A 115,600-nucleotide genomic window follows, 5' to 3' on the forward strand; every position below is an offset into this window, starting at 1 on the left:
ACATGCTTTTCTTAATAGGAAGTGGCACAAAAATTAAAGCTGGAATCTCAAACAACAAATGTGATCTTTTGAATGCAGTTTATTATATATAATATATATAATTATTAATCATTATTTTGCCATTTGTATGCTGTGGTGTTGCTGTGTCTGTAAAAATTATTTTGTCGCTGTAACTTTTTTTTTTTTTTTTGGTATATGGCATTTTCATAAAAGATAGGGCGATGTAGCGGGAATCATTTTTACATCATTATTCTCAATTTCATTGAAAAACATATTAAAATGACTATTGTGTGATTTTCACAGGGATCTGTACCAGAACAGAAATGTTTTCTTAAGTCTGTGGAATATGATGTGTAGGCAAGGACATCTCTGCATATTTAAAATGGTATTTTGACACATTTCGCCCTTAACAAATATTGCGCCTCATGTGATTTGAAAATTGCAGTAAGCCACATTACGGTTTCAATAAAATTTCGGTTGATTGTTCAGTCCTAATAAAAAGGATGTAAGCCAAAACAGAGCAGCACTTAATGGAATAACTTCACCTTGAAATGGCCTTCCCTTACACAACCTGAATATGATGATTAGGATCATACAAATATGCAAACGACATGTCAAGCAACACACAAATTTAATATTCTGTCTCTAGTGTCTGAGCTCAAACCAGCAACACTATTCCTTATTAGATACAGTCAGCTTCTTCATACCACTTCATGTCTACAGCTTTCCCACAGAGAGGGAAGAAGAAGCGAACTCCTGTCCGTCCAGCAAGAACTTTATCAATATTGTTCTCCAGCATCCTGTAAAAAACAAACAAACCCAAAACCATGACGATTAACAACAAACCATCAAATATTCCTGCTTATTTAATCACAGTAATTAGTTAAAATTACTCCATAAACTTCTAAACTCAACAAAAAAAAAAAATCAACTTCAACACAGACTCCCATTGAGCTTCATGCGTGCAGCGAGTCAATGAGGTGGCATTGTTTGGGCTGAATTTAAATACTTTTCAGACCTCATTTGCGTTGTAAACCTGTGATTTGTTTGTGCAGGTTTTCTGACATTTTTTTAGGATCACCGGAGAGGGTAATGCATATTTACAGTTGATATAATCGTGTTAAATCACACATGCACAGGGTGGAATTTTATTTTCCCTCATTCCATTGACAAGGTAGATAAAATCGAGGTATTTACTTGTGTACATTGGACTGGTGGAAACCAGTTCTGCCATCCTGCCAGCGTTCCTCCCATTCTCCAAGCGACATGACCCGATCTGCCTGTGGTGCCAGCATGCTGGTGATGTTTGCCTGACCCCAACTACAGGGGAATAACAAAGGGCAGAGAGACAGAGAAAAGAATGGAGAGAATAGCATGCATATCTGTGGCTGGAGACAGGGATGAGTACACATCATACACATTGTCACACATTTCCACACATAAACACATGTGAAACAGCTGCACAGTGAATGCATGTGGGAAAGCCACAATGTAAAAAAACTGGCATTAAAAAAAAAGCAGTGAATTACTCTTTTGTGATGTTTGACAGCTGCTGAACCACAGCAATTAACAAGTCTTTAGAGGACATTTAACAGGCTTGTTGTGTTGCTAAACCATGCCTTCTAGTTGCATTTTAGTCAACTGGTAGATTATTACAGAAGAATCAGCAGTTGTCACGATAGAGAGAAGTGAGGTTAAAGGTCAGGAAACCACATATATACAGTAATCTGTGCCTGTAATGTTTAAACACAGTGAACAACTGGAAAGTTAGAGCACTAACATTACATAACAGCGGTGGTGGAGAGTAACTAAGTAACTTAAGAACAATTTTGAGGTACTTAACACTTTCACCCCACTACATTCTAGACGGAAATATTGTACTTTCTAATACACTACATTTATTTGACAGCTTTAATTACTTTTCAGATGAAGATTTGACACAATGGAAAATATAAGCTTTTAACATACAGCACATTGTTAAAGATTAAACCAGCGGTTTCTACGTTTTATGGCTTTTGACGTCTTACAGAAAGCAGTGTGTAGTCGGGGTCACATTTCAGATGTCTCTGATTTGTTAACAGCACCACCAAATAGTAATTTTTTTTTTCACTCTAAAATTCTCACATGGTTTCATTTCAATACATGTTCAAATGATCCAATATTTCACCAAAAATCAAAGATTAGAGAAAAAACTGTAAACAGATTTGTGAACTTTGTTTTTTCTTCTTTCCTCTCCCTCAGATTTATCTGGTGACCCTTTGGACCAGCCCTATAGAAGCAGTTGGGAACCATTAGACTTAACTATCTAACTGTATATAAAGTGGTTCAAACTAGCTCCACCTCCAGCAGCTACAACAGTCACATGTTTACACTTTACATGTTTGATACTTCAGTATTAATAATCTAATGATGTCATGTATGATAATATGTTAGTCAGTAGTACATTTTGCTACTAATACTTTTGTACTTTTACTTAAGTAGGATTTTTCCTGCAGGACTTTAGAGTATTATACATTGCTGTATTGGTACTTGAATACTACTTCCACCTTAACATAACAACTAACCATTCCTGATGTAAATACATTTGATTATACTGTTGTTGTAAAGAATAAATCATTAAATGTCTCATTATGACATTTGTAATATAAGTTACATAAGAGTCTCAAAGTGAGATCCAGGCTTACCTAACAGCAGTCTGACACAGAAGCAGCATTAGCACTTTAAGGGGAAAATGTGAATCCCTCATATCTGTCATATCTAATCAAAAGCGTACCTTTCCTGACTGGAGACAGCTAATATTTGTTCAGCAGCAACAAACCAGCAGCAGCAGTGTCGATCACACAGCACTTTCAATCAATGCAAGGGTCGGGATTAAAAATGTATATTTTTGACCTGAATTTAGTTTGTTAGGCGATCAATTCATGCCAATTCTACCAGTCAAGGGAGAAAGCTGCACGATATTATGGGAAAAAAGCGTTGCCTAACAAGCGAAACTCAGGCATTATAAAACACCGCACAAGCCGATTTTACTTCTGGTTTGGGTGGAGCCTGCTGCTGCATTCAGGTAACGTGGGAAAGCTGGATGTTGCCCAAATTCAAAGATCCAACACTTCGAAGCAGTGGCTGTTTTAGACCCTTTTTAAATTTATCTCTAAAAATTATCTAAATTTGATCTCAGTACCCCTAAAAACAAGTAAATTATTATGTTGTTTATTTCCTAATTTTTTTTTAATACAACTTTAATTATATTGCGAGCCTGTCTGTTAGAGATGGGAGAAACACTTTATGCTACAGGTTCAAATGGTTTTATTTCAACAGGTTTCATGTACTTTGGATATAGTTCTGTTATAATTATTGTCCTTCCCTCAGGGTTCATTAACTATCTTAGGGTCCTCTCTGTAGAAATATGTGATTGTTTATTCTGAGACATTATTATTATACATTGTAGTAAACCACTCTACTATGTATTGATGTAATTTATGTTATCCACTGAAATGTGTAATTTAGCAGGGGGTTTGAACACTTGCAGGACATTGTATGTCAAATTCTCATTAGGAGCTGAGCCCCCCCTAAAGGTCTGATCCTAGAATCGCCCCTGTATTGAAGGCTTTATGAACAAGTCTGATCACCTCAACCAGTGATGAAAAAAGATTTACTGGATGCACTGATTTAAAGAAAGAGCACACTGACTGACTGACTGATTAATGTCATTTTGCTTCTTGCCAAATACACATCCAAAAATCGTTATTCAGTAGAAGCAAAAGGGTGTTAAAAGAGTCAGATTAATGAATAGAAACAATTTATAATTTTACTCTTGAATGTGTTTATTTTTGTCTTGTTTGTTTTAGGTTATTACTTATTTATTCATTCTTTTCTTACTCTCATTTACTCAATTTAATTAATTTAGCTCCCATTACTTTTTTGTACATATTTAATGTAATTGTAATTTGTTTTCTATACATGCTCGTCTGTCTCCTCCCTTTGTCTTTTCTCTCTTTTATTGATTGTCAAACACTTTAATATTATAAATAGTTTATAGGAGGAACATAACATATTTGACCTGACTATGGCCATATAGACAACAGATTATTAGCCACAGTTCATCCTGAGGGGGAAAATTATGTCAATGTCATAGAGCAGTGGTCTCCAACCCTGCTCCTGGAGAGCTACTGCCCTGCATGTTTTAGGTATCTCCTCACTCTAACTCGTTATCAAGCAGCTGAGGCTCGTCAAAGGGCTTGATAACGAGTTGATTATTAGAATCAGGTGTGTTAGAGTGAGGAGATACCTAAAACATGCAGGGCAGTAGCTCTCCAGGAGCAGGGTTGGAGACCACTGTCATAGAGATTCGTCTTCATCAATAGTTGTCCAGACATCACACAAAAAAATCTAAAACTGTCTGTATTACACTACCTCATGGTGGCACTAGAGGAAAAGTAATTAGATACCCAAAGGCTTCTGGGGACCATGTCTCTGCAGCCATCCAATAGTTTTTAGGTCAGACTGAACCTAAGTGAACCAACCAAGACACTGTTATTATTGCCATCCCTATAGAGCCACGCTGCATAAAGTGGCAAACAGATTTATCATCCCTCTGTCATTGTGTTTCTGCTCAGCTGTCAAATGTAAGTACAATCAATATGCTAGCTTTTTAATGACTGGTTTGTTCTTCGCCAACTTCAGAGAAAAATATGTCTTCACCATGCTAACTGTCTGTTTTATATGTATGTCTTTTAATCTATATTCATGATTTGATAGCACATACTGTATGTATGGGGTGCCAACTGTAAAATTTCGGTTACAGTTTCACAGCTGATATATTTGAATATTTGACATTTAGATTTAGATTCGATATTTAGATTCAGATTTACCATTTAGATTTAACATTTAGATTTAGATTTAATATTTTGATCTAGATTTAATAGGATTTATATTTCATATTTATATATTTTGCATTTAGAATAACATTTAGATTTAGATTTACTTTTTTTACATATACACAATTACATATAACATGTTCTTTTACATTCATTTCTGTCTCAATTGAAAGAAATAATGAGCTAAATGTGAGTAAAGTGAGCTAAATAATCAAAATATATCAGCTATACAACCAAAATTATTACAATCGGCACTCCATACATATGCTCTGCTAAATAAATGAATGAACAGTAGGGTAGTTAATGCTATGGTTAATGCCTCTGAGGGGGGCATATGGGTTCATGGAGCTCTAAAGCACAGGTCCATCCTAGCAGGCAGGTCCAGGTCTAAAACTGGTCTGAAACTGGTCCAGATCTCAAAGGTGAAGCCAATGCAGAAGTGCCTTAAAACTGCACTTCATCCAATGGCCAGCAGGGGGCGACTCCACTAATTTAGACGAGGAGTCTAATGACCCAACTTCTCATTTGATTTATTTACCTCAGTAAAGAGTTTCCTAATCAGTTTATGGCCTCAATGGTAAGTTTTACGGCTTCTTATACACACCATGTCGTTAATTTTGTAATTTTATGGCTTCATTTAGAGAAAAATTGACGATAAATCAGGGTATGCTGCTATTGTATACATGGCGTAACCACATATTCAAAGAGTATCTAGGAGCCACTTAATGTGTTTTCAGTTCATGAAAGTTTAAGCTAATTATAACATCGTGAGCGTGTGGTTGTACTAAAAGACCTTTTAGAGAGACGGCTCTTCAGTGTTTCCGGTAAGTACGTTTTGTTTAAATGGTTTTTAAGACTTTTTTCCTAGCGAAAATTAGCATTAGCCTAGTTATCTGTAAATGTACCCTGCTCCACCCTCTCGCCAAAATATGGTCACTTCTCCATGAATTCCACTTGGTGACGATTAAAATAAACCTAAGGATAGAAATGTTTCTATATCTATGTTCAAAACTTGAGTCCACAAACCAACATTAAGTTGGCTACGTCCATTATTGTTTACAATCAGTGTTGCAGCCCTCAAAACTTTATAGCCATTTTCCCCCTGGAGCTTTCAGCTACATCCCATGATATTCCTCTGATATTAGGCTATCACTGATCTAGTGCAAATTGTGCTCTAACATTAGTCTAATTTGAAAAGTTTACCAGTATTGACAATTTTTTAAACATTTATCAAAAAAAAAAATCATAACCACAAGAAGACGTTAAAGAAGACGCCTACATGTTAAAAAAAACCTCAATAACAATAACCTTTTCTATTTAAGTTCGGTTTCAGGTTGATTTATACGCCATTTTGATTGTTAATACACACTCTCTCTCTTTCTATTCCTGTAAAAGCTTGCAGAAACCACATTCAGACAGTGACATCTGTCACTAATCCTCAGAAAGCCTCTGCAGTGGTGTGATTAGTCTCGCTTGCCCGGCCTGCCTCTCTTGGTTTGGGTCTACGTTGTAAAGCCAGGAGTCAAACCTATAGATGAGATGTCACTACAGGTCCAAAGCAACACAATGTGAATGTAAAGAGGAGAAGAAGGGTGACTCTGTCTGGACGCAGAGCGGCGCAAGAGTCTCATAAATGTCTGTTTTGCTGTGGAGGTGAAGGCGCTGTGACGCTCATCTCTGTTCATGTACCCCATTATTAACCTGTCATCACCCTCCACATTCAATGCGTTAACCTACAGCGCATTTGGAAGACATTTCCCATTCACTAGCTACATCAGCACAATAGGAATGTTTTTTAAAATGAAAATAGATCTACTGCTGCTACTATTTTAACAACTCAACATTGATTCTTAACCTCTATAATTTGGCTCTTTGGGGGGCTTATATGGGGGAGGCCCATATAATATATGTGAAGAAGGCTATGTGCACGGTTCTTTTTACCATAATAAAGAAGCCTATTATTTTTATACTGAGTAGACAAATAGGCCTAATGCATTATACCGCAATATACTATTGACTTATAGTCTGCAACATTTCACTTATTGGGCTGTTAAAATAATAACACCCTTCTACAAAATATTATGATAGTGTCCAGTGATATATTTAAAGGTTTCTGTAACGTTGACACGATGGCAATCTTCAGCCACAATAAACAGCTACATTTACAGGCATCTTGGGAGATATGACGTTCCTCCATGTCGGTTCAGTTCCTGTGCGTAATTCGGTGTTTCCAAAGCGCTCCAGTTGCGCAGGGGTCGCATCCAGATGTGTGTTTTTCTTTACGGTGCGGCGAAGACGTCGAGGAGCCTCTGAACCAATCACCACCGCCCGGGGGCGGGTCGTGTGTGGACTGTTGTGGATATGGAAAATGGACACACGCACATTCATCATTCATATCCCGAAGGGGAGACCTGCGCTTGTACGCTGAATTGATTCGCAAATGCCCGGCCGTGGTGTGAAAAGGAAAATTACCAGAGAGGGGAAGAGCGTGGTTCTCTACCTGGTAAGAGCGAGCTCTCTGTCGGGGAGAAGTCGGAGCTCAGGGGGGGATCACACTGGTGATATCTGCTGTCTGTGTTTAGACGCTGTGTGCATTGTAGATGTATCTTACCAATAATGTATAAGTCTGTGATTGTGCTGAGATTGTGTATTACTAAATCTTCTGTATTTAGAGTTATAGAGTATATATAGAGCTCATGAGAACGTGTTCTCTGGTCTCAAGCCATTGATCATCATTGAAGCTCATTTTCATAAAGATACAACGAGACGTTCTTATAATCATTGTCCACGGTCAGTGTGGCACATCCCAGCACAGCCTGGGATTATACAATTAACAACATATTTGTGATAAGTGCGTTTTTCCACCTAAAAGCAGCGTTACTACCACCAGCTCTCCTGGTGTATTGTTTGCATGGCGCTCAGCAGCGCACCTTTGTCACTCACGCCGCTCAGATGTTGCGATGAGAATCACAAGTGTGAAAAGCTTCTCTCACGATTACAACTAGGAGACCCTTCGTCCAATGTGAATTGCGAATGTGAATTGAAATTATGCAATGTTGACACTTTATCCTAAAGTCACTGTAAGTGCAACAGGGGCGCTTTAAAACACCAGTCTATTATTATAAGTCTACCAGCCTTTATTTGACACAAGCAGACTGTTTCGACTGCCGGGGGATCCAGGTAGCCGGTGGTGGAACAGCAGGGGATGACAGAGATGCATGCTGGATAATTAAGGAGAATCCGACATATCTGCAAGTGGGAGATCTGGTAAATTTGGAAGACAGACGCGAGGGGGCGGCGGGACACTCCGCCTTGATTATTTTTATAGATGCACCCACACGGTGCTTGTGTTTGCGCTATGCCAGCCTTGTAACTTAATCATATTATAAGGCTCGTAAATGGAGAGCGTGGTCGCCCCGTGAGGAGGAGAAGTTGGTGTTTTGAGCCCCTTCATCTGGTGTCATCGGCCGACTGAGCTGTAGCAGCACCCACAGTTTAGGGTGCTCAACAGTTAAGTGCGCAACTGTAGCTACTGATTCTGCTTCAGATGGGACCAGATAGACTGAACCCCCTCCCCACCCCCAGGATACAGAACTGGATGAACCTGCTACAGCCACCTGCAACGGATCTCCCTATTATACTGTGACAGGTAGGCTGAATGGGTGGCATGTGTTGAAAGCGAGGTTGACACAGAGTTCACACAGTGTGGCTGGGTCACAGTAGGCTGTCTGATGCATTTATGGATAATTAACAGTAATTGTAATGTTACTGTGTTTAATTATACATTCACTGGGTGCTATCTAAGCCCAAAATCTACTCTCTGAGCCTTGTAAAAGCTTCAGTACATGGTGGAATCTTTTGGCAGATGATCTGCTTCTCCCACTGGACAGATGGGCTGCGGGTTGCACATTGCTCTGCCACCATCCAAGAATATTAAATAATGTTGCCACTAGTTCAGCTGTCATGCTGTTCCTGCCGGCAAAATAGCATGAAAATCAGAATCACTTTGAAAGCTTGAAATGCACCGAATGTCTCATATGTCTTAACTACGATCTACTTTGCAGACACATATTTACCAATCAGACTTAATAATGAAGATACTGAACAGACCACTGACACACTGAAAGTTGTATATCATGCAGTGTGACAAGACTTCCACTTAAAGTGCTCAGTCAGCCAGCACAACAAAGTTATATTAAATTCTGGAAATATAAATATTCTACATTAAGTCTATCTTGAGTGCTGTAGAGAATTTCCATTTGCTTGAAAGCTTTTTTGAACACTCATCCGTCCGTCTAGGCTTCACTTCTCAGAACTCAGAAGTAAAGCAACAGGGCTCTGTCTTTTTGATGCAGTCCAAATAAAATATGCTTTGTTCTGGCCTCTATTTGTCTTTAATGCCCCTTTTGGATTCAGGATATATTATTTAATAGCTCAGGGAAGAGCAGAAAATTACCTGCTTTCACATCCCACTAAGTGCTTCGCGTATTAATGAATCCCAAAGAAACAAACAGGGCTGCCAGAGTTCACTGCAGCATTTAATTGCAACTCTCTTGTTTTTTTTTATGGGAAAAGATGGGGACTTCAGTGATCCCAAATAAAGTGCTGTCATTATCATGGATACGCAGAAAAAGGCTCTCTGGGGAGAGTGGATCTTGACAGCAAGCTGTAAATGCATTTCATTTCATTTATGAAATGACTTTATTGTAATGGCGACCCCTTCGTCTCAATAGGATTTTACATGTGTGATGCTTCTGTAATACCTTCCCTGGTGATTAACAGAAGCACAAATCTTCCTGTCTTGTCTTGTCATAACGTTGCCTAATACAGACAATATTCACATTCCAGGGGCTGGGTATTTCCATAATCAACGTGTTCATTGTGTATTGCCAATATCAATATCAATGCACAACCATTTAGAAGCTATTAACCCTGTATAGTGTTCATGTAGCCTGTACACCTTTTTCTGTGCTTGTGTAAAAATCTTGTTCATAATCAAGCTGGAGAGTAAAGCAGGTTCAGTATGCTATAATCAGATGCAGAAAAAGCTTTTGAATTCATTTATTTTCCTCACAAGATCAAAAACTACCTCTTTAATCAAAGATGTCAGGGGCACTCTACTAATTGAACCTTGTTTGGAATGAGCCCCTTCCTCCTTATCTCAGGGTCAGATCGTATTTCTTTCCCTGTGTTGTCAAGGTCAGATTGTTTATAGGCCGATCCGATCTGAGCTCTGAGACAGGACCGCCTCCAGGCCCGAATCACCAGAGATAAGATGAGTTGCAGGTAGGATGCGCTGCGAGTTGGACCAGTTAATAAGGCAGATGGATTTAGCTGCACACTGTTTCTGCTGTGCGTGCTGTCAGGTGCACAGCCAGGCACCCAAGCACTGAGCACTATGCTTGCTTTACCGCTGACCCCTGTAGGCTACTCTATTCTATATATGCTTGGAGCTGCGTGCCAATGCAAAGCTATGATCTTGGCCTCTCCCGTATGTGTGATACAGCCCGATCCGCAGTATTCTGTCCCGGTTTTCCTGGGACCGTAAACAGTATTGCCAAATTCAGTATGCTAGCTTGAGCCTCCTTATAATTGTTCCTACCCATATTGTTCATTCTGTTAATTAGCCCTTGTGGCGTTGGAGTGCAGCATATTGTTAAGACATAATTAATCAACCCGGCCTGTAATTACGCTGGGGTTTGGAATGTGAGCGCGGTTGGGAGGCTGTTTGCGTTGCAGGGCGTTCAACTTGAGGTAAACATCTTATTAACCATGTCATAGTCTCTCAGCCCAGGCACGGAGCGAGCACTACTGTTTTATTAAGGTGGAGAAGAACACGCTGTTATCCATATTATGAAAATGGCCTCATAAAAGAACCAGCGCTTGATTAAGTTTATGGCCATTATGGTTTGAAGGTGTTGGAGCTAATGGAAAAATACTGCAGTAGCTGTGTGTGGACGCCAAGAGAGATTATTTTTTTTATACAGTAAAAAAAAAGTTATTTGTTCAGCACACACTGAAAATGTGCATATGCATGTATCTGTCTGCTTAGTTATGCATATGGTGTGTGGGTGGGTAGAGAGCACCTCAATTTCAAAGGGCAGCTAGTAGGTGAGGGCAGAAAATAGAACATGGATCACATCTCTGTTGTAAGCCTTTAATGTTTGTCAGGGAAGACAGCACCTATTTTTGGGGGTTTTTCTGTTTTGTTTACCGCAGCAGGATTTCTTTGGCTCACCACAGACTGGCTAACCTTCACCGCAGCCTCATGCACTCAGTCGCTCATGCTCAGGTTATACACAATCAGAGAGATGTAAATGCAAGCCTGCTATTATGCAGGTATTCACATTCACTCATATAAAAAAGCACACTTTGAATTAATGAGCGTAGGCACACATTCCTGACTATACTGACCCTCCCAGTCTCTAAAACAAAGACACAGTGGTTTCCAAACTGGGATTTGGGACCCTCCAAAGGATCATAAGATAAATGTAAGGGGTGATGAGGCGACTTAAGGGGTAAGAAAGCAGAAAATATCTCTTTCTGCTACAAAAAAGTTAACTGAATCTTTTGTACTTTTCCCTTATCTTAGCTTTTTGCTTGTGTGATATGGATAAGTGTTTACCCACCTTAAATGGGAAATAATGGGTTTTTTTTAGGTTAAATTTATACTGCTATGATGTTGGATGTTTAAACATGGTCATAGTTCCAAATCTTGAGCTGGAAATATGAAAAAATGTTTCCTGAAAGTTAAAAGTCAGGGCTTCCGCCTGATCTGAATGCTTCCTTTGCAGTGTTGCCTGTAGCCATTGTTGCTAAGGTTGTGCATGAGTTGTTCATGTTGTCCACTCGCATATTTCAAATCAGGAATGGTCTAATTTTGACAAAAGATTGAGAAAAATGAGTGAAATCCTACTTTTCTCAGTTGTTTTACAAGCATTTTCCCTGAGCCGCCGGACGTCATTCAAGGTGCTGCTTCTGGACGTTAACCAATCAGAACAAAGTGGGCTCACAGGGAATGGGGGGGCTTAAAGAGATAGGAGCTAAAATGGCCTGTTCCAGACAAGCTGAATTGAGGGGCGCATAAAGAGCCAGTATCATAAACAAGGAGTTTTTTGAACTGTAAATCATGCAAAGATATTCTAGTAGAGCCCCAGAATATAAATATAGACCTTGAAATGTGAATGATACGTCCCCTTTAACAGTTCCCAAATAAAACTGAGAAGTAAAAATAACTTACTGGTTGAACTGGCCACAATTTGGTGACATATGCAACCTTTATTGAGGGATTGCAAGTACGCATAGCTTTACGCATAGCTTCACTTTAAGAGGTCACCGGCTTAAAAGGTTGGGAAATACTGCAATAACAGAAGTGACAAGTGCAGCAATCTTCTGGTCCCTGGTCACGCTGTCACATCTCTGGGGCCGGTAATGACAGAGTCTGCTGTTTAATTTTAGCTCGACCTAGCCTTTCACCTCACCACAAGATTTGTGTTTTCCTCAGAACACTTCATTTCACTGAGCTAATATGTTGCCAGCTTTAGGCCAGCAAAAACACACATGCCAGATGTGTGTTTTTGTATAATTTAGGCACACTCGCACGCACACTCAGGCGCACACACACGGCTACAACAAGTCAATGAAAGGTCTGCTGCCTCTGACCACTAACACAAATCATGACATTTCCACAGTGCCCAGGATTTGTGTCAGTGTATGTTACTCTCCCATCATTCAGGTGGACTGTCTTCATGAGCTAACCATATCATTTGGGGAAAATTGTAAATCTAATTTTGCCAGGCATTTGGCCAATCCGGTGTCAATTTACAACCTGCTCTATGTCACTACCCAAATCATTTCAGACATCATAATACTGCAGCTGCTGCTTCTCTACAGTGGCAGTGATTTGTCTACCTGGAGGTAGTGGTCTGTAACGGGAGTGGTCGTGGATTTAATTTTGAGTGTTTACAATGTCAGTGCTGAGTGCTTCATGCTTCCGCCGGAAAACAACAAATTGAACAATTAAGTGGAAAGCCAATCGCTCCCTGAAATGCAGAAATCCCTTTTTAAAAAAACATCCTGTTTAGTGGAAGAAAAACAGAAATTGACAAATGTTGAATTTCCAGCTCAGGGCCATCATCGGTGACATCCATTTCAGAACGTGTCAGTTTTCATTTTCTATCAAAGCCTGGATAACCACAGTTGAATAAGCTGCTGTGTAAACACAATTCAAGGGAGACAGATGGGATAACACATTTTAACTCCATTTCCATGAATGACTTAGTAGTGTAGTAGTGAAGCTGAGAGGTAGTTTCTTGTGAAACGTGAAATCTGGTTTGTCCAGTTCTAATACCTAATTTTAAAGTATGGTGCACTATTCTATTATTTTTTTCCTATTTGCAGTGTTGACACAATTTAATTGCTTGCTCAGTACACTCTAAATGAACCTTCCTAGAAGTTTCTTTGCTCTCAAGGCGAGCGAATGATCAAAGAATACTTGGCCTTGCAGAGCGTATTCCTCATGTCTGTGATTAAGTATTTTATGCCCCTCTCTTCATCCTTACTCCTCCGCTGCCCGCACCCCCTTTTGAGGATGAAGCAGGAATAATTGAAAAAGGAAAACAGCATGAAATTTGTATTGTTTCTAAGTGGAAACCCTCAAGCCAGCTTAGGTGGGATAGTAAAAGGAGCAGAGAAAACAGAAGGAGTGATGGAAGGCAGGAATGAATTGAAGGATACAAATGACGAAGGGGGCAATTGTAGCTCTCTGAGTTCTGCCCTCACCTTTCCTTGAACCCCAGTCCCTCCACCTTCAGGCCCCTCTGTTCAATGAGCCTTGTGGCTTTTCCCAGTGCTAGTCACCCAACCATAATGATCCATCATTGATCCATGACAGAGGGACTTCTCTCACCACTTAAAGCCACTTATATGTGTGTGTATGTGCGTATCTATATGTGCGTGTGCGATTGACAGCTCCAAGGATGTTGTCAGCCCAGTCAGGTCCAGGCATGCCGAACAGTTGCACCGGCTTACATTCATCATCATTGTGTGTTGTTAATAGCCATTGTGAAGTTTTCTTTGCACTCTAAAAATAGGTTGGTAGAGAACAACATAAGAGTGTTTAACTGAAGCTTTCACACACCTGGAGCAGTACAGGCAGAATGATGACAGAATAGATTTTGATGCTAGTTATTTAAAAATGGATAGTTTCATGACATCCTGCAATATCATTATGTTCTATTCACATATTATCTCTGTCCTCCTAACCTGTGATATCTCATTGACTCGTGTTGTAATTTTGAAATCAATTCACATTTGAGCTCTGAGCTGCTATTATTTGATAAGTCAAATGGAATGACGTGACAGGCTTTTAAATAATCACTGTGTCTCATTGTGAAATGACATTTAAAGCTTAGAAATGGAAACTCCCACTGTTGATCCAACAGTAACAGAGAGACCTCAGTGCGCTATGATCAATCTCGAGTGGGTTATTTTTGCACGACAACTGACAAAAGATGGACAAAAGGGAACGCCGTCCTTATGTGAAATGACTTGGCATTAGATTAGATAAGGCAACGGAATAAATTCTTCATGCCCATCATCATTACCATCATTATTACCATCACTATCAATTATCCACACGACCACAAATCACCAGTATAGAGCTCACACGCATGTCTCACTGGAGGAAGATTTAAGTCTAATTGGGTGTGTTGGTGGCAGGGGACATAAAACAGGAAAAAAGAAAGAAAGAAAAATCAATGACTTAACCAAAGGAGCAAGTGAATTATTGATGGGGAGTATGTAATGGGATCCCCAGCGTCTGTTTCTCCAGAACTTGGACTGCTTGCTGTTCAGGCGGCTGCAGTCGTAGCGAGAGAAGTAGAAAGAAGGAAGGTGCCAAAAACCACCCACTAACATCTCTGCAGGTAGATTAGCTGACTTTAATTATCTGTTGCAGTATGGCTGACGCTACTGGCTGCGGTGTTTACCCCCACACACATTACAGTAACACTCATGTGCCCATATGATACTGTCACACTTAAGCCACAGGGCTGACTATAAGGGTTGTCAGTGTTTTTAAAAAAAAATCTAGTTTTAATGAGGTTGAGCGAAATAATGTGTATCCAGCCTAATGCCACGTTCATACCATGTGACCCAGACTCCCATTTGATAAAATGAACTACAGAGTTCCAACAATCAGCTGGCACTTGCATTGGAATGACAAAACTTTAAACAATGTAACTGGTTTCACTTGTTAATGAGCTGCTACCTCATTAATTTTAGCCAATTTAAGCTGTGACTATAAGAGTGGGCACCATCTTGGAATAAAGTGTGAAAGCTCCCAAATTGGAATTACAGGAGGTTTTCCTGCTCTTCCAATTCCTAAACCATGTTGTACAGTTACAAAGTTGTTCATTCTCTGTGCCTGTTCAGTTTAGTAACAAGTTTCTTTGAGGCAGTTGCATTTTACAAAGTTAGCAAGAAGCTGTACTTGAGTCGATGGTTTTTCCATCTATGGAATAAAACCCTAAATGCTTTCTCACATTACTTGGTTTGGTGGTCAGGATTATTTGTTCAGCACAGCTTCCCGGTTTCTCCATGTTATGTTAAGTGAACTACAACAATCCAATTTACTGATGCAACAGAGCAAGCAATAGATCAAAGTAGCAGTGGATTTAAGTCATGTTTTGTTTATACACGGAAACATTTTAAAGATTTAATATTTTACTACGTCCAAAGATTGGCTACAATTTTAAATAAAAATGAATGTAGGGCTCCAACTAATTCTTATATTTTACTGGTTAGTTGTTAGATTTTTTTTTTCAATTAATGTGGATTGGTATTGAACCTACAATCCGAAGATTTTGTTATTAACATTGATTTAAAACAGATAAAAATGCAATTATCACATTTGAGAAGCTGTAACCATCAAATGATTGTCATTTTTAATGGATAAACTACTTCTGTCAATCGAGTAATCACTTCAGTACAGTGTCATATGTTAAGTAGGATTTTAAGTATTTAGCTACACATACCGTATTTGCAGTGTTTATCAGTAAAAACTGCTCAATTCATATTGAAAACCTTATTTCCTTTGTCCTTTTGAGGTGGAGAAATCAGACAATGCATTGTTTACCCACATCACCAGTGTGCTGTTTGTTTTATTGCGAGCAGAGATGGCAGGCATCACTTCTGCTTGGCTGGAGAAGAGGCAGAAACGAGGAATGTGAATGAGAGGTAGAGTGAGCGGGCAGGTGAGACCTGAAAGCTGCCTTTGTGTGGCAGCTGGCAGTAGGAACACTGCCCTTCACTGTGAGGTGTTTGCCGCACACACATGTATACTGTACATGTTGAGGAGTTATGGGGGGATGTTTTGGCAAAAATATGAAGTAGAAAAACCGTTGCAAGTTTGCCAATGTAACAAAAAAAGCCTTCAGTTGGTCTCTCCAAGGTGAATGGGCGTTTCAGGGCAATAAAGTGGCTTTGTTTTCCTTCTGCTTTCCCCAAATCTCCATTTTAGCAGCTAAACACTCTCATTTTCTTCTTCACTGCACCTCAACTGTATCTGGCTCAGTTCAGCTGGAGCTTGAAGAGCATGATAATATCTAGTCCCGTCTGCTGCACCAGGTTTAGCACACTATCGCAAGAACACTTATTCCAGAAGTCAGTACACATCACAGCACATATGAGCCTGTGAATATCCTGTCACATTCATCCTTTTTTCACAAGAAAAAAAGCCAGCAAGATAGAATGAAGGTGGACTTTAAGAAGAGCTGGTTTTGATTTGTGGCTAATCAGGGTTGGATGCCTTTTTGAGAGTGCACTGAGCTGTACTTTTTCTCAATTTTCTCCTTATGGGCTGGAGCTGAGGAGGAATTTTGACAGTTTTAAACCCCCTGCCTGTGAAACATTACCCAGCTGTGCCACTTTATTGCTGTCTCACTATATGTGTTTGTGTGTATTAAATATGATTGAAGTTGCAGATTACACATGACTATCCAAATGAAAGTTTATACCCATTGTTAGGGCACTTCTTGAGACAGCAGTGTCACATCTAATCCCAGTATGAGTATTTCCCAGTGTTGGTTGCTTTGTCTTCATCTGTATTCTTGTTTGTTTACTTCTCTTCATGAAGGGGCCCTGCAGACAGCAGCCTCGCCAGGCACCATGAGGCAGCAAGCTTGGCCTGAGAGACCGGAGAAATCACCCTTCATCACTCTCAACCAGGCTGGACAGATGAAGAAATGCACACAGCAGCAGCAGAAGCAGCGCATGCCACAGCAGAGACAGGCTAATACCCACATCTGAGAGTACAGTGGTGAGCAAATGGGGAAGGCAGAAAGAGGCTGAGAGAGGGGAGTCAGTTACTCAGATTGTGTCATTCTAAATGGCAAAGTGGACTGGGCCACACTCAGAGGCAGTGATGTCCTTGTTAACACATTGTCCCCCGTTAGAAGCTCCTTGTTAGAAGTCACAAGTCAGTCCATCGCCCCTGTGAGGCCACAGAGCTGAGGGGCAGAGGAAAAGTAAAAAACAGAGGACGAGAGCGAGAGACAGAGCGGAAAAAAGAGACTGTGACAGGCCCCCATGCAGGCGCGTAAGAAGTATGTTCTGCTGGGCTTGTGTGCGTGCTGCTGGCTGGTCCTCTTTTACTGGGGCGGAGGAGTCCAGCTACGTCTGCTCCGGCTGCTGACACGCCAGCGGGGTGAGGTGGTGCGCCCCTGGCCCAACTGGACCGACCGGGCCTTCTTGCCCCGCTACGCCCACCTGGATGAGCTCCAGACAGACCCTGGGACGTCTGAGTCGCCCCGCCAGCGCCGACAAGCATGGTCTGCCATTTATAAGGACAGTCGCTGCCGTATGGAGACCTGTTTTGATTTCTCCCGGTGCCGGCGTAGAGGACGGGATGGGTTCAGGGTGTATATATATCCATCGGAGAAAAATGATCACGTGTCGGAAAGCTACAGGAAGATCCTGCAGTCTATAGCTGAGTCACGTTACTACACATCAGACCCCCGTGAAGCGTGTCTGTTTGTTCTTGGGATAGACACCCTTGACCGGGACCAGCTATCAGGACAGTTTGTGCCCAATGTGGATGAACGTATCCGTGGTTACCCGCTGTGGAACGACGGGCGGAACCACCTGATCTTCAACCTGTACTCAGGCACCTGGCCCAACTACACGGAGGACCTGGGCTTAAACATCGGCCAGGCCATCTTAGCCAAAGCCAGCCTCAACACAGAACATTTCAGGCCCGGCTTTGACGTCTCCATCCCCCTGTTCTCGAAGGATCACCCCCAGAAGGGTGGAGAACGGGGCTGGCTAGTGAGGAACACCATCCCTCCGCGGAGGAAGTACCTGCTGATGTTCAAAGGGAAGCGGTATCTGACGGGCATCGGCTCGGACACCAGAAACGCACTCCATCACATCCACAACGGGAAGGACATTGTGTCGTTGACGACGTGCCGCCACGGGAAGGACTGGGAGAAGCACAAAGATGCCCGCTGTGACCATGACAACCTGGAGTATGAGAGGTAAGACAAGGGTCAGACGGCTAGTGGGGAGGGCGTTAATGATGTGATGTTAAAATGAGAAGCGAAGTGTTAGTCAATGTGGCGCTTCACAGGGAATCAAAGGAAGCAGACTGTCAAAATGTCATTATTTTTATTAGGAAATACCCAGTGGTGTTGTTCCATTTGCCTTATCATTTGAACTTTACATGCTGTTTTATTGGTCTTTTAGATGTCACTGATTTTCTACAAGCAATGTCAGTGGCAGCTTTTGTGTCCCACTGGTTATTTTTGTCTCTCTTTTATGGCTGGTTTTGGTTTATGATGTTTGGCAGCCGCTTTTGAGATCAAAGATTTTAGACTGAGACTCAAGTCTCTGTAAATTTAGATTCAGGTCACTATTTCCAGCATGTCTCCTGTTTTATTTTATTATTATTGTTACTACTACTGAAAAAGTACAATTTATCAGTATTTGTACTTTTTCTGCTGAGACTGCAATAATTGGCCTTGAGTTCCTCTATTATTCAGGATGTATTCACACACATTATTACCAGTTTGTATTGTATTGTAAGTGTACAAGTTTCAGGCAGTGAAATAAACATAACTACAGATAATTAATTAGTTACTATAGTGTTTAATGAGCCAAAGCAGAGAATGGCTTTGTGAATTATCTGATAGCCTCAGACAATAAACTGAATACTGGTTTATTCACTTTCCATTTTTATAAAAGTTTTCCTGTTGTTGTTCCATTAGAATATTTTTGCCATTTCCACTTCAGTTGATAAGATATTTTGGAGTTCACTGATTAGATGAAGGGGTGGAATGAATAAAAGGCCTTGGGAAATGAGATTGCAGTGACATCTGCAATTCTGAGAGTAATGATTTATTATTGAAACCAATTAATTTTGACACCAGACCTTTGCCAGGGTTTGGAAAAAATTGCGTACACAATGTATCATTTCCACATCAGCCCTGTGTACTGCACAAGCCTTTTCAAAGAGTGGTTTTCAAGAATGCGAGTACCTTTTGTTGAGTTAATAATGAAAAGCTTTAGGAAACACACCCATCTGCCTAATACATGTTGCAGCAGCTTGGTAAACGTGTCTCATTCTCCAAGGGCTTTTCTCCTACTGATTTATTAGAGCTCAGACGGTAATTTAAAAAACACATGGAAATGGATGCATGTAGGTAAAACACACAATTGAATTTGATCTTCCTATTCTCCGGGAATTCTTTCTTCAGGTGAAATCTCCAAAAAAAACAAGGTCTCCTTTTTTATGTAATTGCATTTTAATTATTTATTGCAAAAGAGAGTTTCGGTGTAAACCCTGAGACTACCTCCGCTCTGTTGAATAGCAGTTGAGTTTTATTGTCTGTGAGCTTATGAAGATAGGAGGAGACCTTGACTGGTGAGGAAAGAGTTCCTGAACAATGGTGGTGATGATAGAGATACATCTACAAACTGTTACATCTGGTTAATTACAGCATTTATGGATCATAGTAAAGGTTAAGCAATTTTAGATATTATTTTTTTCAATCAACAGGTAAATTAATAATAAATAACTTGAATTTTTGAAGAATTTGTAAAGAATTGAAGAATATTATGTATTTTTCTTTTGTGGCCCTGTCCTGAAGAACTCACAAATGTATAACAAGAGTAGCAGCATCTCCTGACTGATTCAATTTCATCAAACAAGATTTTTGTGGCCATTAGTCTGGCTCTGATTATAGTCTATGGATGTTTAGTTTTCCACAAAAAATAATTGTCTTCTTACATTCTATACAGTCGTAATTACATTGTTGATATAGAGGAACCCAGTAACACAGCCCCTCTGTTCCACTCCTTCCTGCTTAGCTTACACTTTGCAATAAAACTCTGTGAAGCTGAAGTGCTGACAGAGCTCCTCATTATAAAGTCTGTGCCTGTCCATTCAGAGACAGATACCAAGAGAAGCATAGTCTGATAGTCCAGAACATTCTTGGATAGGAGAAGATGGATTTCCCTGAAAGGAAGAATAATAAAAGAGAATGAGAATAAAGAGTTGGACTTACACCATACTCTCCATTAAAGTATAACTTTCCAGGAATTTGAGCCTAATAGAATAAGACCACAGAAAAAAACTTTGTAGCATCAACTCCTGTCTTATAACCATCTACGACCCTGCCAATTGTTGATTAGTTTAATGCTTTAAATATGCAAATGTACATCGCCTCATTGAGATGAATTGATTTAGCTACAAAATTTCACTGTTATAGATGCTGGTGTGATCGTGCCTTAAAAAAACACTTAAACACTGTAAACTGCAAACTTAAAAATGAAAGTAGCTTTAATTAATAAGATTAGTGAAAACTCAACAGTAGATTTTCTAATTGCTTAAAGACTTCAAGTCAAAAGAAAAGATTTCATTATCGTTTATTTTAAGTAGTGAAATGCGTCTGAAAATGAAGATTAGAATATTACATTTGAGTTTATTTAATTTAATGAACCTTATGAAGATGATTTGTAGAGTCCACTAAATTCCTGCTTGACATTTTCCAGTGTACTTTTATGTACTTTAACTGCATCAGTGAAATGCTTCTTCTCGGGGGGCCTAACGGCACTTTTTGGCATGAGAGGAGCCACTCGATTAGTTGAAAATCATATCTAAGCCACTGAAAGCTGGAAGTTGTTTTCAGGCGCTCTGAAATAAATGCTCAAAGCAAGTTCTTTGAAACTATACAATATGACTTTTCAAATATCATTTACCCCGGGATCAGCAGTTAGGTGGTGGTTCTGATCCAAGCACACCCCTACCGTAGGCTTGTTTACATTGGGGCAGGGCAGGGGAGGGATGGAGCGGCTCAGCACTGTATGAATGAGCTCATTTATTCCACACAGCCCGCTACTCACACACCCGGGTGGGCAGGGGGTGTGTTTGATGGGGCGGAGGGAAGGATAGTAGTGGAGGGGGGATGTGGGGCCGTCCCATGTGGTATTTTGCGGTAGATTTGGATACGGCAACGGCTCTAAGGGTGTGAGGGTGTGAATGGGTGAGGCAATGTGAGAGACAGCTGCCATTTGTAAGAAAAACACAAAAAGCTGGATGATTTTTTTTTCTTATTTCCTCTTTTGTGTGAAGTCTGTTTCTCTGGAAATTGGAGGCTTTTAGCCTTAGTGAGAGAGGTGTGAGGGAGGGATGTGGACAAGGAAGGGAGAGAAGGTGCTTCATCAATCTCTTTTTTTGCATCCTTTGAATCTTTCTTTTGGGAGAGACGAGGGGGGAGAACAAGAGAAGTGTGGAATGAAAATGAATGAAATAAATAAAAAAGAGGACAATAAATAAACTACATGAGCAAGGTTTGGGCCACACACCGTCATCTCACCACCAGTCTGTTGTTCTGGCACATTCTTCACTCTTTTCTACCCGGCTTTTACTCTTCTTTCTTTTATTTTTTCAAAAAATTCCTGCAACTGAGAAACCAGCATACTAATAGTAATAGACCATGTCAAAGAGAGTGCATGTGTCTCACTGTGTGTGTGACTATCACTGCACATATGCACAGGCTTGTGTGTGAGTCTGGTGAGTCTGTGTCACAGTCAATGAGGCTCTTAGAAGGTGGCCTCAGGTTAATGAGCGCATGCATCTGGTGCACCAGCAGATTAGCACGGAGGGACCTGGACAAGACAGCAACAAACATACAAAGGGCAAGAGGAGGAGTTAGGGAGGGGGGAGGGGGGATTCAGACAGGACCAATCAATACACGTCATGACATCATTTTTCTGCCAAAGTAAGAAGCTTTGGAGACAAAAGAGAAAATGAATAGGGCTGTAAGGTGATTACCTCAGAGGCTAACACAAACTTAGTTTTTTTTAATTGTTTTTCCAATTAACTTGATGAGCTGAGATTTTAATTAGAGGTTAATTAGAAGATGTTATAAGGCAGATATAACAAATGCAGCTCCCTCATTCATTTCAATGAGACTACTGTGTTGACTTGCATACAACATAATGCCACTTCATCCAGAAAAGCTCACATACGTGTTATATATATATGAGTGAACATGAACGTGAACATCATATTTGTACTGATAACTTGGGGATTGTTGGGATGGAGGTTAAAATGATTTTAGAGTTTAGAAAAAATCCTGCCGTAAACTGTTGTAAACCACAATGCAGTGTTTTGGTGTCTGATCAGCCTTCAAATCCGGTTGATCCACAGACCATATTATATGCATATATATCTTAAGTCATTCAATAGAAAAACCTATTTTTTACTGACACCATAGTTTTAAACCTCATTCATGTTTTGGTCTTAAAGGAGAACTAAAAACAGCAGTGTTTTAAAGCTGACTCTCCCAACATTTACAGTACTGTACTGTATGTTTTTTTTAGTAGACAGCTGAATTCTTGCATAATGCACACTCATAGCTTCATGAAACTATGATACCATCTTCATGCCTGTTAGAAAAAGTAATTATTTAAATAGATTCATTTCAAATACCTTTGGCCCCTGCCATTTCTATTAACACAATCTTACTCTTTTAAATACAGAATAATTGGTAAATGGAACCCAAAAAATCCCATTAATTTCTGCCATAGGGAGAAATAGATGTGAACAGGAACAGAAAGTGCCTAGAAATATTTTCCGGTTCTATTGAATTGGTCTGTAACTTTGAACGTGTGTGTTTGAAAGTCTGTGTTTGAAAGTCTGTGTGTGTGTGTGTGTGTGTGTGTGTGTATGTGTGTGTGTGTGTGTGTGTGCATGGATTATGGATGATAGGAGAGAAAACAGAACAAAGTAGCGCAGAGACAAGTTGAAGGTGGGACACGGTGGTACCCAAGGCAACAAGAGCAGCAAGACAGAATGGAAGAAATGAGAATGTCATATGATAAAGGTTACCAAAAAAAATGCGAAAAAGACTGAGGGATACCGCAGGCAATTTAAGGAAAAAGCGAGAATAAGACGGGGCAGGAGGGAGGGTGACGAAGCGGGAGAGAAAGACAGAGAGAAAGAGAGAGAGGGAGAGAGAGAGGGAATTGGAAGAGAGGGGATACTTGAAGCAAAGGAGAAGCTGTGCTGCAGCCTAATGGCCTAGTTTCCCCTCACTTTAGAGAATTCTCTAAGAAAGGGAAGAGAAACGTGCATTGTACAGTGAATGTAAATGAGCAAGAATGTGAAAAAAACCGAAGGGGGAAGAAGAAAGACAGGGATATTTAGGAGGTACAAAAGGTACCACAAAAAACACACAAAGGTCTCAGGTTCAATTCGAACTAGCTAAGAACCAAATCTGAGTTGAGATAGAAAGAGATAGAAAGAGATTGAAGCGACGGGGAGGGTGTGTAATTTCAGAACTCTACTCTCTCCTTTATTTGTCTTCAATGATTCCTGTGAAAATGGTCACGGCATGTAAGGGCCAGCGTTGGAACCAGTGGGTCATTATTCATGACCCTCCTTGAAGGAACTCAAGGTTGTTGAAAGAGAAAGAGTGAGCAATCAGACTTTCAAACCTGGGTAACAGTTCAGCATGAATGCGGCATACTAATCAGACAAAACAGAAGTGAAGGACTGCAAAGATTTATGGGCTTCGCTGAAAGTAAGAAGGAAATGCTTTAGAAATGCTCTCATGCATATGTAATTTCAACAGGATATGTGCAAACTTTTATGTTGCATATACAGTAGAGTAATTCTCATGAAGGGTTTCAGTGTCGTGCATGAAAAGTGAATCAGCACTGGAAAGGAAAACCATGTCAGTGCTATCTGCTGGCACGCATTAAAAAAGGCCTATCATTGCAGTGTAGCTACTGCATCCATACCTGCACACTTTGAATTAATATGTCGGTGTTTACATGCACAGCTGTGTACGTGTGTGTCTGTATCTGTAAACGGTGTACGGGAATGTGTGCAATTTGAGATTTTGGCAAACCAAAAAGAGAAATGCTGCAGCCCACTGTAATTAGGGACTGTGAAATTGTACCTCTGAAGATGCTGTGGTCTAAGTGTGTGTGTATGTGTGTGTGGTTTGTGTGGCCCGTCTCTGCTGTCTCTGTTTAGAATACTTGGAAATGAGAGGCAGCCTTGTGATTCTCTGGCGCTTGCACACGCCATCCCCCGTTCTTTTTCTTCCTGTGCAGCTCGTGTCTTTTCCCACACATCGGTGTTCCTCCCCTCACTCTGTTCGTGTGAAGTCTGTTCAAATGTTTATATTGAGTCACAAAGTGCTTCACAGCGCAGCAGAGGTTGTACCCTTTGCTTGGAAGTAACCAGCTTTCTCAAAAGCCAGTGTATTTTGTTTTTCATTAAAGCTGCTATAGTCATTGTTATTTCACTGACAGTGGATCGAATGACTATGTGTAATGCATATACTGTATACCAAGATGGACATAGCAAGGTGTGACTTAGCCACACCTGCTTGGAATAATGTGAAAGTTATTGCCTGTAGTGAGAACGATCACCCCAATCTGCAATTTCCGTCTATTCTATAAAGCTTTTTAGTGTCTTTTAGCGAATCGCTTTGGTTCCATGGCCTTGAACGTCACTGTTTTGGTTTATTCATACAGCCTTTGTCAATGTTTAGCAAAAAAACTGATAAAACCACTGTTTTCCAAATTCTCAGCACCAAAAAACAGACAATAGCTGGTGAATACAGTAGATTATTTAGCTGGCAAATGTTTTTTTTCAACAGTTGGTGGAGACCAAATCAGAGCTGAATTAAGAGTGAGTAAGCTTGATTCATATTTCAGTACAGATGCAGACATCTACGTACCTGCATGCACTTCTACACTACAATCAGGGATGTCTGTACACAACAGAAAGGACAACTCCTTTATTTGTCATATTTTCCTGTCGAACAAGTCGACAAAAGAAAATGGTGTGTGTGAAGGGTGAGGAATACAGTGAATATAAACTGTACATTTTAGTGCATCTGTATAAGTTCATACATCCAGACCTCATTTTTATGTTATGTAATCATTTAATGTTTGTATTTACAGTATATTTATAAACATGACCTGACTCCCATGAAATCTGGTAAATAGACAGACCTCAGGCCAAAGATTAATTTCAAAGGTTTTAGTTCTGATCTGGATCTGACATTCCAGCTTTTAAATTATAATCATGTTTTAGCCACAACTATGAAACTAACAGAGAGAGAGAGAGCAAGAGAGAGGGGGAGGGCACTTGATCTCACTCCCTAAAGGCATTTGCAAGGTCACAAAATCAATTTAACTTCACTTCAGCTGATGGGAATGATGTGTTTGGCTGCAACATTAACTTGGACGAAAAGCTCGGGTGCAGTCTTCTATTGCAGCTCCCCAGACCATTCATCTGAGAGGCAGGGAAAAAAAGAATTCATTCCTAAGTCGTGAGAAAATGAAATGTTATATTTTTGGTCAGAGACAAACCAGTCACAACCTGCTTGTCATTTCTCATTAAACATGTGTGGTTAGTTCTTCATCCCCTCATTGTTCTTTCAGCTACTGCTCATTGTAAGAAAACTTGACTCATACTTGTAGCCTCCCACTTCTTAAATGCTGCTATTTCAGTTACTCGTCAGCGTTGCTCTTTCATTTTTCAAAACAGGTTATAATTAATCTGTCTAGTCTGAGGCCATTGAATGTGACAAAAGCTTGTAGCTTACAAGTGACGCTGGCAACAGAAAGCCGTTCTGGAGCCACACCACAACATGGGGCAATCACGGTCTCAATGGGTTTGTGCTATACAAGCTCTGGAAAATAACATCAGAAAATGTAACATGTCAAAATTTCTGGTAGGCACATCAGCCACGCCCAGGCTTTACTTAGTAGGTCCTAAATTGAATCCCTACGTTAAAAACAACAGTACATATAAAAACATATAATTGCTGTGATAGACACTGCTGCGTAGGTGCATGCACTATGTAAGGATTGTTACAGCTCACAGTCAGTAGTTCTTTCTCTAACCCACACTTTCTTTGCATGCATCCTCTGCACAGCCCATCTCACATAACTTTTATCCCAACATCTTGTCCTCCTCCTCGCTCACATTTTTCTTTTACTGTAAAAGTCCTCCTACAGTTGACTGCAAGCCTCCTACCCATCTCTCTGAGTTCCAGTATGCATAATTTATCAGCAGACCCTGCTTCTCCATGAAGGTGAACTTTTTTGACAGCGCAGTTGTGTCTATAGGGTTACACACAATTGTCTTGCACGCCACTGTGTTAGTTACATGCACATGAATGCACATCTACACGCTCACAATAACTGACAAAGAGTCCCCTCTTTTCTCTCTTTTGCTAATCTATGCATTCCTGCACTGACACCATGTTCCCCATCCCCCAACTATTCATTCTTCATGCATGTTTTGATGAACAGCATGCAAAAGGTTAAGAGAGGAAAGGTCTTGCAGTATAAGAGCTTCAGATTGACAGACGAGGTTTCATTTAATCCGCTCCGTAAGAAGTGACAAATCAGTCTTCTACACCCCGAGTGATGGATTGATTTCTTAGGCATAAAATGGTACATCTTTCCAATAAAGCACACTTTATAAAGGGCTTAGATTTTGTAAATGATGGCTGTATTAATGGTTAATAAATCATTTACAACAGCTTCATGGAGCTATTATTGATCTGTTATTCTTACTCAAGTAAGAATAACGTTTGCGTCGCCAGTTTGTGAAAAATCCAATGTGACTAATCATTCCTTGGATTGGACACTTGCTTTCTTGTGAATGGCTGCAGAGGATCTAGACTAAAGTACATCAATTAAAAATTTACTGCAGAATTGTATTAGTGGATTATCAATATTTATAACTGCACTACCAGAAAATAGGAAAAATAACACAAGCCAAAAGAAAACAGGAAGCTAATGTTTTTCTCTGGCTTATAACTTATCTATAAAGCATTAGTAAATGATTCATGTAAGCAATGGTAGTTATAGTGATAGCTCATATATTCCCTTAACCATTAATAAAGCCATTAGTGACAATTTATACACCTTTTTATCTAGGGTGCCTTAGTAGAAAGTAGTACCCATAAAATCAAACTCAAATGCTATCTTCAATGCTACCATAGTGCTCCATTTAAGCCCAACAATTTCTCCAACCAACATTTACATTCCAGGAAGGATTTTGTAATTACACATCACATTTTTAATGGCTCATGTTGCCTTTTGGAATTAAACTCATGATTAGTCAAGAAAGGCAACAGATCTGCCTTAAACCCAAAAATCGTAAATTGTAATAACACTGTGCAGTTTATATTGTCCAGCTGCCTTCACGGAGATCACCTTACCTGTATTAATCTGTGTGTTGGTTGACCTCATCATGTTCACTGATTACAGACATATGTGTGAATAGTGATTACTTAAGAGTGCTTTATCTGTTTGGAGGCAGCAGTAGTCGGCAGGTCACAGAGGTACAAAAACATGACTAGTGAAAAACCCTGGCAGACATGACCTCAATTTATTTTTCAAAGGATTTCAAGATCTGTTTAATCCAGGTAGACTGGATAAGTGGTGCTTTGCCGTTACAGTAGGGGCTCTGCTTCTAGCTGATAATGTGGGAGATTTAGCTCTAAAGTTATGACAGTATGTGCGACTATAAGCATTTTTACAAAGAAAAAAAAAAAAGGTAGAGTGAAAGGCTTACCAAAGCCAGATGTAACTAGAAGAAATACTATGTTGATAGCTTGAAGGCTGAAACATTTGCCTCTTTGCAAATTATATGTTAAACACAATTTATGGCTTTTGGAAAAAATTAACATACATTGCAGAAATTATAAGAAAAAAGAAGAACCTGTAAACCCAAATTCCCTGTGCATGCACTGTGTGTCTCATGGAGAAGTTGTGACTGCTTAAATCTGATTTGTGACAAATTTCAAAATGATGTCTGTGACCCAACCCAACCTGACAGGCTTGACATATTCAAGCTTGGACACACTTTCACAGGGTTGTTTTCATGGAGAATATAAAGAAATAGGTAACGAAGAATTTTGAATAGTCACCAATTTGTCAGGATTTGGAGGTTCTGTTATTCTATATATAGCTAATTTATAGTCTTAAATAGCCAGACCTATCTCCAGCACTGGAAACGGGCTATGAAGATAGGTCTGGCTACACCCACCATCAATCCTGCTATAGGGAGCCTTGGCATTAAAATCACAAAACGTCACATGAAACAGTAAAAGATACATGTTGACTATGTGATAAGACTTTTACTGATTAGAAAAGACAAAAATAACTTTTCAGCATGCAGATTGCTAGCTCAGACGTTGTTGTTGTTGTTTTCTGCAGTAACAGGGATTTTGAAAATGGTGACGCGTAGATAGCCGAAAGGGAGGAGAATGCTGACTCAAATTGTTACCCAATGACAGGCTTATACCCACAGTTTACTTTCAATGAGTCAAACTAGTTAAGTTGTGAAGCTTTGGAATATATATTGTGAACTTGCTGGATGAAAATCTAATGCCGGGCTTGTGCCAGGCTTAAGCCAGGGTTAGGCCTTATTCGGGATTTGAAGTTTTGGGATGAAGTTGCACTGAAGTACTTTCAGACTACAGGGAAAAATGACCCAATGACCATTTTCTTGTCTTGCCACTACTTGTGAGTAACAAACAACAACTACTAAAGGATGCAGTGCTTTCCCAATCAGCTCCTCATTTCTCAATTAGTGTAGCTTAGGCTTTGTTTTCTTGTAAAAACTCCAGGACAGTATTTTGAGTGGGCAGCTCCAGTCTGTCAGATGCCTATCAGGTTTCTTAGAGAATGACCGTTTGGCCCCGGGGTTTCCTCACTAGTGTGGATGTCCTCTTAATGGGTGCCCATTCAGCGCCCTAATCGAGCCCTTTATCAACCCTGGCTAACAGCACAGCGATCATAGCAGGAAAAGCCTCTGGCAACCTTACTCGCTTTTGTCCAGGCCAACTGGAGCGGAAAGGCTTTGACAGTGACAATGCAGCTGGGAGAGAGAAAGAAGAGAGGGATGGAGAGAGACATTTCTAATTTCTTATGAAGTTAAGGAGCTGGACATCCACTTAGCAGTCTGCTTTTCACTTGTTTACTGGTTTTTGATAGCATCTATTTGACCTTTGACCCCACCACCGCACAGAGTGTTGGGTTTACCAATTACTGACGTGAGGAGAACATTAGTGACATCTCTGTGTCTTTCCTGTTTTCCCATAGTTTGAGGAACTCTGCGATAATGAATCTAGGGGAATAACAGAAGTCACATTTGTTTATGCCCAATTAACTTTGTAAAATTTGTTTAAAAACACTCGACCTTACCAGAAAGCCAGAAATGAAGAAACTGTTTAGAATTTCGAAGTCTGGTGATAAAGCCGGCTGCCAAATCATTACTAGCAGACACAGGGCATTCAGACCACATCTTGCCACAATAAGCTTGTCCCAAACACATTCTGAACATTTCTTTTTTTTCAAACACATCCTCACAGGACTCCTTCATTGCCTAAGATATCTGGTATAAAATTAGGTCACAAAATATTGTGTAGTGTAAGTTTGCAATAAGATGAAAAGGCTTTTTAATAACCGCTTTTTTTTCTTCTTCTCTCTCCCCTCCCTCTTTGATGTCGAATGAAGCCCTCTGATTGGCTGGACTTGAGATAAATGACTGATACATACAGTCTTGATAATCCCAACCACTGGAGGGTTCAAAGGACTCACTAATATATGCTGTACTATCAGCATCAAAATGATCAATGTATCCTGTTTTTTTTAATAATACAGTGGGGTATTGGGGTTAAACTGGGATTTGGATGAGGGGGCGTGTGAGCAACCCTTTGTATTTTTTATATTCAAACGCTTTCATATATATCGCTTAATTATTTCACACTCATACATCATTCTTTATTGGTTTATTTGTAGCACTACTTGATTAATAAATGTGTTTCTTATGCCCTTCTATACTTCTATTTCTGCAGAGAAATGGCTTTGTATACCAGTCTATTCTTATGCTCGGATCAACAGTGTGTGGGTGTGTGGGTAGTGCAGGCAATAAAACATTTTTTCCACACACAATTACAAACCTACATTCCCATAGAAGGAGTAAAAGCAATGCTGTTGACTCACAGTAGCTCCTCAGCAAAAGATGTGCTCCTCAACTATAACCAGAGTTCTTTGAAAAGAAGTATACAGACAGCGCTGTTTGTCTGACCTGTGCAGCAAAGCCAGCTCTACATTCTGCCTCAACAACAGATATAGGTCACGTTGTTTTAGACTTTTCTTTTTCCTCTCCATAAATTGATACATTTCTCTTCAGTTCATAGTGTCCTCCCTCTGAATCTATTTGGTATGGCAGCTCACAGGCAGCGTGAGGGTTTTCTCACTCCCACTTCAGCAAGTAGTTGCTTCACTTTCACCTCGTCATGTTGGAGAAAACATAAAGTAGCCGATAACAGATTGCTCGCAGACTTTGTTGGAAGCTGACCTTCCTTTCATGCTGTTATCTGAGGAGTACTTATTGTAATTCTCATGCTAGTATCAAAAGAGTATACTGGGTACTTCTTCACATCAGCTGGGAAAGCGGCATCTGTTGTCGCAGCCTGTATATCAGTGGGACACAAGTCTTTCTCTTAACCTCTTGACTTGTGCAATGTCAGAGAGATTTTGCAACCACACCTACTGTACTGCTTCTGTTGTGCTGTTTAACCAACACCACTTTGTCCAACACTGTTGCTTACAGAAAGGGTGGGAACGGTTACTTAAACTGTACACAATAGATATTATAAATGATCAAATCCTCCTCTATTGATGTTTCACTGAAGTCCACAACGGAGAAAAAAATCAGAATGAATTGAAATGAACTTTTTTGCAGTATAAAACACTCTTCACACGTTGGAAATAGTGTGATTTAGTGTGTGTTTGTGTGTCTTACTGTTTGCCCAGCAGCAAACAATACAGTATGATTGCTCTAGATAAGGCCTTTTATTCTCGCTACCTAGAAAAAGAAGAATGTGTTGAAGATCATGAATTACTCATGAGTTCTGGTGTTGAACTCTTATTTAATGATAGCCGTGCTGGGACCGCTCTGTACGCCTCGCCTGTCTCCTTCCTCATCACCTCTGATGAATGAGAAACAAGTCAGGAGAGAGAGAGAGATAGTCAAAACTTCCCCTCAGTTGCTCTCAAAATGTCTTTTGTGCTACAGTCTCTCAGAAACTGCACCATAGACACAAACTGCTACAAGCTACAGTCGCACTTCAGAGCGTATGATGTATGGCCCGGTGCACTTCTTTGTCAGATGGCCTACTACACTGAACACGCACCTACAGCACACTACAAAACAGCCTTCTTCCGAATGGCACTGCGCCGAATATACACACACTTTGTCAGGTCTGCGTGTCATGTGAAAAATGGGCTTTGTGTTGCCTCCACCCGTTCAGCCTAAAAGTCTCCTCTCTAGATTAAAACCTCGGCACACTGAGCACCTTCACACTACAACAGGCCCTGACTCATTCCGATCCGCCGCTCATTTCAATCCTCATTTCCTTTACATTATACACACCATTAAGCATATTAAGTCCAAAGCCAGCCAATGCGTTGTCCCCTGCTCTTAATGATATAGCCATCTGGATGCATCTTCATTCCTCAGCAAGCAGGTGTTTCAGAGGGGTTTAGTAAAAGAAAAAAGAAAAAGAAAAAAAAAATAACTGCAAAGTCAAATGCAGGGATGTGTCTAAAACCTAAAATAATTTAAAAGACTAATAGATTGAACAAGACTAACACTGTGTCTCAAATCACATACTTCTGTTAGTACACTTCTGAGTAGTATACTGTGTACACTATGTACTTTCTTGAGTAGTGCGCAAATTTTCGACAAGTTAGTGTTGTCTCTAATCAAACACGGCCGTTGTGCACTTAGCGGAAATGACGATTGGTTAGCATAAGAGAGTTAGCATTAGCCTTTGCATTATTGTTTGCAGTACAAAATCATTACAGACAGCTAAATTAACCCAAGAAACCTACTGATGGATTATGTGTGACAACAGTATAGTGGTGCTTCGTGCAAAAAACACGTATAAAAAAACAGTATAATGTAGCGATGTTCACCGTAGTTACAACATCCTCAACCACCATTTCCAGTTTGAACTCCTACTCAGAATGTACTGCATTATTCTTTACTTATAAGTGTGAATGCACTCATGCACTCAAAATATTAAGTGTAAGTACAGAAGAATATGATTTGAAGCTACAGCTGTGCTTGCAGCTCTGTGGGTTTTTATACTTTTCCCCAGTGGTGCTTTGAGCTAAATGCTGACTTCCTGCTAACCTGCTCAAAACGATAATGCTAACAGGTTGTTTTGGTAGTTATGATGTTTACCATGTCTGCCATCTTATTTCAGAGTGTTAGAATGCTAACATTTGCTAATTGGAACTTAACACAAAGTACAGCTGAGGCTCTCATTAGTTTTGCAGGCATTTAATCTTTTAATAATTATGACAGGGAGCATTGGACTAAATCTGATACATTTACATTATATGTATTAAAGAATGAAATAAAATAATGTACCAAAATATTGTCAAAAATACTGGACAAATTAAAATGCTGACCTTAAAGTGGCGCTATATGCTATGTTAAGGCAACACCAGTTATTAGCCTACAAGTCATCCTGACAGCATGACTTTCTGTACTGAATTTAATGGCAATGCATCCAGTAGTTGTCAAGACATTTCCTTTAAAACCACAGATGTCAACTGGTGGTGCTGGAGGAAAAATCTGAGGATAAACAGAGTATGTACAATATATAATCTCAGAACCACAAATGTTAGTTGGCTTCGTCCTCTGGGACCATGAATGTCTTCAGAAATGTATGGTATTTCGTCCGTTATTAGATATTTCAGTTTGGACCAAAGTTATGGACCGACCAACGCTGCCATCCCCAGAGCCACGCCGCCTGCTTTTTCTGGAGTCGTCGTCATCCTTAGCCTGGTGTATTTATTGCCTGCTGTATTATGTTTATAGCATTACTACTATTAGCTTGGTGTTGGCATCTACTATAATGACCTCTAACAGTAAGGGAGTGGCATTCAGTGTCATTCCCAACCTTTCACCCAATGCCAAGCACCGGATTGCACACATACATACATACCCCTTACACACTCTTTCTCTCTCTTTCTCAGTCTTTGCTGCCACTGCTCTTTCTTTCACTTGATCGTTCCTTCAACACAAGATGCATGCAGTCACACCCACACACACACACGCCCCTGCTCATGTTTCTCGCTGTGTGCCCAGCCCGTAGTGCCCTGCGCCCTGCCCTGCTTGTGTGTTTCCAGCTGTCCCCTGGTTATCACTCTCTCTGTCGCTCTGGCCACTTGCTGCCAGTAACCAGAGCAGTCTGTCTTTGTCTCTTTCTCCATGTAGTGACCTTCCCTCTCTCTAAGCATAAGATGAGGCTACACACTTACCTCTTTTTCTTATATCTGCTGCTTCGCCTTGCATTCTCTTATTTCTGTTTAAAAGCTTTATGAAATATTTTTGCTTGCTCGCTTGTTTATATCTTTTTAAAAAAAGCATCTGTCAGTCTGTTACTCCCCCCATCCCCCTCCCATTCTGCCCATAAGGATGTAATATGATCGGGTGCATTGTGTGTTTGAACCATCCCGGCTATATCCACTTCAAAAAAGTAGATTAAATGTGTGTCCTCTCCTCTTTGCTCTTCTCCTACTACTTCCCCCCTGATTTTCTGTTCTCTTTTTTTCCATTCTGACATTGCTGGAGGAATTGCAGGGTCCAGTGTTGGAAACCGTATTCAGATCCTTCACTTAACTAAAAGCACCAATACAACAAACTATAAATACATTGAATTACAAGAAAAGGATCTGCATCCAAAATCCAACTAGACATTGCATTTTTATAATGGATGAAAAGCTAAAAGAAAAAAAAGAAAAGGGAACCAACCTCTGATTTAATATTACACTATTGTCTTTTATAAGCTCACCATATGTTTTTTTAATGTAAAATCCTAATATGAACAGTAACTAGAAACTTTAATTTAATCAGGAGAGACTCAATTGAAAGAGAGGCTTGAAAATGTGAGGAGACTTTGGCGAATAGACCCTATTATGACTATATCATTTTTAAGGGGTGGTCATGCAATGAGCTGTGCAGGAATATCCCCATATGGACTCTGGACACTGGTAATGGTGGTGGGGAAGGGATGAAGAGCAATGGCTTAAGATGTAGATGGATGTGATGTGGAGCAGGACTCTGATGAGCTTAGTGGATGGACCCATTGCATTACGCTCCGTTTGACTGCACCCACCCATCCTCTGCTCACTTACTATGCACATGCAAGTACTTACGCACACTCTAATAGGGAATGGGATGATGGAGCTAGCCAGGCCTACTCAGCAGACAGTGGTAGAGTGAATCTATATTCAGTCTCTGCACTTCCTCCTCCTCCTCCTCTGGAGCCTGAAGAACTCAAGGGAATCCATGGAGCCAATAAACGTCTTGTGATCTATTGAAGCAACCTCCCTGGAATGCTATCTATACTCCACAGGGTATGGGCTGGGTCTGTGTTCGGGCCAAGAGTCTGTATGTGGTCATTGTTTTCATTTGCATGTCCTTGTGTGTCCAGTGGTTAAGTGGAGGTTTGTTGCATCTATGTGTGTATTAGCAGTTTTCGGGGTGTGTGTGAGAGAGAGAGAGCCACTAAGTGAAAGTGACGGTCAGAGAGAGAGAAAAAGAGAGAATGGGATGATATAATGAGTCTGTGTTTTCACAGTGTTGTGGCTATCGGTTTACTACAGAGCGACTGCAGCAGATGAGCCAAAGGGAGTAACAATGTTAGTGTCCCATAAAACGCAACTTTCCATGAGTGGCCTCACTGCCACCATTGCTTCTGAGGTTAATGTAATGATGATTAACCAAGTGGCGCTTTATTGATCCCTGTAGAAAAATTCCCTTCACTCAGAGGTCAGGAGTAGTAGGATCCAATGTTTAACTCTGTGATACTATTGAACATATATACAGATTGGGAGAAATGAAAGGAAAACCAGCATTAAGTGCCTTAAAAGGGCTACCAGGAGCTGTTAAAACAGCCTCAGTGATCCAACAGTATAAATCTGTGGACTAGTACAGAGATGAACACTATACTTTTAGGGGATATATCATGTTTTTGTAAATGTAAATGTCTATTATTTTTATACTGTTTTGATGCTGGATGTCTATGTTAAACATGTTTAGACTTCCAAAAATTGATGGGAAAGTTTGTAAAAAAGCTCCCTGCAAGTCAAAGTCTAGGGCTCCAGCAGTACTTCTACTTCTTTTTCATGATGACAGCAGATTGTTTGTGCATGTCCACAAATTAAGTATTGCTAAGGTTGTTGCTTTAGTTGTACCATGGGTGGGTTGTTAACATTGGCCACTCGCGTATTTTGCATCAGCTTCAAGCTCAAACATGTATTTGATGTATTTGAAAAGTTTCCATGACTAATAAAGAGCGAGAAAAAGAAGTGAAATCCTACTACTTCAGTTTTTTGTTTTCATAGCCTCTGGAAACTGTTAGAAGTCTGCTGAGACGCAGCTTTCAGCAGCCAACAATGCAGAACAGGGTGGGCTCATCGTGTGGTGGGGGTCTTAAAGAGACAGGAACTGAAACGGCCTGTTTTAGACAGAGGCTGAACTGAGCGGCTGCATAAAAGGCCACACTAAGATATGAATAAAGACCTGAAAATATGCAGAATAGGTCTTATTTAAAAAATATTCCCAGATTTGGTGTTTCAAGAATGTCGTCTAACATGTCCTCTCACAGGTATTTAGTTGAGTCATGACTGTTTAAGACCTGAACAAGTGATTCACATAACATCCAGCAACACACTGTAGATGGGGCTGTCTCTTTTATATCTTTTCCACTTGATTCTTCTTGATGCATACTTACATGCAGTACAACTGTATGGTTATGTTTCTCCACTTTTTTTTCTGATTTTCCTAGGTCACTTCTCTATATGTGATAGTTTGTGACGTAACCTTTTTGAAGGTTTTAGGAAGAGTTTAATTTCTCCCTACGGCTGTGAGGTGACTGACAGTGAGCGGTGTGCAGTGAGTGTAATATCATTTTCACACTTGTATGCAATAGCACAACGATTGAAATAGATATCAGGAAACCATACTAAAGCCCTGTATAGGTTTTTTTAAAACATATTATATATGTCTAAAAGCATTTCTTATTCTGAAAAGATAAAAAGACAGGCTGTAACTACAGTGTTCCGACTGGGTGGACAAGCCAAAAGGACTGAAGATGAGCATGATTGGCACAAAACTTAAGATCTGCTGTCCACAGTGATGTCCAAACTAATGGCCATGCTCATTTTAAAATGTTACACACACTTTAATAAACTACAGACTAGTATAGTGCTGTGCTGGCAGCTGAACTAAAAAACAACATTAATAATCACATTTGATTTTGTACGCGTGTGGGCTACTTGACTGGGGGTGTATAATAGTGTTATTAGCCACTGGTGGCCGCTTAATTCATTAAGCCTATAATCAGTCCTACATTTGAATATTGAAATGGTTTTGCTCAGTGATTATTAGCTGGAAACCTGCCATCTCGGTGCTGTGAGCTCCCTGTTTGATTAGAGATATCACTGCTGGGATTTGGTAGCAGAGAAAAAGCGAAAAAGAGAACCATTGAGAGAGAAAGCATGCTTGAGGCAGAGACAAATTATTAGTTTGTTACTGTCTCTATCTCTTTTGCTTCCCCCCCCCTCCCTCTGTTCCACCATCCCTTCTCTGTTCAACCATCCCTCTCCCTCTTTCCATCTCTCCGTCTTTCTTACAGTAATGCTCCATTGATCTATGCTGGGAAAAGATATTGCTAATTCACTGAACCCTGCTCAGGCTTTGCTCTGCCTTGGGCTGATTGCACTAGTTCATCCCTAATGTTACCCTTGCTCTGTGAGCTTTCTCTCTGCTTCCCTCAGCTCTAACCAGCATCCCAACCGGACACGTTTAACCCCTCAGCATTCTAGTGCTGCAGGGTGGCTGCCGGCTAATGGCGAGGCAGACTCGTCTGTGCAGTGGTGCTAATGATCACAGCGCCAGAGTACAAGTGCCAAGTGAACGAAAAAGTGATGATTTGATGAGCGGTGCTTCCAGCTGTGTGTGTGCATTGTGAAAGTTACAGAGCGAACTTTCTGCTGCAAAAGCAAATTTAACTTTCAGAAGTGATAAACTACACACAAATGAAATTTAACGCCGACTACATAATTCAGCTTTCTTTTTTCTCCTCACTCTCAGGCGCTTCTATCCAGAGAACCATATAAGTGTATAAATATCAAATGAGGTGTGGGCTCAATCATGAAGCTGCTCATTAAGTTAAAGGTAGCTCTTGATTAGAATCTTTCAGCTGCAACAAAGCTGTGATTGATGCAGCAAATCACGAAAATGTATAGAAATACAGAATAGAGGTAATTATTTCAGAGGTAATTTGACACAAGCAACTAACAGGCAAATGGAAAAACAGCCAACCATACACTAAATAGAGGTAAGATAAACAGAAGCAGCAAAAAATAATATACTGCATAGATAAAAGAAAGAATATTATCAATTTCCAAGGTGAATAACCTTTATTTTGATGTAAAACAGTAGTTTTCCAGTTTGTACGCGTATGTAATTTTCTACAGCGAGGTCTGTCTATTTCTGTTTCACAAACACAAGCACACACTTAGGCCTCAGGCCATGAAACTCCCTCATCCTCTCAGATATCTTCTGTCCCCTGGTCCCTCACTGCGACATAAGGATGCTCATTTCTCCCCTCATTCATCATCTGACTGTCAGGTGGGGCAACCTCTGAAGCACAATGGCCACAATTAAACTAAACCCATTAGAGTTGTGCTTGTTGTAACTTTACCAAGGGCAGAGACTTAAAAAAAAAAGGAGCTTGATACCTGAATACTGTTTTCTAGTAACTCAACGAAACAGCTTTTTGAATCAAATATAAAGGAAGCAAATCTAAAGCTTTTAAAGTCTTGAGTACATATCGACAGGGTAGTGTTGTTATTTGCTTTGAGGAAATGAACCAAATAAAATAAAATATATATCTTGTCTGCCAGAAATATTGAACACGGTCTTTATGTGCATCAATGTAGTAAACATAGACTGAAAATATGCACTAGATTTCCTGCTGCTGCCACCATCATCTCACAATGACAACACTTGCACAACATGCATGATTAGCAAGTTTAATGGTTACAGTTTTCACAACCTGTTTGTGTTTTGTGTGTGGTGTTTTATCATGCAGACATTTGCTAATTAGCACTAAGCATATAGCACAGAGGCTGATGGGAATTCATTTCTTTATTTAGTGCTATTAGTTAAGTTTTGACCTGAATATGGCTCTGTATGTGGAAAGTAAAGGAAGTATAGAGCACATTTAATGGCAATGCAGTTTTCCATCCGTCTATAGTTGCTATAGTATTTCCTTAAATGTGAACTTAATGGTGTTGCTAGAGGAAAAGTCAGGATGACTAAATTCGCGCTATGAGGAACATGAATATGTTCATCAAATTTCCCAGCAATCCATACAACAGTTTTGGAAGTCATACTGCTAGCATGATTAAAACATGTGTCTTTCCTCATATTTAAGGTATAACATTAGTAGACCAAAAAGAACAACTGGAAAGCAAATCCATAGTTATAACCTTCTTCCAGCTGAACTTTCAACCCACCCGTGCTTTTGATGTGATTTCAGTGATCTGTTTGATGTTATCGAAGAGCTATTTACATGTCTTTTAAAAGCAGAAAGTTCTCTTTGATGGAGCAATCAAAGGGAAAGCTGTAGTGTTTATGTGAAGTTATATTTGTGTGGTTGGGCCTTGTCTTTCTCTTTCACCCCTCCTGAGAAATACTGAGCAGTGTGAGTTGCTGGGTGCTGACGTAGGAGAATGGTGTTAATGGTCATACAGAGGCGTAGCATTTCAAAAACGCCCCATGTAAATCTCTTTCTCTTTGTCGTCTTCTCTTTCATCCAGCATCCTCCAGTCTCGCATACTGCATCTCCCTTTCCTCCTTGCTTTGTTTTCTCCCTCCCCTCCCCTCCCCTCACCCTCCCCTCTCATCCTCTTTTTTACATCCTTCTGCACCTGAAAATGTAAATGCACATGCCTCTGAATGTGCACATAGCCAGTTAGGTGTCAGTCACCATTTTGTTTTCATTACATGTTCCTTATCTATCCTCTCCAGATGTGTAAGAGGAATGAGTAACTGAGGAGTCAGGAAGTATTTGTGCTGCTCTTGGCAACAGTCTAGTTTCTTCCAGTGAGCTCTCCCCAGAGGCTGCGGTAGCTCGGCTCTTGTTTTCCGACCAAACGACACTCTGATTGGCTCGAGGGTTGTTCCCCGCATGCCAGTCAACTCGTCTGACTTAATTAACCACTAATCTCTCAGCTGTCAGCTTCTGAGGCGGGAACTGGAGTTACTTCACTATCCCACTCCTCTGTGTGTACTTTTTCCCCATGAGCTTTAAGGGTCCCTGTAGAGAAACCCCAACCAGGCCCAACCCCGCTCAAACCAAACAACGCTGCACGGCCCCAACATCAAATAAGCGGCGTCACCCCACCTTGACAACCAGCAGACGTCAGCCACCCACAGGAAATTGAAAGCTGTGTTGGAAAGAGTGACAAGGCACTGTAATTTTTTTGCTAACGTGTAAAAAAAAAAGAAGCAAGACGAGTCACCCCTGCCGGGAGGGAGTGTTTGATAGACAGCTGGGGAGGAATGTAATGAATTTCTCTTAGATGGAATGAGAAGGGAGGAGGAGGGATATTGATGTCAGTGATTGTGCCTTTGTAGTTTTTAATGGAGTCATCACCTAGTCTGTCTTTACCCGCTCCCTCAGGTTACATAAGCAGAATAGTTAGTATACAAGTCACCCGAAATCTGAATCCTTGACTTTCCTGTTTCTTTTTTACCTTGTGTTGCTTTCAGCAATTTTACACAAAATAAGTGCAGATGATATTTTGTTTTTTTAATATTCAAAGGTTTTCTTCTGATTTTACATTTACTAAAAGATGAATGGTGTTTTTCTTACTAATGCAAGGTACTTCATTATATCACTGTGCTGCTTACAGAGAAGAACAGATCCAGTGTTGACCTAGTGACTGTCTTCAGTGTTTGCCCTTCAATATGCCAGCACAGTGGATTCACCTTACATTATTTTGTCTCATGTTCAGCCTCCCTCTTTGTATTCCCACAGGGGAAATTTGTCTTACAGCCAGGTAAAACACAGAACACACACAAGCTTTAATATAATATACTGTACATAAAACATCAAATATATATAGAATTTATGATAAATGACAGCATAAATGTAAAGTTGGAGTACACCTACTTATCATTATCCAACCTGATTAACAGTGGTTAAAACATCACAGGTTAACACCATTTTCAGACAACAGATGTCCATTTAATATGTGTTGGACCCATTTGTATCATACTGTTGGACACTAGTCAAACCCGAGATGTCACCATTCATTCAGCATTTCTGCAAACGTCACTGCCATCACAGTCAAGCATCGCATCTGATAAAAGTGGATGTTGTTGGTACTCTGAGGGATGAACATGGCAGATCCAGTCAATCACGTGGGGCATTCAATCATTGATTTATTAAGATTCCTTTTCTTCATGTGACAAGTAATGCTCTACAATCAGCTTCAATGATCCCTTTCATGTGAAAATCGACCCGTGGGTTGATGCACACAGAGGGATCCCGAACAAAGTTTAACCCGAGACACTAGCCGTCTGAATAGTGTATCTAAAAAGGCACATTTGTGTCTAGTCGTGGCTTTAAATGACTTTTTGCTTTGCATTCTGTCTGAATATACAATTAATCTTAAATTTTGGTCGAACTGGTTTACTAACTTAACTCACTTTTACTTTGACCTCGGGGCCATTAAGTGTATTGGTTATGATAAAGTCAATGTTTCCCCTGAGGGCCACTGCAAAAATGTCATGCAATCATTAATATCAATGGGCTATCATTGATTTTCACTTGCATCCTGTGCAAGCACCCATCATACATACTGGTGCATCAAATCCCAGAATCTTCCATCTCCTCATTCTTCAAAGGACATCTGTATGAAAGGTACTGTATTGCATTGAGCATTGCTACTTTAATGAATAGGGCAGTGCGTAATGTGTGTGGTTGAGCGAGTGGAGTGTGAGAGAGCAAGCGGCAGAGAAGTGACGTGAATGAGAGCAGAGCAGAGCAGGGGTTAGCTGTAAGTAGTCAAACTGGCAGTAAATGTACTGTAGAGACTACAGTGTGTCAGTTAATAAACGCTGCAGCTTTTTAAGATAAAGAAAAGTCTCATCTGTTGATTCCCCAACTGCTGGAAAATTGAAGACAGTTAGCCCTGATGTCAGCGACAGTGGGTTAGCCTAGCCTGACCAGGCTCACTTAAGTTAGACTGACCTTTTAAGGGTGGACAAGCCATTCTCGTTTTAGTGTCAATCTCAGCCACTCTTACTTTAAACGGAGGACAGAAAAGTGTGCAGCTGCTGAGTCTCCCCTCTACTTCTCCAAAGCAGTCAACCTAGGAGAAACACTGAAAGTTGTACACCATGTGAGATCAGCAATGCCCAAGTTGTTATAAACTGGAATTATCCTTTACATTGTGGTAGGGATCTGTTTTACCAAATCCCTGTCTGTGTCCCCAATAATATCTAAATTAAAGCTAAATGAAGCTGTGATGAGATAAAATTGAAAATTGACAGTGAGTCAGTGGCTTTGACTGATTTCTGATAACCTTTACAGTGTCCAACAATTTCTTTAATGTTAACTCAATCCGACATTCATACCCACTTTACATTTCTTTACACAACTCAACCGAATACTTATGAAAAGTGTTCCAGGAAATTCAGTTTGAAATGTTATCCCCACAGTTAAATGATTAGTGTATCTCGACCCTCGCTATGACAAGCAAACCCATACCTCAAGGCTAGTTTCGATATTGTGCATCATCCAGTCACATCTTAACCTCATTCAGAGTTGTGCATTTTGAAATGTCAAAGATTCAGTTACAGTCATATCCCATGTTGCCACCACAGTATGTAAACTAATTATTTGCTCACAAGAACTGTTTCAAACTGATTGTGGTATCACGGGAACAGGCGGCTCTCAAATCATGCAACAGACTGATGGTCATCAGCGCTTGGACTAGTTTAGGAGGTCACATTGAGAGTAAAACATTCCCACAGCTTTTATTTACTGTACACAGCATTTCTTTGTTTCCAGTACAAACTTTATCTGCAGTGGGCGGGTATGAATGAGTTCATTTCATGCAATTGCTTCCTTTTTAAAATTCCTCGGTTGACTTTTTGTCCATTTCGTCACCAACTTTGATCTTAGCTTTCATATCATTTCTCTAGCTTTGGGCGATTTTGCCGGCAAAGCGCTGAGACATTTGCATATTTGTTGGATATGCCCTTTTATGTATGCTTGTACATTACTTCTGCACCTCTACAATGAGAGCCCACTAGGCAAGTTCAATGAGATTGTTAGCTCCAATATGTTGCTTTAATTAGATGCAATGTGTCGTTTTGAATATACTCAGCGAGGAACGGTATAAGGACTTGTCGTACGGCCACACATGCTGCACAAGTCTTGTTGTTTAATTACTGGATATTACTTCCCCTGAGGTCCCACTGCTGCTCCTTTTAATTCCTCACAATGCTTCTTTCATCCCATCTTCCTCTGTCCTATCCTTGGTATTTTCTCCTCCGCAGCCAAACGCTTCCTCCTTTTTTTACTTCCTCTCCTCATTACCCTTTGTAAACCATCCACAGTCATTCGCTACAGTACTGCTATTCCCTATCTCTTCTCCTCCTCTCACACACACCTCTCCTCCTTCCTTTCGGATAGGCTTCTGGCTCATCTGTGGCCAAATTAGGCATCAACAAACATTTGGACATCTCCCTCCAGAGCCCCTCCCTTGTTGCTCCATTCTTTTTCTTCCTTTTTTTTTCTCCTAACACAAGGACAAACAAACACACACAAATTTCTTTCTGCATCGTAATCTGTGTTCACAGCGAACCTGAATGTCTGAAAATAAGACAAAGAAAGCTGTATAGAAATCAAGATAGGCAGTTGAAAGGTGAAAAGGAGAATGGGGGAAACGTGCATTTACTTAGGAGGGGAGTTTGGGGAGAGGATAAGTAAAGTAGGAGACAGAGAGCTTTGAAAGAGAGCGTGAGATTTATCAGCAGAAACAGTGTCTCAGGAGCAGATGGCAACTGAGGCCTTATAAGGTGGGTTTTTTTTGTTTCCCTTATTTCTTTATATATCTTTTATATGCTGTAGTTACAGGAACCACTTGTATTCACTTCTGTGCTTGCATAAATGTATGTGTCTACCTGTGCTCAGTGAACACCATCTTAATTATTACTATTCACTTTTACATCCGTCACATACCTGTAAAATGCAAAGAATAAAGATAGTTTTGTACAATATTTTTCATGTTGTCAGCAAATCCTATGAAAAGATCAGCATTAACAATGTGTTGGTCCGTCTCTCAATGCTGTCCAACTTTTCTGTGACCTGAAACCTCTTTATTCCCACTGAAGAATACTGTGGCTGTGTTTAATTTAATGATTGAACAGGGTAGTGAGTGCTGCAGCGTCTCTCAGACATGTTTTAACATTAATATGATTGGACTAGAGTAGAGGTCTGTGGCACTAAGGAGTAAAGTACATCAAACATTGGCACATCAGACAATACTTAGAAGTATTTTTTTTTTCATGGGATTTGTTGACAATAATTTACAGAATATATCCAGCTTTATCCTTTAACGTTATACAGAGACATGGTAAAACAAAACCCAAAAATACATGCTATCTTACTTTAATATCTTAAACCCATATTACAATTTTTTTTCTCACATTCTTAGCATGCCTTTTTCTAAAAAGACTGTCTCTATTATTTCAGATAATCTACAGAAGTGCTCTGTTAAATGTTTTCATAGGGACTTTTGGTTTTTGGTGGAAAGTTGCTCTACTGAAAATTGATCACAATGAGGACTGTGGGTTATACTTAGAACTGGAACATTGACATCCCATGAATTGTGGGGAAAGGGGAAACGTCATAAAACTATGGAGCAAGGATCGGGCCAAAACATCTAATGTGACATTAATATGTCAAATTTTTACGTTTTTAAGAAAAAATAAAATGCTTTGTTAACACATTATCTAAAGACATTTGGAGAATTAAGGCTTTCATGCTATTGGTTGGCATTAACATACCCACTCATTTTTGTTGTAGGGGCTGCATTGGGCTGTATAGCTATGTTTTGGTCATGTGGGCTTTTGCTAGTGAGTACTTTTGGGCTACGTACCTATCACGTGTTTTATTCCAATATTTGGAACAGTCCATTAGTGCAGGGTAAAGCAGTATGTGCTAATTTCACTTTTGCAGTTATTCAATGTAGGGGCTTCCCCTCAGAAACTGGTGAAGTGGTTGCCCCCAGTTTTAAACATCTTAAGACATTCAAAACGGGACATGTTAACATGGTATTTTCTGTCATTTTAAGATGTACAAATTTGACTTGTTGTTATTGCACAGGTCAAATTATACATTTTGGTCCAATCCCATTTCCATATAAAACCGAAACTATCTGCATGGCTAGATACCATTAGAGGTAAGTGAAAAATGATGTTTTTGGGGTTGTTTTTTTTGGTAATTTGGGTGAACCATCTTATTTAAAACACAGACAGCAAAGACACACTCACACAAACACACACACACACAAGCCACAATTTGCAGGGCATGTAGAGGTAAAGAAACTGCTCTGAATTCAGGGCATGTCAAAGCTAAAGCTTGACTCTGCTGGGGAGAGCAGGGTAAACAGAAGAAGATCACTAGAGAAATACTTCTGAGGAACTCTGTGTGTGTGTGCGTGTGTGTGCAGATGTGTGCATGCTTCAATGTAACTGGGCAGATGTTGGACTAATGTGCTGTGGTCTCAGTTCACCTCGATCCAAAGAAAAGACATAACGGGTTGTAGGAAGAGAAAATGAAAGAAAGGTCAGAGTCGGAGTCTATCTGCGGAATATCCTTGTTTATGTATCATCTGAGAGCAGTTTATGAAGCACGATAATGATTTGACTCTCTCTTGAGACACTGAATCACTGTGTTTGCTCTCTGTGTCTGCTTCTTTGAGTGTATACAGATTTATATTTCCTGCATGCATTTATACGTGTGTTTAAATGTATATACGTGTGTGTGTGTGTGTGTGTGTGTGTGTGTGTGTGTGTGTGTGTGTGTGTGTGTGTGTGTGTGTGTGTGTGTGTGTGTGTGTGTGTGTGTGGGTGTGTGGGTGTGTGGGTGTGTGTGTGGGTGTATATGTGTCTATATTAATGCACAAAAACATGCATATTCCCAGCCCCTCTCTCCCCCCCCTCGAGGTGCAGTGTAGATGATTGTGTCACAGCAGGAAGACGCTCTCTCTCTCTCAGCTCCATGTCTAATTAACTTTACGCCTCATTTTGTGTGTGTTTGTGTAGCACGCGTGTGTGGGCTCGGCTCTGCATTATGGCTTTTGCCAGTGCTAAAAATGAGAGCGAATTATTTAAAGTTAATGTGAAATATTTAAAAAGGAGACTGAAATATTGGCCTGGTGTTGCAGCAGAAGGTGGGAGGCGGAGGATTCAGCAAAAAAGGAGCGAGAGAGCTGTGACGGGTGTGTGATCCTCACGGTTCAGAAAGAGGGAAGAAGACGGGGAGAATTCGGTGGGTGCGGGGGGGTTGTTTTGGTCGGATGTTGATGTGAATCTCAAATTGAGGGTGCAGAGTCACGGATGGAAGCTGTTGTCACTGTGTGTTAGTTTGTGTCTCGCTTTTCCTTGGATGTGTGAACTCCAGAATAATTCTGGGTTTAACACTTGGATCTTATTTTAGTATATTTAACCATCATTCACTTCAGTAACACTAAAACTAACATCATTCTCAACATTGTGAACACTGCAACTAATGATCATTTTCCTGGTTTATCAACTAATTCTTTTGCCCATAAAATGTCTCAAAAAAGAAAAATATCTGTTGATATCTGTCTTGAAGACACTGTTCAACTAATAGTCCAAAACCCAAAGATATTCAGTTTACTATTTATCACATTTGAGTAGCTGAGCCCAATTTAGTTTTGCCATTTTTGCTTAAAGAACTAGCTAATCCTGGAGCTTTTGATAGCACCTCACAGCTTTCTTCACTGAACAGAATTTGTCTCAGTTGTCGCTACAAGCGGATATTCTTTTGAAAAAACTAATGTTGTAGAATCAAAATGTTGCAACCAGATACAGTAAAAGACGCTCCATTGATTTAGCACTGCATCTACACACTGTTGGACTGACAAGGGGCAGTAAGCATTGGAATCAATGCAGAAAAAACATAGATATTGTCTTTTTTTATCCCACAAATTCTTCTTCCACACCAAAATCCTGGCATCTACATTACCTACAATACAACTTGTCGCAGGGGATGAGGAAGGGGCTACAGAGGTCTAACTTTCACTCTCTTTTAATGCCACATCCCCAGGGTTCTTTTTAAAATTTTCAAACTTATATTCTTCAGCCCCAATCGATGTTGCCTCAAATGTCATTACTTGTAAACATCCATTACAGTTTACACACGGCTTATAGTCGCTTGTGCAATGAGAGATTAACAGATGACATTTGGTTTTACTTCCAAATGATGATGTTAAAATAATGTGGCCTGGTTATAACTGTTATTATAGACTGCTTATGTTCCGACTTCTGTTTAGCGAGGTTGCCACAATCTCATATCTCCCATAACGATTGCTGTGGTGAGTAAAATATTCATCATCATCAATAAAAACTACAAATACAAGATATACGTCATAGTAAACCAGATTACTTAAGAAATGACTGTGTGTGCTGGGCTGGGTGTGTTTGTGTATGTCTAAGACTGTATTAGATGGGATTTTAAGGTTACAGCTAAACTGTCAGGTATCACACAGGCACAGATGTGTGAGCAGCAATGACGATAATGAGAAGGGAGTGTTAATGTGTTAATTGCGGTGTGTGCGCGTTGAGCGAGCGAGGGTACGTGTGTTTGTGATAGTACAAAGTGGGAGGTCTGTCGAAAGAGGGATCACACTGAGTGGGATTAGATCCACCATACTTATCGAGACACACACACACACACACACACACACACACACACAAATACACATATGAGTTATATACTACCAACAGCAAACTCAGCGGGGTTCAGTCATTCTGTAGGGCTTCCCGTTGTCAGTTGTGTACTTACTCATTAATCACATGTCCATTATGAATTCATGGGGCATCCTCAAACCTTGTGCCTGCAACACAATATCACACTGGGGAATACACAAAGTCTGCTCCTCCTGATAAGACACACACACACACTTATGGGCACTTATAAGCAAAAAAAGACAGATACATTGAAATATACACACAGAGACAAAGGCAGACATATCATTACACACAAACACACATACACACACTAATGGCTACAAATATAAACTGTCACATTAACATTTTTCTACGTATAGAAAAACAAATGCTAAAGACAGAGACATTCGTGCATACACACAAATAGATGTAGGCAGTGGTGTAATATATGCACCCAAATAAAAAGGACGACACGAACAAGCTTTAAAAGAAACACAAGAGAGAAACTGAAACATAAAGTGCAACATATACAAAAACAATAACAGCTATAAATACCCATTGATACTCATGAATTTATTTGTGTTTGCAACCTCGCTCACACACACACACACACACACACAATCACACACATACACACACAAAGAAACGACTGCATATTCACATGCACTGCACTCCTTGCTCACGGGCTGGTGAATCAATAAATGCAAGATTCAATCGCTCTTAACTTTCAGTCGATGTTTAATCTGTGTGTGTTTTTTTCCTGCAGCGAGCGTCTCGTTGCTGCGGCAGCTGTGCAGCACTGTTATTCCTCCACATACCAGCTGTACACTGATGTCATTTAGCCTCGTCTCAGGAAAATAATACATAAAGATATAGTGAGTAATAGCTGCATGAATACATGTCCACCCACACTGAGGTTTAAGGTTACTGCAGCTTTTTGTGCATTCAGCATAAATGACTCTCATACCAAATGGTGGCAATCCTTCCATTATTTGATTGAGTCCAACTTAAATTAAACTGCAGGGTTTTTTTCTGCTGCAGCGTACACATCTGCTTGGTACATCACATGTTCTGAAAATCAGAAATCAAAAGAGAGAAATCTATGTTTAAATTATATTGGTTTCATGATGGCGCCCTATTTTTGCATGAATCCACTGGAACACGGTTTTAGAAGAGCGTCAGACTTCGATTGACAACTCAAATTAGCTTTGCCGCTAAAGCCTGCTCCTTATATAACTTACAGAAATGAGTGCAGCCCGTTAAAATGTCACTCGAGTCCGTTAAGATGCTAGTGTGGTCCTTACTTCACTCTTCAGTACCACTGCTAACAACACCCTGTCTGTCCATCGCTTGTAAGTATAAGTTCTCGTTTACTGCCAGAGCTCAGTCCGCCAGCTCCTGTCAATCAAACACAGACACCAACACACCACACAGAAGAAAATGAGTACTTCTGGTATTTCCTCAAATACCTGTTTTCTTCCTTTTATAATAAAACAAGGGGTAACTAATGTGATTTAAGTTTAGTTTCAGACTTTCAGAAATCACCTATGACATAGTCTGCCTATAAACCAAAAAAAAATTGAGAAATTGGCTCCCATATGTGGTCTCAGTATAACTACAGTTGACAATAAATCTATTGTTCTATTATGGAAATCAAAGTGTTACTTTGATTTGCGTGTTACTAAACTGCACAGCTATTTAGCTACAGTTTTTCATTTTGAAATGACTGTCGGCGTTCTCCACCCACTCAGTGCTGTTTCAGCATATAATGACATGATTGATGTGTGTGGATTAGCAGTGGCTGGCGTAGCGCTCCAGTCAGTCAGATGCTGTCAATCAAGTGGAGGTCAGCTAATCAAGTTTAGATTGGCTGACCTCCGCATGTAGAGATTTTGAGAATATCTGCTGACTACACAGCAATATCAGGCCAGTAATTGCTCAAAGTAAACTGTTTTTTTTTTTAAGTAAATGAATTGTCTGAGTGCACTGTTGTGCTCATTATATCTGTTGAAAGCTGCGTGAACCTGCATCTATCAGAAAAGCTCTCACCACTGCAATATTGCAGAGTATTGTAAACCCTGCAAAGTCAGAACCCCCCACATAAGAAATCCTCATTTAAACCCTGCTGCTATATCATCAAGTTATCAAACAGATCTGCAGGAATTGCTTTGCTTTAAAAACCAAAACTTACTATTAAAGTGGAAGCCAAGTGGAAAGAAATCAAACGCTGTCTGGTCGACAGCTGGCGCTTCTGAAAAACTGATAATTTATTCTGTTAGTGGCTGTCTTTAACAGCATTTTCTGTCAGCAGTACAACTATAGGACAGGTTCTTCATTTCCAACTCATGCAGCTTAAGTGAAAATCCACCCTGAGACAGAATAGTTTTAACATTAAAACAAGCATCACAATCATTACAATGCTGATGGTTCAGAACCATAAAATGAGCACTTATCCCTGTAAAATTATCCCAAATGCTGTAATAGAATCAGCAGAGCAGCTCTTCGTTGATAGTATAATCAAGCTTTTGAAAGCAGATCTTTCTCTTTTTTTTTTTTTACTTGCAAATTGAGGCGGGATTGTCAGAGATCACAAAAATAATATGGCATGGGTTAATCCCCTATCAGAATGGATTTTTTTCTTTTCTCTGTAGGAATTATGTAGAGCCGGTGTTGTTGTTTGTTGTTTTGCTTGTTTACCAGCAACCAACCAGCCTGCCAGCCAGCAGTCTCTCAATGGAATGTTCTGGAGAGGCTCTGGAGTGAGGCCAGTCCCTCCACACTGCACCCACTGTCTCCCCATCTCACTGCACAGAGAGCTACACAAGCTGAGGGTGGCACGGCCAATAAGGAAGCCTGAGACTGCGCCTGTGAATGTGGGTGTTTGTGGGTGTTGGACTCCTGAGGCCTGCGGTCTGTACTACGAGGCAGGATTTTGGGGTTAGCAAGGTAACGACAGGTTTAACTCTGGGTTTTCAGGGTTACAATAGTGGTTTTTACCACCAGTTACATCACCATGGAAACTTATGCTGAACATCTAATTAACTAACTTCAGAGGATTGGGTCACAACTTGTCAACACCCCAAATACTGACCAATCAGATGACTGGAGAAAAAAAGGAGTAATCATTCCAACAGGGTCCGGTCATGGACAAAAGCCCTGAGTTAACAATAAAATGACAAGCAATAAAAAGCAATATATACATTTTTATAAGTCAGGAGAAACATTCAATTGTTCCAGACTTGTGTTTCCACTCTGGTTTTAAAATAGTGCTTCAAACAAGTGGAGAGATCATTTACGACACTGCATGTAACGAGGATTTTAGCTGCATTTTAATTGTGCAAAGTTTATTTTATCCCCAGAGTGATATCTGACAGTGTGGACGATCTTGCACTGTGATACCATCACTTTAGCTCAGAGTAAGGCGAGACAACTGTGTGATGATAACTGGAAATAAAAATGAAAGTCTTTTTTTAGAAAAATAATCCAAACACTGTTAATTGGCTCCCATGATTATAAATGCAAAATTTTAGTCAGACAGACCTCAGCAGTCATTAACTACTCATCCACTCTTTGCTTCAGCAGCAAAAATAATCTGGCTAGTTTTTTCTTTATGTGATATATTCAGAAGAGTTTCTTCATCATCCAACTAAATAGCAAAAAACTCACTCTATACTCAAGTCATATATAATAATTCCTACGTGCATTTTAAGGCTTTTAATATTAGTACATTTTTGTCTGTTTCCATTCCCCTTTGTTGAATTTGACAATTTGCTGTCCCTACAACTGAAGTTCTCCACAGGTTGTCCTACTCTGTATCACGTTTCATATCATATCAGTGAAGTGCTTCATTCTGATGATGCCGTTCGCATTTAACAACCCCGCCTCCTTCACATCAATGCACTCGTAGCTGGATAGGAAAACCCAGCATTGACATTTAGCAAGGACTGGCTAACCTTGTCTGAGCTTGCTGTTGTTGAAAAGAAAAGAGGCTTTGAGTACAGGTGAAAAAACACGGTTTGCAATTTGGGAGCACGAAGTGCACAAACTGTGGCAAACTTTTTTTTTTTTTTTGAAGCCACCAGTGACAAATACCATTTAGTTTACAGCTACTGCTTATCCGTGTCAGGAATACGCCTCAAAAGTCTTCATTAAGATGATACACAAATATGTAGATGCATAAGTCAAAGGCTGAACATGTTTAATTTTCAACTTGCTGTGCAGAAAATTGATTTGAATCCAAAATTAACTGCCTAACCAAGTATCTAAAACACAGAGAATCCAGGCTTTAAATGTGTCAGCTAAGCCAAAATGTAATCTTGTGCTGTCAGAGCATCTGTACAGTAGCATCTGTTTTTTCCATCAAAAGTCATCTTAGAAACTAGATGAACCTTTATAAAAAAAGGTCATGTTGTTATAATGTTGTAGTTCATATGATAAACGGCACACAGCACAATGAAAGAGTGAAATTGGATTGCATGTTGTTGCTATTCTGAGAGGTCTTAAGGTGGAAACGGGAGCATATGGTTGTGATAGCACCAGGCTCAAAGTATGTCCATGGAACTGACCTATTGCTGTCCTCGAGGAGACAATATGTTCATACAAAACTTCAAAGGTAAAGTGATTATGCCGTACCAGGGAGCCGCTACGAGCCGTAACCTCTGCAGTTTCTCATGAACTAGCAGTGCTGGTGTCATTTTTAAGGGATGGTTCTTCTTGATGGGAAAGGTTCACCATAAAAACTGAATTTACATCATTCCTGTGAACATGGACAGTTCATTTAAACTCTGTTTTGGACTGACTTTATTCAGTCCAGTGACACAAAAGTTGAGCCCTGGAGCAAACGGTTCAGTCAGGTGACAAAGGTGACCCCAACTTGAAAGTGATGTGACTGGAAAGAGCGTACGAATCAAAAGCTTCCATGTGTTATCAGTGTGGACAGATTAGGGTCTGTATGAACATTTTTGGGGGTAGGTGTAGGCAGAAGGGGTTTTGCTTAGGGGATGGTCACATATAGATATATATATATATATATATATATATATATATATATATCTATATATATATATAACAAGCACAGACTCAAGGATGCTGCCCCCATAAAACCTATTTTTTTACATTTGGACAGAGCTAGGCTAGCTGTTTCCCATGGCTTCCACTATTTATGCTAAACTAAGCTAACCAGCTCCTGGCTCTCGCATAATATTTACTGTACTAAAACGAAAGTGATATTGAGCCTCTCATCTTAATCTTGGCAAGAAATTAAATTATGTTTTTTCCCTTAAAATGCTCAAAATGTTGAACTATTCCTTTAAAATATCTGCAGCCATCATTAGAATCTCTCACAATTGAAAACACACATTAGAAATTTGAGTTTCCCAGATCTTACAAAAAACACATTTATATACAGCAGCCTGCTTTCAGGTATAGATCACACTAGAAGATCATCATCACTATGGCCACATACACACACACACAAACACAACTTACACAAGCACACAGACAGGAGACAAGACAGATAACACACACATACGTTTTCACAGAGATTTGGGAGGAATTCCACATAAATGCCGACTGCAGGCAAACGCTAGACATTCCATAAATGCCTCCGAGAGAAGTGTGGTGTGTGTTTGTGTTTTTGTGTGTGTGTGTGTGTTTGAGTAGAAGCTGGTGATATATGGTTGGGTCATTGCAAAACAAGTGTGGTCACAGAGTCGCACTGTGTGTCTAGCTCAATTGAGGTCATATGCTTCATGGTTTAGTGTGTGTGTGTGTGTGTGTGTGTGTGTGTGTGTGTGTGTGTGTGTGTGTGTGTGTGTGTGTGTGTGTGTGTGTGTGTGTGTGTGTGTGTGTGTGTGTGTGTGTGTGTGTGTGTGTGTGTGTGTGTGTGTGTGTGTGTGTGTGTGTGTGTGTGTGTGTGTGTGTGTGTGTATTGTGTTTTCCGGCTGTTTTTAGCTTGTGTGTGTCTGTTTTGTTGTGATCTAGATAAGCTGGCGTCTCCGTAAGAGTCAGTAGTCGATAGGGTTTTTGCCTGGGAGCAGTAAAACTGTCTTAGTGAGCATGAATGCCATTAGACACATGCACATACCTATCTCTGCTGCCTCCCAGCACACACGAGAATAAAACGGACCTGGCTCCATTGACATGACCTCTTGTGTCTGCTATTTATCTGAGCAATCTGTGTTTACACAGGTGTCACATACACACAGCCACACAGACTCCGCATGTCCAAGCTCACATGTACACATAAACACATACACATGGATCTCAGTGTTTCTTGCCACCCTACCTAAATTTCAGAGACAAACATGCATGAAGACAAACTGTAGCCTCACGAGATTAAATGTATCAGTTGACTTACGGCACTCACTGATAATGATATACTTCAGGGGTTCCCAACATGGGGTCAGGACCGTGGATGTATTATAAGAGCTGGATAGGGCGTCACCACTCAGCCTATCAGTTGATTGTTTTCCCCCACTGGCCATTTGCGGTATTGCAGCAAAAAATGCCCCTGTGGCCAAAAAAGCATTTTCCCCAGAGACCACTACTGTAAGGGACGTCTGCAAAACAGTTGACAGGACTGTGGACATGAATTTTTAATCCATGTAGGTTTTATATTTGTAAAACCTTCCTCAAGCCAAGAAAAGGGATTTAACAATCCTTGACGTCATCACAGTTTTGACAAAAAGTCTATGGGCCGAGCAGGAACTGGCGGGTGGGGCCAGCAGGGCAAACACTTCTGCGTATACTCACATGACTCACAAGTAAACCCTGAAGCTAGAAACATTTTTTGGGATATGCCCCAGCCAAGCAATTCTTATAGGACTGAATGCACACCGTTTTTGGTCCCTACAAAGTTATATCAAAAGGGTCATGAGACAAGAAAAAAGTTATGCTACAAAGTTGGATTATTTGGATGTAGTTTTTATTCTTTTAATTTCAACTCTTCATTCCCCTAAAAGTTATTCTAGTAATAATACATTTTTGATTGGCCAAAAAACGTAGGTGCACTCTATCAAAGACAGAACCTTGCACAGATGGATGGTGTCTACACTGTCTGAAACACACACACACACACACACACACACACACACACACACATATATACCTTAAATATACATGTCTTCAGTACCAATCAGAGTAGAAGAAAAGCCTTACAGGTCACCGCTCTCTCTTCACCTCGCACTGAGCCCTTCCTTAAAGGCCATGGCCTCTTCATCCTTTGAAGATCATATGTAATCACCCCCTCGACCTGCTGTCTGGGTCTGAAAACACGCACATATGCATGTATAAACTCACGGCACCCATGCCCATGCACACATAAGCTCCTGAATTATTTATGTACTGCATGTCCGTTTGCGCTCTGTTTAACGCTGCCAGAATGAACGTGGTCAATTGGGGAATGGAAGAGGAAAAGCTGGAGAAGGGATGTGAGAGTTCAGCTACTTGACAGTGGACAGAGAAGATCTGAATTCAGAAACTCAGGTGAATCAGGTTGAATTAAAGACATTTGGTGGGAATTTATTGTCATTAAATGTCTACAGTCAGCAACTTGATGAGGCAAGGAGGCGGTTATGAACAGGTGTACTGCAGGATCACTTCTGACCACACCCAATTTCATAATCTCATGATGCTAAATTAATCTTTCAGGATTAATGGGAACAAATATTAGGATTCAGGCAGGACTGGCTGGAACGCTACAGCAGCTTAACAACATAATACGTCTAATAGGACTGGGAGAGTGGCCAGGTGTGCTGTAAAGAACAGGGTCAGGTGATCATGTTTGTGTAGAAATAAATGAGGACAAATGAGGAAAGAGATGAGTTGAATGCTTGCATACTACATATTAATTCTAAGCAGGTTTTGAGTTTGTAGTGTCCTCGTGTTTCAATATGCACATAAAACAAAATAACACTCGATTTTTGACACATTTTGCTTTCTTAATTGGCAGTATGTTTTCAGCCTAGAACGAAAGCATGCTTGTGCATTCTGATTAGACAAACATTCAAATTACAAGATTATTTTCTTGCAACAGGAGTCGTCGCCACTGTTGTTACTGAGAGTTAAAGTTGCCGAATTTGGCTTTTATACACAAGTAATAAAAGCATTCTCTTCTAAACTATAACTCTGCGGTGCCACCACTTTTGTTTATGGCCTAAATAAACAGCCATGGTAGTCGCTTTGGGAAATATCGTAGCTGTCCCTAGAGGATGAAAAATTAGAGTTTAAAATCCAAACTGCCAGGGAGCTGCAAGGTCTGCACCATAAAGAAAATGATAATCCTCAACCACCACACTAGAGAAGAAGAAGAAAAAAAATCAATGGTTGCCTCACACTGGGGTTCTTACAGTATGTAGATTACTTGAGTATTTTAAGGATTTAATCAGGGGCTGATAATGCCATGCTGTCTGGTTTCCCTAACTACAGTAGCTTCTACCTCTCTAATTTGTAAGATCTCAACACAAACTGCATTACTCTCTACACGAGGACATACAGGTAGAGACAAACAAGTGTGAGAGTGCGCACACACACACACACACACAAAAACACACACACACACACAAATATGCAAATGCAAGATCCCCTCGCCCACACAGATGCCTGTTCATGTGCATGTTCATGTATTCCCTAGGGTGGTGTCAGGGCCCTGAATGATGAAAACACAGAGGCAGTGGCGGTGTCAACGTCATAAAACAAAGGCTGTGGTGTAGATGAGCTGCCAGCCGTACCTCCAGTGATGGATTTCACCTCTAGCACATTTGCTGCTGAAAACAGACCATTTCGTCCCTGTGCTGCTCTTTCGTCTTTCCTCCCTGCTCTCTTAATTCTTCCACTTCTACCTCGTTCTCTCTCTTCCTTTTTCACAGAGCGTTTTATTTCTCTTTTGCATTTGCCGTGCTTCTGTTGCTCTGCGGTGATTTTTCTCTATATATCCTGTCTTCGCACTTCTCTCTGCAATTCTCTGTGCCCTTCAGCCGTCTTCAAAGTTGAATGACTCATGTTTATGACCCTTACAAAGGAACACATCTGTTCTCTGCCCGCCCCACGCTGTCTGTTTCACTGTTGTTGGTCTTCTCTCTTCTCTGCTCCACTTGTCTGCACACGTCTGCAGCAAACCTGCCTCAGACTGTCTTTTGTCCATTCAATATCCTTCACAGGTGAAGGGGTCACAGCTAGCTCCAATTTCCTCTAAACCCCTTTCTAAAATAAGGGCTGTGTGTATCCAGCGAATATCTTCCACAGGTGAAAACTGTCAAGCAGAAAATAGTCAGATTTGTGCTTCATTTCAACATAAATATGTTTCTTATGAAGTTGTAATATCCATTTTTAGCTGGGGGGAGGTCATTTAAAGTTTTCATGGTGTTGGAATAGTTACAGAGTGTGTTGTTATTTTCTGCTTTTATATTTAAACTTTACGCTAGTGCATTAGTCAGACAGATTGCCTAATAATAACAGTTCGCACCGACAGATCGGAGTTAAGCCAGGCTTGATCATGACTCAGAGTTTTCCGATGTTATTGGGTGCAGAATGCAGCCCACTAAAATATGCAAAACCCCCTAAACCGTATGACTAAAAATGAAATATCATGGAGACAGATTATGTTCACACCAGGGAGTCTCAGCGGAGAATTTTCCTCCACGATCTTTAGTAGTCCCACTCCACAATGCATAACAATCCCCCCCCTAACAACAATCTGGGTTAATATTATGCAATTACAGTGCATATGTTTCATTTTTGGGTGTTTTGCAACATGATGATCAGGAGGATGAATATGAAATGTGATGCGTATCGAGGTTTCCATCCGTGCAAAATCCTGTTTTCAACCAAAGGCAAAACATTCTCCATTTAATGAGAAATATCTTTACAATCCCACAGTGTGTCTTCACAGCAGTGAAATATCAAATGACAAAAATAAAATGAGTTTGACTTTTGTTTTAACCTTACACTTAAAGCAGTTGAATTTTTGGGAGGTTGTAAACACTTTGACATGTTGAATTAACATCTTATAAGGTTGACATGGCTAATGGGATAGCAAACAATGGCATATTTACACACACACACAGAGTACACACAAAGCAGCATTAGCGTGTATGTTTTCCACCTAATGAATAAAAATCCAATATTCACTCTCGATTTTGCTAATATTTAGTATCCATCAACTCTGAGGCGGCTATCTGGCTCTTTAGTGGCTAAATGCTGCATTATGTTCACATGTTAGCTAATCACTAACTTTGTCTGTATGCTGTTTGTTGTTCAGCAGGTAGCGTACCGTTGGTTTATTACAACCTTTTAGCTGAAAACTGCTCACTGCTGTTAGAGACATTGATGGGAACGATGAGAGTGAACTAAAACTGTACATTTGCAGCTTAAAAACCAAAATGTTGTACTGAAAGATGCTAAAATGCGCCATACATGTGTGAGAAACTGGAGAGTCTGGTGATAATTCTCTGTGGATTCATAACTAAGAGGGACCCTGTTCACATTACACATAGTTATTTGATCCAAAGGTTATTGTAAAAATATTGATTATAGCACTGCATCTGCAGTGGATCCCAGCACGGAAATGATATATAATTACAACTAAGTTTCTGAACAAAACACAGACTTCTGCAGCAAATAAAAACCTCTCTCTCTACAGAACGCCCACCAGCGACAGACATTCAATCATAAGTTTAGTAAAGCCAGTTGAAAGAGTCAATCCCACTTATTTGACCGTGAGGCTTTATGATAAATGGGCCCACTTTATGAATAGCGGCTCTATTTAGAGATGGCCCCATAAAACAAGCAGCCGTCCACTGTTTTATATTGCGTCATAAAACAGTCAGTGCCATTTGAAGTCCGAAAATGAGATTCATTCTCTAGTTTTGCAGGGTGGCCGTTAATCTCTTGTGACATTATGTTCATTAAGGTAGAAAATAAGTGGCACTAGTGTTTAACTTTAGTCTGGAAACTTTTGTGGTTGAATTTTCATATTACGTACAGTATGTACCTTTTAAGTACTTAGTGCAGTGAACATACAGCTTTTCTAACCTGTCCTTTATGTTACAAGCTATTTGGGGCTTTGTGAAGGCATGAAAGGAGGGTTTTATAAATATATATGACTGATGGCCACACACTCACACTCACACACACACACACACACACACACACTAATGATCCTATAGTCTCTGCAAACTTTCCCTCTCCTTTGACTTCAAAGGAAGCCGCCACATGACAGCCATACCTATTGAAGCCCCACCTGTGTACGGGCGTATCAACCACTGCTATTAGTACAGCTGCTTGTCTATATGTGGCAGTATTTGTTCAGAGCTAAAATAGCTTTAACGGCAGTGTGCGTGACACCGTGTTTTCCAAAAGCAGCCCCATTGTCACTGATGTAATGTCTCTTATTGTCTGTTTGGCTTAAAGGCCCCACAGGTGGTCCAGCAATGTCAGTGGTACAGTTGATGAGCTGTTACTGCCTGTTTGTGTTTGTGTGTGTGTGTGTGTTGTGTCGTTAATAGACTACCCGGTGAGCTGCCAGTTGGCTTGTCTCATCACGAGGACCAAACTCTGGCAATTCTCAGGCAGGCAGGCAAGCAGGAAACAAACAAAACATTTGTTGGCTCTTTCCTGTGGTTTAACAATTAAAGACACACAATGACACGTGAACACACACACACACACACACACACACACACACACACACACACACACACACACACACACACAGTCTGTCTCTCTCATACATACACGTGTGCAGGCTTACAAATGTAGTATTTCACACAATCTGTATGATTTCCTGAAACTTTTTTTTTGTTGTTGCATGCAGCAACAGAGAAATCATAAGGGGGAAAAAACTGTCATTGATGTGTAAATTCACTATAAATAATTCCTCTCTCGTCTCACCCAAAAGACCGTCTTGACGCACGTTCGTTGCTCCTGCTCTCAGCTTATGCCTATCTCTCTTTCCCTCCCTCCTGTATCCATTCCTCCCTACGTCATTACTTATGAAGCAAAGTAATGAAAGACTCTCGTTTTCTGTGTTTTCTGCGACCATCCATCACCCTCCCCCCTCCTCTCTTCCCCAACCTAGCCTCACTCTGCGATGGGCAGATTGGATGAAGTATCAAGCCATAATAGAAAATGCAAGGTGGGTTGTGGCCTACGCACTCACACTGTGTGAAAAACAAGGGAAGTGGAAGAGTCGACGCCTTGCTCGGCTCTATATTTATAGGCAGAAAACCTGATTTCAGATCAGTCACACTAGACTTGCAGCAGACACCTACTGCATGTCGGGGGAGGAGGGCAGGCAGACAGACAGGGAGCTTTTTCTAGCTCCTTTCTTTCTGTCCTCTTGCAAAGAGTGCAAGCTGTCTTTTATTTTCTGTCCCCATCCACTTTTGCTTTCTCTCTGTTTGACCGTGTCCTCATCGAGCTCCTGTTCTATTCATGTGCCACCTCAGGAACGCAGGGACAACGCTGTTCCTCCACCCTGCAAAAATCGTATTATGTCATTTTGTCTGCTGTTTAGTTTTAATGGTTCTGTTTTCTTAGAACAAATGAAAAAAATAAATAAATCTGGCAGTGCGATGAAATGATTTCAGTCTGACAATTTTGTAAAATCATTTTGTTGATAGTTGTGTAGCAACTTCCCTTATTCTGTCTTCTCTGAAGATAGTGACACTCATTTCTACTTAACTTTTGAATTATTTATACTGCACTGGCAGATTTTTACACTTGTTTGAAGAAAATGAGACTTTCCAGGCTCAATAATAGAAAAACAAAACAGTCAGATTCTGCAGCCAAGAAGCTCTGTGAGACTGTATTGTGCTTTGTGCTAAACACTAATGTCAGCATCCTGCCACGCTCAAAATAACAACGCCGACTTGTTAATTTGTAGCAGGTATAATGTTCACTGTGTTTATCATCAAACACGTTTGCCAATTAGCAAGACAAAGCACAGTTCAAGTACAGCTGAGGCTGATGGGAATATGATTTGTCATGCATTTATTGGTCATAAACAAAACAAACCATCGGACAAATTAAATATTAGGGCCTCAGGAGATCACCAGAGTTATGAGGATACATAATCTGGGAACCACGTATGTCTTTTCAGAATTGTATGCCAATACATGGATTACACATCGAGATAGTTCACTGGATAAGGGAACAATTTGACCAGCTGACGGTGCTACATAAAAACTCAGGGATTCACCAAAGTCAATTAGATAATTTGTCAGGGTACAATGAATATTTGGACATTTGGAATTTCATTCAACAGTCACTGAGACCAACTAGCAATGCAATCTCTCATCCTCCAAAAACAACCCTGTTAGGGGCCTCAGGCTAAAATTTGCTGTTGGGTCCCTGTTGAACCTTCCCTAACTAATTATATTAACAAAACATGGTCTCAATAATAGTAAGTAATAATGCAGGACCTGCCTTTGTAGGTGCAGTTTCTCTAAGAAATTTGTAATGAATGAAATCACAAAAATCTATTGAAACACAGAACTCCTGGGGCTTCTGGGGCCCGCGGGGTTATATGGCACCGATGTAGTTGCTCTGACAGCCTACGCTAACATTAAAAGACCATTTACCAACTTGCCAAATACTTAATGAAGAGGAGTTGTTTTTCCCTCTTTTGTTCATTTTCCTCTTGATTATTTACATTCAGTCTAATTTATCTCTACACAGACAAATACAATCCAACTCTGTCCGCTGTCCTTATTTCACTTCTTTTCTGTCCCCACTCCCTAAACTCCCCACTTCAGTTCTCTTAGCAGCTACTGTATATTGAGATCCCTTTTTCCGTCTTCCTCCACATCCTCAACTGTGTTGTCATACAGAGGGAAGCGGGCTGCAGCTATGGGGCTGCTGTGCTTTTAGCCTAATGGAAAGACAGCTGTGCTCCCATTTCTATATATAACTAACAACATCACATGATGAAGTTTGTCACACCCTCTCTGTGGCTTTTTTGTAAGGAGTATATGTGAGTATATGTGTAGTCATATGGGTTTATAGTGATAAACTTAAATACCCAAATGTAATCTGCAGTCTTTTTGTACTTATTTTCACAGCCTTTTTGTGGAAAACCTGCATTTTCATTTATTTATTTATTTATTTACTGCTGCGTTTTATGTAATCGTTTTTTTGCTAAACATAAAAAGGTGGATTTATGTAAAAAAATGAAGCGACATTAAATAGATTTAGTGAAAAGCACTTTGATAAGCCTTGCCGGAACTGCTTAAAATGCAGTATTTAATGTAGCTTTAATCTGCATAATACCACATTTTGTTATTAAATGGATGGAGGACGTTTGGAAATAAATAAAAAAAACAACTTCAGCTTGAAATTTTAGCAGAATTGAGTCAACTTTATTTTCAATGAAAAACAGAAGAAATTCATGAAGTAGTTCTGTCTTTGTAACATTTAAAAAATAACCTTCAACCTTGAATTAAAAAGTTTTTGTGTGGAAAAAACACACAATCTGAATTACATTCATTCTCCTTTTCATATCGTGTAACATGATGAAGGATTTATTTAAAAAACCCACCCATTTGTGTTGATTTCTTTCTATTTACATGCATATCGATGTCTAGCTGTAGCTCTACATGCATGTATTTGCATGTGTGCAAGTGGTGGATTGAGGTATAAGTAACAGTGTTAAGGGATCAGCTGGCGGTGGGGTCATATCTGTTCAGATTAGAGAGCTTAGTCCTCCCGTCTCTCTGTAATTAATGAGAGACGGAGTGAAAGAAACAGATAAAGACAAAGAGGCGAAGAGGAGCGTAAGTGCGTATGGAGAGTGGTATTAAAAGAAACAAGCAGACACACACACACACACACACACACACAGGAACACACTCAGCAGAGGAGGGATTGTGTGTAATGACAGGGTACCCAGTGGGCAGTGTATTTGTGTACATGATGAGCGTGTGTGCAGCAGAGCGCTGAGTCCAGAACCAACAAGAGATAGGATATAAAAGGGTCCAAATGCATATGTGGTTGAGTTCAGGACCTCCGTAATGTCAACAGGGATAATAAGTAGTGGAAGGCAGGAATGGAGTGGTCAAACGCAGCAGACGCAAACATCTGCATGGAGGCAAACACACATATTTGCAGCGAAATACAAAATATTGAGCTAACAGGTCCAATTTGTTTTGTAATCTGTCTTCTTTATGTGTTTTTTGCAATCTTTTGGGGTTAGGACCCATGAAAAGAAAGCTACATCTATTTTCAACTAGCATCAGGTGTTGTTTTTGAAACAACCTTTTTTAATACCTTAGTTTGAGGAATATGAAAGATCTTTTTTTCATGGCAATACACAATACACAACTGTACAAATTTCCTTTTTTATAACAAACATGTTTAACGAGTTTTTTTGGTTTTTACAAGATACATTGTTATTGTGTAATCATGAGATGAAATTATATGTTTTTATAGGAAGAAAAGCTGGAACAAACTTAGAATCTAGTTAAAAATGAAAATAACATATTATTACATGAAAATGAACTTTTTCTTTTCTTGATATTTTGGGAAACCAAGCATGAGTTGTTTTTAGATCATGAAACGTCTGATTAAAAAAAGAAGTAAACAAGACTAATGATTATTCTCTCAGTCAATCAATTATTTATTTAGATTTATTTTTTCTAAGTGGAAAAACTCACCATTTTCCACCGGTGGTGATGTCTTTAATTTACTTTTTTCCCCTAACATTCATATATTCACTTTACTGTTATATATGACAAGAAAAAAACAGCAATGAGTCACATTTGAGAAGCTGGAACCAGAGAACTTTTGGCACTTTTTGCTTGACAAATGACAGAAACCATTACTTTTTTAAATAATTGAGTAATTTTCTATTGCCTGATTAATCAACTTAATCCCTGCAGCTGTGAATCTGACAAAGCACTCAAAGCCAGCATTTAATACTCGACAGTTTTTGTATTTGAGGTTTGATACCCAGCTGTACTTACAAACCAACGCCACAGGTTACATCCATCAATAATCTGTCAGCAGTTTAATCAAAGTGTGATTTTATTTTCTCAAACTGTTCCATGTAACCACTTTCAAAGCCTGAATAGGAAAGACTTTAATCTAAATAGACCCACTGAGATATATCTTGCGATCCTGTCTGGAGTCTTCTATTTTCGATGATAACACAGAATGAAGACCTTTTAATTGGCACATATAGAAAGGAAAATATTTCAACATACTGTGAGAGAAGATGAACCCCAGCTCTTTTCACAGGTGTGTGTATCGTGTTTATGTGATCCTGTTTATATTATGAAAGGTGTTACTAGAGCTCGTGTTAATTTAAAAGGTGCAAATGAGAGCTGATATCAACATACATAACACTGTCACTGGCATGCTATGCAGGATTTTCATAAACAACGATGTATAGACTAATGCAAAAATAGTAATCCCTCTCAGTCATCATTTATGTGTGTTAATCTGCAGAGACCACGACTCTGCCAGCATTATCTCATTTTCTTATTATTTTGCTGTGTTTACGACGTTTTTGGACGTCAAACTTTGGACAGTGTGTAGTGTGTATAGCCCCCAGCCAATCTCAGCACACCGGGTCCTGTCTGCTTGTTAAAACCCACATAGTATGTGAAAATTGCAAGTTCTTTGATAATGAGTTATGCATTTTGTTCACATTGACAGACATTGGGGGTTTTCTTTAACATGTCTTCAGGGGTCCAAAAGTTGTAAGTCTGGATGTCATATTTCGTCATATTAAAGGGGAAAAAAACTGTTACAAGATTGAATATCTTATCTGGGAGAGTTTTAATTGTCACCCCTGAGGAAACACTGATTCACTAAATGTATTCTCACATAGATAAAACAATGGCATCGAAGGAGAGGAAAAAGTCACTCCCTCTTAGCCCAACACCCAGGCACTTCAGCCCTCAACAGTAATGACTCATGATAACTGAAGTAGACAAAGCTGCATGGCAGAAAATCCATTAGTGTGTCTGGTGCTGGATAGCAAAGAGACACAGAGGAATGGTGGCTTTTGATACTGCGAGGCTGACTGCGTTGAAAGGGATCAGAAATAACTGCCTTGTCTTTTTTTTTTTTTTTTGGAAAGTCGGAGAATGAGTAGAATTATTACCTGACTCTGTAGTCTTCCCCCCACCAACACCACCCCACCACTCCTCCTAGTTCTATGGAGCGTTTTTAGCATCTTTCAGCTCGTTGTATGGCAGCAGACAGGTGTTTTTAGCGTAAGGAGGAAAGAAAAGCTCTGACAAACACACAGTGCGCTAGCTTTCCAACAACAAACAGCAGACAAAGTTAGTAACTAGCTGGTGAAAATAGTGGAGCATTTAGTGGAGGAACTGACTGGGGGGGAAAAAAAGAGAGTGACTGTTAGACTTACTCACCAGGTGGCCTGAAAAATGACTCCCAATGAATGCTAATGTTGTGCCTTGTCTGCTGGATGTGAATAAAACATGTCATAGCAGGGCTCCAAGAAAAAAATAAATCAATTAATGCTTATTTAAATGTCACATCAACTGTTTTTTTTTTTTTTAGAAAATTGCTTTGGATCTCCATAGCAACACTAAAGACTGGGTTACAACTACACTTAAAAGATCAATTTGCTCATGAAGAAAAGGACTATTGGTATGATGATTGACATGAGATACATTTGTTGAGTTATATGTACTTCATTCTAACAATGGGTGGGACAATGACATTGTGGTGGGACAAAGTTTGAGTTCACTTCAGCTTTACTGCAGAACTTGACTGCACATCAAGTTGAAACGTCTTTGCACTGCCTCTTGTGACATTGACAGCTTTTGAGTCTTTTCTGCATCTGTGAGCAGAGCTTTAGTTCAATTTACCAGTTTAGATTCAAGATTTAAAGGTTTTATTTGTCACAGCGTCGTACAATGTGTGCAGCAGAGTGGCATACAGTGCTCCTCTTAGAATGGGAGTAAAAATAAGAGTTAGAAAGAGACCTCAAAATGAGATTAACCAGTTTAAGGTTCTTGATCTCTTTTACCGCACCCCCCTCATTCTGTTTAGGCTTAAGCTTGAGGACAATGCTGACTGTTAGAAATGCTGCAGTTTCTGAAGGGACTCTTCTTCACCTTACTCTGGGAATGTCCCAGTATTTACAACTACTGGCTAAAGGTTCATGATCGATAAAAAAAACATTACCCAGACCAGCTTTGAGCTCTGCCCGAGGCTATATGTTCTCGGTGATCCTCAAATGACATCTCACTGTGGAGCCGCAGACTTTATTCAGACCAGTAAAATGATGAGGAAGCAAATTATAATGAGAAACTGCGGGTGATCCTTCTCTCCGGGAATGGTTCACAGATTTGGCAAACGTGTCATCATACGAACAAATTTCTTTCAGCTTCAAGGACAGGACTGAGAAATATGTGGCGCAGTGGGGAGACTACTTGGTATACATAGTTAATGTGGACAGATCTCGAACTAAAGCACACACCATGTATATAATACTCACTTACACAGCACAAATACACAAATACTGTCTATGTGTCGGAGAATTAATCAGCTGCTTGTAAATCATACAATAAGTCATACAATAAGTAATATTAGCATTAAGATATTAATGTTTTTAGTTTAGTTTTAGTTTAGTAGCTTTATAATCATTATATTGAGGGTCAGACAACAGTATAATGAAATTTAGATGGCACTCACTGAGCCATAAGAACATTTAAATTGCAATATGCATAATAAAAAGATGCAAACAGCAGCAATGCTTGTTGTAATATTACATATAATATATGTAATCAATTGAAACAATTAAAGGCACACTTTAATATTAATACACAAAAAGAGTTTATTTGTACTGTACAATATAAAAATAATAATAATGTTATACATGCTGGGATTTAAAGTAATTCAACATCTGGGGAGCTTCTTTTCTTTCTTTAAAGTTTCAATTCATATCCGTGTCTATACATACCTCACCCACTCTTTCCGCTAGATGTAATTTCAGTGTGTGAAAGTACTGCATGTTCATAAACTGTACTATTGAATTAGGTTTCACGACAGTATTGGGGCTGCAGTTAAATTTCAGTTTTGATGTCGGCCAGACTGCCGATGGGGTGCGGAGAGACGAAAGAGAAAACGGAAACAGAGAGGAATTAAAGATAAATAAGAAGAAGTGATTGAAGGAGATTTCTTATCTGTCCATCTGCTATCAAGACAGGAGGAGACACAGTTCCTTACGTGTGCGTAACAGCTGCAGGATGTGATTTAACATCTGGATGCAGCTTTTCTTTCTCTTTCTCTTGTTGACTTGCATGCAAACACCAGACATTTTTCCCTAATGCAGAGATTAACCGTAATGAGAGGGAAAAATGAAGGAAAGGAGGGATGTTGGGTCAGAGAAAGAGGAGAAGAAGTGAAGATTAGGGGCATTGTTGCTTCTGTGACACACCGCTGAGACATCCTCCCTCCCTCCTTCCCCCTCTCCCTCCCTCCTTCAGTTTCTTCTCTCTGTGTGTTAAATGTAAGTGGATACTGGAAGACCTCATTCCTCCGCACAGTGAAACCTGAACTGCCTATTTCCTCTCTTCAATCTCTCTGTATATATTTTGATTTCACCCCAAAACCTTCCAATCTTTACAATTTGTTGTTCGTATTTCTCGCTTTGCGTCACGCTCTCCGTATAATGCTTTATTCTTTAGGATGAAAAACAGTAATAATAGCTCCTGCTTGTGCCTCTGTGAGATGACATGTTCAGTGTAGGTTGAAGTCCAGCTCCTGACCCATCGCCTGCAGACAGAGCTGCAGTTTTGTGACTTTCTCTCTCCCAGCCCCCCCCCCCTCCTCCCAAGTCCCAGAGGCTGAAGCAGCTGGCTCCATACATATTTCTCTCAGTGTCTCCCTCTCCTTTCCCTCCATCCATCTTTCACTCATTTGTGCAGCTCTCAAACTAGTATCTCTTTGTCCTTCCTCTGTCTTTCACTCTGTCACACACCCCATCGTGCAATCTCCCCTCTGTTTGTCCATTGAGACTCTATGTAATGTGGTCAGTTCATGTACAGAGAAGTACAGCTCTTGCTCTTTTTGTACAGTTGAGGAGGAAACATGGAGATTGTGTTCATCTCAAATTGCTGCCTCATTATCCCACAGTAGACATTCGCTATCACATTACTGACTCTTTCTAAGCTGCTAATGCTCTGGAGGACAGCGTCAGCCTAATGTTGATAGAAGAAAAAAAAAATCTGAAGAGTTAAATTGCCCATAATTGAGCAAATTTAAAAACTAGATTTCAAACTACTTCATCATATTGCTGCGAAAATGAAATACGGGCATAAAGCATCTCTGCTCATTGATTTGCAGCTACAAGGACAGCTACCACAGCTGATAAGTGTCTGACAAATGTACATCATCGGTGTATATATATATATCGTTATATCACCTCATGAGGAGGAATCCGCAACATATTAGTGTTATATTGATGTACTTATGTTAAAATGCCTGCAGCCAAGAAATGATTCAGTAGATATAGAATATGTTATAATGAACCACAGAAGGGCTCTTTTTGAGGTTTAGGGACCTTTCATTGACCATTTAAGGCGACATACCATGCAAACACACTTCATCATACATTTCCAGATCTATATTTATACTCTGGGGATTTATAATTTAAAAAACTAATTCTTTCACCAATACTAACCTCTTATGCAGCCCTTCAGTTCAGCCTTTGTTCTGATTGGCCAGACCCTCAACAGCTTTTTTGTGGATCTGGAGGCCACGTAAACAAACAACAGTAACTTGATTTCACTTCTTTTTCTCATTCCTAATCAAAATGGAAACTCCTCATATACATCTACATGTTGGAGCCCAAATCCAACCCTATAAAGATGCAAGCTGACAACACAAACAACTTGGGGAATCTTTTGGCTTTAACGTGTCATTTTCATATATATTCATTTCAAGTTTTGGAACATTTTTAACATTTAAATCTGACATCATAACAGCATAAATATAGGCATAAAAATCACAAAAAGCCTGATATGTCCCCTTTGTCCATACTAACTCGTTCATTGTTTTTCATTTAATATGTTAAATGTTAAATGATGTTCTATTTCTAAAGCAGAGACACTTTCACAAAGGAGTTTACTATTTATATTAAATACAGAACAGGCTCTCCTTTTTATTTGTATTTTGTTAGGCTTATTATTTCGGCTATGATTACCAGTGTGTGTATGTGTGTTTGTGTGTGTGTGTGTTTGCTGACATTACCAAGGCAGCCACTTCTGTCACTCAGGTCTCGTTGTGCTCGATGAGGTGCACGAGTATGAGAAGTATTGACAGAGGCCTATTAGCGCAGTGGCGGCTAATCCATAACCTTGGTCAACCGCACACTTGTGCTCACATGCGCGCACACACACACACACACACACACACACAGACACTGAAACCCACTCACGCTCTATTGACACCTGACCTTTACAGGAAGCAACATGGAGATCAACTGACCAGAAGCTGCTGTCAATCAGAGAGCATCCACCCCTTACCCCCACCCCCCCGCCAAAACATTTCTCCTCCATCTTTGCTTCTCCACTTTCACTCACTCAATATTCATTAAATACTCAGTGTTTAGTATACGAGAAGAAGGAGGGTACGTAAATGGGTGAGGCAGAGAGGAAAGGGCGACATGACAAAATGGAGGCTGAGAAGGAGTGTAAAGTAGAAACACGGAGGGTGAAAGCTGATGGGTGTATAAGTGAGAGAAGGGATCGGGAGATGATAGGGTGGAGGGGAAGCAGATTTGCTTATCAGACAAGCCAAAACACACACACACACACACACACACACACACACACACACACACACATATAAACGGACAGGCAGTCGGCAACTCAGAGTGGTGCCATCTTAGTAAATACAGCTTTGATGATAGTTGTATCATACTGAGTCCAATGCCTCGTCATGAAGAGAATGAACATGCTGTGCACTGTGTGTGTGTGTGTTTGTGTGTGTGGGCGTTCGTGCATGTGCGCGTGTGTGTGTGTGTGTGTGGTGTCAGACACTGTGTCTCTATTTATGTCTCTGTATGAGACTGTGGCTATGAGACAAAAATACAAAAAACGATAGCAATATGAAGACGTCTGTGTGTGTGTGCGTGTGTGTGTTTGTGTGCATGCATGTGTGTGTGTCCTGCCTGCACAATCAACTTCTCTTATCCCTCTACATAGACTGGTTCAATATTGGATGTTTAATATTTAAGTATATCTGTCTTCCTGGGTGACTGGGGGATTGGAAATAGGTGGAAGGTGTGTGCATAGACACACACACACACACACACACACACACACACACACACACATACACACACACACACACACACAGTGGCGCTGACTTAAATTTACTCAGTCAGAATCTTTTATCCAAGTGAATGAAAAAAACAAGAGCTCCATGTGCAATCAAGAGTGTACAAATGAGATGAAAATGTATTCAGACACCTTAGCATCAAAACATGAATGTGAATGGAGAACAGCTGAGCTCTGACTTGAGCCGCAGCAGCTCCCTATGACCACTGTGCGTCCTGTGCTGTGGATATTTCTGTGGCTGTGACTACTGAATATGGCTGGCTGTGGCGTTGGCTGTGATTGTGACTGGCTGGTTACTGTTACAGCACCTCAAATATTTACAATGGCCGTGACAGCGTTGAAAAGCCAGACGCTCTTGCCAGATTTTGAACCTGGTTCCTCTATCAGATGTGACAGATGTGTTACCAGTACATCATAGGAGTTTAGCAAAAGCTTCACTACAACACTCAACAAATAGTATAACATTAGAAATCGAGTGCAATGAGTCATGGCTTAGCTATCATGACAGAAAAAGATATCCTCACAGCGATAGCCAAGCCCTAATCTTGCCAGTTTAATTCTTGCCAATATTAGCTGCAATCACAGAGACATGTGACAGAGTTACCTTCAGTGGTCATGATATACTTTTAGCTGCTATTTAGCAACATTATGACTTATGTTAATCATCTCAAACTACAGCAGCAGCAGCCTAGATGATTTTTAACATTAAACACAGTAATAAAATGAACTACCATATTACTCTCTTGGTAACTGCTTAACATAAAAATGCCAATCCAATCTATTGGCCAGTTATTATTGTATTATGGATAAAATAATTAGTCATAAAATCGACTAGTTGATTGAAGTTGACAATTTTGATAATCAGTGAATCATGTAACTAATTTATCAAGTGAAAGACAAATATATGCTGGGTCTTAAAACTTGGATTAGTTGATTTTTGCCTACTTAGGAGCAGCAGAAACAAGCGGTCATCTCTTGAATTGATTTGTTAAATGAAGCAACGTGTTAGTTCATGCAGGACACAGAAGTCATACACCCCAGCTGTAATCAGGTCCCTTAAAATATGACACCCACCTACACTGATCTTGCTACACCATTGCTCAAGCTGCTGCTGCTGGCAAGGCTTTCCTCCACCACCCCAGCCTCCACCTTTCTGGTTCAGAGTCCCATCATGGCTCAAGGGTCAATCTGAAATTCATGTCTTGCTTTCGGCCCACTCTGCATGGGGTTTTGCATTACGCTCCCTGTTTTAGCTCAGCATGCTGCTGGCTAATCCAGGGGGCATCTTAGAGTGGAGCCTACAGCGCCAAGTAAAACTGTATTTCCATTTGTTGCAAGAAATGGTTTGATCTATGACGAGAGTGTTCCTGACTGAACAGTTGCCAACTACACATTGGTAGTAATTTGGTGTCATGTCTTTGGCTATCAAAGACTGTAAGTCCAATTCACTCTTCATTTAACTCTGGCTTTGTCTCAACTAACTCATGAGAGAGACATATCTGCCTCTTTAGCTGCTAAATGCTCTACTATGTTCAGCAGCTAGTTGCTAACTATGTCTGCCTGCTGTTTCATGCTGGGTAGGTAGCGTACTGTGTGTCTTTCAAGTTGAATAGCTCCACAGACCTGCAGATTCAGCTGGTGATTCTGTGCAGGATTGTCATTATGAGTGTCCTCTTTCACACTCACATTATCATTTAATTAAATCTTAATATTAAATTATTGATTACAGCAACTTTAATTGAAAGGGTTTTCTGCTTTTTATGTGATTGTAACTTTAATATGTCAGTGTTTAGGAGCGTTGTCTATTAAAACAGATGCTGCTTTCGTCTCTAGGGGAATGTGAGGGGCGTTTAAATTTTTTTTTGACATTTTAAAGACTACGCAATCAATGGAAAGAATACTGCCGCCCGACAGTATATTGGTTGCATGTTTTCCCCCGTAAATCTGCTGTGTGTCCATACAAATACGCACTGCTACACAACATCAATTTACTGTATCTGATTTGTAATGCAATCTAATGTAATCCACATCTGCACACACATCCGAGCACATTCACAATGAGGGCTTCCAGATAATAATCATGCAAACTGACACAGCGCACACAGCACTCATTTAAACCCCCTTGTCTTTGTATTATATTATAAGAGCAGACCCATATGTACAGTATACATTACACACGCTTTATGCATGCTTTCCCACATTAACATGCATGGACTCTGTGGCTGTACATTCCTTGCCACGCACAATATGAGATGACACGCATACAAATGAATAAGTAGTCAGCCCACCCCCAACCTCAGATACACACTGACTCAATTATTTGCTCATAAACATGTATTTTTATGTCTGTATGACAAGTGGAAGAGCTACGGGTTTATTCACCAAAAAATTACTATAACATATTTTCTCCCTTACTTCTTGTGTATGGTTGAGTGATACAGCATTTTAATTTTCAATAATGCTATGAAGTTCCTTGATTGGTCAGATATTTGATTCACTAATTCAATTCAGTTAATTCAGCCAATTAGTAACTACTGTGTGGTTTTTGCATGAGCTATATCACAATATACTGAATAATCTTTCTTTGTCTATGTCTATGGCTTGGATCATATCCTGCCTTGGACAAAAGCATCAAACAAATTTAGAAAGAAAAATAAAGAAGACAAAACAGCAAATACTACTTTCTACTGCAGAAATAGTCCAGAGAAATGCTGTTCACAGCCTGTAGAATATCCAGACTCATACAGACACAAGTTTAATAAGAGATATTGCTGTTAAATTTTGATGTATAACTTTTCAAGTTGTGAGCATTACAAACAAACTTTCATTTGCCTTTACTGTATTGATGTGGCAATCGAAATTTCCAAGACAGACATTTCAAAACTTGAAACTTGAAATATCTGCAGGTCTTGATGCAACTAGAAGTAAGTGAGAAAATATGTTTTTTTTGTAATTTGGATGGATCTCCTGTAACAACCAGACATATACACAACCGTATGATGACATTTAGCCTACCCTAATAATCCAAGACATAATAAAGTCATATATTATCCATATGCACACAAAATCTGACACTACCACTTTGTGCCTGTGAAATCTATATGACAAAGCACACAAGCAAAGAGGTGCACACTACTGTAGGAAAGACAAGGAGACAGAGGCAGACAAGAGGAAAAAGAAAGAGAGGAGAGACATAGCAGGCCTGGTCATTTGTTGTTGGAAACAAAGTGCTGTTAAATGATTTACTTGTTCCCTGCATTTAAGTACGTTACCTCATTAAAGAACAGGAGCCAGCAGATCGGCCAGCCAGACTGCTGGATTTGCAGACAGATCCACTCAAATACAGACACACACATACACACACACACACAGAGACTTCATAAACTACATCTCACACAAGCTGACTCCCAGTTTGCATTGAATTCTCAAATACGCAAAAGTACACACGCACGAACACACACACACACACACACACACACACACACACACAAACACAGCAGGACCAGAGAGAGAAGTGGGTCACACTAACCAGCTCAGTCTCACCACATTTGCAACATACAAGGGGTCCCGCTGTCTCGCATTCGATACAACAGTCACACACAAAAATATACACATCTTGCACACACACATACAGACATAAACAGGAAAACATAGAGTGCATTAAAATATTACCACACACATATTTAATTACATACACACAAATGTAAAGTATTAACTCACAAAGAAGTAAATATATTAATTTTTAAAAGCAACGTATACATTTCTTTCTTTACTCCCTTTGCTCAAATGCATAAATAAAGAGAGGAGTGGAGTATCCTCGCAGATACAATCTATAAATTCATTTACTCATGCATGGCTAAGTGCATGTGTTTGCCTAAATCCCGAGCTCAGAACGAGATTTGGACACAAAATCCCTTAGAAATATATTGTGTTAATCTCTTTAACCGTCTTGATGCCTGGAGATTCATTTCGAATGTACATCAACACTCCACAGTGGAGATTTATGTTGCTGCAGATGCACACGGATCCACGGCACGCCCACGCACACGCACACACACGTAGGTACAGCAGCGCCGATGGCAAAGCTCTATCAACAGGTGGAGGAATATCAGAGCAGAACCGTAACGAACGCCAAACAAGGCTGCCTTTCAGTAAACTGATGCCAGTGTTTGTGTATGTGCGCGTCCGTTTAGTACACACATATTGAATATACACTCAAACAGTGGCATCCATTCAAATGCTGGTGTCCAGGACTGAGCACGACGATGTTAACTGATGCCAACATCAGCAATTAAAATGCCAATTTTTTCATCCAGGGAGCAAAAAAAGGGTCCTGTTAACCATCTAGGGAATGTGGACAATGGTGAAAGTACCTGGCTGTTGACCTGAATAATAAACTGGACTGGGCTGATAATGCAAATGCAGAATATAAGAAAGGACTGCTGAAGAGACTCAGGTGTTTTAGAGTGCAGGAGGCACCTCTGAGGACCTTTTTTTTGACTCTGTGGTGGTATCAGCCATTTCATGTGGAGTCGTCTTTTGGGGCAGCAGCATAGCAGCTGCTGGCAGGAAGAGACTTAACAGACTGGTAAAGAAGGTCAGTTCTGTCCTGGGGTGCATCCTCGACCCAGCGGAGGTGATGGTAAAGAGAAGAATGATGGCTAAGCTATCATCCCTGATGGAGAACATGTCCCACACTATGCTGGGTGCTCTGACAATACTGGGCAGCTCAGTGACAGGCTGCTTCACCAGCGGTGTGTGAAGGAGAGATACGGCTGGTCCTTCCTGCTGTCAGACAGTTCACACTGCTCCTAGTAGACCACACTCACCAAAAACAGAGAAATTCACGCATGTGCAATGTCAGTGTATACTTAACTATGCAATATCAATATTTCCTTTGTGCAAAATTGTGAATTCAACCGTTGAGTCTGTTCACTTATTTATTATAACTTGCTTTTTTTAACTGATGCTTCTTGCTATCGCGCTATCCCGCTTCGCTGCTGTAACACTGCAAATTTCCCCACTGAGGGATTAATAACGGATTATCTTATTTTATCTTCACTTATCTTGCGTCTCGTCACTCGCTGAGGGTTGAATAAATAACTGAGAGGCTGAGAAGATTAATGGCAGGCATATTTTACACTGATGTTCTTTCCGCAAATGAGCTAGTACACAGAGCGAGATGCAGAACGGAGAGGAGGAGGGGGGTCTGAAGTGGAGGAGAAGGCAGGATAAGATGAGGACTGAGAGGAAAAAACAAGGGCAGAGCGGGAGTGAGGGTAGAAGTCGAGGCCACAGGAACTCTCCCATAAGAGCCTGTTTGTTTCCACATCTGTTCACTCCACTGTGCAGTTCTTTACCGTGTGACCGTTGCACCGCTTGTCTGTTACTGGTCCACATAGGGGGATGAAGGAGAGCATTGATGCTGAGGTTTCCATTCGGGCTCTTTTACATAGTGGAACTCACTCGGGTGACGTATGGCAGCAGTTTATGGGGAGGGGGTAACGCACACAAACTTTCTTATCTGGCACGAGTTCAGCCCGTCCTGTCTACTACACAAATCAATAGAGAAAAAGAGATTAGGACATATTTACTCATGGGCTCAGTGATTTATATATTTTCCAACACACAGTAGCTATCTGTAGTGGTGCCAACTTGTCTGCGGGAGGAAAAAAAAAAGAAGAAAAACTTGAAGATTTATGACTGCATATAATCTGAGCCATTATGACTAAATATCAGAACTGAAAAGCCACAAAAGTCCTGGTTTATTTTATGTGTGACAGATGTTAAATATCATATATCAAAAGAAGCGCGTGTCAGCCCACTGGCAGGATATTTATTAGATTTGTTTGCTGTCAGTTGGTTATTGCAGTGGATAGGGGCCGGTGCTTTTCTAACGCCATCTTTCACAAATCAGACAAGATGACTCTTTTTCATTGACCACTGGCACATTAGTCTTCCAGGTTCACAAACTACTTTTTCCTTCTTAAATCACTCTCTGACTAATAGATATCATTATTTGCTCATACAGTATGCTGGCTGATACTTAACAAAAAAGTGGAGTTAGGGTTGCAGTTCCTGATTTACTTGCATTATTGATTAATTGGCCAATTATTTCCCTCATTAATTTTATCAGTTGTTTTGTGTTTACACTTCAGAAAATATTGAAATATGCCTAATCTAAGTTCAAGAGCCCATGTTGATGTCTTTTGCAAGGAAAAGCTGTATCTCCTTATAGATTATAGAAGCTGAAACCTTCAAATTCTGCTTATAAAATAGCAACGAGTTCAACAGCTCTACGTGTTTGAGGACATTTAGAAATATCTTATTCATACTACTTTAATTGCTTAATTAAATCAAAGAGATTGTTTTTGATAGTGCTTGTTTGTTTTATGTGCTCATGTACTGTGTTTTTTTATTTTCTTTCTTTCTTTTTTTGTCCTGATGAATCGATATCTGATTTTTTAAACTCTCAAATATCCAGTTTCGGTTGGGCTAAAACTTATATCAGTTTGTTTGTTTGCATATATTATAAATTAAGTCAATAAATATATTATCTGTCATTGTTTTTGATAGGTTTGACTACCAGGAGCTGCTCCACAACTCTACCTTTTGTTTGGTGCCTCGAGGTCGACGTCTGGGTTCCTTCCGCTTCCTGGAGTCCTTACAGGTAACACCTCTATTCATTATTAAAGTCCCATTAACTATATTATCATGCTGCACAAGCTGCACAAGACTCATTCATCTACTGTATATTGCACACAGTCATAAATATCATGTAATAATGTATGGGCTTACAAGTCTCAATTGTTCACTTACACATAAGAGTATAATGCTGTACAGTACAGCAGCATAACTCTAACAAGTAAAGTTGAGTTCTGGTCTTTATCAAAACCCTGTTCTGTTGTTGTTCTCCTTCCTACATTCATCCTGCCTGCGGACTTGGGGACTTTCCAGTTTCTCCAAGGCCCACATAAACAAACAGCTCAAATCTCTACATATTACTTGCCAGCATAGCAATCATAAAAAAAACATTAGCTGCAAGCATTTCCCTCCACATAACACTATTACGGGTGACCAAATTACATTTTTTACAGGAAACAGCCTGGCTTCAATGAGATCCAGCTCATATACAGTCGAGTCAACATGGAAGTGCACAGGATGCAGAATGTTTATGTTTCAGAGTCGAGGTTTATGTCGTTTTTTTGGTTATTGACACCTTAATGGTCACATCTGCAAGTGTTTTCCCCAGGCCGTTGTGTTGTGTCGAGTGGAAACCTAGCCATAAAGCTTTATTTGCTATTTGCTAGGCCTTTTAAACTGAATTGGGTCCATTAACACACGCTTGCGCACACTTACAAAAACACTGTAATCGTTCATTTAAGTCTATCAGTGAAAAACGCAAGTACACAAACAATGAAGTGGAAGGCAATGGAGCGAGAGAACAGTTTAAAGCAGCCAGTCTGCTGTAGTTCTCTCGCTGCCACCCAAGTCGACGGTCTGACACCAGTGCAGGAAGCAGTAGTGGCTGTTTTTAGATTTGCACACTGAACTCGCTGGCTGCTACAATGTTCCCTGGCCACAATGCTCTCTGGGGCTGTGTGTGTGTGTGTGTGTCTGTGTCTGTGCGCGTATGTATGTGTGTCTGTGCATGAATGGTCCGGAAGCATCCATAGGAGTGGCAGCCTGCCCCACCGATGTCTGCTGAATGGACAAATCCACACACAACCCACTTGGCTTGGCAGCAGGCAGCAGTCATGGTCCTTTTCTCCTCCTGTCTTCCTTTTTTTGTCCTCTCTTTCCCTTGCGTTCTTTTTTTCTCCCCACCGTCCTCTCTTTTCCATTCAATCCACTTTTCAAGATTTTTCAGTTGTGTATTTTTTGTTTAATTTTACTTTGGTGCCAGCCAAGCCCACAAAAGAACTGGCAATTACCAGTGTGGTAGGAAACTTGCTGCCAGCTTTCCAATATACACAGAGACACACATTTGCACGCTCCGCATACACATTCGCTCGAAGCCTCCTCTTCTTCATCTCCCAATGCAAACAAAGCAAAAACAACTACAGAGCACATAGGGTTTCTTGTTACTCTCCCTTCAGGCTTGGGGGGGGGACTTGAAATGTTTGAAACTCACCTTCAGAGTGCCTCATCTCTGTGGAGGAAGACTCAGGCAAGCCCTGGGCTGCATTTCGAATTTAGAGGCCTTGGATTATCATTCTGGAAGTCTTTGCGTGACCTTGTTGTAACCGGGGGCCAAACCTGACACATACACACACGTACAAGTCCTCTCATTTGCTCAAGTGTCCTTCAGCAGGCCTATTCTCAAATGAAATGCAGGAGCGTGGAAGACCCAGTGGGCCGGAGAGTGTGTTTGATCTCCACTATTTCAGCTGCTGCTGCTGTTCTCTGGTGGTTTAATTAGGAAAAGAAAAATAACACCCAGACCTATCAACACCCCAGACCACAGTGAGTAGAAAGAGGAAGAGAGCAGGATGGAATGAGAGCACAGTGGAGATAAATGGTCCCTATCTCCTCCTGTCTTCCCTCAGACAGAGAGAAGCTGATAGACGCGCAGAGAGAGAGGGAGACCAAAGGAGAGCTAGGGAAGCAAAAAAAAGAAAAGGGAATAACATCAAAAACCTGTCAGGGAATGAGAAGATAAGGCAACATCAAAATTAACTTTAATAAAGCATGACGTCTCCGGTTCCTCCTTATTCTCCTCCCTCTATCTCTTCCTTTGTTTTACCTCCTTCCTAGCATTTATCCCTGCAGTGGTTGTACCTAATTAGTACGAGAGTCAGCCACATTTTGGGCTTGCATGTGTGGGGCGGCTGTGTGGGCTTGCATGTGTGGGGCGGCTGTGGCTCAGAAGGTAGAGCGGTCGTCCACCAATTGGAAGATTGGCGGTTCGATTCCCGGCTCCTCCAGTCCACATGTCGATGTGTCCTTGGGCAAGACACTTAACCCCAAATTGCTCCCGTTGCTGTGCCAACGGTGTATGAATGTGTATGAATGGTTAGCTTCCCCTGATGTGCAGGTTGGCACCCTGCGTGGTAGCTCCTGCCATCAGTGTATGAATGTGTGTGAATGGGGGGTGAATGAAATGTATTGTAAAGCGCTTTGAGTGGTCGAAAAGACTATATAAGTACAGGCCATTTATGAGTGACAGTCTTTAACAAACCTGCGGGGGCTTCCTAGGAAAAGAGAGATCCCGTAGAAGTTGATACTCACTGCAGCCACCCAATAAGGGTCACGCACGGTCAGCTGCACATAAAGACACAAACATACACAGGAGCATTGATCCTACGATGTGCTCAGTTTGGGATATCACGTTGCCAAGCAGCTGGGACGGAACTCTTGCAGATTGTGTTCACGCAGCTGTAGTTTGTCATGTTACCGTATGTTGCTCACTGCCAACGAGGAGCCAGCAGCAAGGGAAGCTGAACCGAGAGGGAACCCAGTCAAATTGCAGCTGATCACAGATAAAGTGACGGATATGGATGAAATTTTCAGTTTGTCCTATAAGTTGGTTTATCACTTTCACGACCCTACTCTCTCTGACTCGCTCCACTCTTTTGTGTTTTGTGTGTGTCCAGGCGGCGTGTATTCCCGTGTTGCTGAGTAACGGTTGGGAGCTGCCGTTCTCTGATGTCATACAGTGGAACCAGGCGGTCATTGAGGGAGATGAGCGATTACTGTTGCAGGTAATGTGTAAGCATGGACACACACTTTGATAAGTGCTCACTCACACGGACACACAACTAGCGCATCAGGATGTCATGTGCATGCAGCCGGAAACCCTGGCATGCCTTTGAGCTTCTACTGTACTCCAGTCCATCAGGTGTGGAGGCAGGAAACAGCTATCCTGCATCAAAGAACACAACAGAAAAATAGAAAATAATAAAAATGCCTGTTTCCCAGAGCCAAGGTTGACACCTTTAATTTGTTTGTTTTGTAGATTAATTTTGCGATTAACTAATCAGTTAAACCATGAATAGGTTCTGCCTGTGAAAATGCCCTGATTTTTTAAAACATTGATTTGAGCACATTTTAATACAGATTTTATTATTCATACCCAAAAGTTGATTTGTTTTATGCTGCAGGAAGATAGTTTTTACCACAGTGTCTGGTACACAAGGTGATCAAGGAAGCTCAAAAAATGCATCAAGGTTATAATAAGTGAGAAGAAAAATGACAAAAAACTGCAAATGATCTGTTGGTTATGTACCACAGTAACTAAAAGTTATTTGGAGACTCAGTAAATGGTTAAAGTTGTGCGGTTTCTAAAATGTTTTCCCATTTCTGTGGATTTCATCTGTTTTTAATAGTGAAAGAAATAATATCCAAACAAACAAACTGAAGAAAAAACAATACCAACACACTCTTCCAGTGTAACAGGATTATTTTGTGCTCTGTTTGCTGTCCTATCTCAGGTAAACCGTAATCATAATCACTGGAAAACATCCACCGAGCAGGGCTGTAAAACAGGCATTACCTGTATCAAACGGTGTGGTTGCAGGTTGGGCCTTTTGAGATTAAACATCTATAGAGGTCTTAATCCAGCTCCTGTTCAAAAGCGCCTGCTCACTCATCCTCTGTGTCCGTGTCTCTTTTCACACACACATACACACACACAAATAAACACAATGAGCAAGCAAAGCCGCCTCATCCTCAGCTACAACCTTTATCTCTCCGCCTCGCACAAATTACACCATGTCTCCTCTGCATTGATCCTCTTCGATCCCAACCAATAGAGGACCAGAATTGGCATTCAGCTAATGAACAGGAACAAGGCCCGAGAGCTCAGAGCAGGGGAGACATTTTCAAATTAGGGCAGAATTGGATTGAATAAGGGGTGACCTCATCAGTGGCATTTCTGCAAGCCTGTAAAACTCTCACATGGGAACACACAAACATATAATACACACACACACACATATTCACACTGTTGATGATCTGAGGTAAAGGAGTGTGAGGCTTTTGCAGAAGAGGATGTGTGAGGCCAGACACTTGAGACAAATGCTATAGTGAAGCTGTCCCTTAGATGTTTTGAGAGGAAGAGAGAGAGAGAGAGAGAGAGAAAGTGAAATCGCCCAGTGAGATGTAGAGGAAGACAAACCGAGAGGTTGAAAGAACAAGGGCAGGAACGAGAAAAAAGAGAAAGATTTAGCGGCCTCCTGGCTTCTTTAACTGGCGCTCATTAAAAAATGTGTTAGCTGTGTAAAGGCTAAAAGGTTTAATGGAGTCAGCTGCTCGCACTTTTCTCAGTTCAACATGGCTTTCTTCTTTGATTGAGCTTGCTGAGCTTAACTCTCCAAGCGATTTAATCAATTTTGAAGATTCACTTGAAACCCCCAAATTAGCCCTTACTAATTAAGGTCTAATTATCTGAACAAGAGGCCACAAATCAGCTTTGTGTCAACTTTTTTTTTTTGCGCTGTTGTTGTTTTTTTGTATTTCTTTGTCTGGATTAAGCATCCACTCGATTCAGTTTACTCATCTTTGATCATTTAAATGCCATTTCCTCCTCTCTCTTTTTTCCAGTCTATTTTCAGAGATGAGACTTAGTTTAAAAAGAACAACATACATCAAATCTTTGTGGCTTTTTTTTTTGCTCTCTTCTTCTCTCCTTGTTTCACTGTCTAAAATCTTTCTCTCCTCTCATCTTTTTTTTCTTCAGGTGCCGTCCACAGTGAGAGCAGTGGGAAATGAGCGAGTCCTGGCTCTCAGACAGAGGACCCAGATGTTGTGGGATGCCTACTTTTCCTCTGTGGATAAGATAGTCCTCACCACGCTGGAGGTCAGCCTCAGCCTTAACACACTCAGCATAAAAAGCACAGTCACACCAGAGAGTGGCACAGAGATATTGTTCTGTGTGTCCTTATGAAATATTTGGTTTTAGAAGCTTGGTGATGTACTGGCTGTGCTCGTTGGTGAACTGCTGTAGGCTTTGGGGCTAACATGCTAGCCAGCTGGAGGCATACTAGCACTAATTAGCCGCAGTAGCTCCCACTGCTTTTTTTCTAGTTTCTTTTTTTATTATTATTATTATTTCTTTTATATCATCCTTTTATATTTCGTTATTTTCTATTTGTCTATTTTTTGTTCTTCTTATTGCTAACTGTCAGGTAGCATGCTCATTAGCTTGGTCGGTGATTTTAACAACCAACTCATTTTAAGGGTTAAATAGCAGCAACTCAACAGATGGGTAACATTTTATGACTGTAACTAATTACACTAGAAGAAATCATTGGCCAAGTTGGTAAATTTATTGGAAGCTATAATTTTTTTTTGCATGCTAACAAACTAATAACTTTTAATTTTGATTTTGAACAAAAGGTTCAACTTCTACTAGCGAGATCTCTAATGGATGCCAACTCATCTTAAAATGTGGGAAGTAAACCTCAAGGAAATATTTTTAGAGTTCACCAAATTTGAACTCTCTTCTGCACCAATTACTTGGCCACCACAACTGTGGTGATTCCAGATGTTGCTGTTTTAAATGCTACTGTGATCAGGTCTTAAATAAATCAATACATGTGTCACTGCATCAATGAAATCATAGCTTGAACTTTGACCCTTGCTGCCACCAGACTTGTTTATCTCCCACAAATACTTATGATATGTGTTTCTTTTGGCTGCTGTGTACTAACTACAAAACCTAATTGAAATGTATCACAAGTCTAAATACTCAGCATTTCTGCTACCATACAATTCTGTTCAGGAATGTGCTGCAACATATCCTTTCCAGTGAAAACATCTAGAAAAAGAAGCCACGGCTGTAAAGACAGGTTTTCTCTCTTACACACAGCTGTAGTTGCCACCTCTGTGCGGTTTACAGCCTGTGTGCTATCATCAGTCTTCTTTCAGAAAGGCTTCCCACCAGAGTTTTCAATCAAACCACCCTTCTATCATTATGATTATGGGGTTGGATCGTGGCCCGTGCTCCACATTTCTTCTCTTTTTACTGTCAGTTCAGTGTTGTAGTGATGGTCTAGGGAACATTTTTAAAGCAGTCCACATCCGATCTGCCTGAAGTCTCAGAGAAACCCCCTAATGTGTAGAAATGATATATCATTACGTTGCAAATATCAGTCTCAACCTGCCATTTTCTGCCTCACATCACGCCATTATCAGACTGAGAAATGTTTGTTTTTCAGAATAGTTTCAACACTACTGACGAGGCTCAGTAAAAAAAGTGTTCTTATCTTTGAGGGAGTCATTACGATATATGAAACAACCTCATTTTCAGTGGTAATATCCACTCTTGCTCACAAAGTAGCTATCTCTGTCCATCTTAAAGATCCCTTCCAGACATGTTTTAAGATGTATATAAAGTACTCTACTTTGAATAATAATTTGGGTTTTTACCACAAAAAAGGTCAATTATCTTGTTAAAACCCTTAAAATGACATCTAAAGTCCATTATCAGTGTGTGTCTGTGCACTGGAAGCTTCAAGTTTCCACATCACACCTTGTGTAAGTTGAATATTGAACAACCTTTGGCTCCAAACTAGTTGTGATGTCACAAATCTATGCTCGCAATTGTATGTTCACTGAGCTCAGAGAAACTTTACACTTTTCAGCAGATGATTGTGAAAACTGCTTTGTAGTGTCAAACTCTGCACATACATCATTCTGCAAAGTGAAGCTGAAACATCCGACTGGAGGGAACGAGAAGAAAAAGAAAAGAAGAAAAAAAACATTGCTGAGTGGAGACTTTAAGTTTTAACCTTCCTTCTTTGAACAAGCTGAAAAGAAATGTACTTCAAAGGTTACTCCAGCTACAAGAAAGTCATTTTAAGGTTAGCTCGAGGGTTAAACGATGCATGAAAGGAAATAATAACCTTCTTGTATGAGCATTTTTTGCACACACCGCCAGCGTCACTTTTAGTGCATAAAAAATGCAGTGCAACAATAGATTTATCCCCACTGAAATCTGAAGAAATCACACAGTGAGTAGTAGCCTTTGCACTCCGGTGTTTATAAAGGCAAGTCTGGTAGCCCCTAGTGTATTTGCTGTTGGGGATTTATGCTAGAGATAATAAAGGAAAGGTTCTGGAGGTTGGTGATAAGCTGCTTATATACATACAGCATGCAGAGGGGAACCTTTCCCCATGGGAGACAGCTGTGCAGTCAGCCTGAGGTCAGTGAGGCAGAGGGCCTCTGGTGCTGGTGTCTCTGCCGCGTGGACACCTCCTGTTGGTGTAACTGGGAAGTACATACTCATCATCGGGGATTGGGGAGTGCTGTAATATGCAAACAGAAGTGCGTCAGTACTCAAATGGCAGTGGAGTTTACATGAAGCTCCACGACACTCATTCAAAGAGGAGAAAACATGTCACACTACAACCCACATCCAACACTCATCTGTTTTTCTTTCCTCCCCAGATCATTAAGGACCGAGTGTTTTCTCACATATCGAGGAACAAGTACATGTGGAACTCCCAGCCTGGAGGTCTGCTCGTCCTACCAGAGTTCTCCACTCACCTCGCACATTTCCCTTTCTACTACCTGGGATTAGGTAAACACACTTCATCGTTTTAAATCAGTCTCCGCAGAATGCAAATCCTGATTGCACACTTAGCATGGTGATAAGATTATTGTGCCATGGAGGTAAGACACAAGTTATCAACACTCCTCCAGGCAATCATAATCAAGTATTTAGGCAACCAATATCCTGATTTGTATTGGTTTTAATTTTGAAATCCTGCTGTTATTATAGGTAGATCAGTCAATCAAACAATCAAATTAAAAGCCACTACATGTAGGATTTTGTTTGATTATAATGTCTTTCAAATTAGCATGATGGCATATGCTTGTTTTTGTAGAAACATGAGACGTTTGCTATCTAAACTGTAAATAAAATAAAAAAATACACATAATGGCTTTAAATTGGTGTGATGATCCTTAGTGTTGTTTTATAAAGATACCAGAAGGTGACACATGCCCTATTTATCCTCAAATAATTGTTTTGTGCCCTTCCTCAGGGGTCATTCCAGGTCAGGAGTTCACTGCTGTCATCCAAGCTGTCTCTCCATTGGTCTCTCAGTCTCAGCCAATCATGAAGCTACTTCAAGTGGTCTCCAAGTCAAAGTACTGCTCACAGGTGAGTGAAGCCAACCTCTGTGATAAGATTAGGACAAAATGAAATGCAGTGTAGATACCGATGGGGACTTTTGTATGACAGCAACAATTTCTAATCAGTCTATATCATCTGTCTGTGTATGTTTGATACTTCAGATCATTATTCTGTGGAACAGCGAGAAGCCGCCACCAAATCGGAGCAAATGGCCACCCATGCCTGTCCCCCTCACTGTGACAGACGGCAGGAGGAAGGTGAGGGCCAATGCCACTCATAACTCCACATCGCTCTGACATCTGAGTGACAGCATGACAAACTGTCAACCGCTCTGTCTCCTTGTGTATCTCTTTTTTTTCTTTGTCTCTGTTTCTCTTTCTCGGGTCTGCTGCTGTGATATGTATTTTTCTGTCTTTCTTCCTATCCATGTATATCTGACATGTCCACTGATCCGTGCGGCATTCATTTTCATAAGTGTCACTCATTCTCAAAGTTTCTTCTCTGGCTCTCTTTCACTGTCCATCTGTTCTCGCCTGCCAAGGCAGAATCTACAGTGATTCACTCATCTCAGTCACTCAACATGATTCACTGTAATGTGATCGTCTCTCACTCATTCTCATAATCTCTCAAAGTGATGCCAAACAACATCCAGCTTTCAGTACCAGAAGTAAAATTTACTACTGTGCTTTATCTCAGACCACCAGTCGCTTCCTACCTCACGTTGCCATAGAGACAGAAGCTGTACTGAGTCTGGACGAGGATACAGTCCTGCTGACCAGTGAGGTGTGTGTGTGTACATGTAGCAATATACACATAGCGGTGCTGCACATGTGTAAAAATCAATATTACTGAAAAGAAGCCACAGCATCAAAGTGTTCCATCTCTGTTCTCGTAGGTGAACTTTGCCTTTTTGGTATGGAGGAGCTTCCCAGAGCGGATCGTAGGCTACCCTCCCAGGAGCCACTTCTGGGATCCCCTGAAGCGCGCCTGGGGCTACACCTCGAAATGGACCAACGACTACTCCATCGTCCTGACTGGAGCTGCCTTCTACCACAGGTACATCAGCACCGTACAGAAAGCTAAACAGAAAATGCCCTTTAGAGCATCCTACGCTTTGTTTTTGAATCATTTGCTTTAATTTGTCATTATCTTTAAACAAGCATATAAACATCACAAGCATGCATGTATGTAGTGTGCACACCTAAATATAGATGTTCAAATTTCAATCCATCCAATTTCAGTCTGGTTTAAAGTGGTGGACCAACCAACAGACCAGCATTGCCAACTTTAGAGCCACACCACTAGCTTCAACTAAAAACAGGAAATGCCATTTAGAGCTACACATGTCTTGTTGTGTGCTTAGCACTGTACACACCTAAATTTAGACATACACCTACAGAATCAACATTGATTATGTAACTAAGATCTAAACAGATTGCCTGTCAGAGATCTTTGCAGGGCTGTCACAGCAGCCGCTACAAGCATAATGGCGTGACTATTAACATGAAAAACTATAAGAGACAATCAAAAAGAAAGAAATAGCATCACAGATCATTTTTGCGTATGTGTGGATGAGAGAAAAGAAGAGGAGAGGGTGACTCTCAGGGATTACTTCAGGTACTTTGATTAACTCAATAAGCCTCAAGTTGATATGTGAAACGGCAGAGAGATGCAAGTTCTCATGCAATATAAATGTAATTACTCCACAGACAAGGCTGTTTAAAAGATGTTGAAACATTTTGAGATGATGTGGTCATTTTTTTCGGCTCAGTGAAAACACATTTTGCCATGCTAATTTGAGTCCTTACAGCCCTTAGGTCAGGGCTGCTGATATTTACTAGTGTGGTCAAGGCTATTGTAAGCCAGTAGAAACCTGCCTCACTCATTTTGAAATCCTTCAAATTAGCCTTTTATACATAAATAATGTTTCCCTAAGAGGGGAAAGCAGCAATTTCCCAGAATCAGCTTAAAAAAAAAACAATAAAACAAAAACATTTGAATTAAATTATATGTGGTTAATTTTAGTTCCCAGCACAAATAAAACATCTGAAGGAAGATTATGTGAGGTGCTAAGTGTAACAAATGTAATGTGTCAAGTGAATAGAAAGCACGGCAATCTTAAAACTGAAGAAATAGGGAACATATTCACTGTACCACAGGGATTTAGTTTGTTGTGCACTATAAATATCAAATCCCACTGGTGGTGAAATGGTTAAATTGTCCCAGATACATATCATCAACATACATAACACCATCTACTCTTTTCTGGCGATGTCACAGTGCCTTATATCACACAGGTGCTGGTTGACTGACCTTGCAGCGTGATAAAAATCATGTAGCTAATTATTTTTTATGAAATCACACATTTCTACATTTTCATTTTAGGTGTTTAGATAATATTTTGATTAAAAATATAATTGTTTTACTCATTTATTCTTCAAAGCACTTACTTGTTGCAGCTTCTCAGATGTGAAGATTTTAAGCTTTTATATGTCATACATGATATTAGCCTGATCTTTGGATTTTGGACAGTTGACCAGACAAAACAAGACATTTTAAGATATACTCTAATATATACTCAGCTAGCTTTTTTCACTATTTTTCTGACATTTTATAAACGAAACGGTTGATTGAAAAACAAATTAGCAGATTAATCCACAATGACAATAATCATTAGCTGCAACCCTAATATACTGAATACAATTGTCCAATCTATGGGTTACCTACATGGCCCCAGGGATGGCAATGTCTGCCTCTTCGGTCCATACTGAAACCTCAACAACTGGATGGATTGCCATCAAACTTTGTGCAGATGTTCCACACATGGAATTGTTATCATTTTGGTGACCTATTCATGTTTCATCATCATCATAATCCAATCAGCATTTCAATTTGTACTTTCTTTTGTCTTTTTACTCTTCATTAACATTGTACACATCTGCCCTACAGGTACTATCATTACCTGTTCACCCACTACCTGCCCCAGTCTTTGCGAACTCTGGTGGATCGCACGTCCAACTGTGAGGACATCCTGATGAACTTCCTGGTCTCTGCTGTAACCCACCTGCCGCCAATTAAAGTGGCTCAAAGGAAGCAGTACAAGGAGCTGCCCAGCCCTCAGGTACTGTCGAAAGCCTTTTTCAGTGTCATTTGTCTTTTTTCCCCACTTGTGTTCACTGTTGTTGTCTGTGGATGTGAATTTGAAGTCAGGACAGGATGGTTAATGACTGTGTCCTGTTTTACCTCCCAGGGTACAAAGAGCGTCCCCTGGGCCAACCCGGAGCACTTCAACCAGCGGCAGGAGTGTGTCAACGCCTTCGCCAACTGGTTTGGCTACATGCCTCTGGTCCACTCTCAGTTTCGCCTGGACCCCGTGCTCTTCAAAGATCAAGTGTCGGTGCTCCGCAAGAAGTACAAAGACCTGGAGAGGGCATGATTGTGTTGGACAGAGAGGCTGGGGAGCATGGAAGTCTGAGCTAGTGGCCTTTTGAAACAGACACATTGACCGATCAGTGGTGGACAGTCTGACTGGTATGTAGTCAGAGAGACTGACAGACTGAAATACAATCATCAGACAGACCCTGGTGGACTGTTCTGGACTATATACATTTAAATAAGAAGAGAACGGGGCCTATAAAGTTTGAGAGGCGCTTCAGATGATTCTCCTACCTCCACGAGTCTGGTGAGACAACGGAGGAGGAAATTTAGGGGCCTTGAAAGAGTCCCTGTGATCGGGCCTCCCACCAAGAAAGGACAATCTCCATCGGAAAGCAAAAAAAAGGAATGCGCGTGAACACTTCTAATGTCAGTGCTATTGCTGTGACAATGAGAAGGGAATGGCTATCTAATGCCAGAAGCACCCAAGGGACTGGGTATTGGTGCCATACACTCCGGCTGTTAATGTGTGTCTCAGCGCTACTGTGCAGGGACTGTTGCCAAGGAAACAGATCATTTCACATCAAAAAGCTAACTGTAAAACCAATAAAATGATTTATAAATGCAAATTCTGGTATGGTGCTCCATAAAGTCACTCCCTCCACACATGTGCGCGCTTACACACACACACACACACACACACACATACACATTCATGTATTCAAAAATAAGTCCAGGGAATATATTTTCAGCAACTGGCCACATTTGGATCCCATAACATCACATGTACCAGAAAGACATCAGAGAATAAACTCAATCTGCACCTGGTAAAATGAGCATTTCATCCTCGTTACACAGGAGAGAGAAAAGCCTTATCACACATTTCTGTGGTAAAAAGTGAAAAAACATAAATCATATGTTGATCTAGGAACTGATTAGTGGTCCTCTTTTCAGTACTAAATGTATATTTTAAAGCAATAATTTTACATTTTGGCAAATTATCTTTCTCGCTGCGAGTGACAGGGAAGATCGATACCACTCTCTCTCGAACTCCTGGCTCCGGTTTTATCATCTTAACTCCCTCGAGAGAACAACTAAGTGTGTTTCTTCAAAATGTATAAGTATTCCTCTAATACACTGACCTCGGTCCAAATTGCATCAATATTAACTGAGTGTGCAACTACTCTACATTATCACTGCTCAGTGCTGGAATTATCATGAGCCCAATTCAGATTGTGTCAACATACAGTAAGTGGCTCATACAGACTGAGACAAGCACTTTCTCTTGTCCGATGGGTGCACTGCTGATTCGCAGATCCGATGCCCTTTGCTTATGCAGCTAAAATCTGCAATTATTTTTCTCCTAGCATCAGTTTGGTGAGAAATTGCAGATACTTGTTTAGGCTGATTGATTTAACTGTAAAAATGACTACAATCAAAAGCGCTGTACAATCACATGTACCACAAGTGTTTATAACTGTGGTATTGGGCCATTTGATGCTTTGCGACACTAATGAACAGTAAGTAAAGAAAGAGATTGTTAGCTTAGATTAGCATAAAGCTTAGAAAACGGGGGAAATCTGCCTATTAGGACTAAAGAGAGATGAATACAAAGGAGGTCAGAGTAAATGTATCACTATGTGCAGGTGGATATGCTTTCATGTAATTACAACGTACCCACAAAGATTTTGATTTAAAAAAAGACGTTTATTTTGTACAAAACAGAAATGACCCAGTAGGTCTACCTTATTGTCCCACAGTTTACAAAAATAAATTCACAGACAAGCAAGTCCCAACACCCTCGGGGTAAACAGGTGTGATGTCGAGCACGCGGGAGGCTAATCTCATTAAGCTCATGCACACACACACACACACTAATGTACAAAGCACCTGAGATATATAGCTGCCAAGGGGCTAATTTGAATTCTGCACCCATCATGCTTTTATAACTGACAGAGCATAACACGGGCAATTGTTCCCATTGTAAATACTCGTTGTCACTATGGCTGCCGTGCTTTCTGGAAGAATTACTTGCTGTGAAATAAAGTCTTTCTGGTGTCGAGTCAGCACCTGGGGGCAAAACACCATGAACAAAGTGTTTTAAGAAAACTTTGTTTTGTTCTCACCTGAGGCTATACAGGTTTCAACTCATTATTTAAGCTTTTTGAAAACAACAGTCCATAACGTATTCGACTAAACATGGAGTGACAAGATCTTAGTTGTAGAGTACTTGGCAATCACAAAATGCGTTGTCAGCTGCCTTGTTTGTATATATATAAAAAAACAACTCTGCAACAATGTCAAAGTTGGAGTGTATTAGCTTTTTTAGCTTTAAATCTTAACCTATGTCATTAATAGTTTTCCCCTCAACAACCTCAATATAAAAACTAAATCAACCACAGAAGATCTTGTGAGTTGCAGTGATGATGAAGTGCCAACATACAAAGTGGGTGTAACAGAGTTGAGGGTTCAGGTCCAATATCCACAATCCAACAGAAATTCCCTTCTTTCACCTGGTCTTTGCTATGACGCAGTCTTTACACCTATGAAGGAATTCCTCTCTTAAACAGAGAATGGGTCTCGTGAAGATTCATCACTTCCTGAGCGTCAGCATGGCATTGACGTCCCACAGCAGGTTCCTCATCTGATCCATCAGAACCTTCATCTCCTGGTTCTTTTGACGTACCTTCTGCAGGCGGGGCACAAGACAGATGACTTCCATTAGTCATACTCATCGGAGCAAATACATCATAGCTTCAGCATTTAACATTCAGGTCAGGAACAAGTGAACTTCCTTTAAGCAATGAATTATTTACTTAATACTTCAGACTCATTTACATTTATATCTACAGGATGAGACTTCAGAGTACAAAGTAAGAGAGTTTAAAAGTAGAAACAAAGAACTTTTAACAATAGCTGGCTTGCTACCAATGTTGTTGATAAAGGTTAACAGCCTCTAGATTTATTTTTCATATTGGTGCCTGTGGGCAATATCCTAACCTGTTTGACATCTTAATCCTACTGGAATATTAAATCCAGGGTTTTAAAAAACAACAGCTTGTTTTTGAAATTTCACTAAAGATGCAAATGATGCAGAGTTTCTGCATTTCACCCACAGCACCATGAGGTCACTTTGGCCTGGGTCAACACTGCCACCTAGAGGAATTTTAAGGGGGACTTTAACAGGTCTGAGTTTTTTCAAAACCAACGTGGAATGGGCTCTATCAACACTCACCTGAATACTGTGATGCAAAAACTTGTATCAAAAATGTGGCCAACCACTTTAAAACCAATAAATGGCAGTCACTAATTATCATTTATGACTTGGAGAAAAAAGCAACAAACCTCCAGAACTTCTTTTCTCTCCTGGATGACAGCAGGACTGGAGGGCTCCACTTTGACAGAGGCTTGACAGAGCTCCTCCCCAACATATGGCAGAAGCTGTGGACACAGCACACACTAACAGTAATTTAAGAGTCCTGTCTTGCCCCTCTTTTTTAGAAATGCACATAATTATGATACTGATAAAAAAAACTATAAGAAAAGATAAAGGTTATCCTACACAATTCTGAAAATGCATTCTCAATTAAGATCAGAGGAAAGGACAGAAATTGTCAATTGTCCGAAAAAGTTGCTTCTTCACTGTCAATATTAACTGTCACTGTTAAGTACGAAAAATTCAATTCAAAAAAGAAATTCAGAGATAATTCCTGACCTCTGTTGGCCCCTCCTGCAGGTCAGAGGTCATCTCCACACAGCGTTCGTATAGGAGCCGAAGCTTTCGGAAGAGCAGGGCGAGCTGCCGTAAGTGTTCCTGGAGCTTCCCAAAGCGGTCCTGGTACATGGCCTGACTCTGAGTCACACCATTAGGAAGCTAAAGTAAAGACACAGAGAGTCTTCTGTCAGTTCTTATATCATATTATTTTTGGTTCAGATGGATGTATAATATAGACAACCTAAGACTTGGTTGTAGGCAGAAGATTATTACTCATACATAGACAGTATATATTTCACATTTTCCACATTAACATTCAATTTATTATGAAGTAAAAGGTGGATTTTCTAAGATACGCTCCAAAATTACCCTCTCTCCTTTTCTGTTGTGTTATTAATAACAAATTACATATGAGACCATGTAGAAGATGCCTTGGTAAAATCCATGTAATCATCATGTAATTTCAGTCCTGATGATGCTGCTTTTAGTACAGGAAAAAACACTAGTTCAGTGTGATGGGCAAGCTGGAAGAAGTCAGTGATACAATGATGAACAGTGAGTCAATTAGAAACACAAACAGGGTCCAGAATTAACACCTGCCAGATGCCAATTGCAGGAAAATATGGGGTTTGGTGGAAAGAAAAACAATTCGGAATCACATCGTAATGTCAGGTCTGGCATAGACTGACTGCAACTTACAATTATTTTATAATCAATTCATCTTTTGATTATTTTCTCAGTTAATCCATTAGTTGTTTAGTTAATAAAACTTGTAGAAAATGAAATTATGTCGATCAGTTTCCCAAAGCTAAAAATGAAATCCCTAAATATTACATGTTGTCCACAACCGTAAGATATTTAGTTTGCTGTCATAGAACACTAATGAAACAAGAAAATATTTACTTTTCAAGAAATGGGCTCAGAGAATTTGGACATTTTTCTTAAAAATGACTTCAAACAATTACTTGGCAATTAATTTAACAGTTGTAACTAGCTGATTAATCCACTAATTGTTGCAGCTGTAAACTACATCTTAAAATACTGTCATACCAACATTGCTTTGACTACCTGCCAAGACATAAAGGAGCCAAATTTGCAAATGCTCAATTTATCGCAGGACTTTAATATTGGACTTCATCCAGTATAAAAGTTTTGCCTTTTTTTAATCTGATGCAGTCAATCAGTGGCATCCGCTGTGTAATAGATGCCACAGCATTCAATGCCAATGTTGACACTGAAAAATAAATCAGTTAAACATAAGCCACTCAATCATTACTGCAGCAGTCTGTCCACTCAGCTGAGACAAATAGCAATAGTAATACGTTTTATTTATATAACACCCTTATGTAATGAATACATTAATGTAAAGAACAATTTAAAACAGCATAGGTTTGGGAGGTAGTTTGTCTGATTTGTGAATTATGGAGCTCTTACAGCAAATGCCCTACTACCCTCTGTCTTAAGAGTTGTTCTAGGGACCGAGAGCAACAGCTGGTCATCTGAGAGTGCGAAGATGGGTGTAAGGGGTAAGAAAGGTCAGTAATGTAAGATGGGGCAGGACCGTTCAGTGATTTAAAAAATAAGCAGTAAAATGTAAAATTAAATTCTGAATACCACAGGTAACCAGTGCAGTGAGGCAAGAATAGGGGAGATGTGGTCATATTTACGGGTTCTAGTAAGGACCCTAGCTGCAGTGTTTTGTACAATAGATTTCTGCAGCAGTCCGACAATAAATGAGTTGCAGTATTGTAGATGGCTGGAGACAAAAGCACGAATAAGGGTTTGAGCATCACTGAATTAAATAAATGATCAGATTTTGGCAATGTTCTGTGTTCCTACTATAAAAGTATACTAGATGGCAGGAAATTCTCCTCATGCAAAACATTTTCCACCAGCTTGCTGACAGTCTGATGATTACCTGCGTGGCTCTTGTAATCTGGAAGATCTCCATAGTGCGAGTAACGATGTCCTGGACGGTCTCCTGTCCGATCCGACAGAGGAACACAGGGGAGATCTCTCTCAGGGCTCCCTGAGGAGGCATGGGCTGCTGACCTGCTGCTGCAGGAGCACCGGGGGGCAGGTGGGGCTGTTGCTGCTGCTGCTGAGAGGGCATCCCTGCCATGCCTGGCTTCTGAGGTAAAGAAGCTGCCATCACTACGCTAATCTGGGGAAGTATTAATAAAGAAAGATGAGAGAGGCAGGTATAAAGATGCTTGCTTGCTCAGTTTATGACACGCGTTAGCATTGCAAACCACAATATATCCATGACATGTTTTATCTCAACCATAACAGGACAACACATATCTCATGCGCACATAGATAGATATCTAAAGAAACCGCGTTTTTACTGAATGAGCTAAACATGCTAACATTAGCCTAAACAATAAGGACGCCTACTGAGGATAGTTAGCAGCTAACTAGCTATCGGCTGCAGAAAACTGACCTTAAAGACCTTCTTTTGGTCGGAGGCTCTTCAGGTATTCTTGCAAAAAGAAGCCTTTTCTCATTTATTATTTCAAAGAAGACATAATGAAGCGCTTTTCCCTCGGTCTCACGTTATTGTTTTCATTGCATCACTTCCTGTCTCAGGAGTACTCATGCACCACCACTAGATGGCGACAGTGGGTTTTGAATTTTGGCTGCATCTACACACCAACCTTTCAGCAATGTTGTCTCATGATCAGTGGTGGAAAAAGTATACAGATCCATATCTTACGTTAAAAAAGTAGCCTTCTTTCACAGGGTAAAAATGCAAAGTAAAATCCATGCATTAAAAAAAGTTAAAGTAATGTGCAAGAGTTTAAGGCACTTTTAAATGTTTAGATTCTTATCCATCACACAGTACCTTTAGAGAGGAGTCTGATCAGTCCTAAATTTAGTGTGCAGCATGACAATGACCCCAAACATACAGCCAGAATCCTACTATCTTCAAGTTACAAGTTAATCATCAGTGAAACTTATCCCACATTCCTCATCCAGCCTTTGACGACCACAGCATCCCTCATTTCCTCCTCAGTTACTAATGCTTCTGCTTGGTTTAAGTTTGACCCTGAGCTGACTTTTGATGACCATATAAAAGATATACATCAAACCTCTTTCTACCATCTCAAAAAGATCAGTGAACTCTCTAACCCTGTCAAATGCACAGAAACTTGTCCACGCCCTTATCTCCTCAAGACTGTAGTAGTGATTCTAGGATAACATCAATTCTGTTTTCATTGCACTGGCTCCCTGTCTCTTTCAGGATTGATCACAAAGTCCTGCTACTCACATACAAGTCCATCAACAGAAATGTGCTTCCCTAGCTACAGGAAGTAATGATACCACAAACCTCCACTGGCACCCTCAGATCTGCCAGCAGCTTGCTCCTCCAGGCCCTCGAGTACTAAACTTCACACCATAAGGGATTAAGCCTTCTGCTCTGCTACACCACAATGGGGAACAGCCTTCCTAACCATCTCAGAGAAAAACAGACTCTAGTCTTTTTTTTTTTTTTTTTAAAGGCCTAAAGACATTTTGTTCCATGAAGGCTTTTTCATCTCTATGTACTCTGTGTGCTCTTTGTTATTAATACTGTAGCACTTTGAGTTTCACTATGAATGAGAAGTGTAGAATAAATCAAATGTATTATTTATTATTTTTACAAGAACAAAGAGTCCTGCAACAGATGGTACACAGAGCTCTGATCTCAACATCATGGAGTCAGTCTGGGATTACATGAAGAGAGCTGCCTAAATCTTCAGAGGAACTGTGACAACTCCTCCAAGATATGCTCGGAAAAACCCACCTGCCAAATTCTTTGAAAAACTGTGTACCGAGGAGAACAGATGCTTGTTTTAAAGGCAAAGTGTGGTGACACATCAAACATTGACTTTATTTAAGTTTCTTTCTCTGTTTAATCAACTTTGAATGATGTTAACTGATAAATAAAAAATATTCTTGGCATTATTTTTGAAAACACCATTACTTTACTTTTAGTGCCTAAAACTTTTGCACAGTTCTTCAGCAGGATGTACTCTGTCAGTATTTTGTCATCATATATTATTACATATTTTACTCTTAATTAATTTTATTAATATTAATGTAAAAGTACAATGCTTTTTTCTCTGAAATGTTATGGAGTGAAGGTAAAGAAAGAAATACTCCAGTCAGTAAGTAAGTAAACAGTCATTTTTTGTTAAAATTAGGGTTACAAAGTACTACCTAATTACAACAAAAAAAATCCAATAATAGGGATTTGAATACAAATTTAAATCAAAGACAAGTAAAAATTGTCATAATGGATAGATCACCAATTCACATATAGTTCAGTGAATAGCAATCCACTTAATTGGTAGATTTTAAGTGCAATTGTTTAGAGATAATCCAAAAGAACCTTGTCAATGAGACTAACTAGTCTAAACTAGAAACCACTGTCTACTGAAGAGGAAAATAGCCCATTGAGTCAGGCCTTTATGAGATAATAAGGGACCCTTTGAGGTCAAATCAATGTTACATGAGTGAGACCTGTTTACTTGGCAGTCCAGCCAACACCGTGAGACTCAGAAGTGGCAAATCATTGGCTGGCTTTCTTTGTTAAAAGAGGATGGCTGACTTTGTCTGTGGTTTACATAAGATCAAAGGTTGCATTCATTGTGAGGAACTAGGAGTTTCAAGGAAGTACATTTTATTTTTTGTGTGATGAGGTTTATAGTTAAATGATAACCTTTGTTGGCCTTAACCACCACAGGTAGCGAGATGACTAAGGGGTAATTACTGTGATAAGCTAAGCAGATAAGGAAAATAAGGAAAAAATAATATGTATTTGTATTAATTGTATTATAATTGTATTATAATGATAGAAAAGAGAAATACAATTGTACTGTTCTGCAGCCTGCATTGACATACACTTTAATTTCACTTGGACTGGAAATAAAAGAAAGAATGAAATGGCTGCTTGTCCATCCAGCTTACTTTTAATTCAATTCCTTTATTGTCATTGCACAGCAGTACAGTGAAATTGTGTGATCTCTGTGGCTAATACAGACAATACAGACAATAAGCTTAAACCAGAAAACAATGAAACACATAAAATACACACGATAAGCATAAAGTGGAGTTTAAAGAAAACCAAAACAAATAGCATAAGAAACTTACCTGCGTTTTTATGATATGAGTTCCTCTGCTCTGTGTAACCGCAGTCAGTTGTTTACACTGTTTTTACTCTGAACCACTAAGATGTTTTTATCCTGTCAAGTCAGGTCAAGTCAATTTTATTTATATTTTGCCAAATCACCATAGATGTTATCTCTCAGTGCTTTTCACATACAGCAGGTCTAAACCGTATAACAAGGTAATAATAAGGAATTGCAATGATTCAGCCTAGAAATAAGAAATGTGTGGACTAGTTTTTCTGCGTCTTTTTGAGACGTTGAGACTTTTTGAACAATGTTGTATTCATGGGAAAAAAGGCCGTCCTTAATATTTGTTTTATGTGGGAGTTAGAGGTCATGTCTTGATCAAAGATAACTTCCAGCTTTCTTACAGTGTAGCTGGAGGCCAAAATAATGCCACCCAGAGTAGCTTAATCATTAGATAATGGTGTTTAGGGCCAAGCACAATAACTTCAGTTGTGTCAGTTTTGTTAGTAGAACATTACAGGTCCTTGGGCATGCTTGCAGTTTAATTAATTTATGGGCTTCATCTGGATTCATTGATTGAGATGATATAAGGTAAATAGTATTGATCCAAGCACAGAACCTTGTGGAACTCCTTGTCTAACTTTTGTGTGCATGGAGGATTTATCATTAACGTGTACAAACTGAAACAGATCTGATGAATAGGTATTAAACCAGCTTAATGTAGTTCCTTTAATACCAATTAAATGTTCCACCTTCTGTAATAAGATGTGATGGTCAGTGGCAGCGCTAAAATCTGATGCTCATTGTGGTGACACAGTCAGGTGCACTTTGACTTTGACAAATACAGAGAGAATTACTTTGTCTGATGCAATTAGGAGGTAATTTGTAACTTTCAGTAGTGCTGTCTCAGTGCTGTGTTGCACTCTAAATACTGAAAATCCTCATATAAACCATTATTATGTAGAAAGTCACACAACAGATTGATGACTGCTTTCTCAAGGATCTTAGAGAGAAAGGAATGGTTGATATAGGTTTAGTTTGCTAAAACACCTGGATCAAGAATATTCTTTAAGAAGAAGTTAAATTATAGCTACTTTAATTGATCACATCTAAAGAAGTGCTAAGTTAAGGTAAGACTTCCTTAAGCAGCCGAGTTTGGATGGGGCCTAGAAACAGGTCGATGATTAATAAATCATTGAAATTAGCTCAGCAAGGTCAAGAGACTTAGGAGAAAAACAGTCTAAATATATATCAGGTGTTACAGCTGTTTCTACGGTTCCTGTGTTTGAAGATATTGGTGCATGTTGAGGGCAGAAGGTGATAACTTTTGTCTCCAATAGTTTGAATTGTATCATTAAAGAAGCTCATATAGTCACCACTACTAAAGGAATACATAAACCAAAAGAGTTATGACTCTTTGTCAGCCTGGCCAAAGTGCATAATAGGAACCTAGGGCTGAGTCTATGTTTTAAAACTCAGACTTAACGAGATTCTTCTAATTTGGTGGAACCTCAGACACTTTAAAATTTTCACGGTTTGCTTTAATTTGTGGGTTTGGGAGTTATACCATGGAATTAACCTCTTGTCTTTAATTACCTTCTTTTTTAAAGGGGCAATGGAATCAAAAGTCAACAAGATCAAATCAACAAGATGATCAGTTGGGAGGGACTAAAGTTTGCATAACAGGTCTTTATTGTATTGAGACATAGCATTGAATTCAAAGCTGATGAAATCACTTCAATTTAACCATAGCGCTATCAGACAGACATCTAGTGAAGACATTTTTGTCTAATGGCGTGCAGTCCAGTGATAGGAATTCAAAAGTTATTAAATAATTAAATAATGGAGGATTCTGTGGAAAGACTATTAAATGTTATTTCAATGCCATATGCTAGAACAAGTTCAAGGAAGTTTCAAGCCTTTAGTGGTGCTTTGAGGGTTAAAACACACACATCACAGTCTTTTGTTCCTCCAACATAAAAAACACTGACTTCAGCAGCCTTGTAACACAACAAATAGACTTGGGTATAAAGTTCTCCAGGTAGATAGATGGATTGGAACACAATTTTGTATAGACATCCAAGGTTCCCAGAGGATGAGTGCCAATGAGTGCTAATTTGGTTGTGACGTTCAAGGTCTGAACTGTAACATCATACTTGCTTAAAATCAGCATTGTCATTGTGCGCATGTTAGCATCTGTTTTAGTGGGTCACACTCATCCTCCTTCAGTTACTGATTTACTGAGCTTGTCATTTATGTAATGTATATTTGTTAATATGAATTTGAAACTATTTCTGAGCATGAAATGAAATGTTTATGAGGCCCCTCTTCCTTCTACTGTCATCTTGATAGCTGAATTTCATGAACCTACCACAGCAATAAAACATTACTTGATGCAATCAGTAGCTTTCTTCAGATGAACCATGTCAAGCAACACTAAGCAGATATTGCAGCAAGTCAAGGAAGACCACATTTTAATCTTTAATTATTAACCTTCAAGCATTGGTAAAAACTCATTCTACAAACAGAAGTAGAAACAAATGTGATAGTGTCACAAATTGAACACAGTACTGTCCTGTAGCACTGATGACTATCTGAAAGAGAAAATGACCCATACAAGCTCAGTCACAAGCAGAACAGGCTACTCAGGAAGGCCAGGCTGTGTTCACTGTGTCATAAAAGAGATGTTGAGCCAGAATCTTACATGCTATATTGCGAGATATATAAAGATTTGAGAGAGGTTGTATCCTGAGATCATTCATTTCACCAGTCCTCAGAAACTGCCTTATCGATGTGGGGAGAAAAGTCAGTGTGCAGGATTAGCAGAAAAATACGTTTACTGTCGTGTTACAAGTTTGGTGTATTTTTGATTAATATCTGTAAATGTATTACAGCTGCCCATGTTATTCCATCTACTGTACTCAATTCTTCCATACTTTATAGCCAACTCTTCTGTCCCTTAATAGTCAAGAGTGGAATTGAATGTAATTGTGATTTGATGCCTTTTTTTTGCATTGTATTTGATATGATTGTTGATCTTTGTACAGTAATTCTACATTTATTGCGACTCGTTTTAATGTTAATTTTCTGCACTTCTTTGGCACTTAAAGTTTCTGACCTGCCATGCCAATAAAGCTTATTTGAATTTGAATTTGAATTTGAAATATGCAGCACAGTGATAACAGCTGATAAAGCACCACAAAGGCTTGGCTGTGCTTTCATAGCTACCAGAAAAACCTGTTACGGGAATAAGATTGTTTCCCTCTCTGTCCTTCAAGTTGTATGGTGATGATCATATGTGTTATGGTTCAAGGGATTTAGTTTTATATTAGAATTACATTTAAGTTGCTAAAATGGTAATAACCATAATGATAATATCACAGTCACCTTATTCACGCACAAGTAATAACATAAATCTGTGGGTCGCATTTATGGACGATAGTATCAGTTTTAACGACCTAACCTCCCATGCAACACAGATAGCCTAATTGTGTAACTTTGCTCAATTTGAAGACTCTTCCCTTTAAATTTCACAGTGTTCTTCAATAAAAGTCATTACAAACAAAAGAAGAACAGATGGATTGTTTACATTTCTTTTAAAATAGAGAATCCGCTGTTTCATGGAAAGTTAAACTGGATCTAGAAAAGTTACAACCTCATATAATATGTGTGTTGCAAGTGAAACATTGCTAAGGTGAACTTTAAAACACCTGTATGCCAACTTTATTACTTTAAGTCCAATATTGACCAGGAGTAGAAGCAAAGTGTACAAAAAGCCTTTTGACGTGTGACAAGCAGTCACGTCATTTACTTGTTTCGAGAAAATGATAAGATTTCAGTTTTACGCCAGGTATTTGTACACACTTGATATCAAAAAATAAATATCAAATTCCTATCTGCTTGCTACAGTTTTTCCAACAACTCCTTCACAACACTTTCCTTTTCATTCCTGAAGGTTTCTTCAAAACAATCTTTGCTGTGGTGGAAATGTGAAAATAAGCTAAATGGAATTCCTGTGTTTTTAAAGTATCAATGGATACCTTTACAGGCAGGTTTCTGTGGTCACATTCCATTTTTAGGTGAATTAGTTTATCATATTGCATCAGTTTCCTTTAGTTGACTTTGTTTCCTCATGTTTCCTTTCAAATAAAACCTTGGTCAAAAGTGAACAGTGAGATATTTTGAGTAAACCGACCAGTTTCCATAAAAAATGCACTGCACAAAAGCAAACTTTTAATTCTTTGGCATAAATGGTATAAAGGATTGCAATGACATATACACTATTAGTATTTTAAAAACATTATGTGTGCAAACAAACCAAGTTTTTGTCAAGTTACAACATGTGTTCAGTTGTAAATCAAAAATGAATCTGTTACATGTTAGCTTATTAGCATACACCACATTTTAATTCTGACAAAATTATTCAAAACCCTGCTGTCTACTAATTTGAAGAACAGACCACAATGACAACATCAACATCTGCCACTCCCACTGTTTCTCTGTCTAAAAACTATAGTTGGATGTTGGGGTGTCAGACTTGATGCTGTTAATAGGAAAATAAACATGACTGGGAATCAAACCAGTTCAAAACTTGTTGTTGGTTAAGCTTAATTTTTTGTCTAAGTTACAGTATCTTTACCATCATTCAGTGTATTTGCATGCTAATATTTGCTAATGAGCACTAAATACAAAGTACAGCTGAGGTTGAATGGTTAGTTTTGCAGCTATTTGGTTGTAAATTAAAGTATTGGGCAAATTGACATTTTTACCTTATGATTGAGGTAGATAAAATATCAGGGAATCGCAACATTTCAGGGAAATCCATCCAATAATTGTGATAATTTGCCCCAAAACCATAAATCTCAACCTGAAGCTGGTGCTAGAAAGGTTTAGGGGTTACCAAAGTCAGATTTTAGTGTCTGGGAATGATGTCTGTATAAAAATTCAAGTCCAACCAATAATTAAAAGTGGTTGACCGACAGACTGACCAACTCGCAGTCCAACATTGCCATAGAGCCACACTACCAACATGGCTAAAACATAGTACAACACATCTTTTAGGAAAAATGAAGCTTCCCATCTGTATAAACTCAGATTTTGACACTATAGTCAAACTGTGATCAAATATGGTAATGTGATATCCCCTGTAACATGGTACTGCTGTATAATGTAGGGCAAACTTTTGGTGTCCAAAACCAAGTATCAATTCAGCAGTGTGCGTTAATCCCCAGGGTAGAACCAGGAAAAAGCTGGCATGAAACAAAGTGCTTTAGAAAAGACTTTCACTATGAGCTACTTTTTACAAAATACAGTGGAGTTGTTCTATTTGAGTCCATCAGCAGAAGCTTTTCCTTGTGCCAAATTTTTAATTACACATCAGACACTTTTCACTTCTGCTCTCTCTTAGCATTAACCCTGTAGGCCAAGTTGAAAATGCTCCAGAGAAGTGTGCAGGATTTTTTTCCCACTCTTTTCCCTGACGACAACCCTTATCAGCATCATTATTATGGAGAGCTGGCAGGTATAAAAGGGCGGACAGAAAGGTGGGAACAGCCATAAAGGACCAGGCAAACAGTTGAAGACCAAGATGGAGAAAGCAGGGAAGGTTGTCCTTGTCCTCTGTGTCTATTTGACCATCTTAATGAGCAGCATTGAGGTAAGAGACATTTTGGAGACATGCTGTGGGATAAGTTAATGGTGTTTGTGTCCATATTCAAGGAGCTTTGATGGGCCAGTGATGGATAAACAGTTTAACCTCTCTGGATTTTTAGCAAAACGCACAGTCATCTTGTGGTGTTCTTGCTTAAGTGTGGTTATAGTCAAATTAGTCAGAGATAAATGTCTAGTCTAGTCAAATGCATATGGATAGAAACACTCAGTGGTTCTAATACAACAAAAGGGATACAGTTTCTTTGCAGATTTGATTTATTAAAACAAAAGATCATCCTTCTGTTGGAAATATTTAACCAAGAGTAAATAAAACTTCCTGAATGAAAACTAGTCCACTATTACTATCTGTCTTGAAGCTGGAAAAAGCACAAGTTCCATTGAATCCTCAGAAAATGTTTAGATTTCCATTTTTGTGAGCTTTTTAGGGACTTCTCATGCCTGTTGGCTTTGAAGCTGAGGTTGAAACAGTGGTTGATTTTATGATTTTGGTTGTTTTTGTAGTTGTTTGTTTAAGAAGAAAATTTGAAAAATGTATTAAATTGTAATTTATAGATGGATACAGTTAAAATGTCATGAATCTACCGCACATTTCCTCTTGATATTCTCTTAATTGGCTGCAACTATTTAGACTGTTATTTCAAATATTATATATCTGCAAACTGAATATATCAGATCTACTCATCAACCCTCGCTAATCCTTTCTTTTGCTGGAGGGAGCAATTCGGTGTCAGCTACAGGAGCGCTTCCATTTCCAGATGAACCAGATATGATGACCTATCAGGAAGTGTAGATCTGGATGAGAAGGAAGATGAAATACAACAAAGAGACGGATGCAGATATCGGCAGTCAGGGTACAATTTGGCTGTAAGACACAGAGTATAGGGCTAACATGTACTGCCTCTTCAAACCATGGCAATATGCAAACTGCAGTTAATGTCTTCATGCCTCATGCACTCAGATGGAGCAGGTGGCGCTTGACCTTTGCATGGTGTGGCTATGAATGACTTGTCATTGGGACATAGACACACTGTACTACGGCAGGGCTTTATCTGGCATCGCCTGGCAGTATGGAAATGTAAAATGACGGTATAAATAAAAGGAGGGAACAGAGAGTGGAAAGAGATTTATATCAGTACTGACAGAAATATAGCCTAATGTTTCAGCTAATATCATGAGACCTCATTTCCATCTTAGTTTTTGATACTGTTGATCTCAAGTTACCTTTTTTGTTTATTAAAGGGTCACCCAAATTGCAAATTTTTTCATTTACCTCTAGCAGCATTTAGCCATACAAATTTTTTATTTTATTTTATTTATGGAAATATGATTGGAATTTAATTCTTGGGACTTAAAAATATTCAACAGCACTTTCTTTTTTCGGGGGCTGGACTGCAACAGGGGGGCCACCTTACAACAATGTCTGTCCGTCACTGAGTCACTGACTGACTGACTGACTGAGTGATGAAGCTGTACCATTGGTCGTCTGTATCCTAGAATGCATTTTGCACCAGTCGACAGCAATGGTGGAGTTCAAGGTGTAATTTTCTCTGTAGGACTGTTGATATGTCACCTCAAGTTTAAATATTTTTTCAGGTGAGAAAGTAACCGTTTAGATTCCCAGTTAGTTTATCGAAAATAACACCAATTTGAGAGGAGAGGATCTGTGCCATGATGTAATGTAAGAGTTGGATACAATGCTGCTGCTCAGCCTTCATAAAATTGTTGAAAAGAGACTTTGAACTGCAAACATTATGACTCTTTCTATTGTGAATTTTTGATCAAGTAAAGTTTTATATTTGTAAAACTTTTCTTGATCTGAGAAAATTTCATGACGTCATCCCAATGTAAAGTCTATCGGCGAATCACAGGCGGGACCAGCAGGGGTAAACACCACTGCGTATATTCAGTGGGCCACACAACACGGAAGCTAACTAGGACGCCAGAAATGTTTTTTGGCGTACGTGCCAATCAAGCAGTTAGTATTCTTGTGTCATGTATCAAGATCTTATAATACATCTATGATCTGTGCACCTTTGTGAGTGTCATATACTGTCAATTTCTGCACGTTGCGTGTGCTTAGTTTTCATGGTAAACAGATTAAATGCAATATAACAACTACATTTAACAATGCAAACTTTACACACATTAAACACACTGTATTCAGATCTTATCACAAACTTAGCAATAATGATTTTGGCAATAAAACATTTTTTCAGGCTGTGAGTTAATATATAATATATATAAAACATAGCCTCAATTTTGTATTCAACCCTTTTTACAACAGCAATAATTTACAGCCAAACTCTCGTGCAATGTATTTTAAGCATTTTTAAACTCTATGAACTTAAAAATGCTGCCACATCCACATCCAGGTGACATACATGTGAAAAGCATTTCTTACATGGTCCAGCTACATTTTCTGTTGTTACTATTTTTGGTTGCTAAAGCTGAAGATGTTACTCAGAAGTATTGAGTGTAAATCCCAACATTTTGGCTATTTCTTTTCGGAAACTAGTAACTCAGCACACCTCATTGTAAATAGTGTTCATGGGAAGAAAAACTGTTGTTTTAGGTGTTAACAACGAGACCTGTGGATTATGCAAAAAAAGTTGCTGGGAATACATGTCGCTATTAAATGTTAAAAAGTTAAATCTTCAAATTATTTTCTTTCCCAGGCGCAATCTACACCGTGTGCCAACTGTACTACTGCAACAGCGAACAGCTCCATGGAAACGGGTACTACCCCACCTGCAGCTACCAGACCAAATCCTGACCACAGCTCACCTCATGTAACCCCTCATGGCAACATCAGCAGCACTCCTACCCCACGACCGCACCACTCATCCTCTGCCTCAGTTGTCTCTACAACCTCCATGGCTGTCACCGCCTCATCAAAGCACCACACAAAGCCCTCAGGATCCACCCACACCCCCAATGCCACAAAATTCACCACTCACTATTCTACAGTTGGGCATGCTGGTTCTCACCCTACCACCATTGAAGCTACAACAGCAAAAGGAGGGTCTTCCTCTTTGTTCAGGTCCTGCAGTCAACTGCTGGTGCCCATAATCTCCATTCTGATCTTCAGTGCATAGGGCTGAAAGTGTTACAGCAAGGGACTCCATCTTTATTTTTCATTTTTATATCAAACCCACAAATTATTTTATGTATTTTAAGAAAAATAACTCGAACCCTAATCTTAACCCTAACCCTTACCCTAAAAATGTTTGATTTTTGATTCTCAGAGACTTTCCTGTTTAACAGCTCTTGATGTGACTCATTCTTGATATTAACGCTATGAAGTGCTTTGTTTGCACTGAGCTCTTCTCAACTTTAAACCAACACTGTGTAAAAAGCCATGATTCAGATGTCAGAACTATATTAAGTTACAAATTACAAACATAAACATTACACACAGAATTCATTTGTTGTTTTGACAATTAAAATCCTAATTGAATTGCCATTGGATTTTAAGTTAAGTGGGAGGAAATGCTGGTGGCCAGTTGGGGATTTGGAACTGGGAAATAATACGCTACTGGGTGAATCCTACAACAACTTCAGTTCTGTTAAGACAGATGTAAATGGTAGAGCTCGGTAGACTGCCACCACATTTGCATTTTGGTTTTGAAATTGAAAATATGTACTATTAAATTCAAATGGCGTCTCATTCAAATTCAGGCTGTTTGTGTAAAACCACCTTTAGTGTTTTTGTTTTTGTTTTCTTGGGACACGACAGCGTTGTGATTGAAACTATCTCTATAACTTTTTCAAACAGATTTTTAAAGTATATGTGGAATATACTGAACATGTCTTTATGCTATATAGATTGAATAAGTGAAAAGGATGAGTATGATGTAGATGAACAGTGGACCTGGCCAAAAGTCAGGCAGATCTTCTTGGCTAAATAAAGTTTCCAGGCTGTCACGTTATTACTATTCTTGTAGGACTGAATAGAGATTTAAAAGGTTTTAGATGAAACTACATTTCAGTTAAATGTGTATTGTATGTATATGGAAAACAATATAGGGGAATGGATATGTGACAGATATAAGCACTTTGAACTGAGTGAATTATGAGTTTAATTTCCATTTTAATTTCAACCAATTCAGCACAATACACAATACTGCATGTTTGTAAGTTTATTGTAATTTCATTCAAAAAATATGTTTAAATCCATTGAACTGAACTGATTTCTGATTGTTCTCAGAGTAACAAATATTTTGATAATTATATAATTAATATATTTTCACTGTGCAATTTTGGTTAAGAATTGTACTTTATATTGCATTTCATTCAATAAAAATGCCTTTGAAGACAATATACTTTCCCTTTGATTATTAACCAGGTAGTTTCTTTTTTTCTCTTTATTTGTTTATAGTGCAATACAAAGAACAAAATAAGCAACAAGTGACAGAGAACAAGACAATATGGAAAATTACACTCAAACAAACTGAAACAAAAAGAGACAAAAAACTCCCAAAAAACTAAACAAAACTGCAGCAACAGTAACAAGAATGCTGAAAGAGTACACAAACAAATAAACAGACAAAAAAGACTATAATGACTTATATTTTCTTATGCTTGCACGCATGTGTTAAGATACATGTCTGTGTGGGGGGAGGGAGAAAATTAACCAAAGGAATAAAAAAGTAGAAAAAGAAGAGAAAAATAAATAAATAAGCTTAAATAAACAACAAATAATCAGTTAGCTTCTAATTAAAGAACTACAGACAATCACAGCTATAAAATGATAAAAAAAATAGTTGCAGTAAATTGAACAAAGACAGCAATGACAAGGTATCTTAAATCCATATCAGGACTGTTTCCACTTGGCTGACTGTGAGGTTTTGCATTTGCAACCGGGGTGGAGACTGACTGCAGGGCTTCCTGGATGGAAACAGGTATCAGGTGAATAATCTGAATACCATATATAAAGGCCAGCATCTGGAAACACATACGTTTTGCAAATCTTTCAGCAAGGATACACAAGTTTATGACCGGCCTAAACCTTAAAAAGAAGATTACATAACAGCATTTTTATAAGATATCTACAGCTGTCTCTCTGTCTTCAAGAGGAAATCATCTTCCATTATGAAGCATCTTTTCCTGGGGCTGTTTTCACTGGCTCTGCTGAGATTTATCTGTGCACAGGTAAAACTCTTTTTCACTAGATGTAATTAAGATAAAAGAGCGGGAGTTGTGTATGAAGCTAGAAAAACAAAACTAGATCTATAATTACTCTCACTAAATTCAGATTTGATCTTTATCTTTTTTCTTTTTAGTGAAACATTGATAATAAAAAATACCTAATATCTTCCACAAATGCTGTAATATCGTGAATACAGGAACAAATTCACTCCAATCAGCAAAGAAATTTGGTGAAATATTAATATATTGGCCTTGCATTTTTCATTATTATGGCATCTTTGTCATTTGAATCACTGCCAAAATTGAAACATGCATTTGTATTTTTTCACAATGCTATACACAGTCTTATTCCCTATGGCTAGTTAAATCAGTGTTGTTTCTCTCTCCTCTTCAGACTCAACCATCAGCTGTAACCACAGCAATGAATATCACGACCAATACAACAGCGCCATCCAACACTACTAGCAGCAACACCACAGGAACCAGTCCCAATATGGTGACTGTGACCACACCCTCAACGGTGACGACAAAGAATGGAAAAAGCCACCTCTTCACCTCTGTCAGCCTGCTGTTTGGTTCATTTGCTCTTCACGCACTTTGGCAATGAGCTCCCTCTTGAGGCTCAGAGTCGGAGTGACTGTTCAACTTTACACAGCGCAAATGTATGCATGTTACATTTTAGAATATTTGAAACTAGAGAAAAATCATTTTAAGTTGTTGGTGTTTAACAAAATTGTGGTTTAGTAGATTATGAGATAAGGAGAGAAGTCACTGTGTAAAAAGCAGCTGCCTGTAAAAGACAATGAGTTCAGGCATGTTTGTTTACTGATCTTTATTTTAAGGTGCAAAAACCCCCAAAACATTTTGAATAATATACTTTACACATTGTACATAAATTATATTGTACTAAATCTAATGATTAGTGTGAAAATAAATTGAATCAAACACATTGCATAACATCTTTTACATTTGGCATTTTCATCTGTGGAGGCATCACACTGTCGTAGTGATGACCTGTGAAGCAAATGTTGTTGGCTTTTTTCATGTGTGTTTTTATTAATTTTTGTTCTATACTGATCTGTCAAATAAAAAACACTGAATAAAAACAGTTTTAAAAAAAACCCTACATAGAAAACCTTGTCTGTATTACCAAATATGCAAAAAATGTAAATTAAATATTTTAATAAGAGCATGGAAATAAGTCCAAAGTTTAACATTCTCTTCTCTCTTTTGTCCACTTTGCTCTTTGATTTGGAATCCAAAATGATAATAAGAATAATAAGAATAATACCTTTAAAAAACACCATCAAAATATTTTTGGTCCACCTGTGACCTCTAATATGCTGCTTGTTGCTTCAGACATTACAATCAAAATATTGTATTGCCTTGTAATATGCATCATATCTCATGAAAAGAAGCAGGAAGCAGAGTTCAATCAAAAGAAAAGACTCCACTCAAGCCTTTGTTGCATGGTGACTGAAATTTAAGATCCTGAGCCAACAATTCAATATTAAATAACACTGTAGTTAATCTTTGAAATGAAACTCATGCTTGCCTGAGGTTTTCCTTAGAACAGCTTATACTCTCATTACCAGTCTAAAAATTCAAATGTTTCCGTATCAGGTAGCATTACAGACTGAGATACCATTATCACAAGTGGTAAAGCCTTACACTACATAAATAAGCAGAAATAACACCAGTGGGTGAACTACCAGTGAGTTAGCACAAAAGAAACCCTTGAGCCTAATGGAGGAAAAGAAATTCCCCTACACATGTTTTACAGTATGAGCTTCCCCCCTCCTGGTCATTCAATACAACTCTCCTGATTTTAATCTGTGTAGTGAGCTATTTGTTTCCGGTGTGCCTGACCTGAACAGAGAAGACAGTAACACTGTCTCTCTCTCCTCCTGGCCTAACAGCTGCTTGACATTTTCTTTTGGTTACTTATTTGTTGAAGACAATGGGTTAGTGTTACATAGTTCAATTTCTGTTAGTTTAGTTTTTGTTTAGTTCCTTCTGTTGGTTAGGTTAGGGGAAGAGCCCACATCCGATGGTCCACTGTGGTTGGTCTGGGTCAGCATGTCATTATTTCTTTTGCTTCTTAAGTCAGCATTCATTTGGGGTCCCATTCATCCTTAAATAAAAGAAAATAATCAAATAAAATCACTGTTTTTGCTACTCCCTGACTTAGCTAGTGTGCTTTTTTATGCTGTTGTCTGTTGGGGGTGGGGGTTGAAGTCAGAGGACAGAAATAGGATCAACAAGCTAATAAAAAAAGGCAAGATCCATCATTGGTTTGCCTCCTGACTCACTGGAGGTAATCATGGAAAAGAGAGTAGGCATCCTGCACAATAAAGACCACCCATTGTTTGGTGTTTTTAATGAACTGAAGAGCTCCTTTAGAGCCAGACTAGTGATGCCAAGGTGCTCTTCAGGAAGACTTAGAAGGTCCTTTATACCTGGTGCAGTGAGTTTTTTTAATGAACATTGTTGTTGACTGCTGAGTGTTGTGGATTGTTTGATTGATGTTGATGTGGTGCCTTAAACGTATCTTGTACTGTCTGAGTCTGTATGTTTCCTTGCTGTATGTTGGCTGTCTGAGTTAGTCATATCAAGTGGATATCTGCCACATTTACAGTCTTTTAGCATCAAAGAGCATTCCCTCTTTGTGTTTCCCTGTTGAGATGCAGGAAAAGTATAGTAACAAAAAGAGGCACTAAAAAGACTAACGTTAAAATATATCTACTTGATTTGACTCATTTGGACGACCGAAGCTTCAGATAAACTTTTAATTATATTTTTGCACAGAAGGAGGACAGTGGATTACATTGTAAGTTCGTTATGAAGGGATCTTCTAATGGTCAGTATGAACAGGAGGAATGATTACAGCAACAAAAACGTGTCTGTGTTCATTTGGGGTGAGTTAAGCTCAATTATCTTAATGTGTCTAGTTAAATAAACAATTGTTCAATGGACGTGTGATTAGTCAGTTCTTTATTTGTTTAAAGAGAATATTTGAGGCTGCACTTTCATTGAAGTGAAACCAAAAGTGTGCAAAGGGAAGAGCCAACCTTCCTCGTGGTTTATTTTGTTTTCATCACAACAACCTTAACATGGTTATCTTAGCATGTCAAAGACTCACGGAAAGTTTGTTTTTTTCTTTTTCTTCAAACTACACAAAAGAATGGTCTCTGGAGGGCTTTAACTCTCACACAGAAGGTCTGCTAATATTCTGATCATGTTTCTTTATAAACTTAATCGTATGTGTGTTATATAAAGTAACTTATTTCATTTATTATATCCTCTCAATCTTTAATTCAGCACTCTTTGCACCCTTACACCCATATGCACTTCATGTATCCTTGTTTACATTTTACACAAACTCTTTGAGCTGTGCAGTATATAAACATTGTGATTTTGTTTCTGTGTGTATGCATTTAATTTTTTCATTTCATTTGGCTTCTCTGTCCTTGTTTTGACTACAAACTTACACTTATATTATTGAGTTAGTACATCGAGAGTACAATTCTTTGTAAACATACTGAGCCAATAAGGCAGATTCTGATTAATTTAATGAAATGGGTTTGAAGCCAAAAGTTTATAAGTTCTGAAATTGTCTTAAAAAATCATTTCTTGTTAACTTGAAATTCAAGTATTTAAAGGACGATGAATGCTTCTCGCTGAGGTAAATTTTTACCACCTCAATAACCATCTTCACCTCATCATCAGTAAGATAAAGGGAATGATAACTGGTCCCACCTCATCTGAGCACTCCATTATCATCAATAACCAAACAGGACCAAAGACTATCACCCATCAGCAAGATTAAAGGACTCCATGTGGACTCCATCTCCTCCGACTGTTGCACCAGAGCATTATTCAGCCTGCCCTACTCTCCTGCTCCACCTGCTTCTTTAACATGTGATCCGTTACCAACCGGGCCAAACCAACATGCCTCTGCAAAGATAATTGGTCTCTACACACCCAACCTCACAGAACTGAACTGAATGTTGTGGATTGTTTGATTGATGTTGATGTGGTGCCTTTCACTTAGCTTGTACTGCCCGAGTCTGTTTGTTTCCTTACTGTATGTTGGCTGTCTTTGTGTAAAGGTGACATTCAAGTTCCCGTTGTTGAATAATAAAGTACCTTTTATCTTATCCTCTTATCGTATCTTTATATGGTACCACTAAGTCACTGACGTATTCCAGGTGGTTTATATTTTGTATGTTATCATTCGCTTTGTAGAAGTAGAGAACAGACAAATGAAATAAAATAAACAAGAAAAAAAACCCCACATGAATAAATATTCAATCTACCTACTGTATAATTAAATTATTTGCAGAAAGAAGTGATAAAAGTCCTGAGTTTCCCTTACATAATGTGCTGATGTTGATCTGGTGATATTGTGATTTTAAACAAAATATGTATTTGCCTTAATGTGAAAACAAGTTCATATTAAGCTCAAATCAAAGGGCACCAACAGAGATGGATGGTGCAGTTTTTTTTATTGTGTGTTTTTGTGTGGTTTCTATCAGCTACATTAAAAGTTGTAGTACAGAATGGAGATTGTGGGCACCAACCACAAACCATTTTATTTATGGTCTTAAGTGTTTCTCGCTGATACCTTAGCATACATCTAGTTAACCTTTATCTTCATCCTATTACACACAAGGAAATAATATTACAACCAACGTTTTCATCAGTTTGTCAATCATCCACCAGGAGGGGGAAAGGCAAGGTTGAAACATTTCTCATCTCTTTATTTATTGGACACATTTGCATTAGCCAAATTTGTGAAGTTTGTGAAGCAGCCTGTTATTTATACACTTAGGTTAGAAATTAAACCAGGTATCAACTTCACAGTGAGGAAGTAAAATATTTTCCATTCATGTAACATAATGATATAATTTGTTATTTATTGAAATATAAAATCACAAAATTGAACAGGTGCTCTAAAAAGTAGGAAGTTGAGGGTTGTTATGATATCATCGGAATTTATACTTCTTTATGATGGATAATAATTGACCAGTGCTATAAATAGAGATGCATAGGTGTTTTATTGCTTTCAAAATATATTTTTAGTAACAGGAAAAGTTTGCCAGGATTCATAGTGCAAAGTACCAAAGATGATAAATCTATGAAAAATGAAGGATGCCCTTCACACACACACACACACACACACACACACACACACATGCACATTTCACACACACCTCCCTAGCCAACTTCCTGGATCCTGGGCCAGCTACTCTACGTCATAAATTCACACCTCCTAAAACAGGATATTTTTTGTATAAAAGCAAGAACAAACTAGCAGACGTGGAACAGGTTGTAACGGGAAAACTTTCACAGCTCTAAAAAATCTGCCTGTCTTCTTTGCAACGCTATTTTTTCAGTAACATCTCTGGTGCATCTTTGCCTCACCTGGTCTCTGCATCATGAAGACTTTGGCTCTGGGATTTTGCACTCTGGCTCTGCTGGCTTTAGGACAGGTACAAGTCATAACTTTCTTATATTACTCTGATTTTTTTCTACAAGATGATATGCTCAAATACTTTGTCTTAACTTTATTTTTAATGATTGCATTTCACTATAAGTACACAACCAAATTTAACTGACTAATAAGACATAACCAACAAACACATTCAGTGCCCTAAACACATTGGCATTGTCAGTGTGGTTGAGTTAGCTCGCTCAATTGTCCCATTGTCCTGAAAAGGTCATATTAGTTTTCATGTAATTTTATAGGTCTTATAGAGCTGTTACAGTATGTGCTGATTTTTTTGTTTTGTCTGTTTTGTTATATCATACCACTGCCGTTATAATCCTCACCAAAACTTGCTTATGATTACTGTTGATCATTGTTTCACATTTTTTTTAATAATATAGATCATTACAAATGCTGTGTGAAAACCTGTCTTTTTTTTAATTAGCCACTTTAAAAGTTGGGAAATCACCTAGATTACTTCATGTTAAGAGCATTCAAGGGTTCACTGGTTTTTCTAGGAATTAAATCTTGACAGTGACCTTAATTCCACAATTTACGCTGTCACACATGAAGAAATTTTGTGATCAAAAAAAGTTTGATTGTACGTGTTTCTAACAATTAAAACACTTTTTTTTCTGTACTTACTTGTGCAACAAGTATTTGGGAGTGATACTTGACTACACAGTAGCAATGAGCAGAAATTATTTCCTAATTCATTGTAACATTACAAGAATGCTGATAAATTATCATCATCATGCAGAAGACTAGCATTACAGGACAAATTTAAACTATTGTTCAAAACAAGTAAAAACATGCATTAAAGTCTCCAAACCTGACTTAAGAAAATCATGCTCACAGATGTTATTTTACAAACATAAGTATTGTTTGGGTAAAGACTAAGTTGTTTTTTTCTTTTTCTTAAACTAATGCTATATCCACCTATGACCCAGCCTATAACCAGTACTACAACTACCTCTGCACCCGAACAAACCACTGCCTCAACCATCTCTGCTTCCACTGCTCCAACTGTCACCCCAACCACAGTGAAACCCACATCTACGACCTCCACTACAACTGTCGCCCCAACCGCCACGACACCCAAGTCTACGACCACCACTACAACTGTCGCCCCAACCGCCACGACACCCAAATCTACGACCACCACTACAACTGTCGCCTCAACCGCCACGACACCCAAGTCTACGACCACCACTACAACTGTCGCCCCAACCGCCACGACACCCAAGTCTACGACCACCACTACAACTGTCGCCCCAACCGCCACGACACCCAAGTCTACGACCACCACTACAACTGTCGCCCCACCCACCACGACACCCAAGTCTACGACCACCACTACAACTGTCGCCCATACCGCCACGACACCCAAGTCTACCACCACCACTACAACTCCTGCCCCAACTGTTACGGCAACCATTTCTACAGCAACCAATATACCAACGACAACAACCACCACTGCAACCACCGCCCCAAATACAGCTTCCACAACTACCCCTACCACCACGACTACCACCAAACCTACAACCACGACTACCACCAAACCTACAACCAAGACTACAACCAAACCTACAACCACGACTACCACCAAACCTACAACTACCCCTACAACTACCCCTACCACCACGACTACCACCAAACCTACAACCACAGACAGTGGAGTCTCAGGACTCAAATCTTCTCTGCTTTTTTCTGTAGGACCATTGTTGCTCTATGCACTCTGCAACTGAAGTTGCAGTTACACTCCAATGAAGAGATTGATGGTCTGAGCGAACTCTAGAGTGTGTATATGTATATATATATATATATATATTATATATTTATCACATTTTTAGATTAGTTAAAAATTAACTTTATATATCAATGAACTTAAGCTGCTCATTTAATCTGCTGGCTAACAGAAACAAATAATGGTGTGAAATGTAAAAATGTAATGGATCTGAACTTTGTGTGGCATCAAGAATAACTTGTTTATTTAAAAAGTGATGTAATTACTGGAATGGAGGCAGAGCTCCCTGTTTTAGTGTTTAAAAGTGTGATAGTTGTGGTTCATGTGAAATAGAAGTTTAGCAATGTTGGCAAGCATAAAGTACATTTTTTCCCCAGACCAGCTCATTAGCATCTATACACACTATGTATTCAAATATTAAACATTTA

General features: G+C 39.6%; 4 protein-coding genes across 5 annotated transcripts in view; 2 read left to right on the top strand and 2 right to left on the bottom strand.

Moving 5' to 3' along the window:
• The window catches only part of LOC133995852 (probable thiopurine S-methyltransferase), a 5,401-nt gene extending 2,501 nt beyond the window's left edge, over positions 1–2,900 (bottom strand). The window contains exons 1-3 of one of the 2 annotated variants that reach the window (XM_062435353.1): positions 2,774–2,900; positions 1,198–1,320; positions 708–800 (exon numbers count right to left, since the gene is read on the bottom strand). In XM_062435353.1, the coding sequence (XP_062291337.1) occupies positions 708–800; positions 1,198–1,295 (191 nt within the window). In that variant the 5' untranslated portion in view covers positions 1,296–1,320; positions 2,774–2,900. Of the gene's footprint in view, positions 1–707; positions 801–1,197; positions 1,321–2,684 lie in introns of both variants that reach the window. The other variant, XM_062435352.1, reaches the window with a different exon arrangement.
• A 5,454-nt stretch (positions 2,901–8,354) lies between these two features.
• Positions 8,355–88,883, top strand: ext1c (exostoses (multiple) 1c). Its single transcript, XM_062435724.1, has 12 exons — positions 8,355–8,526; positions 17,014–18,412; positions 76,401–76,494; positions 79,421–79,528; positions 81,505–81,624; positions 84,216–84,348; positions 84,815–84,933; positions 85,068–85,163; positions 85,603–85,689; positions 85,802–85,962; positions 87,856–88,027; positions 88,157–88,883. Exons 2-12 carry the CDS (start codon positions 17,466–17,468, stop codon positions 88,340–88,342), a joined length of 2,223 nt encoding a protein of 740 aa, XP_062291708.1. The 5' UTR covers positions 8,355–8,526; positions 17,014–17,465; the 3' UTR covers positions 88,343–88,883.
• A 1,158-nt stretch (positions 88,884–90,041) lies between these two features.
• zgc:114119 (Mediator of RNA polymerase II transcription subunit 30-like) lies at positions 90,042–94,552 on the bottom strand. Its single transcript, XM_062436134.1, has 5 exons — positions 94,440–94,552; positions 93,915–94,160; positions 91,997–92,155; positions 91,627–91,722; positions 90,042–90,970 (listed from the first exon to the last, which is right to left on the bottom strand). The coding sequence occupies exons 2-5, from the start codon at positions 94,146–94,148 to the stop codon at positions 90,875–90,877; spliced, it is 585 nt and encodes a 194-aa protein (XP_062292118.1). The 5' UTR covers positions 94,149–94,160; positions 94,440–94,552; the 3' UTR covers positions 90,042–90,874.
• An 8,139-nt stretch (positions 94,553–102,691) lies between these two features.
• Positions 102,692–106,952, top strand: LOC133996831 (mucin-5B-like). Its single transcript, XM_062436395.1, has 2 exons — positions 102,692–102,772; positions 105,462–106,952. Exons 1-2 carry the CDS (start codon positions 102,704–102,706, stop codon positions 105,879–105,881), a joined length of 489 nt encoding a protein of 162 aa, XP_062292379.1. The 5' UTR covers positions 102,692–102,703; the 3' UTR covers positions 105,882–106,952.
• The last annotated feature ends 8,648 nt before the right edge of the window (positions 106,953–115,600 follow it).

This window comes from Scomber scombrus, chromosome 16, assembly GCF_963691925.1.
Source record: "Scomber scombrus chromosome 16, fScoSco1.1, whole genome shotgun sequence".
Classification (NCBI taxonomy): Eukaryota; Metazoa; Chordata; class Actinopteri; order Scombriformes; family Scombridae; genus Scomber; species Scomber scombrus.

Bases quoted from the DNA above. Each gene is read 5' to 3' on its own strand.
- ext1c (XM_062435724.1), top strand. From the start codon at position 17,466: ATGCAGGCGCGTAAGAAGTATGTTCTGCTGGGCTTGTGTGCGTGCTGC. The intron at 18,413-76,400 runs GTAAGACAAGGG...TGTTTTTGATAG, and splicing joins GACAACCTGGAGTATGAGAG to GTTTGACTACCAGGAGCTGC. The intron at 84,349-84,814 runs GTAAACACACTT...GCCCTTCCTCAG, and splicing joins TTTCTACTACCTGGGATTAG to GGGTCATTCCAGGTCAGGAG.
- zgc:114119 (XM_062436134.1), bottom strand. From the start codon at position 94,148: ATGGCAGCTTCTTTACCTCAGAAGCCAGGCATGGCAGGGATGCCCTCT. The intron at 92,156-93,914 runs GTAATCATCAGA...TCTTTACTTTAG, and splicing joins AGATTACAAGAGCCACGCAG to CTTCCTAATGGTGTGACTCA. The intron at 91,723-91,996 runs GTCAGGAATTAT...CTGTGTCCACAG, and splicing joins TGCAGGAGGGGCCAACAGAG to CTTCTGCCATATGTTGGGGA.
- LOC133996831 (XM_062436395.1), top strand. From the start codon at position 102,704: ATGGAGAAAGCAGGGAAGGTTGTCCTTGTCCTCTGTGTCTATTTGACC. The intron at 102,773-105,461 runs GTAAGAGACATT...TTTCTTTCCCAG, and splicing joins TCTTAATGAGCAGCATTGAG to GCGCAATCTACACCGTGTGC.